The sequence below is a fragment of the Marmota flaviventris genome, chromosome 4 (genome assembly GCF_047511675.1).
Source record: "Marmota flaviventris isolate mMarFla1 chromosome 4, mMarFla1.hap1, whole genome shotgun sequence".
Classification (NCBI taxonomy): domain Eukaryota; kingdom Metazoa; phylum Chordata; class Mammalia; order Rodentia; family Sciuridae; genus Marmota; species Marmota flaviventris.
This window is the reverse complement of record NC_092501.1, coordinates 135,566,118-135,710,296: the sequence shown is the minus strand read 5'-3', so window position 1 is coordinate 135,710,296 and position 144,179 is coordinate 135,566,118. Positions and strand designations below refer to the sequence as shown.

Here is a 144,179-nt window from a genome sequence, read left to right as displayed (position 1 = left end):
AAAAAAATCAAACTATAATTAATTGATGCTACACACTAGAAAAGCTAAAATTAAAATGACTGACCACAAAGTATTGGTGAGGATGTGGTGGAATTGGAGGTCTCATGTACTGCTCATTGAAATGGAGAATGCTATAACCACTTTGGAAAGCAGGTTAGAGTTTCTTAAAAAATTAAATATTCACCTACCATATGGTACTGTTTCAACAATTCCACTCCAACATACTTATCTAAGAGGAATGAAAAAGATTTGTATTCAAAGAGATATCTTCACGAATGATTTGTAACAGTTCTATTTGGCTGTTATTGATAAAAGAAATTGAATACTACCTAAATGTCCATAAATAGATGAATTGATAAATTGTGGCCCTATCATGGACTACTGCTCAGCAATTAAAAGGAATAAACTGTTGATACAATATAGATGAACTTCAAAAACATTGTGATAAGTGAAAAGAGTCATACACAGAAGAATATATTTTATAGAGTTCTATTTATGTAAAATTCTAAGATAAGCAGAACTCATCCAGATTGAGAGAAAGCAAATTTGTCTGGGGCACTGGATATGGACATTGACTGCAAACATAATGGAACTTTTTGGGGTGATGGAAATATTCTGTCTCTTGATTGTAGCGGCAGTTACGTAAGTATATATTTGTCCAGACCCTTATATGTGAATCATATCTCACTGCAGTTTATTTATTTATTTTTTTGTAAATAGGCTAACAATTTGAGCAGGCACTTGAAAAAAAAGACAATATCTGAATGACCAACAATCCTATGAAAATATGCTCAATACTACTATTCATCTGGAAAATGCAAATTAAAACCGCAATGGGATGCCACTGCACACCCACTAAAATAACCAGCATATAAGTGCTTGACAAGTTTTTGGCAAGGAAGTGAAACAATCTCTGCGACTCATAAGATGCAGCACTACTTTGAAAAACTGGAAATTTCTACTAAAACCAAACACCACCTATCTTATGAACCAGCAATTTGGCTACTAAGGTATATACACAAGAGAAATGAGTGACAACATTCACTAAAAGATAGATATGAGTACCTTCACAGTAACTATTCGTAATAACTCGAAGCTGGAAACAACCCAGGTGCAAGTTAACAGAAGAATGAATAAATAAGTTGTGGTATATTCATACGAAGTATACAGTGATATAAATAGGTAAACTAGTGGTACACACAGCTATATGAATGAATCTCATTATATTAAGTAGAAGATCCAGACACACCCACACAAATTCTAATGCGCTCCATTTAACTCAAAAATAGGGAAAACTAATCAATAATGATAGAAAGCAAAACAGTGATTACTTCTGGGGTATATGCATTATGGAAAGGGACAGAGAGAACTGTGTGGGATGCTGGGGAGAGTCCTATATCTTGCTCTGGATAGGGTTAGGTAATTGTAGGTAATTAGTGGGAAAAAAATTATCAAGCTATGCATTGAACATTACTGCACTGTACACATTTACCATATGTGAATGGTGCATCACTTTTTAAAAATCCATTGGGATGTGTCTTCAGCTGATGGAAGAATAAAGACCCCACTCACTGGTGACAGCAGCAATGATAAAACTGGATTTGTGAATATGAGGACTCTTTTACTGAAGAAACACACAGTACACAAAAAATATACAAGTTATTTCTTTTTTAACAAAACAGAAAGTTTATCTCAAATTCAGGTGGAACAATTTGGAAGCATATTTTGAAGTAATGTTGGATTTCAAAAGTTCCTTTGGAGTCACCAAAGTTGTTCTTGACTTTTTTTTTTTTATTATTAAAACCATCTTGTTTCATTTATGTTCCTATAAGTCTTTCTTTATTTGATTTCCTTGATGGGTTTAAAATATTTTCTTCAAGGTGACAGCCACCTTGCCTGGAAATAACAGGGTGTTCTCTAGGGAGGTGAACGATCATTTGGTAAGCAAAAGTTGACAGATGTGAATAGCAATTTTAACCTACAAAAAGATCGTGGATATTGGGGAATTCAATCTCCACAATCTTGCTAAAGAGCTGACAGAGCCTGGGGAAGGAATGCAGATTGGGAAAGAACTGATTTCTGCCGATCAAGAAAACCAAAGCAAGAGCTCATGAATATTGATTCTGGACCTGCCTTCTCCCTACAGAGAGAAAGGCAAACACAATGCCATCCATATTGCAGTACTGAGATCCAGCCCCACAGCACGCTGCTGCTAGATCATCAACAGCTCATCAAACTGCAATCTAGACATATTTGTTCACTTTCCTATCATGTTTCCAGGGAGAGAGAACCTGTTTCACAAAATTGTTGATAGGCCCTATTCTGGGAACTCTAAAATGGCGTCCAAGAAAATAAGGGTCTGCCATGTACGACATGCTCAAAAACAAAAAGAAATGCTTACCAGAAAGACCAAACAGTGTAGACTCACAGATCCAGGCTATTTGGTAGTGGAGGATAAGGGGTGGATATCATCAGGGGAAAGAGAAATGAAAAGGGGAAAAGGAGAGTTGTTAGCTAGTTAGGAAATACACTCTAAGAGCCTTTTAATATGTCTTTTTCCCCCCATCAATTACAGAGCCCTTCTGTGGACTATATAGTCTTTTCCTAAAGAAAATGGCAGATCCCATTAATGAGGATTTTGTTGCTCTTGTTCTTCCCGGGCAATGTGTAATATAATCCTGGGTTTGATTATTGGGGACTGAGTCAGACATTTTTCTTTGCTTATGAATAAAGCAGGGCTCAAATAGCACACACAGTCAGTGGTTTGAGCCATGGTGTCAGTGATGGGTTATTAGCAATTTATTGTGCTGGAGAAATTTGGTTGTTTGCCCGTCAAAAAGGACAAATTCCTAGAAGGAGTTATTTAGCATTAAATAAAAATGCAAATCTCTCTGACTTCCTACCAGAGATGAGCAAAAATTGCATTTGTTATTCTTCATATTTAAGCAACCATAGTGTTTCAGAGAATAGGACTGTGTGAACAACCTGTTTCCTACCCTGGAGGAACTGATACTAACAAAGTAAAATTTTCTCTGTGCTAGTCGTTTTAAGAAAGAGAAAGAAAAAAAAAAAATATATATATATATATATATATATATATAAATGGTGGATTCTCTAAGCACTCCTCACCCTCACCAGGAGAATTTTAACATTTTAATACATCTGGAGACTGTCATGCTAAATGAAATAAGCCAATCCCCCAAACCCAAAGGTCGAATGTTTTCTCGGAGCTATCCCATAATAAGGGGGCTGTGGAAGAATAGAAGTTCAATGGATTAGACAGAGGGGAATGAAGGAAAGAGAAAGGGGATAGGAACAGGAAAGAGAATGGAATGAATCTGACATAATTTTCCTACGTCCATATATGGATACATCACAGTGAATTCCACCATTGTGTACCTCCACAACAATGGGGTCCTTATTAGGACAAGATACAGTCCATGCTTGTATAATTATATCAAAATGGACTCTACTGTCATGTAAAACTAACAAAGAACCAATAAAAATAAAGAACATGATGAAATGCAATGCTGTGAACTATGGTAGACAGGATCTGGGTATGAGAATTAAATAACCTCCACCCTTATCAAACAGATTCACTTAAAGGTAGAAATACATGGCAGCAAGGAAGCCTGTAGTTAGTAAAGACATTCTGTGTGGGCCACTAAGGACAGCAAATGAGAGCACGAGGAGTCTTCTCATTAGGAGCCAGGTTCTTCTCTAGGCCAGAATATAAATCCTCTGGAAAGCACCAGATAGATATTTTTCTCTTCTTGATTTCTCTGCAGGAACCCCCTCCAAACAGGCAATCATGTTAAAGCCTAATTCCCAAGGCTTCCTTTCAAAGTTAGCCCATGGCTCAAATGAACAAATCTAAGTGTCAGCTCTTCCCTATAAACTGAACTCCACTGGCCCTTCGCCCTCTCTCTCATTTCTTCTTCCCAAGTTCTGTTCCCTGGAACAACAAGGATCGAATCTTATCTCTTTTGACATATTTAATATCATTGACATAAATGTCCCTCAAATATTTAAAGTCAGCTAATGTGTGTCCCCTTCAAAGTGATAAAGGCCAAAGTCCTCAATTTCTTGGAACTGTCTCTTGAAGAACATTTTTCCCCTCCTTGGAAATTTTATTTTGTTAGTATCAGTTCCTCCAGGGTAGGAAACAGGTTGCCCCAGAAGCTCTGAATTTGTTCGTATTTGCCCAAAGTTGAAAGCAATATTTCAGTAGTGATCACATCAGTGTAAAAACCCAGTGGGATTATTATTTTTGAGACTTGGATATCACTGCCCTATCCATGCTATTGGTTTATTTTTTTAAAAAAATATGACTATATTAAATTGTTGGCTTATGTTATGGACAGGAAAAATTCCCATATATTTTTATAAAAATTACTGCCAAACTATATGTCCTCATTCTGTGCTTAAGAAGTTGAATTTTCAAAGGTAAATACAGAAGAGAACATTTGGTTTTTGCCTCTCATTCCAACCTGTCAAGACTATTTTGAATCTCGATTTTATCATCAATCATTTTCACTCCCTTTTCCAGCTTTCTGTCATCTCCCAACTTGATAAGCATGTCTTCTATATCTTCATCAAGTCCCTGATAAAAGTGTCTAATAGTGCATAGCTCTGTAGCTTGCCTCTAGAGATTGCCCTCCGGTTTCATGAGCTTTTCCATCAAATATTTCTGAGCATCTTCTGTGTTCCAGGAACCATGTCAAAGAAAAAGAAACAAACCATAACAATATCTAAGATATGGTCTCTGACTTTAGAGAACATTTTCATTAAATGGATCATACAGTGAAATATTTTTAGAATGAGGATTTTTTAAGTGGCACTCATTCTATGAAACTTTTATTTTTTTATACCATACACAAGAATATTTATAATATACTGTATGACCAACCAGGGTTTATCACGTCTCTATACCTAGAGAACATTAACAAAAGTAAAGCTGGTATAATCAGTCATCTTGATAAAAGTGTTTAGACTCTTTGAGATTCATCATTTTTTTTTTTAACAAATGGGGCAGTAAGTCCTAGATTTAAATCCTACTTCCAGCACCTGTTAACTGTGTGACATTGAACAAGTATCTGATTGTTATAACCCCTCATTATACTAGGCTGCAATTTCTTCATGGGATATGTTTTCAGTTTCAGTTCTCTGTTCTCTGTATATCATTAAATACAATCATATCATTAAAGTACAATGAATGGTCCTACCTTCCTTCTGAGATCAATTAACTCAGATTATCCATGCTAATTTTAAAAGCTTATGGATCTATTAGCCTTTCTTATGCTAAAAGCTTATGGATCTGTTAATCTAAGTCTAAAACTTAATATGTTTGTACTTATGGATTTGATTTTCAGCTACTTTTTAGGAATTAAAGTCTCACAGTTGGTGCCACCCAATGCTTCTCAAATGTTTGATTGAGAAAAATAGTACTTAGAATGGATCGTACTGTGGTAGTAGGAGCAAATGTGACTCCATTTTGTTTTATGACTTCATCCTGTAAAACAACCATGCCAAGTAGAAGAGTCATGACTGGGGCAAGATGTTCTTTTCCTTTTGCTATAGAAACCTTTAAGAACACAGAACTACCTAATGGGGCATTGTTTCTGTAACTAGGGTAACGGGGCTCTGTTTCTGTAACTGGGGTGACTGGGCTAACTGTGATTGGTTAGGCTTCCCTCCGCTTGACTGCACTCTCCTGCTTCTGTAACCTGGCTTGCTTTCATTGGCTAGACCCCTGAACATCCCTTTTGCAGTTTTCAGGCTTATAAGGAGTGCCCTTGCAATTGTTTGGGGCTGATCAGGGGAACAGCTTTATGTTCTGGTCAGCCGCCACCTGTGTGCTTCAATAAAGGCTTGATTCGATTATACATGAGTGGTCTGGAAGTCAGTTTATGAAACCCTGGGACGAAGCTTTAACTAAAACAGTATAAATGGTTTGCAATCCATGCCTCTGATGTTTTATATACTTCTTTCCACTTTCTTGTCTATCTCCCAAGTTTTTTTTTAAATTTTATTCTTTTATTTTATTTGTTCAACTTGATAATATTCACATCTGTTCAGAAAATAAAATCTCCACGGTGGTTTAGTAGTCAAATTCAGTGTGAATTTTTAGCTTCTCACCTTGGTCTCTCCATTTCTTAGTCCTTTAAGTATTTCTTGTCAAGTTGTTTTTCAAGATGAGCCTCTGAGTACTAAACTCTGAGCTCTTTCTCTCTGAGCAGGTCACCTGTCTTCTTTATGCTTTGAATAGCATCTTTGCTTGCTATGATGCCGTGTTCAGTCAGCTTTTTCACTGCTGGGACTAAAAGACCTGACAAGAACAATTTTGGAGGAGTAACATTTTATTTGGGGGCTCACAGTTTCAGAGATCTCAGTCCATAGACAGCTGGCTCCATTCCTCGGGGCTCGAGATGAGAACCCCATGGTGGAAGAGTGTGGCCGAGAGAAGAGGCTCACATGATGATCAGGAAGCAGAGAGACTCCATTCACCAGACACAAAATATATACGTCAAAGGCACACCCCCAGTGACCCACCTCCTCCAGCCACACTACTGCCTTCAGTTACCTCTTAGTTAATCCCCATCAGGGTAGTAATTCACTGATTAAGTTAAGGCTGTCATAACCCAATCCACCTCCGAGTATTCTTGTATTGTCTCATACATGAGCTTTCAGGAGACACATCACATCCAAACCATAAAAATGCCCTTTAGTCACTAACAGCCTCTACATGTCTTAATCTAAACTGTTCCACTGTCTTCACTGTGGAAGTCTAAGGCCAGCCTGACTAATCTCACCTCTTAGGGTGATTTCTTTCAGCATGCATGCATGAAAAATTCTTTTTTTTTTTTTTAATCCTCAAAGTTCAGTAGCTTAGGCAAAATATACATTACTGTGGAACATTCTGAATCAAAATTTTCTAGAACATAGAAATCTTGCAATCTGGAATTTTTATTTGAAGTTTTCTTGTGTTTTATCTTTGAATATATCTTTTTTTCAATTTGTTGGGTTTTCTACTTCAAGGTTATCAATTGTCTTTATGCAGATCCTCTTATCTGTCCTAATTGTTTTGCTCTCTAATTATTTGTCTCTCTAGTTGTTTTGCTCTTTGTATTTTTCATCTTAATTTGTTATATTGATCTTAAGCCTTTCCTTTATTGACAGATTTGATATCAATAGTTTCTGGTTTTTTCCTTGCTGTTTCAGTTTCATGTATTGGTCATCCTAATACTATATTTTTCTTTAGTTTTTTTTTTCTTTTATCTCATTCAGTTGTTTTATCTTCAGCTCTTAGTTTATTAAATGTTTTAATTAAGTTGTTCTATAGCATAAAGCCACTGTGTTTTATTTCCTTCTGTTTTTTATTCATATTTTCTTACAGGTCCAGTGCTTTTCCTCTGTGTTGTGTGTGTGTGTGGGGGGGGTTCATGTGTTTGTTCATTGTAGCAGTTGACATAGCAATTTTACATTTTGCTTCACTGGTTCTTTTCATCCAGTTCTTTGGGGTAATTCTGTCTAAACACTCTATTGCTCTCATCTGTTGCCACTCACCTAGAGTCTGGAATGTTTTCGACTTCCAAGGTAGTTAAGTAGTTAACCTATTATATTCTAATTATGTTTTTTATAGGTGGAGAAAACTGTAAGAAGACAAAAAAAAAAAAAAAAAAAACATGATCTGCCATCTCCTGTTGGATTTGTTAGAAGTCCTATACCACTTAATCTGGGGATGTATCTAATTCCCAGGGGCGGATTCTTCAGGCTTTTCATTTTATGGTGCCCTGGTGCCTTCTTTTCCATTAGAAAAAAGCCAATGTTATTTTCCTTTCTGCTTCTCTTTAGCTGTTGCTTTCATTATTTCTCATTCAAGAAAGAAAAAAGATAATTTATTGTGTTCTCTCCAGATTTGCGGGGAGGACTGAGTATGTGTAATCCCAGGATTTTCTCACTTTATCAACATGCCATCTGGTACAAAGAGCAAGTTAGGAGCCTAGTGGTGGTGGCTTTCTACACTCTGCTCCCCAATCTTTTATCTTTCCTCGGCTACTAGGTTTTGAAGTTTATTGCATTGGGTTTTTCCCATTCCTTATTAGGATGTTTTTGGGTCATTTTCTTGTTAGCTTTTACTATGTTTTTGCTCATTTTTTTAGGTATTGGCAGTGCAAAAATCTGGGGTCCCTGCATTTGCCTAGAAAGCCCTCAACTCTTTCTTTTTGAAGATACACAGCAGAAAGTTTTCTCCAGCCTTAGGACAGAAATAGTGGCACTTCCAACTAAAGGGTATGTCTTTATCTCATGGATTCTTAGAACTGAGCAACTGATTATGCTTGTCATTTGGAAACTAATTTGAAACCCAGTACTAGCAAAGTGAAGCTCATAGCACTGATATTTGGGTAATTTCTGTGTGCCTGGTTTCAGATTATTTTACTTTCCTTATCCTTATTTCCTTTTATTTTCTCATTTAAAAAAAGATCTTTCTTTACTATAAGTATCTTTGTAAAAACCCACATATCCTTCATGGTAAAGGTGATACCAGTGATATAAATAAACACCTGTACCAACATTCCTTTTCCTTCTCTCCCCCATGGTAATAGATTTTCCCCCCTCCTTCTCTTTACTTCTACATGGCTTTAAAAAGAAAAAAAGAGGGCTGGGGATGTGGCTCAAACGGTAGCGCGCTCGCCTGGCATGCGTGCGGCCTGGGTTCGATCCTCAACAAAGATGTTGTGTCCGCCGAAAACTAAAAAAAAAAAAAATAAATAAATATTAAAATTCTCTCTCTCTCTCTCCCTCCCTCCCTCCCACTCTCTCTTTAAAAAGAAAAAAAGAAAGAAGCCTTTGTTGTTATCATTTAGTATCCTCTGAGAGCTAGAATTGCTTTAGCTCCTGACATTATTCGTAATTATATTGTTCTTGGGTATGTGCCCCTCCTTCCCTCTGCATTGAAATAGAATTTGCTTCTGCTTTTCTTAGAATGCTTCATTATCATTGCCTTCGGATGGAGTGTAAAGATTCGTAGTCAGCTTAGGCATAGGGTGGATAAGATACCTTGATATTCATAAACAATCTAAAACTACATGTAACACAATTTTTTTGAAATACAAATATAAAAAGCTATACAAGTATATGCTACACCCCCTAAAACTTGGTGGTAAGTTGGAGCAGAAAATAATTATTTAAAAATTCTAATATTTGCTTTATCTCTTAAAATAAAACATTGCAGAGAAGTTTGAAATTCCTTTGACTCCACACCTACTCAGTCACATTTTTCTTCAAATTCTCATCATCATGAATCCATATTTATTTGAGTCAAAGTTTAATAATCTTACATACTTCAATGTTTTCTTAAATAGTATCAAATCCACATACTAAGCTTTCTCTTCTGTTACTATGGATTAATTCTCATGACCCTATCAAAGGCTGATATTCATTTTGAAAACTGTTTCTTCATCAAGAATAAATCACTCCAGCAATTATTCCTTTAACTTTATTGTATCACCAGATTTTTTTTTTTCTACGATCTATTGCATTCCTCTGAGTAGCATCCAGACAGATTCACATTTCTGTCTTTGTCTATCTTGTATTGTTATAACAAAATACCTGAGGCTAGGAACTTCATAAAGAAAAGTGACTCACGGTTCTGGAGCTGAGATCATTTGATTGCATCTGGTAAGGACCTTATGCCTCACTAATGTAGTGAATGTTATCACGCAGAAGGACCACATGTAAAAACCCTGAGCTGTATGTACAGAAGTCAAGAGAGGAAGCAGGGTAACAGAGTGAGCAGAGGAAGTTAAACTTTCTTTATAACAATTGTGAATACAGTAACTAATCCAGTCCCTTGAGAGTGAGAACACATTCCGGTGAGACCAAACTCACCTTGAAAGAAAAGCATAAATTCCTCTTGGAGACTTAATCATCATCTCTTAATCACCCTCCTCTATAAAGTGACATTGGGAACCCAGATTTCAGAACATGAATCTTTGCAGGGGGGACTATATTGAAGTTAAAGCAATTTCTATCTCAAAACACAGCTCCTCTGAGCACAACCCTCCCCAGATCTCACCACAGCGCTCTGTTCTCAAGTGTGACCCTCAAACTGCAGACACAGGTCTGTCTCAGCTCCTTTCCACTTTCTCACATGCCCACTTGACTTTCACCTTCAGCACTCCACCAAAAGCCCTCATCAATGGCACCTCTCAGCTGCCAGACCCAGCCACCCATCCTCAGGCTTCCTTTTCACAAGCTCGATCACTCTTTCCCTCCTGAACCCACCCTGTACCTGGTCTTGGAGACATCCCTCATTCCTGGTTCTCCTCCTGCTTTACTGATGCTTTCCACTCTGCCCCACATCTGCCAGTTGAAACTCCAGGACTCACCTTTTGTCTCTGTGCTTGGTCCCTAAGTGATCCCACCTCTGCTTCATGGCTTCACCACCATCCAAACACCAATAACTCTCCAGATTCACACATAACTCTCTAACCCCATTGTTTTCTAACAGGAGCAAAATATTTCCTCTTAAAGCCCTTCAAGCACACACATTTCCCAACAATCTCTTCTTGTAGGTTTTCGGTATTCCGGCTACATTTCTCCCTGCACCTTCTATACTTTTCACCCCCAAGATCTTTATTCGCATCCCTCCTGGCTTTGATTCCTTGTTTCATGGGCAACAAATACTTGACTTTCTTCTTTCATGTTTTCACTTCCTGTGAGCATCTTCCCAGAATGCATCCTTAGAAGTATGTAACGTGATCAAAATACCTGAAAGATTTGCATGGCTACATATACCTCCATTCTAACCTTGCCTCGTTTGAATATTTGGCATGGTAGAGACTCTGGTTTAAAAAATATTTAGTTCAGAATGTTTAAAATGTGCTAATTTTCATAAGCTTCCAGTATTACTATTTTCCTTTGTATATAACTTTTTAAAATTTTTTCATTTTTCTTTCTTTTTCTTTTTTTTAAAAAAAGTCTTAAAATTTCCTCTTGAGCCCAGTGCTGAAACTTTAGCTGCCATGTCTTGGAGTTGATCTTTATTCTGCCATTATGCTGGGTACTACTGGGGTTCTATCACTCTGAGGGCATGTCCTCTAGTTCTGGAGAATTTTCTTTATTATTTCTCTAATAATTTTCTCCCCTTCCATCTTCTCCCTTTCCTTTTCTGGAATTAACTATCATTCAGATGTTGGTCTTTCTGTCCTGGACTCTTCTTATATTTTTTTTTCATTTTTTCAAATCTATTTTCATGTTTTTATCTTCTTTGTACTCTGTGAGAGATTTCTTCCTATCTTCCAAACCTTCTATTTGACGTCTCATTTCTGTTATCATATTTTTTTTGGTTTCCAAGTGATTTTTTTTGTTCCCCCAAGTATTCCTTTATTAGAAGTATAATGCTAATTCTTTGTTGCACTATCTTATTTAGTTTTAGTTTTTGTTTGTTTTAGATTTCTTCCTCAATCTTGTCTCTGTCTTCTTTAATTTCATTTTCCAATTTTTGTTATTGAAGGGGAGAGGAGAACTGGTTTTCATATTTGACGTGTTCCTGGGCCAGTAGTTATTATTTTCTGGTCATTTTCAAGAGTGGGGCACTCAAAGTTGATTGGGACCTTTGAATAAACAGGTAAATCTGCAAGTGATTTGGCTAAACTATTCTACTTTGGGATACACCACTGGCAATATTTTTAGATCTTTTCTCTTAGCAAGTCAGAATCGCCATGGAAAAATTTTCTAATTTCTGCTTTGAAGATATAAGTCTGGCTGATGGAATCAAGGGAGGGAAGGAATCACATTTCAGGATGTAAACTTCTGCCTAGTCCCATATTGCACTTTTTCCTTCCACTCTGCCTGTTGCCCTTAGTCCTGATTCCTTCTGGCTCACTTTCTCAGAGGGTTAATCATCTAGTCTTCTGCTGTGTGAAGAAGGAGGCTTCTCCCAGCTTCCTCTAGGAAATGCATTATGAACCTACTTGCTCCTTAAATAGACTTCAAATAATCCCATTTTATCAGCCCTCAACTTTCTTTCTGCTTTCAGTGTCTGGTGCTACCAATTCCTGAGCAGTTTTGTGATACCAAAAACATATTTCTGTGTCCTTGTATTCTTTCTTTGTCCTTGTAGATGTTCAACATTTCTTTATCCTTACAATATTATTTAGCAAGGTTTAGACCAGTAGTGAAGATGAACATCTGCTTATATTCTGTTGTCTTATCATTAATTTTCATTATTTACCTATCTGCCTTTATGTAAATGTAATTTTCACATAAGGAAACGTTTTAATATTTTTGTTTATGAATTAATGTTTTATTGAAGAAAAGCTTCTTATCTCAAATTTATAAAGATTTTTTGAGCATTTTAGTAATTAAAATGTCTTCACAGGTAGATTTTTAAATCTTTATGGAATTACTGTTAAAATATGATGTGAACACTTAAAAGTGTTTTGTATTTTTTTATAAAAAAAAAAAAATCTAGATGTCCTAATACCATTAATTGAATGATTCATTTTTCTCCCATTGAGTTTTAATGCTACCTCTACCAAATTCAAGGTTTTCATACTTATTTGGTTCTGTTTCTGACCTTTCTGATTGCTATAGTTTGGATCTGGAATGTTTCTCAATGGCTTACCTGTAGAAGGCGTGGTCTTCCGCTTGGTGCTATAGTAACCATTAAGAAGTGGGGCCTAGTGGGAGGTCTTGGGTTATTGAGGTGGTCCCTTGAAGGGGATTATGGGACCATGGTCTCTTCCTCCCCATCTTGGCTTTTCCACCAACATGAGAGGAGACACTTTGCTCCACCATGCACTCCCCATCATGATGTTCTGATCACCACAGGCTCCAAAACAACAGGGCCAACTGTCATGGACTAAAACTTCTGAAACTAAGAAAAAAGAAACTTTTCCTCTTTTCAAGTTGATGTCTTGGGCATTTTGTTAATAGTAACTGAAAGTTGACTGACACACTGATCTTTGACGTTAGTCTGTTTCTGTACCCTTGTCACACTGTTTTAATTATCATACTTATGCATGAGATTTATATTTAGAGGTGAAGTTCCCTCCACTTGTTCTTTCCTTTCAATTTGATTTGGTTATTTTTAGCTATTTACTATTCCAGATGGATTTTAGTATTAGATGTCAAATAAAGTACATTACCATTTTCTGGAATAATATTGATTGGAATTAATAAATTGATTTGTGGAGAGCTGATATCTTCATGATATCATGTTTTTGAATCTATGAACAAATATGCCACAATAGGATGAACCATATGAAATTACCAATACTTGGCCAAATTTGACATACAAAAGGGGAATTTCTTACATTTGACTGTAATTGTTTAAAAATATCCCAGAAAGTTCTTGTGTATCTTTTGTTAGATTTCATTTCATTACCTATTTTTTCTGGTTATTGAGAATAGGGTTTTTTTCCTTTTATGCATTTGAATTATGCTCAAGCATTTTCTTACAAGCTTGATTTGCAAATCTAATACAATTATTTTAATAAGTCACCCAGTATGAGTGTAATTTTATAAGGCAATTAAAAAAAATCAAAGAGATATTTTATTTATTCAGGCTTTCTATTTGTCACTCAATTTTTCTAATTTACTTTTTTTTGCTTTTTATATTTTAGTTTACAAACCTATTGGCATTTATTTGTTCATAACAGCCTCTTTAATTTTTCTCATTTCTTGAATAGTCTTGACAGAGCTGACTATTTTATGTCTTTTCAAAGAAGTTGCTTCTATTATGTTCACTCATTTTAATTTCTTGTTATTTTGATTAAATACATTTCTCATTTTAATTTTCTATTATAATTTATTTAAGCTTAATATTTAATGTCCTTTAATTCCTTTAGTTTAAAGCATAGGTTATTTCTATTTTTTAGATTATTGATACTTAAACCTCTTATTTTCTAATAAATACATTTCTATAACAAAAATTTCTATGTATCTATTTATCTGCATACTATGCATCATTAATGTACATTTTATTTTTCATTTCTGTTTCATACTTAATCTATGAATTAGTTATTAGATTTCTGAATATTCTTCTTAAAGGTGATTACTAATTGTATTGTATTATTATCAGAGAATGTGGCCAGAATGATATTGAGTGTTTGCAGTTTGTTGAAACTTCCTTTGGGACAGAGTTCCAATTGATTTATATAAATATTTCAGTGTTCTTGAGGAGAATACATAGTCATCCCTCATTATCGTCAGGGATTGGTTTCAGGACCCTCTGTGGATACAAAAAATCTATGGATGCTCAAATTCTCTTATACAAAATGGCATGGTATCTGTGAAGAGCTATGCACATCATCCTGTGGACTTTAAATCATCCCTAGATCACTTATAAGCAGTGTAAATGCTGTGGAAATAGCGGTATACTGTATGTTCAGGGGAAAATAACAATAAAAGAAAAGGCTTACATATTCAGTACAGATGCAGGTTTTTTCCCAAATATTTTTGATCTGGAGTTGGTTGTATCCAGAGATTCAAAACCCACACATCTGGAGGCCAACTCTATATCCTCTGTACATCTCTTTCTTAGTTGCAGAGTTCTATATATCTATTTTATCAAGATTGTTAATAGTGCCACTCTAATCTAATACATTCTGATTATATTTTTGTCCATATAGCTTTTCATTTTCCCAGAAAGAAGTGTTAAAATATTCTGTAACTATTATTTTTTTTAAACATTTCTCTTTGTGATTTTTCTCAGTGTTTACACATTCTATGACTAAGTTACTCAGGATCATGATGTTCTTTGGGTGGATTAGTCCTTCTATGAATATAAAATGTCTTTCTTTGTTCCTAATAACATAATTTCCTTACAGGTCTATTTGGACAAATACTAATTTCTCTATGTAGTCTTTCTCTGTTTAGTATTTCCCTTATCTATCTTTTCATCTTTTGAGGGGTATTTACTGTGGTTTGAATCTTTGTTCCTTCCAGAATGCATGTTTAAACTTAATTGGTAGGGTAACAGCATTAACAAGTGGGATCTTTAAGTACAGCCTAGGTTGTGGGGGCTCCACTATATCTTATAAGTGGGATGGTTGTCAACATAAAAGGGTGAATTTGTCCCTCTTGCTGTCTTGTGCCTTCCTGCTTTCTGCATGTTATGATGGAGCCAGAAGACCCTTGTCAGAAGCTGGCACCTTGATATCAGACTCTCTGCTTTCCAGAACTTTGAGTCAATAAATTTCTGTTCACTATAAATTACCCAGTCTTAACTGTTTTGTAGTAGCACTTCAAAACATACAAAGGAAATGTCTTTCTTTATTTACCAATTTGAGTCTTAATTTTAATAAGTGGGCTTACCCTATTTGCATTGGTTTTCATTACTAAACTATTTGGACTAATTTTATCATTATTTTTTTTGGTAATGGGGATTTAATGCAGGAACACTTAAAAACTAAGGCACATCCCCAGCCTGTTTTATTTATTTATTTTTTATTTTGAGACAGGGTTTTTGCTAAGTTGCTTAGGGCCCAACTAAACTGCTGAGACTTGCTTTGAACTTGCCATCCTTCTGCCTCAGCCTCCCAACTAGTGGGATTACAGGCATGTGTCACCATGCCCAGGACCCTTACTTCCTTATTGATTATGATTTGTTTTGGCCTTTTTCTTATTTCCCTTAGCCAGTGAATAGTTATAATCTAATAACTTGCATTCTTTTTCAAATATGGATAAATAAGTTCAGGCTTTATCTCTTCAGATATTTTAATTATTTGTGATTTTCCCTTTTATCTCTTTCCAGGTTTAAAGTATTATAACTTTTCAAGTTACCACCAAATATCTTAATTTGCGTTTTATCATATATCTCTTTTAACTTCCCTGTGCTGTGTTCTTCAATTATATCTTCCTGTTAAGTTTTTCTTCAACTGTATTCAATCAACTAGTAGTTCATCCTATCTTTTTTGAAAAAAAAATTCATTGAAATTTTGGTATTTTCATTTTTAAAAATATCTGTCTGCTCTTGATACATAACTTTTTCTTCTCCTTGAAATGATGCTATTAGCTTGCTTATTTATTTATTTGTTTATTTTCAAATCTCAATGAATACTTTCAGCCTATTTTTAAATATTTTTCAATTTCATTATTTTTATCTACTTTGCACTCATTCTCTATCATTACCCCAGCAAACCAGACAAGGGAGTTTCTCTACCTCTGTTGGCAGGGAGGGTCTGCACAGGTGGGAGGCCTCTGCAATCAAGAAGTGTTGCAGTTCTTAATGGCAGGCTGTGCCCTCTAGTGTTGCAGCAGACCCCAGCAGCTCACCTTCAATTCCTTCTTTATGAGTTCTTATCTTAGGAATTTGAAGAATGAAATCCAGAGACTAGGATGAGTGAGTTAGGAGTAGGATTATCCAAATATGCATAGAAACATCTCCTGCTCCATGAGAGGGGACTCAGTAGGGGTGGCCTCCTGAGTGTGCTAGTCTAGGGGTTTATGTAGCACTTGGCACAATCGCCTAAAAAAACAAAAACAAAAACAAAACAAAACAACAACAACAAAAACTTGGGAATTAATCTGACAAAAGAAGTGAAAGACCTCTACAATGAAAACTACAGAACACTCAAGAAAGAAATTGAAGAAGACCTCAGAAATTGGAAAGATTTCTCATGTTCTTGGGTAGGCAGAATTAATATTGTCAAAATGGCCATACTACCAAGTGACTTAATGATCATTTTTCTTCTAAATGCATTAGGCATAAGAAAAACACTAACTACAATATTATGTGTTTAGTTGTCATTCGTAGGAGATGTGCAATGATGAAGGTAACCTGAAGTAGGAAAATGTGATGTTTAATCCATGCACAGGCAACATTTAGTTACTGCCCATAATATTGACAAATATCTGCAATACCATTTTACGATGCTGGGAGGCTATTTTTTTCTTTCCAGTGCAAGGGATCGAATCCATTGCCATGCATGCTGGGCAGTCACCCTACCTCTAAGCTATATCCTCAGTCATGCAAAGATGCTTTTTGACTTCCCTTTGGTGCTTTATCAGTTATCAAATTATAACATAAAGAAATTAAGAAAGTTGGGGAACACGGAGTCATGGGAATCTCCATTGCCAGGCAGAATGGAGATAGAAACACTCCCTTTCATTCCTTAGGTTGACATAAAGTTCAAAATTAATAGATTCAAAAGTTAATAGATCATTTATGACATGATCATTCAGCTGGGACTGAGAATTAAGGAAGGATACACAAATGTCCAAATAAATATTTATAGCAGTCTTATTTATAATAAGCAAAAATGGAAATACTCCAATTCAACAGATGAATGGATAGCATATTATGGTATATATCTAATTAATAGAATATTAATAAATCAAATAATATTCAACAATGTTTTTTAGTAAACAACTTTTTTTTTTAATTTGGTACTGGGGATTGAATCCAAGGGTGCTTAACCACTGAGCCACATCCCTGCCTCTTTTTTATATTTGTTTTAGAGACAGGATCTTGCTGAGTTGCCTAGGGCCTTGCTAAATTGCTGAGATTGGCTTGGAACTCATAATCCTCCTGCCTCAGCCTCAGGAGCCACTAAGATTACAGGCATGTACCACTTCACCCAGTAATAAATTACTTTTATTTGGCTTTTCCAATGCATTTAGAATAGTTTTTACTGGGGAAAAAAAGGTGGTCTGTTTTATTTATCTTCATACTTAATAGAGGTTTTATAGTATTTAATTAAGCCATGAATCACCAATAATATCAACATGAAAAGATTTTGGAAGAAATACAACTGACTCATCTGGAGCGTACAGTTGGTCAGGTGGAGCTGAGAATGTGCAGGCAGGCACGGAATGGCGTTCTATGTAGTTGGCAAGAGGTGAGCAAAGTTAGAGTGTTTAACAGGGATTGAACATCCTGATTATTGAGGAACATTATCACTAACCTGCTCAGTTGGTTAAGTGGTGGTAAGTTAGGAAAGCCTTTGTTATATTGTCAAATTGTCTTTCAGAAGGTGATACAAATTTAATCTTTGACAAAACAATTTTAAAAGCCCTCATTTCTCAAAATCGCTTAACATTTAAAATTCTTGCTGGGTTCAGTGTTGCACTACTGTAATCCCAGCAGCTCTGGAGGCTGAGGCAGGAGGATTACAAATTCAAAGTCAGTCTCAGCAACTTAGTAAGACCCTACCTCAAGATAAAAAATAAAAAGGGCTGGGGATGTGGCTCAGTGGTTAAGTGCCCCTGGGTTCAATCCCCTTCCCTGGTACCAAAAAACAAAACAAAAATAACTTTGCTTATTTTAAAGTAATTGAAATAGTATCTCATTGTTCTTTTCATTTGCATTGCTTAAATTTCTAACGGCCATTTTGGGGTATATTTTTAGTAACTTAGCACATTTCCAGCCATTTGTTCATAGATGGGCAGCTTGCCTTTCTTACATCTGGAGGGAGGAGTAACTGGAGGGAGGAGTAACCATAGAAAGGGTTAGAAAGAGGTCTTAGGGTCTTTGTGTCTGTGCCTGAGGCATTGTAAAGCCTAGTGGTTGAACTCTAATCATATTTATATAATTTTCTTTCATTTTATAATGAAGTATTAATTCTATTTAGTACAACTGATACAGAATCCATTGTTTGAAACTTGGGCCCTATATTAATTTTTGAGTTCTGAACTAAGAAAAAAAAATCAGGCCCCTTACATGTTCCAGTTTTCTTATCCTGAAACCTGTCATTATTCTATTATTATGAGTGTTTGCGGAGGAGAGGAGAAAAAAATAGGTTAGAGTTATCTCACATTTTTTTTCTTATAAACCTTAATTAGAAAGGTTTTGTGGTAATGCTTTCAGCTTCAGCTTACCTAATCCATTTCTTCCTTATAAAGCTTTTAAACTTTGCACAGTCAGGAATGGCTTTTATCTCATGCACAAATGAAATCAAAATCAAAATGCAGATTGAGCTATCAGCTACATAATACCAGTAATCCTAGTAGAGTTGAACACCAGGTGAATAATGATAGAGCCCCAAAACTGGCAGAAAAGAAAGGGAAAATCATAGTGTGTGTGTGTGTGTGTGTGTATGTGTGTGTGTGTGTGTGTGTGTACACAGAGAATGTGTGTTCACTAACCCTTTCCAGGACCTTGATAGTAAATCCGGTCAATCTTCTACATAGTTTCTTAAAGTCTTACTTTCTCCAAGTAATTGAGGGATTCAAAGAATATCTTGTCCTTAAGTGTATAATATGGACTTCTCTAATATATGTAAAGACTGTTGCTACAGAATCACCTAGTAGTGTCTTGGAGGCATAATAGCATGTTACATCAAGTACATGGAAAAATCTATGGTGTTTTGTAGGGTATTAATAAAAATAAATTGAAGAGCTGGGGGTATAGCTCTAGTGCTAGTATGTTTGCCTAGCAGGCAACATGACCTGGGTTTGATTTCCAGCACCACACACACACACACACACACACACACACACACACAAACACAAACACACACAGAAGAAGGAGGAGGAGGAAGAGGAGGAGAGGAAGAAGAAGAAGAAAGAAGAAAAGAATTGAGATACAGTAAATTCAACAGATCAGGAATCTTGTCATTGAAAAGATAGTTCACTATATTTACAGATCCTAAGAGGAGGGGGCACCCCATGTATGGGGAGTCACACAAGGAAGCATCAGGATGGGTTGGTGTCAGAGGGAAAGGGAGGAACTGGGACAAGAAACTTTATTGTAGTTTCCATAAGAAGGAACCCAGAGGCAGGGTGTGCAGGCGACTAGTTTGAGTACTTTCAGTGGGCTGTGGGACAGAGGCTCTGTGCTGTTGTCTGGCACTGGCCCAGAAGTGATTAGGGCAGGTGAACAATGGCCTGGAATGCAAGATGAAGGAGATGGTTGGAGTATAGGCATTGGACTGGTTGGTTTGCTTTTATAAAGAACACTCTGCAGGTCCTGTTTACTATCCATCTCTGGGACTAGGTTCACTGTTAGAGGGGCAGTCTCTCCAGGGTCAGCAAAGACCTAGATGTCAAAGCACCAGAATACAGAAAATGAACAATCTGGTTAATTGATGCTCAATGTTCATAATCCTATTCATCTCTGTGTTACTTTGGATTCACTCAGCTATTCCAAGCATAAGCAAGCGTCCTACATGTACATGCACAATTTATCAGGCCCTCCTGGTCAATGGCAAACAGCAAAAGTTTTCTGTTTACTTAAGGAGCAGGATAGAAACAATAGCATTCAGTAATGAAAGTCAATTCTCCACATTTTCATGACAACACATTTTTTTCAAGAGAGGAGAAGATGCACAAAACAAAAATATTGACATGAGCAACTTGAAAAGAATTCGGAAAACTGCAATTACACACAGCAGAATAAAGACCTAATTTTCATTATACATCTTTTTAAAGTATCAACAGCAGCTACATCTCAACACCAAAATCATAAACATTTCAAGAAACACACAAATATTGACCTAAGGATTTGCATGATCCATAGTAGAGATATTAGACTCAGAGGTCAGAGCACCAAGAGATAATTCTCCTGACAATTCTCCTTTTACTTAGGACTCAAAAACATCTCCTTCAGGTCACAACCTAGCTCTAGGAGAGCCTGACTACAATCCTGACTCATGGAGAAGTGAGATAAGGTGGGCACAAGTGTGGCTGGTCACAGTGATCCTGCCATGCTCTCAGGTGTGACAATTCAACTATTGTACATGATAAGCTTTGGTTTAATAGCCACGTTGCAGGACTTGAAATATCCTGCCATTTTGTTCTTTTTTACATAATAAAATATTTTTTAAAAAGGTGAAAATTCCTTCCCAGAGAAAGAGGCAAAAATCTTTCATGGAGCTGACAGTGACCAATAGCTTTTTAAAATTCATGATCAACAATTTTATAAACACTATACAGATCCATATATGGCTTTGGTAACCATGATTATGCAATGGGTGGTGGGGGGAGGAGACAGTGGACAAAATGAACAAGGTTGCCTTGCTCAAGTGAGAAAGAGAATTGTACATGTTCTGTATGTGTAATGTTCCAGTGAGGAACCTATCCACACAACACAAAGATCGAAAACCTAACATGGTTAGGTTCCTCTCTACAGATTCCAAATGAAAAAAAAAATTCTAGTAAATAGAAAGCTGAGAGAGGGTTTTTCTATACGCTAACTTACCAAGGATCCACAGAATGCTACCATCTCCATTTTGCCATGAAGAGAATGATAGGTCCAGAAGAAATGCAGGCCCAAAAACTCTCCTGCCAATAACAGAAGTTACCCTGAAAGGTGGTTTTTGTTTGTTTGTTTGACCTTGACACTAACTGATCTCAGGACTCAGGGAGACAGGATAATTACAGGCAGAGCCCCCCCAACCATAAAATCTATAAGAACAAGTTCCATTAGAACTGTCCACAGGGGCCAAGGGGACCCAGATTTGCCTTGGATCTTTAGCATGTCATCATCATAATAAAGTCTCCACTCCATGGGGTAAGATCATGTGCAGTGGGGACATGACAGACTGATGCAAATCTGCTGTCTGTCAAAAGTCAAGAAGTGGACCTGGATGGGACTCTTTGGAAAACTTCCTCGAGACCCCCAATAAAACAGGAGAGGAAGGGTGTGCCATCCCCTTCCTCTCCGAGAGCTCCCACGCTCTCCCTTTAGCCACTGAGAGTATTTTCCCTTTTTCTATCCCATCTAATAAACTCATGCCTGCTATTCTGAGTGACATGTCTGAAATCCTTCCAGCATGATCACAAGAACTGGTAACTGAGGATCTCCATCATTGCTTCGACTCCCTGAATGACCTTGCTTTGCAACAGGAACAAAAGTTCATACAGGTTAATGGCACCATCAAGATCAGGTACCTACTAATGAAGCTAAGCAGGTCTCACTTCATAGCAAAGACTTTTCTCTATACCCTCATTGTTTCCTGGTCATCAGTGAATCTATTGAAAGTGCTACTAGAAAAATAAAGGTAGTATAAACTGTGATATTTAATACTTAACATAGTACGAAAATAGAATATATGGAATAAATTTTATGCTGGCAAAATGACAAGACTTAAGTAAGAAACAATGACAGTAATATGGAAGCTTGGTAACTCTTGTCAATAAAACACTCATGGAGGTAGGGGCAAACTCTTAACATTAATGTGCCTTCAAGGGTCCTCTCCTTTGTTTCAGCTAAAATTTCTGGAGAAAGTTAAGAAGCACCAGTCATGATCTCCAAGATCACAGAGCCTCTCTAACTTTTGCTTTTAGGTTCTTAAAGTGCACTTGGCTCATTATTATATTGAACTGGGCATGCTCAGAGTGTTCATGTTCACCACCTTTGTCATTCTGAATGGAACATGCCCAGAAGCATTCATGTCCACCATTTTAAGCTTTTACCATGTGTACTATATGACCTTGAGCAGAGAATTCTTGGAACTGTATCTGCCATTTTTTCCTTTATGAATTATAACCCTGGACTGAGCATGCTCAGAAATGTACATCCTAAACTGAACATGCTTAGAAATGTGCCCACCCCTAAAGTAAATATTTGGGCTTCTAGAATAAAATCCCCTTGCTTCTGTTCTTCATGGAGAATATTGCCATGCAGATAATTCTGAAGTTCCCCTTACTTGCTGTTAGGTAATATATCTTTCTCCATTCTTTTACTTTCTGGTTGTGCTCATTGGCTTCACACTCACCAAGAAGCAAACCTATTTTGTCTGGTTCCAAAAGCAATCTTAAATAAAAGGAACAAAACTGGAGGCATTACACTACCTGGGATCAAAATGTGCCTCAAAACTATAGTAATTAAAATAGCATGGTACTGGTATCAAAAAAGAAAAACCAATGGAACAGAATGGAGAGCTTAGAAATAAATCCACACATTTAAAATCAATTGATTATCAACAAAGATGCCAAGAACATACATAAATGGCATTGGAAAAATTGAATATGTAGAAAAAGAATGAAATTAGATCCTTATATCACACCACCAAAATAGATTAAAGGCTTTAATGTAAGATCTGAAACTTTAAAACAACTAGAAGAAAACATAGTTAGTTAGGGGATCTCCCTGACATTGGTCAGGGCAATGAGTGTTTGGATGTGATCTTCAGACAACAGGCAACAAAAGCAAAAACAGACAAATGGCATTTCGTCAAGCCAAAAAGCCTCTGCACAATAAAGTTTCTATCGTTTAAATGAGTGTCCCACAAAAGTTCATATGTAAACTCTTTGTCTCCAGAGTGGCTATATTGGGAGATACTGTGAACATTTTTTAAAATATTTTATTAGTTATTGATGGACCTTTATTTATTTATTTGTTTGTATGTGGTGCTGAGAATCAGCACTCTACTAGGCAAGCGCTCTACCAGTGAGCCACAGCCCCAGCCCAAATTTTTTTAAAGTTATACATGACAGTAGAATCCGATTTGACATAATTATAAAAGCACAGAATATATCCTGTTCTAATTCAAACTCCATTACCTCTCTTTCCCCTTCCCTCTCCTGACCCTCTGGACTTTTAAGAATTAGAACCTACCTTTAATCACTGAAGGCATGCCTTCAAAATAATGCACACACACACACACAATTTAAAAATTAGCAAAGGACCTAAAGAGATCTTTATAAAACAAAACAAATAAAAAAGTAGAAAGAAAAATACAAATGGCTAATGGTACATGACAAAATGGTCAGCATTGCTAACCATCAGGGAGATGTGAATTAAAACCACATGAGATATCACCTCACACCTGTTGGAACAGTTATTATCAAAAAGATAAAATGTGTTGGCAAGAATGTAGAGAAAAGGAAAACCTTGTACACTGTTGGTGGCAGTGTAAATTAGAGCTGCCTTTATGGAAAATAGTATGGAGGTTCTTCCAAAAAATAAAAATAGAACTATCACAATTCAGCAACCCGATGGAAATGGATATGTATCCAATGGAAATGGAGTCAGTATGTCAAAGAGATATCTGTCCCACTATGTTCAGTGTAGCATTATTCACAATATTCAAGATACAGATTCAATCTAAGTGTCCTTCCGTAAATGAATGGATAAAGAAAATGTGGTAAACATACACACACAATGAAACACCATTGCATCTTAAAAAGAAGGAAATTCTGACATTTGCAACATCAGGCTGAACCTGGAAGACATATACTAGGTGAAATAAATCAGTCACAGGTAAACTCTGTCTGATCTCACATATGAATTTAAAAATAGTAAAATCCATAGGAGGAGAGAATTAAATGATGGTTACCAGGGTTGCTAGGGGAGGTTGGTCAAAATTTTATTCAGCTAAGAATAAGTTTAAAAATCTATTATACAACATCATGACTACAGTTAATAATGATGTATTGCTGAAATTGCTGGAGAGTATATTTTAAGTGTTCTCACTACAAAAGGTAAGATGATGCATATGTTAAAAAATAAAGGAAATAAAATCCTTTGGAGGATTAAAAATACACTAGAGAGAATGAAAATTCAGCTATTTGAATAAAGGTTCCTTTATATAATAATGTGACAATAATTATATAGCAGTCTGTTTTCAATCCAACTCCGTTTTCAATCCTCCTCTTTACAGATTTTACAAAATGCAAAAAAAAAAAAAAATTCCCAAGGAACTCAACTATTGATCAGAACATTGATAGACTCTTTTCTTTATCTTTGGTCTCATAAACATAGACGAAAATGGCAAGATCTATACCTTGTATTTTAAGTCTTTTTAAATCTGTTCTTTCTTCTCTGCTTATGTTTCAGCCATAAAGATATTATTTTTGCCATACTGTCACTCTCCTCATGAATCTATAAATTAAACTGTGGCTAAGAAAAATCTATGCAGCCCAGTGTAATAGAAGGGGGAATTGCTAGCCACCGGGTTGGAGGGAAAATTCTGAAATGCATCCTCCCCTCATCCAGCCCCCACCATTCCCCTCACAGACAGGCAACCTTGTCCTATTAGGCTACAACTTGAAATCTTGATATGAAAAGAAAAAAACAACTTCAAAATGTTTTCTACATTTTCCCTTTCCCCACAATTTTTGAAGATTTAACCCTGACCAGGGAATATATTGAAAGAAGTCATTGTGAAACTCGTTTTGCCAGATGCAGTCTTTTTAGAGATTACATGGCTCAATTCCTTTGAGTCAAATCATCTTCTCACTTACTTTAATTTTCTAAGTGGGCTTATTTGTTTGTCTTATTTTGACTCTAGGACCATATTAAGATTCCTTAGTTTAAAACACTCATATTAACATTTCTGTTCTCATATTCAAAACATGAAATGTCTTGGGATTTATAGCAGACGAAAACTGGTGAAAGCTAGACAGAAATAAACAAAAATACTAGCACAAAATGTAGACTCAAACCCAGAAAAAATCTATTATGGTTGAAAATACATTATTTAAGTTCCCTACTCTTAAAAAATAATAATCTTTTGCTTAGTTATTTGCAGTCAGTCCTGAAAGTGTTCAGAAATCAAGAGTGTTGGTTCATGAAGGCTATAGAAAAAGGGTCCTCAACAAAGATAAGACTCAAATTTGAGATTCACTGTCAGGGAAGATGTCCCAGCATCTTTAGATTTTACTGAGTCATTTGGGGGATGATTAGAGACTTAGAGCTAGAATGTCTCTCCAGAGAGTATGTTGTAAGAAACCATACTGTTCTAGCACATACATGGACCAGATGCCCTGTGAAGTCTTTCCACATTCTTCTAGCACCAGGATGTGCAGGTGTATACAATCTTTATATAAACTTCTAGGCACTGCAGGGTATTCTTCAGGAAGGTAAAGAGAGAAGAGCTTTTTTGATCTTAAGGAAACTTTTCGTGTTTGCACATATTTCAGCATCAAAGTATTTTCTAGTTTTGTGCCAAACTAGATTAAGTTTGAGTTGTATCCATAAATTCTCTGAAGAGGCTGGGATTATAGTGGCTTAGATCCTTTTAAAATTAATGAGGGCAGAAACAGATTGGAAAAAACAGGCAGAAGCCTCTGGAAAAAAAAGGGTCCTTGGCCACCACAGTCTCCTGGGGTTCTCACTTGGTCTCTGTGATCAGGAAGGTAATGAAACTGGTCACAAGTGGGTTGTCTTGCATCTATGAAAGAAAGGCATTCTTGTCTTAAAAAAAAAAAAAAGTCTGTTCTAGATGCATCACTACACTGTGTACAGCAAGTTGAGAGTAATCTAAATACCTTTTAAATTACATTTTTAAAAAGTAATCAGATTGGCCCTACCACCCCAATTTATTTGGGGCTCTCCAAGAAGATGAAGGTCTCATCTATTTCAGGGCTGAACTTCAGCTTGCTCTCTCATTATAAATCCTCCTGCAATAAACCATCCAGAAATTACCTGCACATCTGAAATCTCGGTACTTGGATTTGTGCTTCTGAGGTCTTTAGGCTATTGGTAAACTCTTTAACCATCTCAACATTTAGCTTTGGAAAATCAGTTTCAATCACCCATCACCACTGATGGTGAGGAGTACAGGCAGGGGTCTGGACTGACCTCAGGTCAGTATTGGAGGGCAGACCAATGACCCTGCAGACTCTAATCCTATAGGAGCCTGTGTTTCTAGCCAGTTCTACAGACATTAGTTAGGACAGACCTTGAGTTCTTTCATCTCTGTCTCTTCAAACAAAATAAGGGATACAAATGGGAAAGGCTAAATTCTTAACTTGTATTGGGATAAAAACCTAAGGTCTTCTTCCAAATGTATCATTTTAAAACAATGACATACATGGTTATAACTTGTTTTGTGGCTCTAAAATAAGGGTGAATAAGTGTATCTCAGTAGAGTTATGAACTGTCTGAAGATATACTTAATTCTTTTGCATTGTAACTATGTAGAATTTTTAATCACAGCCTCAAAGAGGTTTCTGGTCCCCCAAAGGGTTAAAGAACCATGGCTCTGAGGGAACATTTACTTCCCAAAGAAAATAATGGTATTATTTAATTCAATTCTGTAAATGGTATTATTTAATTCAATTCTTGTAAATAATTGATAATTGTGAACAATCTCTTTGCCAGTACCGTGCTACATGTTGGAAGAAAAAAAAATGAATACAGAAAGAAAAACTAGTAATATTTATTAAACTCCTACTGTGTGCCACACCAAGATTCAAGGCCTTTATTTAAGGTTTACACAAGCTTTAGGGATTGAGTATAATTATAAGTAATTTACAGATATGAATGCCACTTACACAGAGTCTCAAACTAATAAGAGGTGGGGTTGAATATTAGAAACTGAATTGATCTGAGTGACCTACGCTTGCTTGTTCTATGCTGCCTGCCTGCTGATGAGATACAAAGCAGAATGAATGAGCAGTAAATAAATGCAAGCAACATGCTACTTCAGAAAGACATCGATCATGTCTAACTCTTTCTGTCTTTGCCCTCAATGCCCTAATTGCATTCACCATGTCCTTCCCCTAAACGAAAGCAACAGTGCTTTTATGTGATTTCCTTACTTCCAACCTGGGTGGATCTAAGGCAGTTCTTCACATTGCAGCCAGATTAGTCTTTCAGATAGACCATGTCACTTCCTGGCTTAAAACCAGCAGTGGATTCCTACTGAGATTAACACTGATCATTAACTGTACAAAGTATTCCTCCAAGACTTGGGAAAGAGGGTTGCTCAGGGGACCTCTACACTTTGGGAGGTCTTCCTTGAAATTTTCCCCCAGACTAGTGTCTGAAACTAGCAGGGGTCAGCAGAGGTCTCCCCAAAGGGAGACTTACATGGGTGCTAGTCCCTCTTTCTCCCCATGGGGACACTCTCCAACATGCCTGTGTAGTCCTGGGCTATCCTGGCTGTATTCCAGGAGTGGTACTGGTGAGAGAACTATTTTCACATTACAGAGTCAGAGAAATCTTATAAGATGGAGCCACCAGAATAGAGAGGGCACACTGATTTGGGTTTGGGTTGACATATACATAGCATGAAGGACAAGTTTAGGGCCCTTTCTAACAAATGACCACAAACTTAGTGGCTTAAAACAACACAAATTTATTACCTTAGAGTTCTGGAGACCACAAGTCTAAAATCAGTCTGCAGAGCTGAATTCTCTCTGGATGCTCTAGAGGAGAATCTGTTTCCTTGTCTTTTCTAGCTTTAAGATTCTGCCTATATGCTTTGACTTAGGGTCCTTTTCTCTATTTTCTAAGCTACATTATAGTATCTTCTCTCCTCTTTGATCTTCTATTTCTCTTTTAGGAAAACCCTTATGATCACACAAACCCAATTATCAATGATAATTTTCCCATAACAAGACCTTGATTTAATCCTACCTGCAAAGTCTCTTTTTTTAAGGTAAAATGTCATAGTTACAGGTCTGGGGGTTAGGATGTGGATATCTGGGAGGGATATTGTTTAGCCTTCTATATCTCTGGACTACCTGGCATTCATTTGGTCATGAACTGGAAAGAGGGACAGGGTATCAAGCCTTGTCTGTTTGTGTTCCAAGCATGGTGCAGTCCATGTCTCCAGTACATGAGGGACATGAGGGGAGGTGGGAAATCATACATGTCCTTTGCCCAATCAGTCACTCTAGAGACAATGGCTCAGTCACCAGCCACATTAATTCTCACTAATGTAAAGAATTTCATGTGTAGTTCTAACACTGCTATATTGTGGAAATCTCTCAGGCAGCTTCACTAAATGTGTATGTGTTACTGGGGATCAAACCCAGAGCCACAGGTGTGTCATTCAAGTGTTCTATTAGTAAGACACATCTCCAGCCCATTAAAATTGTTTTGAAACCTACCAGACACCCTCTGCCTCCCAGTTCTAATAATACTAATTCTAGTGAATTAAAGGTCAAAATATGAAAAGTGAAAATTGCAAATCATTTTAAAAGAAACCATAAGAAATACCTTTATGATTTATGATAGAGAGGTATTTCTTATTATAAGATACAAAAATTCATTCATCATAAAGGACAAGGTCACTAAATTTGACATTGGAATATTTCTTCATAGAGATACTATAAACAAAGTAAAAAGATAATTCACAGAGTAGGAGATATTTTCAGCACACATAATAGACAAAGTATTAATGTCCAGAATATATGAAGAACTCCTATTAAAAAAAAAAGATTAGACAAGCCAGTTTTTAAAATATGCAAAATCCTTGAACTGGCTCCGCAGATGGAAGGAAATCCAATAGCCTATTACATGAAAATAGACTCAACCTCATTAGTAACCCAGGAAATGCAAAGGAGACATATGTCAAGGAGATATGCATCCCCAAATTGGCATTTATCAGCACATTGGAAAATATTTGATATTTGTGTTTATGTGATCATGAAACATCAGATACATTCATACACTGCTGATGGAACAGCAAATGGAAACTACCACTTTAGAAAACAGAGAGTGTTATATTTAGTAAATTTCTATATATCTATATCTCCCATATGGCCCAGTTATTTAATGTTGGGTTTATTCCTAGATATATTGGTACTTATGTGCAAGAGAATGCATATTAATATTAATGTTAATAGTAGTTTATAATTTCCCTAAACTAGAAACAATCCAAATGCCCATTAATAGTAGAATGAATGTGTAATAGTATACACAATAGAGAGTATACTATAACAATGAAAATTAATGAACCCAATGTTCACTCACTCATTTCATTCAACATTTATTCATCTTTTTTATTCTAGGCCTTGAGCTAGAAAGTAAAAATAAATTAAGGCAAACCCTCTCCTAGAAGGAATTTCATGGAGGGGAAAATGCAGTTAAACAAATACTTACAATTCAGTGTTTATAAGTCAGTGAATCACTATCCTCACAAAGAGCACTTCATAGATTTATCACACTTTATCTTCTCCCTATTCTATTTTTTTTAAAGAGAGAGAGAGAGAATTTTTTAATATTTATTTTTTAGTTTTCGGTGGACACAATATCTTTGTTTGTATGTGGTGCTGAGGATTGAACCCAGGCCGCACGCATGCCAGGCGAGCGTACTACTGCTTGAGCCACATCCCCAGCCCCTTATTCTATTTTTTGAACCTCTTTTTTCTTCCATTTTCTCTTTGAAATTAAAACAAACCAAGCTGAGGTCGTATATAGTGTTTTTTAAAATGAAAATGCTAAATTACGATGCCAAAAGAAAATGTTATGGCTTAAATCCACGGACCAGCAGTCATTTCTATGTTATCTTATGATCAGGCATAGCCCTGCCTCTCTGGAACAATTGCTTTGCTTTTAATTTTATGTGCTCTGTGAATTGGGAAACTAATCAGATCTCTTTCATGAATTGGCTCCCAGATGATCACAGTCAAATTTGTGTCCACCCACGAGCATAGATTATGCATCTTTCATAAGCTTTTCTACTTTTCCTTTTTATCTGCTTCTGTGTACTTTATTGCATTTCATTACTTCCATTCTACATATAAAAGCCAGAATAAGTCCTTTCTGGAACAATCTCTGGAATAAATGAATAAAGTAGAAATAGAGTAGAATAAAATAGAATATTGGTTCATCCCCTTTTAATAACAACAAGGGTCTTGAGGGAGGAGATTGTTTGTTATTAATCTTTATCCCCCTCCAACATAATATCAGACAAGGTGTGGGTGTTTTAATCAGTTATTTTCCCCTTAGCCTATGTCATAGGATAACAAGTTTAAAATCTCAGTAGCTTACAACAACAAGTTTTTATTTCTTCATCACCTTATATGAGGTCTGAAGATCAGCTGGGCTCTGCTAGACTTGGCTCCATGTGTCTCCTCATTCTGGAATCTAGGCTGAATGGAAAGCCATTATGTAAGACATGGCACTAGGGGACAGCTTCAGCTATGTCATGCAATGACATTGAAAGCTTTTCTTCAGACACGGTAAAGACCATAGCTGGTCGATCCCATTGGCAAAGCATGCCGAGGCTGGCCAAGGCAAACCATTGGTATGTAATAACATTTGCTAAGCAAATGTTGCCGTCATGGGATTAGTTCAGCTACAATATGTGGAGTGGTTCCTATGCCATCAACAACTGCTTTCAAGCAGATAACCCACTCAGATGTGCCTCATAGAAGGTAAGAAGTGGGAGAGGGATGATTCAGACTATTACAGCAGTTTTTCCTCTATTCCCTCATAGTTCAATGAGCAGAACTAATAAATATTGAGATAGGAAAGTTCAGAGGTTGATTAATTCTTCATCTCTAGAACAAACCTTAGTGTGCATAAGAATATCCTGGGGAGCTTATCAAAATACCTTTCCAATGACACGTAATCTCTGGGGCCAGACATTTATTTCTATAAGCTGCCCACATGTTTGTGAAGACAGCCTGGTGTGGGAACCCCACTCTACAGCCAGGAGCAACTCTGGCCTCGAATGGCAGCACCACCCCAGGAGAGAGAGCTACCCACCCTTTGACCCTCTTCATTGGTGGAGCGTGGGGCTCAGAAGAGGTTCTCACAAACTTGTTCATAGTGTGAACAGTTCATTTTTGCTCCTTCAGCCATTTCTCAAAGGGATTCTGTTCGGACGCCCCCAAACCAGGGCTGCGCTGTGGCACTTCATCACAAGTCACATTGTCAGAAATGTAAGTTTGTTCTGATGTGAGGAAGAATGAAAACGGGTGGCAGCAGCACTCACAAAGGAACACACCTCCTGTGGCCATCTCTGTACTGCTGTTAATTCAGCCAAGAGAACTTCAGGACACAGGTCAGAAAAGCAAAGGAAAATGAAAACATAAATGAGTATGCTCTGAAATATGGGCACACTGGTAAGGCTGGCTCCTGCTCATTCCTATGGTGCTCCAACTGTGGTTTTAAGTGCATGAAGTAGTTCTTTTTTTTAATTTCTAATTTGTTATATATAACAGCAAAGTACACATACAGAGCACAATTTTTCATGTCTATGGTTGTACACAAAGTAGAGTCACACCATTCATGTCTTCATATATGTACTTAGAGTCATGATGTCCCTCTCCTTCCACAATCTTTCCTACCCTCATGCCCTATCCCTTCCCCCTCCTTCCCTTTTTCTCCATTCCTCCCATGCTCCCCCCATCCCCATTATGAATCAGCATCCTCATATCAGAGAAAACATTTGACATTTGATTTTTTGGGATTGGCTTACTTCACTTAGCATAATATTTTCTTACTCCATCCATTTACCTGCAATTGCCATGATTTTATTCTCTTTTAATGCTGAGTAATATTCCATTATGTGTATATACCACATTTTCTTTAACCATTCATCTACTAAAGGGCATAAGTTTAGCTATTGTGCATTTTGCTGCTATAAACATTGGTATGGCTGCATCCCTGTAGTATGCTGTTTTTAAGCCCTTTGGGTATAGACTGAGGAGTGGTATAGCTGGATCAAATGGTGCTTCCATTCGAAGTTTTCCAAGGAATTTCCATACTGCTTTCCATATTGGCTGTAGGTACATGGGGCAGTTCTACAGTACTGAGGTAGTGGTGGCAGAAGGAAGGGACTTGTTATTGTCTGGGATTATTGCTGAGTGCCCTGCAGACATTGAATCATAACAACAGCTCCAATGCTGAACCAATAGTGTGGAGATTCTGCATTTCACACAAGAGAAAACTAAAGTTTGTGGAGCTTCTGTAACTTGCCCAAGACAACTCAAAATCATATTTGAACCCTGGCTCAGAACTTCCAGCTTGTGCCCTGTCCTTGGCAAACATGCTCTTTGCCTTCAAGGCCACAGTTTGGTTCAGAGCAAAGGGAGAAGAGCATCCAAGATTGACAAGTGGAACAAGCAAACCTGACCCTTGTCAGAAGCCACAACTCTGCTGGGCTTCCTGCATGATAATGTGTCTGGTTTTTCCCTCCCTTGATGCAGTGCAATGCAGGATAAGGAGCTGAAGCCAAGACTGTGTTTTGTGGTGAGCTTCTTTGGGTCAGAGGTGTCCAGAAAGTGCAGATTGTGAAAGGAGGCCAGGCCACAGAGAAGGAGATGGCCAGCAGAGAAGCCTCGCTGACATCTCTTGCAGGGAGTTTCTAAAACTGAGTTTCAACCACTTCTTTACCCAAATCTCTCCCCAAGCATGGGCATCTTTAAATTCAACTCAAAATTTTCAATTCTCCAGGAATGGGAATGAGAAGAGGGTAGGACATCTTGTTCACAGGCAATCATAGAGGGAAGTGTTTTTTGGTGCTTAAAAAAAAAAAAAAAAAAGCAAACCTCAACAAAACCCATCAGTTTTCTTGGAGAAAATTGCTCTGTGAGCAGGGACAGTTAAGGATAAACATCCTTTCAATTTTATTTAGAAAAGTGTACCCCTTCAGTGGCCTCAGGTGACCTTCCTGACTGGTATGGGTTTCACAAAGGACCCATGTGGGATGCAGCAGAGTGGAATGTTCATCCACACTCTGAAGCAGCCTGTCTGCCTTGATCTTTGCCCTGCATTCAACTTGGTCAGAGAGAACTGCACCAACTTGGGCACTGTGGTCACCTGCTGAGAACCTGCAAAGTCTTGCAAGTGGTGCAGGGCCTGGTGCTCCTGCAGGGTCCTTCTCAGGAGGGCTCACTTGCAGAATTGTGCCAAATACCACCTCTGCTCCCACCTGTTTTCTGTTCCTGTTGCTCTGCTTTATGTCAGCTCTGTGTTCCCACTTTGTAGGCTTATGTATGTTTGATTTAGTCCAGAGAATTCACAGTCGGCACCCTGTTTGGTCTTCCTCCAGTATTACTTAAAGTACATATTGCTTTGAAATTTTCCTTTTCTTTCCTTTGTGGAGTACCCATCTCTCTTAACAGCTTTCTTAACAACAATCTCTGCTATGGCTCTAAGCTATCTGTGATTAGTCAATTTCTCTCAAAGTTAGGCATGGTGAAATTTATAATTTCCTGCACAATCATACCATGTGGTAGAAACAGAATAGATTTTGAATCAAATGCATTTATTAACTAGATGAGTTTGGGAAAAATCCCATACCTTCCTGAGGCTCGATTTCCTTACCTGTAAAATGGGTGTATGGATAATGATCTCATATGGTCATAAGGAAAATTAAATGAGATAGAGTGCCCATCACACTGTTAGATTTCCAGGTTTTTAGGGAGATTCCCCCCCCCTTTTTTTTCTTCTTCAAAATATTTTATATATTTCAGAAAAATTTTATGGTTCTTTCCCTGAAATTTTTCTTCACAACCCAACAACCATCATCACATTGCTCTTGAATAGGATTTCAAAGTTTGTCTTCCAGAAAATCTCCATTCAGGCTGCAAGTTCAGAAAGGAGAAACTCTGCAATTTATCTCTCCTTGGGCCTGCCTACCTGAGGAGGATGAGAGAAAAATTTCAATGACTTGTTCTTTCAATAGAGCTTTTTCTGTAGAACATTCTCTTTTAAAATAACAGTTACTGAATTTGAAAACTTTCTTAATCAATGGGGCAAAACCATAAACCACTTTCACATTTGTGGTCTCAGATTTCCTTTATCCATCCTTGATGATAGTTCATGTGGAGCCCAAAGCTTTCCTATGACTTCCAGCTATTTTTGAAAAAGGTCATATTTAGTGCCTACTGAATTTGGGATATTAAAAGATCTGATGTCACCTAGTATCAAAATTCCAACTTCACAGCCAGTTCATAGCTTCTTGTGGGACACCTCTATCCCTGCCACCTTGGGCTTCTCCTTGGTTCAGAAGCGTCAGTGGGTAAGGATTGATATAAGGATTTAATTTTTTTCCACCTGATTTTTTTGGAGCATAAATTAGGGGAAAAGAGAGGGATCATAGCAAAGCAGTAAAAAGTCTAATGCCATGGTATTCTCTGCCAGCCTGACCTAGTTGGGTGTTGTGCCTTCACACCTGGCAGGCACACAGATCCTGGCTTGGTTACAGCATCATGATTTTTAGAGCCTCCCACCCTACTCTGCTCCAACTCCACACCTCCAGAGTAGTAAGTCAGCAACGAACATTCTAGAAAAATTGTGTCATTCAACGTCCTGTTGTAAATCCAAATAATAAATGATGTTGTAATGGCCACTTATATGCAATGAACAAAGTACACTATAATTGTTCTTGGGATACAACTAAAGCATTCTCATTTCCTGATATGTACAATAAACTCTTCAACAGAGCCTTAGAGGTCTGCTTCCCTCTTCAGCACCAGGCTGTCAGGCTACCCAGACCTTCTCAGGGATGCTGAGTTTCCATTTGGCAGTCCACCTTCCTTAGCAAAGGCCCATCAGGACAGCTCAAGCCTGGTGACCTTCTGCAACTGCTGTATTTTTTTTGTCCTTGAGGAGCTCATGCATCTTTCCAGGTAAGGCCTACGTCTCTCCTTGCCCTGAGCCAGTGGGTTAATGGGCTTCTCCAGCTGTCCTTCCACTGTCAGAGCTTTCCAGAAAGAAATCAGGCAGCAGTCTTTGTGTTCACATGTGCCCCAATCCATGGAAAACCCATGTCAACTCCTTTCCATGCTCTGCATGTTTCATTTCTGTGCTGCTGGTGTACCCAGGAGCATCTGCAGCTCAATGCATATGAGCTAGGAGTGAGGTGCCAATGTCTGTTCCTGCAGATACCCCCAGTCTTGGTGATTACACCTCCCAGCGCCCCACTATTTGACTGGAAGAATGGGAAGTGCTTCACTAAGCTCTAGCTCTCCTTCCCTGGTGACCATCTTCCCTTGTGCAGCCTGATGGTGGCTAGAGGTAGGGATAGTTTTGACCACTATCACACAGGATCTGACTTTTTTTTTTTTTTTTTTTATAGATCTGGCCTAGATGCATCTAGAACTTCTCTTAACATGTGAAGGCAACTTTGCTTATTTTCCCTGGCTTAAGACAGCAATGAACATTCTAGAAAAATTGTGTCATTCAACGTCCAGTTGTAAATCCAAATAATAAATGATGTTGTAATGGCTACTTTTGTGCAACGAACAAAGTACACTATAATCGTTCTTGGGATACAACTAAAGCAAAGTTTCAAGACAGAATTCAGTGATCTTTCTTAATTCATTTTTAAAAAAAAAAACTGCTACTTTTTGAAAACTTGCCTTTGATTTCTACTTTAAGGGATTTTAAAGCCTCTGTGGGTGATGCCAGGAAAGTCACACAGTGTGGCAGCAACCCTTTACTCAGCACTATGTACATATCAAGCACATACCAATGCTTGATGGATGCTCTAACTTTTAAAAACAACCTTTATTCATTTTCACAGATTATGAAAGTGAGTTTCATGGACTCAGTAGTTAACAACTAGATCAAGGTTACACAGTTGGTTAACACTTAACTTGGGATTCTATCTGTCTAGAGTCTTTCCCTATCCCACGTTACAGTCCAAACAGCTGTTTACAACTTTGTCTATTTTCTAAGTCCCCAAATCATAATATTTTAAGAGATGTTTTTCCAAACTACGTTGTGCCAAACACTATTAAATAGAAGATAAAAAGAGATACGGGGAAGAGAAGAGGATATTGCAGGGCCCAGTAACTTTAAGCAATGGTGGTTTAATAAAATATAGTAGTTTAATGTAATGCACAGTTCCTTACATATTTCAATATGCAGAAGGTTATTTTGACAGATTGGGGACCAGTACATTACAGAATATCCCAATCTAATTGGCCCCACTGCCCTGTTTTAGGACAATCCCATTTGGCCCCTCCTGGCACAGAGCTCTGTAACTCTGTGACATTTTGAATCTATGTGGAGATTAGTGGAAAATGACAGTGACATTGGGCAGGCTCTGCTGTGTGACTACTACAACAGTAGCTGATATTGGCCAATGGTTCTTTGGCAATACCTTCTTCAATATGTCCTTCAAAAATCTCTCATCTCTGTGTGTGTGTGTGTGTGTGTGTGTGTGTGTTTTATTGGGGATTGAACTCAGGGTCTAGTGCAAATGAGTCAAGCACTCCATCACTAAGCTACATTCCCAACCCTGACATTATTTTATTTTATTTTGAGAGAGGGTCTCACCAAGTTCCTCATGCTGGCCTTGGAATTGTGATTCTCCTTCCCTAGACTCCTGAGTAGATGAGATTACAGGTGAGCACCACCACACCTGGACAAAACCTCTCATCTTTAGACTTCCCTCTTCCAGGTCACCAATAGCAAAAAAAGAGAGACCCAGATACTTTCCTTCCAAAGCATCCTTCTGTATTGCTTCGGATATGTGTGTGGTCACGGAGGCAGCTGACTTTCCATCAGATGGAGCCAGCTCCTACTCAGGCTTCTCCACAATACACATTCTTCTGGACTTTTCAAAATAAGAAATAAAGAATCTAATAATTCTCCCTGGTAAAGAAATTTTTTTTTGATTCAAAGTGAATCAAATCAACTCTCACTGGGAGCTCCTAAGGAGTCTTAGACTTTTCTTTTCCCTTAGTGTATATTTTGAAACAGTTTTTCTGACATGCAGAACAAAACAGTTCTTAAGCATCATTATATAACCATGTCCTTACTCTGATCTTCCACAACATGATATTCTTCCTTGGTCCCATCCCTCACTTGCCTTCTACTCCCACAGGGAATCCACACCCCTCAGGTCTGTGGCCCTGGGCTTCCCTCTGAGAAGCAGTAACAAACTGCATCAATTCTACTTATAATCCATAATGCTCAAATTTGTTTTAAATTTGGTTTTACTTGAAAATAATTTTAGTTTACAGCATGCTTATGAGGACGGTATAGTTTCCATTTACTGCACATCTCACTTCCCCTGTTATTATCTTACATTAAGATGGTATTTTTATTGTGATTAATGAACCAATATAGATCCATTATTATTAACTGCAGTCTATTTGGATTTCCCTGGTGTGTGTCTAATACCCATCTTTTCCCTGTCCTGGATCCCATCCAGGATGCCACATCACACTTAGTCACCATTCCCTTGGCTCCTGTTGCATTGTGATAGTTTGTCATCCTGGCCTTGTTTTTGGTGACTTTCCTTGAGAGTTTTGAAGTACAATGGTTGTGAGTTGCATAGGATGCCCCTCAATTAGGATTTGTGAGATATTTTTCTTAAGATTAGTCTGGGGTGATGAGGGGAATTCTGGAAGAAAATCATGGCACTAATATGCCATGTTCACCATATCATGGGTATAGGAAAATAAATACTCAAAAGAAAAAAAAACAACTGATCGCTGTTGATTTTGATCTTGATCACCTGGTTAAGGCGGTGGGTAGGATTTCTATGCTGGAAACTTTCCTTTCCCCTTTTCTGCACAATATTCTTTGTAAGGAAGCCACTCTGTGCGGCCACATTTTAAAAGCGTGAGTTATGCTCCACCTCCTTGAGGGCAGAGAAGCTACTTAAATTATTTAGCATTCTTGTGCATATAAGATATAGCTCTTCTCATTTATTTACTTATTTACTTAATCACTTATTTATATCAATTTGGACTCAAGCATATTTATTTTATATCCTGGGCTACAATTCAACACCACTTTATTTTGTTGCTCAGATTGTTCTAACTTTGGCCATTGGGAGCACTTTCAGTTGGTTCCTGTGTCTCTTGGACACTTTCCATCATTTCTGGAACTACAAGTTGCTCTAGACTCATCTTTTAAGTTCTCTGACATTATGCTCTGATTTTTCTTTCCTGTCACTTGTTCTCCAGATTCTGTGCCCCCAACTCAAAGTACTTAAGCTAGAATCCAAATCCTGTGGTAACTGGTATGTTTTTGAACGAGTACAATGATTTGACATGACAGGCTGCTCCAGTAATCTTTAATGTTAATGAAGCTGCACTTAGAAAAGATAAGAATTAGGCTCATTATGAATTATTTAATTTATATAGCCAATTATGATCTGTATGCATGAATGAAAAGAAGAGAATGGAAAAGAGAGATAAGCCAAAATAATTTCTATTTGACTTGAAGTAGTCCGACACCCACAGATAGTTGCCTTCCCCCCTCACCTATGAAAACTGCAACAGAGTGATGGGGTTCCCTTGCTATTCTCCTAAAATCTGGCTGAACAAGGATTGAAGGAATCCTCAGTTTCCCCAAAGATCAATTAAAAATAAGCATTCAAGAGTTGCAGAGAAATGAAGCATCAGAAAATAATTATTGCAAAACACAGAATAGTTTTTGCAAAATAATTATTGCAAAAACACAGAATAGTTGTTCCCTGTTTCAGACTTCACAGAGTTTTGAGGGAAAACAGAGAGAGTCAAGGAGCAGGAAAATTCCTACCTAAGCTGCCTTAGTTGTCTGAATCTGGCCCATGTTTAAATGCAATCCATACTTTCTAGATGCTTTTGTGGTTTCTTGGACCCCAGCCTCATGAATGGAGATTTTCACCTTCACTTCCAGTAAGGCCAGTGATAACACTTGGCTCCAGCTCATCCTTACTTCTGGGCATCTAGCTAGTTTCCACTAGGGTCCTGTCATTTCTCCAAGTGACCCTATTAGGACCTAAATAAACCCTCCTTAGGGGGTCCTTTTATCTAACAAACTCAGAGCCCAGGCTCATTTTTTTGGCAGCTAGCTGCCTGTCCCTTGGCTCAGTTTTCATCAGCTAGCCAGTCTGTCACTCATTCTTCTGATTTCTCAGAAGGCAGTTTGTCTCTAGTATACCATGTCCTTCTAATTTCAGGGAACATCTCTCAAGCTCTGAAAATGATTCCTCCAGTTTCTTTCTCTCAATTTGCAATGAAGAGCTAAGCACTTAGCAAATCTCCTTGGTGGAACAGGACACACGGTGTGACTTTCCCCAGAGAAAACCTATTTAAAAACTTTTTTTTTCCATTTTCTTAAATTTTAATTTGTTATATATGACAGCAGAATGCATTACAATTCATATTACACATATAGAGCACAATTTTTCATATCTCTGGTTGTACACAAAGTAGAGTCACACCATTTGTATCTTCATACATGTACTTAGGGTAACTATGTCCATCTCATTCCACTGTCTTTCTTACCCCCAGGTACAGTCTCTTCCCCTCCCCTTTTCCCCTTTGTCCTATCTAGAGTTCGTCTATCCTCCCACCCCCACCCCAGCATATTATGGATCAGCATCATTAAATCAGAGAAATCATTCAGCATTTGGTTTTTGGGATTGGCTAATTTCACTTGGCATTATATTCTTCAGCTTCATTCATTTACCTGCAATGCCATGATTTATTCTCTTTTAATGCTAAATAATATTCCATTGTGTATATATACCACATTTTTTTTATCCATTCATCTACTGAAGGCATCAGTTTAGCTATTGTGCATTGTGATGCTATAAACATTGATGTAGCTGCATCACTGTAGTATGCTGTTTTTAAGTCCTTTGGGTATAGACTGAGGAGTGGGATAGCAGGGTCAACTGGTGATTCCATTCCCAGTTTTCCAAGGATTCTCCATCCTGCTTTCCAGATTGGCTGCACCAATTTGCAGTCCCACAAGCAAGGTATGAGTGTGCCTTTTCCCCAAAATCCTTGCCAACACTTATTGTTGTTTGTATTCTTAATTGCTGCCATTCTGACTGGAGTGATATGAAATCTTATAGTAGTTTTGATTTGCACTTCTCTAGTTGCTAGAGATGTTGAACATTTTTTCATATATTTGTTGGTTCATTGTATATCTTCTTCTGAGAAGTGTCTGTTCAGCTCCTTGGTCCATTTATTGATTGGGTTATTTAGTTTTTTGGTGTTAAGATTTTTAAGTTCTTTATATATCTTAAAGATTAGTGCTCTATCTGATGTGTGTGTGGTAAAAATTTGTTCCCATATTGTAATTTATCTGTTTACCTGTTTCTTTTGCTGAGAAAAAGCTTTTTAGTTTGAATCCATCCCATTTATCAGTTCTCTATATTAATTCTTGTACTATAGAAGTCATATTAAGGAAGTTAGGGCCTATTCCAACATGATGGAGATTTGGGCCTACTTTTTCTTCTGATAGACGCAGTGTCTCTGGTTTAATTCCTAGGTCCTTGATCCACTTTGAGTTGAGTTTTGTGCATGGTTAGAGAGAGGGGTTTAATTTCATTTTGTTGCATATGGATTTCCATTTCCCAGCACAATCTCTTCCTTAATGTCTTTTGCAACCTATTGTTCATTCAGTAGCATATTAGTCCAATGTACGTTTTTCATGCTTTTGTCTAATATAAGATAACTGTAATTATGAGGGTTAGTCTCTGTGTCCTTTATTCTGTACCATTGGTCTACAAGTCTATTTTGGAACCAATACCATGCTGTTTTTGTTATATTGCTCTGTAGTATAGTTTAAAATCTGGCATAGTGATGCCACCTGCTTTACTTTTCTTGCTAAGGATTGCTTTAGCTATTCTGAATCTCTTAGTTTTCCAGATGAATTTCATGACAACTTTTTCTATTTCCATGAGATATGTCATTGGGATTTTGATTGGAATTGCATTAAATCTGTATAGTGTTTTTGGTAGTATGGTCATTTTGATAATATTAATTTTGTCTATCCAAGAACAAGAGAGATATTTCCATTTTCTAAGGTCTTCTTTAATTTATTTCTTTATTGTTCTGTAGTTTTTGTTGTAGAGGTCCTTTACCTCTTTTGTTAAGTTGATTCCCAAGTATTTTATTTTATTTTTCTGAGGCTATTGTAGATGGGTAGTTTTCCTTGTTTCCCTTTCAGAGGATTTGTCACTGACATACAGAAATGCCTTTGATTTATGGGTGTTGATTTTGTATCCTGCTACTTTGCTGAATTCATTTACTAGTTCTAGAAGTTTTCTGGTGGAATTTTTTGGGTCTTCTAGCTATAGAATCATATCATCAACAAATAGTGCTAATTTGAGACTTTATCCATACCCCTTTAATTTCTTTCATCTGTCTAATTGCTCTGGCCAGTGTTTCAAGAACTATGTTAAATATAAGTGGTGAAAGAGGGCATCCCTGTCTTGTTCCAGTTTTTAGAGGGAATGCTTTCAATTTTTCTCCATTTAGAATGATATTGGCCTGGGACTTAGTATATAGTTTTTATGATGTTGAGATATGTTCCTGTTGTACCTAATTTTTCTAGTGTTTTGAACATGAAGGGTGCTATATTTTGTCAAATGCTTTTTCTTCATCAATTGAGATGATCATATGATTCTTAGCTTTAAGACTATTGATGTGATGTATTTTATTGATTTCTGTATGTTGAACCAACCTTGCCTATCTGGGATGAACCCCACTTGATCATAGTACACTATCTTTTTGATATGTTTTTATATTTGATTTGCCAGAATTTTATTGAGTATTTTTGCATCTATGTTCATTAGAGATAGTGTTCTGAACTTTTCTCTCTTTGATGTGTCTTTGCCTGGTTTTGGTATCAGGGTGATATTGGCCTCACGAGAATGAGTTTGGAAGTGCTCCCTCTTTTTCTTTTTCCTGTAATAAATTGAAGAGTATTGGTGTTAGTTCTTCTTTAAAGGTATTGTAGAACTCGGCTGTGTATCCATTTAGTCCTTGGCTTTTCTTGGTTGGTAGGCTTCTGATGACATCTTCATTTCTTTGCTTGAAATTGATCCATTTAAATTGTGTATATCATCCTGATTCAATTTGGGCAAATCATATGCCTCTAGAAATTTGTTGATACCTTCCATATTTTTATATTTTATTGGAGTACAAGTTTTCAAAATAATTTCTAATTACCTTCTGTATTTCTGTAGTGTCTACTGTGATATTTCCTTTTTTATCATGTATGTTAGTGATTTTAGTTTTCTCTCTCTCTTTCTTCATTAGCATGACTAAGGGTCTGTCAATTTTATTTATTTTTCTGAAGAACCAACTTTTTGTTTTGTCAATTTTTCAATTGTTTCTTTTATTTCAATTTCATTGATTTAATCTCTAATTTTAATTATTTCCTGTCTTCTACTGCTCTTGGTATTGATTTGTTCTTCTTTTTCTCGGGCTTTGAGATGTAATGTTAGATCATTTATTTGTTGACTTTTTCTTCTCTTAAGGAATAAACTCCATGTAAGAAACTTTCCTCTTAGTAATGCCTTCATAGTGTCCCAGAGATTTCAATATGTTTTATCTCTGTTCTCAATCACCTCTAAGAATTTTTTAATCTCTTCCTTATTGTCTTTTGCAACCTATTGTTCATTCAGTAGCATATTAGTCTCCAGGTGTTGGAATAGTTTTTATTTTTTATTTTATCATTGATTTCTAATTTCATTCCATTATGATCTGATATAATGCAGGGTAGTATCTCTACTTTTTTGTATTTGTTAAGAGTTGCTTTGTGGCATAGTATATGGTCTATTTTAGAGAAGAATCCATGTGCTGCTGAGAAGAAAGTGTATTCACTAATTGAAGGATGAAATATTCTATATATGTCAGTTAAGTCTAAGTTATTGATTGTATTATTGAGTTCTATAGTTTCTTTGTTCAGCTTTTGTTTGTAAGATCTATCCAGTGTTGAAAGAGATGTGTTAAAGTCACCCAGAATTATTGTGTTGTGGTCAATTTGACTCTTCAACTTGAGAAGAGTTTGTTTGATGAACATAGATGCTCCATTGTTTGGGGCATATGTATTTATAATTGTCATGTCTTGTTGATATATGTTTTTCTTAAGCAATATGAACTATACTTCTTTATCCCTTTTGATTAACTTTGGCTTGAAGTCTATTTTATTTGATATAAGGGTGGAAACTCCTGCTTGCTTCTACAATCCATGGAAGTGGTATGATTTTTCCCAACCTTTCACCTTCAGTCTGTGGATGTCTTTTCCTATAAGATGACTCTTTTGGAAGCAGCATATTGTTGGGTCTTTTTAAAAATTCAATCTGCCATTCTATGTCTTGTGAGTATAGGCCATTAACATTCAGGGTTACTATTGAGGGATGATTTGTATTCCCAGCCATTTTTGTTTATTTTTGTCCTTTAACTTGACTTGGTTTCCTCATTTGGTTAGTTTTTACTTTAGTTTAATATCTTCCTTTACTGATTTTCATTGTTGTTTTTCAATTCCTCTTTATGGAATATTTTGCTGAGGATGTTCTGTAGTTCAGGCTCTCTAGTTGTAAATTCTTTTAACTTTTGTTTATCATGGAAAGTTTTTATTTCATCATCAAATCTAAAGCTTAATTTTGCTGGATAAACTCATTCTTCATGCTTGGGAAATTTTCTGATATTATCTCATTGAAGACATTGTTTTGGTTTGAAACTCTGTGCCTTCCTCTATCCCAATAACTCTTAGATTTGCTCTTTTGATGCTACCCCATAATTCTTGGATGATCTGCTCATGGTTCCTTACCATCTTCACTGTGTGGTCAACTTTATTTTCCAGGTTGTATACTTTGTCTTCATTATGTGACGTTCTGTATTCCAGGTGATCTAGTCTATTAGTTATGCTTTCTATTGAATTTTTTATTTGGTTAACTGTTTTCTTCATTTCAAGGATTTCTGATTTTTTTCAGAATCTCTATCTCTTTCTTGAAGTAATATTTTGCTACCTATAGTTGCTCCCTTGTCTCTTTTTTGCTGTGATCAATGGAAGGCCTGTATTTGCTCCTTTGTCTGTTTATTGCCTGTATTTGCTCTCTTGTCTTTTTGTTGGAGTGATAAATTTTTGCCTGTATTTGCTCATTTAGATCATTCTTTAATTCACAGATCATTTTAATTATGAATGTTCTGAACTTCTTCTCTGACATTTCATCAACTGCCCTGTCCATGGGTTCTGTTTTTGTGGTATCCTGGTTTGTTTGGGGCACTTTCCTCCCTTGCTTTTTTATGTTGCCTATGCGACTTCCTTTCCTGCAGTGTGGATCTAAGGTATTAGAGGTTCTACCCTATAATCTTGTAGTATCTATGCCAATTATCTGTACCTCACCTTCGTGTTGGGCTTCCAGACCCTGCCAGTGTCCCAGGATGGATGCTACTGCAACTATAGGTGGTGGAGACAATAGCAGGAGGTAACTGGAGATAACAGTGGAGGTGCCCCAAGATGGATGCAATGTCTTTCAGAGATGGGCTGAAAGGGTGGGCCTTACACTGGCTTTGAGATGCCTGCTCCAAGATTCAGCTGCCTCTAGGCCCTGTCTGTTGTCCCAAGGTAGAGAGGCTCCTACACGGGGAATGCTATGGGGATGGCTGCAGTGTCCAAGATGGAAGTGGGTTAGACCTGGACTCCCAGGTAGTGGTGGAGAGAGTGCAGCGGACCCAAGCTTACCCTGGGTCCTGGCTCCTGTGTAGGTCATTGAGGTGGGTCTGGGCTGGGCCTGAGCTCTGGTGGGTGTCTGCTGGTGGCTGGATGGCCTTGAGCCTACCCTGGGCCCAAGCTCCTACACAGGCAGCAAGGTGGACCTGGACTGAGCCTAACTCCAGCGGGTGTCTGCTGGTGGACAGAGGTGGTCCTGGGTGGAGCCTAGGCTAGTGTCTGCCAGTGACCGGATAGACTTGGGCCTACCCTGGGCCTGAGTTCCCACACAAGTAAGCAAGGCAGGTCTGGGCTTAAAAATCTTTTTATCCCAGTGAACATGGTGGTGCACACCTGTAGCCCCAGCTACTCAGGATTCTGAGGCAGAAGGATCTCTTGAGCTCAAGAGCTCCAGGTCACCTGGGCACCATAGTGAGACCTCTTCTCAAAACAACCATCACAAACAAAAACCCCTCTTTATCTCTGACACTCTTTTTAGTAGTGTGAAATGCTTTCAAATAAAGCCTTAGAGCAAGATCTAGTTTATGTTCTGGCTCACAAATCAGTTTGGTTTTTGACATCTGACAATTTATGGTCTTGGCTGAAACTATCATTTTAACACAAAACATTCATTTCCCAAATTCATACATTCCACAAAAATCTTATTTCTAATTTTCTTTTTGCTAAAATGGCTAATATAGAATATATATTTTTACAAATTTTCAAAATGTATCCAGTCTGGAATGTAATCTTTTGTTCATTTAACAGATGGTGGGTGCAGTTTGAAGAACTAACATTTAAACTCTAGCTTCGACCCTTGGATTCTCCTGTCCTATCTGTGGGTTGAACACAGATGTCCTTAAAGATTGGCTGCTGTGCTCACTGTTTTACACATCATATCCCATTCTTGGTCGGAACATAAATATCTTAATTTATTTCAAGATGCTTAGCTTCAATAAACCATTTCTCTCCCACAAAGTTTTTTTTCTGCAGAGAAAACTTGCTGTTTTGATTATTGTTTTTGCTGTAGGGTTATAGTTTACAATGTGAAATTCAAAGATACCAAGGCCTTTTTCACTGACTGTATTTGTTTATTCTCAGGAGGAGTCATTGAAGTGTGGCTACTGACCTTAGATTTAGGGAAGAAGCAGAGTGGGTTCAAAGATGCCAAAGAGAAGTACTAGTTCATGTCTTGAATTAAGCTGATCTCAAACCTTAGAGGATATATAGCATTTAAATAAATACATACTCTACTAAGCCAGCAGCTAAATAAATATATGTGCTATTTTAATTTCTTGGCATTAAATCACAAGAAATATCCTAATCCAATTTGTGAGAATCAGGAAAGATTATTTCAATTATCAACTCAATAATTAAAATTAAAGAACAGATTAGGACATCAAATGAGAAGACCTGGGATCTAGTTCAGATTTCACAATTTACCCTCAAACTTTCTAAAACATAGTTACCTCATCTATAAAACAGATGGTATAAAATAATACCCCATATTGTTTCATGAAGATTAGATTATTCTACAATAATAACAATGTTGTTATTTTACCAAGATCTAAAGGAGAGGAAGAATCTTCCAAATTACACTTCTCATAGGAGAGGTGATAGAGGAAACATGGGGAATGTGCTGCAGGGGACATTTATATAAATTATTAATAATATAATATTACAATAACATAAACCTCAAAATAGATCCTTTTTTTTTTCTTCCAGCAGTGCTGGGGCTTGAACCCAGAGCCTCATATATGCTGGGCAAGTGTTCTCCCACTTAGTTACATCCCCAGACCTCAAATAAATATTTGTAGTAGAGAAAAGGAAGCATAAAATCTGGGAGAGGTGAGCAGAGGTGGGGTTACAACTCTGTTTCTTTTCTGCTGGGTAAAGTGTAAATTATGAAAGAGGCAGATCACAAAAGACAGCAGCGTGCTCCAAACCCAGCAGCTAAGGAAAAGGGGTTGTCGACAGACCACAGTCAGATTCAGATGGCTCACTGATTCTGTTGTCATTTAGAACGATTTCAGCTGCAGGGAATACAAAGTCTCCATTCAACTGGCTTAAATAATATGGAATGTATACTCTCAGAGGACAAGATGTGTGAGTGAGTGAATGAGTGTGTGTGTGTGTGTGTGTGTGTGTGAGAGAGAGAGAGAGAGAGAATGTGTGTGTTTGGCAGAACATCCCCAAGAAGGAATAATATGGCAGTGTGCTAATCTAAATAAGGTCACAGCCATCCCCAGTCACACAACTGCATCCTTAGATGTGTTTCAGATACCACTTATGACAACATCCATAGGCAAAAAAGAAAAAAAAAAAAAAAGAAAGAAAGAGCCTTGTCTTCCCTAGCTCGCCTTTAAATACTGGGAAAGAAAATTCCCCAGAAGTCCCAACCTCAGTCCATCATTGTCTGTAATGATAACTATCTGGGACTAGGGAAGCCCCCTATAAGAAAGAACCGACCACCTGAGAAGGGCAAAAACCTAAGCAAAATTCACATTTTGCTAAGGAGGAAAAGGGCTATCAGTGGGCAACCAGGAGGTCTACCTCCATCTGATTGTGGAGAAAGAACTGAGAGTTCTGGAGCAGCCCTTTTAAGAAATACCCATCCCAGTGTTGCTTTCAAACATTAAAGACTTCCTTTAAGACAAATGGAGGAGGCATCACTTTGCAGAGAAGGTGCCTCAAACTCAGAAAATCTCCCAGCCAGAAAAGCTTACCTGTTTCCACCAGACTTAAGACCAGGACAATGATTAAAAAAACAATCCCCAAGGACAGAGTCCTTTAATTTCTCATAACTCTTGTATTTTGTGTGAATCATGTCCTCTGGAGTACATACAGGATTCAGTCTTGCTAGCCGCAGTGGTGCACGCCTGTAATCCCAGCAGCTCAGGAGGCTGAGGCAGAAGGATGGTGAGTTCAAAGCCAGCCTCAGCAACAGTGAGGCACTAAACAACTCAGTGAGATCCTATCTCTAAGTAAAATACAAAATAAGGATGGGGATGTGGCTCAGTGGTCGAGTGCCCTTTAGTTCAATCCCTGGTACCATAAAAACGAAAAAAAGAAAAGGAAAGGAAGGAAGGAAGGAAGGAAGAGAGAATTAATTCAGTCTTGATGGGTTCCCAGAAGTAGCACATCCAGCAAGTCTTCAGATACAACTCCTAACATGGAAATATTTAATTAAGGTGATAACTCTCTGATAAAAATTTTTAGTCCAATGTCTAAAAACATTACACTGTATCTATAACAGTCCTGAACTTGGAAAGAAAGCACAGGAGCAGTGGGTCATGGATTAGGTCTGATAAGGCTGATGAAGACCAACTTCCATGTGGGGCCTTTCTATAACATATTTAAGTAAGATCTAGGAGCAAAGTGTCTATTACCTGCAAACCTTTTTATACCAGAGCTTTGCTAAAGACCATCCAACATTACCTAAAATTAATCCTAATTAACTCTGACCATACAATAAAATCACACTGGAGCTTCAAAATCAAACAACAACAGAACAAAAAACACCACCACACAGATTTCAATAACATTGATTTGGGGTAAAGCCAGGATAATGATTTTTTAAAAAATCCCCAATGACTCTAATGTATATCCACGATTTTGAACGAATGCTTAGGATACCCAGTCTATAATTATTCAAGTCCAAGGGGCAAGCTGGGAGAATTGCAGAATCTGGGAAGACCGCAGATAACTGAATCCTATAGACAACCTGACATGTCATTTTTGCTGATGGCTTCAGCCTTTTTATATGTTAACTAAGTGATAATTAGTACCAAAATTGAGCATCTTGATTTCTTTTCTTTGTATCTGTCACTCATGAGCAGATAGAGGTGCTAATTAACTGTCAAATGGCCTAAAAGCAGCCAAAAGGCAAGAAGACTGAAAAGGAATGAGAATTGTGTGAATCCAGAAATTGGTTCTTCATCCCTGTAATAATAGGGTGTTATGGTTTGGATATGAAGAATCCCCCAAGTGTGAGACAATGCAGGGATGTTCAGAAGCAAAGTGATTAGATTATGAAGGTGATGTCCTAATCAGTAGATAAATCCATTCAGTGGATTAATAATTTGAATGGATTAATGGTTGGTAACTGAAGGCAGGTAGGATATGGCTGGAGGACAAAGGTCACTGGGGACATGCCCTTGGGGATTATATTAACCCTGGCTCCTTGCACTCTAGCTCTCTCTGCTTCCTGTCTGTCATGAGCTGAGTAGCTTTCCTACTACCATGATGTTCTGACACATCTGGGCCCAGAGCTATGAAGTTGGCCAACCATGAACTGAACCTCTAAAACCATGAGCCAAAATAAACTTTTTCTCCTAAGTTGTTCTTGCCAGGTATATTGGTCACAGCAATGAAAAACTGACTAAAGCAATATGTGGCTCTGTGTCAGACTTCAATTTAATAATTTTACCAATAACTCACTTCTCTTCACAATAACTCTGTGGGGTATGTTCTTCTATTATCTCCATGGTACAGATGACAGTACTATATATAGTACAAATATGACGTGAACTTACCCAAAATTATAAAGTGAGCCAGTGATAGAACTGAATCACACCTAGGTTATCTTGACTCCAAAGTCTTTTCTTAACTGTTACATACATGTATTCAGGAAGCTAGTAAGCTCATTTTAAAAAGATCTGATGGAGCTGGGGTTAGAATTCAGTGCTAGAGCACTTACCTACTATGTGTAAGGCCCTGGATATTCAATCCCAGCACCACTACCACCATCACCGCCCCCCCCCCCCCAAAAAAAAAAAGAAAGAAAAGAAAAAGAAAAACAGGGATGAGTGTATTAAAGAAAGGAAAAGTGGGAGAACTGTATAATTGTTGTTCAGAAAAACTGAAAAACTTCATTTATAAATGGATCCTGCCTGCAAATTTTTCCATTCTATATTGCTGACTCATAACAGTAATTCCTGAGTTAACACTTTAAAGAAATGATATCTTGACACCTGAAAAATAATAAAATTTACCTTGAAACTTAATTCCTAGATTAAGTGACCAATAGATTATTGCTATTTTTCTAAAAATATCTGCTTAAATGAATGGATTCTATATAACCTCTTTCCATACCCGCCACTGTACAGATTTCCTCAGTAATAAAATTTCCATCTTGCTTCCCTATTTGTATTCATTGCACTTATCAGGTAACAGAACTTTGATTCAATCAGGGTTTTATTAAACCCTCATCATGTAGTTAATTCCGTATTTCTTTCAAAATGTCATAATCTGCTGTCTCATGATGAACTGTCCCTGTCCTAGGTGTTCATGGTATGCTTTGCTTTCCATCATGTTAATTAAATTACTTGTTGTATAAATTATTGCAGAGTGTCCCAGATGATGGAGATCAGACAAATGTCAGGATGCTCATTAATAGTTCTTCATCTCATGCAGAAAGGAAAGCATTGCTGCAAACTGTCTCACAAGTCTCTCTAAGTGATTCTGACGCAACTAGAGTTTGAATACTATAAAGTATCTACACAAAACCCTGACAAAATAAAATTACCTTGGTCCTAGTGAATGTGGTGTGGTGAAAGTTACTTCTTAAATCTTTACAACAATCCTGGAAGGTAGAAAGGGAAGATACCTACCATGAAGTCTTTTTTATGTATGAAAAACAGGGCATAATTTCATAGCTGAATTACCCAAAGCATTGCAAGAAACAGCAGGGCTCAGGGCTCCTGATTCAGTGCCAAGATAGCATTCCTTCTAACTTGCTCTAATACCCTACAAACCACAGTTTGGTAGTCTTCCTGGTGTAGTTTGTTTTTTGCTTTTTTTTTTTTTACAGTTATGGGAATGATCAAACCCTACATATATGCTAATTATCAATCTAATTATTATTTTCAAACAAAACTTTTACTTCATTCATAACTTTACTATCAAAATTGTAGTTAATATATATCACAAGTTCATTAAAATTAATTTAGGATTTCAGATGCATAGTTAAGAATCAGAGGCAGAAAAATTTGAAGGTATCCTTAGACACTGTGAACAAAAATCAATGCATCAATGCACAAAAGTTTAACAAATGAAGAATGAAATTATGGCTGATAAATGGATGGAGCTGGAGAATATCATACTTAGCGAAATAAGCCAATCCTAAAGAACCAAAGGCCAAATGTTTTCTCTGATATGAGGATGCTAATTCACAATAATGAGGAGGCGGTTAGGGAAGAATAGAGGTACTCTGGATTAGACAGAGGGAAGTGAAGGGAAGGAGGGTTATGGGATGGATGGTAGAATGAATCTGTCATTTTGACCTTATGTTTATATATGATAACATGACAGGTATAATTCTACATCATGTACAATCAGAAGAAAGAAAAGTTATACTCCATTTATGTATGATGTATCAAAATGCATTCTACTGTCATGTATAACTAGTTGGAACAAATAAAAAATTAATTAAAAAACAAAACAAAACCAAAAAATAGCATTGGAGATACAAAGCAAATTGTAAAATTTTTAAAAATATTACTTTTGACACAGGGACTGTTGAAGATACTGTGAGCACTTTAAGGAGACAAATTTAAACTCACTCCTTCTCTACCAGAAATATCCTTTGGCTTTAGTTTCCTTCTGAGAAAATCCCTACCTCCAGCAGCCTGATACAGGAAGTCTCTGACGTGTAAGAGCTAAACGTGAACCCTGGGGAAATAAATATTGGGGGAAGCCAAGCATTATCCAGAAAAGCTTGCAGTAGCATTACAAGAAACAACTTCCCAATTGCTTCCAAAGCCTTCCCAGACGTGCCGGATGTGCTGGCTAGAATGGCACCACACAACAAACTAAAATGCACTCTATGTTCAGAATTTTTATTAGTATTAAATATTTATCCTTTAAATCTCTGCTACTGACTTACTGACTTGCAGATTTACTTAAGGTAAAATATGTCATTGACTTTCACATTCATCAGTTTTAATATACTTTAAGGAGGTTGTTCTCAAATTTTGCCACATATTGAAATCAACTGGGGAGCTTTTAACACCCTAATGTGCAGGCTGCAACCCAGCCTAATTAAGTCAGAGTTCCTAGTGATGGTCCCTATGCATTATTAGTGTTTTATAAACTCCCTAGGAAGTTCTGTTGAGGAAGAAAACACAAAATCTTTTTTCCCTTACCCATCTTATTTTCTCCAGCTGGGGACCATGTGAAATTAAACTAAAAAAGACAGGTTAACAAGATACAACATGCAATTGTGCAATTATGCGTATGCATAGGAGCACTCAGATGTGAATAACTAAAAGAGTTGGTTAGAACTTGGGGTCTCTATACATAACATAGTAGGAGAAATGGAGGAAAAGGGGTACTTTTGGAAAAGCAAATAATATTTAGCAAATGATATTTAGCAAAATAAAGATAAACGGGCTCTTGGGAGAATAAATCCAAGATCATGATGTTTCGTGATAGCATCTTTTTAAGGGTGGCAGAGGATCAGGGTGATGCTGTTGAAAACAGAGGCTTGAAGGAGATTCTGTGAGCTCCTTCTGCTTCTATACTGAGGAAAGGGAAGGAAAGGGAACTCATGTGGGAATTTCCAAGTCTTCTCTTGTAGACACTGCTAACAGTGACAACTGCTAATGGGGTGAGTCAGGGCTGCTATGGATTCTAGAACCTTGGAGAAGTAGCTGAAGACCAGTGCCAGAGGCTGATCTAGAACAGTAGAGCTGTCAGGCCCTGGGGACCATGTGAACTTAGATAAAGACAACTGAGGAGCAACAAAGGCTCTTTTCTAGACACTGAAACCCTCCATCCCTCTAGACATAAAAGAGAGACTCCACTATGAATTGGCTGGTAATTCATGTCAAAAGAAAAATTGCAACATTTAAAGATTGAAATGGCTTTCATTTGTGAATCTGTAATCAGGCAACACCTCAGTCTATAAAATAGAATGATGCTTCAATGATCTCAGCAGAGGTAGTTGGCTTCATAGTAGAAAATAGCTGGAAGAAATACAGAAAATGGAAAGTAGACTGGTCATTTCAAAATTAGTTTTCTTAAGGGTTAAATCAGACTATACTTTGACTCAGGTTGACTGGAATCTCCTGTTTTTTTTTTTTTTTTTTTTTTGGGGGGGGGTTGTTTGTTTGTTTAACTGGCCCATTTCAAAGTACAGTTTGATATGTGGCTCTTAGCACAAGTAACTCCATTTTGATTTGGTCTGGTCTCCTGGGTCTGGTTTCATGCAGGAGGCTAGCCCAAATCAGTAGCCTCCCATGAACTTCATTTAACACCTGGAGAAATTGGGACTTGAAAAAGATTAACTTTGACTTGGTGTTTTAAAAGAATGGGATTTTTTTTTTTTTACACTCAAAGTTATGGAGTAAATTTCATACCCATCATATTGGTATTTAACCGACTGATCTATGTACCACCCATCAGGATACATCTAAATTCCAGTTTCAGAATTAAAATCACTTATATAAAGGGAGCAGGCTTTTAAATAGCCAGCATTGCCCACTTTTGGAGACTTTGCCAGAATTTTCAAGATAGGCCTAAATACAAAGATTCATCACCAGAAGACCAGGAGTGCTGCGCTTCTTGGCTTCAAAAACCATGGCTTCTGAGGGACCTAGATCTCACAGCTGGGCAGGCAATATGAACATAAATGAGGTTTGCTTTCTATAGGCATCTTTCACCCACTTGTATGGGAGAAAAAAATAATACCTTTTCCTCATTCATCACAAGGGTGGCAACAATATACTTATTAAAAAAACAGATTAAGGAGAAAAGCATAACAAATTTATTTAACCAAAGTTTAACATGACGTAGGAGATTTCATAAATGAGACCCAAAGACCCAGCAAAAACTGTATACTTTTTGCTTAAATTTGATATGGAGTGAATAGATACATGGGAGTGTGATTCAATAAAAAGTATCTGATCTACTGGTGATCAGCTTGGCAAAACTTACTGTTGTGATTCTGATAAGTGTCTCTAAAGGCCCATGTGTTGAAGCCTTAGTCCAAAAGGATGTGCTATGGTAGAACCTTCAGGAGTTGGACCCAGTGAGATGTCTTTAGTTCATTGGGGGTGTTCCTTCAAAGGCGCCTATGGGACTGCGTCTCTTTCTGTTCCTCTTTTGCTTCTTGGGTGATGAGGTGAGCAGTTTTGCTCTATCGCACACTCCTACCAGGATGTGTTGCCTCACCACAGGCCCAAAACAATAGGGCCAAGTGACCATGAATGGGAGCCTCCAAAACTGTGAGCCAAAATAAAATTTTTCTCTTATAATTATCTCAAGTATTTACTTAAAGTAATGGAAAACTCACCAAAACACTTAGCAAGGCCTCTTTGTTCAGATTCTACTTGACCTCCAGGAATAGGGCAGGACCCTTCTGAAATGAGGTCTTCTGATCTACTTTCAGGCAAGATGGGTCAGGGAAGTCCTTTATGAACAGTTCTCACATAGACTGGCAGGTAAAGTCAAATTATTCTTTGCTTCTGCAGTTTTCTCAGTTGTCAAGGTGCCATGTTCTAGAGTGTTCTTCTTCGTCCTGATATATTCATCCAATAAACTTTTACTGAGTGTGCGTATTAAATGCTATGTTCTGGGGAATAAAATCCTTAGAGCTATGTTAGTTAAAGATGTCAGATTTAACACATTTAACATTTAACATTTACCTCTGCTCCTTCTTTAATTCCCACTAAAATGACGACCAAACACATAAACCTGAAGGGCTAAGAGAGCTAGAGCTAAGCAACAACCACAAAAATGTGAAAGCTGAAAAGCAAATGGAAGAAAGGTAGCTGATATTTTAAACCAGAGATAGTTGAATGCCAGCGGAAGCAAAAACCAAGAAGCAATGTGATTTGCAACATAGAACTTCAGAACGATTCAGGATTTGGCAGCACCTGCTATTGCTAAATGGAAGGGTAAAGGCAAATCTGAAAACAGAAATATTGGTTAGATCAGACAGGAAAATGGGAAATAATTGGGGGATAAGGCCAGCCCAGGGGAGAAGAAGGGTTCCCAGTGGAATAAGCCAGATAGACCACCCTACAGCAAAGCCCCATGGGCAACAAGCCCCAACCTTGCATATAGAATTTCTATTCAACAACTGGATAACCTCATTCTTAAGTATGACCACACAGCCAAGGATCACTGAATATCTAAGATTTACAACAGAGAAGTTGGGGAATAAAGGTAGTTGAATAAACATGAAAATGCAAGGAGAAGATAATTTAAGATGAAATTTTTAAATTAATATCTTCAGAGATGCAAGAGGTTATATCAATAAAATAACAGAAAGAAACTGAGTCAGGTGCGGTGACACAGACCTGTAATCCCAGCAGCTCGGGAGACTGAAGCAGGAGGATGGCGAATTCAAAGCCAGCCTCAGTAAAAGTGAGGCCCTAAGCAATTCAATGAGACCCTGTCTCTAAAATACAAAATAGGTTAGCGGACGTGGCTCAGTGGTCAAGTGCCCCTGAGTTCATTCCTTGGGACCCCTTCCCCCTGCCCCCTATAAATGAATTGAAATGTGATGGAGTAAAAAATACTGAGAAGACTGCAGTATCTCCTACAAGAAGCAAGGCTGAAGCGTGACAGTTGTAAAGGAGAGAATGAATTGCAGTTAGTAAGGGGTGGAGGGCTGAGGAGAGGAGACTGTGACAACTCCTGGATGACTTCCACCTGGGAACCAGAGGATACAGGTGCCATTCATCAAGACTTAGGAGGAGGAACAGATGGAGAGGGATACAATTCAAACACTTTGACTTGGAGTTGCGTGGAGGACATCCAAGTGGAGGTGCTCAGTAGGCGGGTGGCCAGCTGCGTTTGTAGTTCAGCAGAGGGATGTGCTAAATTCAACACTGCACAGGTGCAGCAGAAAGCACCGGAGTGTGAAGTCATCCCAAGGCTTCATACAGTGTTTGGCTAGTTGCCCTTCTGCCTTCCACCATGTGAGGAACATGTTCATCTGCTGGAGGATGCAGTGACAAGGCACCATGCAGGAAGCAGAGGGAATCCCTCAAACAGCATACCTGGTGGCTTGAGCTTATTCTTCCTAGCCTCTGCAGATCTCTCAAGATCATGTTATTGCCCATATCACCCTGTTCCCCTCTTTAGGCCCATGGTTTCACTCAGAAATTTAGGAAAGGAAAGTGAAAATAAAACCTTTACTTTTCTTGATTGCAGCAGATGCAGATGAAGAAAAAGTAAAATAGGATCCTTGGATATATGAGCAACTGAACAGATGAAGAGCACAGGAAACCTGGGTAGAAGAGGAATTGGGTCAGAAGATTTTTTTCCTATGAACTCAGCTTTTTTATTTTTATTATTTTACCCCCACATTCTGTATTGGTACTTTATAGTTGTATATAATAATGAGATTTGTTGTTATATACTCATACATGCAAACAAAATAACAATATAATTTGATCAATATTATTCCCCAGCACTTTTCCCTCCCTCCCATTTCCCACCCTTTGATCCCTTTGATTTTTAGGAGATATTTCTTTTTATTTTTCCTCTCTAGCTTCCACATATGAGAGAAAACATATGACCCTTGAATCTTCTGAGTTTGACTTATTTCACTTAACATGATGGTCTCTAGTTTCATCTGTTTTTCTGCAAATACCATAATTTCATCTGTATTTATGGATGAATAAAATTCCATAGTGTATATACATGCCACATTGTCTTTATCCATTTGTCCATTGATGGACACCTGGACTGGTTCCATAGTTTGGCTATTGTGTATTGTGCTGCTATAAACAGTTGAAGTGGCTGTAGCCCTACAGTATGCTGATTTTAGTTCTTTTGAAAAAAAAAATATTTTTCCTCATTCATCACAAGGGTGGCAACAATATGCTTATAAAAAAACAGATTAAGAAAATAGATACTCCAGCTTGTTTTCAAACTCCATTTGGGTGGAATACTTTTTTTCCATCATCTTACTTCAGCCTGTGAGCATCACTGAATATCTAAGATATTGGATCTTGGTTTTTGATCCATTCTGCTAGTCTATGTCTTTTAATTGGAGAAATTGAGAACATTTATATTCCACGTTATTACGGATGCATTTGTGGTTTGCTGACATTTTTCTTGTTGTTGTTATATTTAATTCTGTCTTGGTTCTCATTTAAATGGTTATTCTTCTATTGAACTTCACTTATTTGAGAGTTTTGAATTTTGTTTTTTAGTTTCTCTGTGTACAGTTTATCTGTGAGGATTCTTTGCTGGCTTGGTTTCTTTAGTTAATCTTTATCATGGAAAGTTTTTATTTCCCATTGAATATGAAAGAGTTTTGTTGGGTATATTAATCTTGGTCGGCAATTGTTCTCTTCTAGAGCTTGGAACATTTCATTCCAGGTCCTCCTTGATTTTAGTGTCTACACTGAGAAGTCAGAAGGGAGCCTTATTGAGTTGCCTCTAAATGTGACCTGATGTTTCTCTCTTGCAGCTTTTAATGTTCTTTCTTTATTTTCTATGTTAGGCATTTTGATTATAATTGTCTTGGAGAACTTTTCTTTTGGACTTGGTTATTTGGAGTTCTGTATGCCTTTTACATGTGTATGTCCATCTCATTTCTGAGGTAGAGAAAGTTTTTTGTGACAATATCATTGAAAATGTTCTTAATATCTTTAGCTTGTACCTCTGTGTTCTATCCCAGTGAGTCTTAGTTTTGGTCCCTTGATGTTGTCCCAGATTTCTTGTATATTCTGATCATGTTCTGTTATTTTTTTCCCTTTCTTCTGTATGCTCAAATTCATGCATCCTGCCTTTAAGTTCTGATGTTCTATTTTTGAAGGCTGAAGTTCTATTTTCTACACAATCTAATCTAGTAGTGATGCTTTCAAATGAATTTTTAATTTGATTCATTGTGTCTTTCATTTCTAGGAGTTCTGATTGGTTTCTTTTCACCAGTTCTATTTCCTTATTAAAATGCCTTTCTCTGCATTTATTATCTTAAAAAGATTATATCTTATATTTTCTTTTATTTCACTGAAACTTTTTTTTGGGGGGGGGGGTTTGAATGACTATTCTTTTTTTTTTTTAATTTTTTATTGTTGGTTGTTCAAAACATTACAAATTTCTTGACATATCATATTCCACACTTTGATTCAAGTGGGTTATGAACTCCCACCTTCACCCCATACACAGATTGCAGAATCACATCAGTTACACATCCATTGATTTACATATTGCCATACTAGTGTCTGTTGTGCTCCGCTGCCTTTCCCATCCTCCACCGTCCCCCCTCCCCACCTCTCCCCTCCCCTCCCCTCCCCTCCCCTCCTCTCTCTCTACCCCCTCCACTGTATAACCCTGAGGGTCTCCTTCCATTTCCATGCAATTTCCCTTCTCTCTCCCTTTCCCTCCCACCTCTCATCCCTGTTAAATGTTAATCTTCTTCTCCTGCTCTTTGTCCCTACTCTGATCTTAGTTACTCTCCTTATATCAAAGAAGACATTTGGCATTTGTTTTTTAGGGATTGGCTAGCTTCACTTAGCATAATCTGCTCTAATGCCATCCATTTCCCTGCAAATTCTATGATTTTGTCATTTTTTAATGCAGAGTAATACTCCATTGTGTATAAATGCCACATTTTTTTTATCCATTCGTCTATTGAAGGGCATCTAGGTTGGTTCCACAGTCTTGCTATTGTGAATTGTGCTGCTATGAACATCGATGTAGCAGGGTCCCTGTAGCATGCTCTTTTTAGGTCTTTAGGGAATAGACCAAGAAGGGGAATAGCTGGGTCAAATGGTGGCTCCATTCCCAGCTTTCCAAGAAATCTCCATACTGCTTTCCAAATTGGCTGCACCAATCTGCAGTCCCACCAGCAATGTACAAGTGTACACTTTTCCCCACATCCTCGCCAGCACTTGTTGTTGCTTGACTTCATAATGGCTGTCAATCTTACTGGAGTGAGATGGTATCTTAGGGTGGTTTTAATTTGCATTTCTCTGACAGCTAGAGATGGTGAGCATTTTTTCATGTACTTGTTGATTGACTGTATGTCCTCCTCTGAGAAGTGTCTGTTCAGGTCCTTGGCCCATTTGTTGATTGGGTTGTTTGTTCTCTTATTGTCTAATTTTTGGAGTTCTTTGTATACTCTGGATATTAGGGCTCTATCTGAAGTGTGAGGAGTAAAGATTTGTTCCCAGGGTGTAGGCTCCCTATTTACCTCTCTTATTGTTTCTTTTGCTGAGAAAAAACTTTTCAGTTTAAGTAAGTCCCATTTGTTGATTCTAGTTATTAACTTTTGTGCTATGGGTGTCCTATTGAGGAATTTGGAGCCCGACCCCACCGAATGTAGATCGTAGCCAACTTTTTCTTCTATCAGACGGCGTGTCTCTGATTTGATATCAAGCTCCTTGATCCATTTTGAATTCACTTTTGTGCATGGCGAGAGAAAGGGATTCAGTTTCATTTTGTTGCATATGGATTTCCAGTTTTCCCAGCACCATTTGTTGAAGATGCTATCCTTCCTCCATTGCATGCTTTTAGCCCCTTTATCAAATATAAGATAGTTGTAGTTTGGTGGATTGGTTTCTGTGTCCTCTATTCTGTACCATTGGTCCACCCGCCTGTTTTGGTACCAGTACCATGCTGTTTTTGTTACTATTGCTCTGTAGTATAGTTTGAAGTCTGGTATCGCTATACCGCCTGATTCACACTTCCTGCTTAGCATTGTTTTTGCTATTCTGGGTCTTTTATTTTTCCATATGAATTTCATGATTGCTTTCTCTATTTCTACAAGAAATGCCGTTGGGATTTTGATTGGCATTGCATTAAACCTATAGAGAACTTTTGGTATTATCGCCATTTTGATGATGTTAGTTCTGCCTATCCATGAACAGGGTATATTTTTCCATCTTCTAAGATCTTCTTCTATTTCTCTCTTTAGGGTTCTGTAGTTTTCGTTGTATAAGTCTTTTACCTCTTTTGTTAGGTTGATTCCCAAGTATTTTATTTTTTTGAAGATATTGTGAATGGAGTGGTTGTCCTCATTTCCATTTCAGAGGATTTGTCGCTGATATACAGGAATGCCTTTGATTTATGCGTGTTGATTTTATATCCTGCCACTTTGCTGAATTCATTTATTAGCTCTAATAGTTTCTTTGTAGACCCTTTTGGGTCTGCTAGGTATAGAATCATATCATCTGCAAATAGTGATAATTTAAGTTCTTCTTTTCCTATTTTGATGCCTTTAATTTCTTTCGTCTGTCTAATTGCTCTGGCCAGTGTTTCGAGAACTATGTTGAACAGAAGTGGAGAGAGAGGGCATCCCTGTCTTGTTCCAGATTTTAGAGGGAATGCCTTCAGTTTTTCTCCATTCAGAATGATGCTAGCCTGAGGCTTAGCATAGATTGCTTTTACAATATTGAGGTATGTTCCTGTTATCCCTAGTTTTTCTAGAGTTTTGAACATAAAGGGATGCTGTACTTTGTCGAATGCTTTTTCCGCATCTATCAAGATGATCATATGGTTCTTATTTTTAAGTCTATTGATGTGGTGAATAACATTTATTGATTTCCGTATATTGAACCAGCCTTGCATCCCAGGGATGAATCCTACTTGATCATGGTGTACAATTTTTTTGATATGTTTTTGTATCCAATTCGCCAGAATTTTATTGAGGATTTTTGCATCGAGGTTCATTAGAGATATTGGTCTGTAGTTTTCTTTCTTTGAAGTGTCTTTGTCTGGTTTAGGTATCAGGGTGATGTTGGCCTCATAGAATGAATTTGGAAGTTCTCCCTCTTTTTCTATTTCCTGAAGTAGCTTGAAAAGTATTGGTATTAGTTCTTCTTTAAAGGTTTTGTAAAATTCTGCTGTATAACCATCCGGTCCTGGGCTTTTCTTAGTTGGTAGTCTTTTTATGGTTTCTTCTATTTCCTCAATTGATATTGGTCTGTTTAGGTTGTCTATATCCTCCTGACTCAATCTGGGCAGATCATGTGACTTAAGAAATTTATCTATGCCTTCACTATCTTCTAATTTATTGGAGTATAAGGATTCAAAATATTTTTTGATTATCTTCTGTATTTCTGAAGTGTCTGTTGTGATATTGCCTTTTTCATCCCATATGCTAGTAATTTGAGTTCTCTCTCTTCTTCTCTTTGCTAGCATCGCTAAGGGTCTGTCGATTTTGTTTATTTTTTCAAAGAACCAACTTTTAGTTTTGTCAATTTTTTCAATTGTTTCTTTTGTTTCGATTTCATTAATTTCAGCTCTGATTTTAATTATTTCTTGCCTACTACTTCTTTTGCTGTTGTTTTGCTCTTCTTTTTCAAGGATTTTGAGATGAAGTATGAGATCATTTATTTGTTGTTTTTTTCTTTTTTTAAGGAATGAACTCCAAGCAATGAATTTTCCTCTTAGAACTGCTTTCAATGTGTCCCATAGATTCCGATATGTTGTGTCTGTGTTTTCATTTATCTCTAAGAATTTTTTAATTTCCTCCTTGATGTCTTCTATAACCCATTGATCATTCAGTAACCTATTGTTCATTCTCCAAGTGATGTATGCTTTTTCCTTCCTTCTTTTATCGTTGATTTTCAGTTTCATTCCATTATGATCAGATAAGATGCATGGTATTATCTCTACTCCTTTATATTGTCTAAGAGTTGCCCTGTGACATAATATATGATCTATTTTTGAGAAGGATCCATGTGCTGCTGAGAAAAAAGTATAACTGCTTGATGTTGGGTGGTATACTCTATATATGTCAATTAAGTCTAGGTTATTAATTGTGTTATTGAGTTCTATAGTTTCCTTATTCAACTTTTGTTTGGAAGATCTGTCCAGTGGCGAGAGAGGTGTGTTGAAGTCTCCCATGATTATGGTATGGTGGTCTATTAGACTCTTGAACTTGAGAAGAGTTTGTTTGATGAACATAGCTGCACCATGGTTTGGGGCATAAATATTTATGATTGTTATGTCTTGTTGGTGTATGGTTCCCTTAAGCAGTATGTAGTGTCCCTCTTTATCCCTTTTGATTAACTTGGGCTTGAAATCTATTTTATTTGATATGAGTATGGACACTCCTGCTTGTTTCTGAAGTCCATATGAGTGATATGATTTTTCCCAACCTTTCACCTTCAGCCTATGTATGTCTTTTCCTATCAAATGTGTCTCCTGTAGGCAGCATATTGTTGGGTCTTGTTTTGTGATCCATTCTACTAGCCTGTGTCTCTTAATTGGTGAGTTTAAGCCATTAACATTTAGGGTTATTATTGAGATATGGGTTGTTCTTCCAGCCATATTTGTTTATTTATGTTACTAAACATGGTTTGTTTTCCTCTTTGATTATTTTCCCCCCCTTTACTGTCCTACCTCCCACTGTTGGTTTTCATTGTTATTTTCCATTTCCTCTTCCTGTAATGTTTTGCCGAGGATGTTTTGAAGAGATGGTTTTCTAGCTGCGAATTCTTTAAACTTTTGTTTATCGTGGAAGGTTTTAATTTCATCTTCCATCCTGAAGCTTAATTTCGCTGGATACACAATTCTTGGTTGGAACCCATTTTCTTTCAGTGTTTGAAATATGTTATTCCAGGATCTTCTAGCTTTCAGAGTCTGTGTTGAAAGATCAGCTGTTATCCTGATTGGCTTGCCCCTAAATGTAATCTGCTTCCTTTCTCTTGTAGCTTTTAAAATTCTCTCCTTATTCTGTATGTTGGGCATCTTCATTATAATGTGTCTAGGTGTGGATCTCTTATGATTTTGCACATTCGGCATCCTGTAGGCTTCTAGGATTTGGGATTCTGTCTCATTCTTCAAGTCTGGGAAGTTTTCTCGTATTATTTCATTGAATAGACTGCTCATTCCTTTGGTTTGGAGCTCTGTACCTTCCTGTATCCCAATGACTCTTAAGTTTGGTCTCTTGATGTTATCCCATATTTCTTGGATGTTCTGCTCATGGTTTCTTAACAGTCTTGCTGAGCTGTCTATCTTCTTTTCAAGTTGAAATACTTTGTCTTCATTGTCTGATGTTCTATCTTCTAAGTGTTCTACTCTGCTGGTAGTATTCTCAATTGAGTTTTTAAGTTGGTTTATTGCTTCCTGCATTTCTAGGATTTCTGTTTGTTTGTTTTTTATAACCTCTATCTCCCTGTATAGTTGATCCTTTGCTTCCTGGATTTGTTTGTGTAATTCCTTGTCGAAGTGATCTTTCATTGTCTGATTTTGCTGTCTAATGTCTTCCTTGATACTCCAGATCATCTGAAGCATGTATATCCTGAATTCTTTATCTGACATTCCATCTGCTGCAGCTGTTACCTCTTCTAAAGTTGCGTTGACCTGCATTGCTTGTGGTCCTTTCTTTCCTTGTCTTTTCATACTGCTTGCATATCTTTCCTGCAGGCGTGGGCGGCGGCTCTGCTCTCTCCTTATTCCAATTGGGGTGTCATGGCTACCATGCCGGCAGGTCACTGGGCCTGTTCTGGGCGCTGGCGGTGGCTCTGTTCTGCCCCTACTCCAATTGGGGTGACGAGTGTACCACGCCAGCAGGCCACCGGGCCTGATCCGCCGGTCGGTTGCAGGTTTGCCTACCCTGTAGGCGCGGGCGGCGGCTCTACTCTGCCCCTACTCCAAATGGGGTGACATGTCTGTCGTACCGGCAGGCCACTGGGTCGCAGATCTGCCCACCTTTCGGGCACGGGTGGTGGCTCTGCTCTGCCCCTACTCCGATTGGGGTGTCGTGGCTACCCCGCCTGCAGGACGCTGGGCCTGTTCCTGGCACGGGCGGCGACTCTGCTCTGCCCCTACTCCAATTAGGGTGGTGTGTGTACCACTCCAGCAAGCTCCTGGGCCTGATCCGCCGGTCTGTTGCAGGTCTGCCTACCTTGGAGGCGCGGGTGGCGGATCTGCCCTGCCCCTCCTACCACGCCTGTGGACCCCTGGGCCTGATCTGCAGGTTGGTCACAGGTCTGCTCACCCTGCGGGCACGGGTGGCGGTTCCGCTCCGCCCCCACTCCAATTGGGGTCACGTGGCCACCACACCGGCAGGGCCTGATCCGGGCGTGGGAGAAGGATCTGCTCTGCCCCTACTCCAGTTGGGGTGACGTGTGTACCACACTGGCAGGCCACTGGGCCTGACCCGCCAGTCTGTGACAGGTCTGTTTACCTTGCAAGCGTGGGCGGCGGCTCTGCCCTGCCCCTCCTACCACGCCCATGTACCACTGGGTCGGGGGTCTGCCCACCTTGCGGGTGCGGGTGGCGGCTCCGCTCCGCCCCCTCTCCAATTGGAGTCACGCGGTCACCACGCTGGCGAGCCGCTGGGCCTGCTCCGGGCGCTGGCAGCGGCCCGGCTCCTCCCCTCTGGCTCGACGACAAATTGAGGAGACTCGGGTGTCTGTGCCTCACCCCCCCTACCAGGAGACCAACTGTTTCTGTCGCCGCTGGTATTGATGAAGTTCTCTCCTCCACCGCTTTCTGATGACATCAGATCTCTGCCATGTTGGTATCCTATGCAAATGGCAGCATTTCGTTCCCCTTGCCAGGCAACCAAAGCAACGGGTGAGTCCTGACCGGCCCTCAGCAGGACCCGGACCGAGAAGCAGTTTCCGTGGGCTCCTAGCCCTGGGCCAGGGCAGTTCCGGGAGCCAGAACTCGGCCGCTCCGTGCTCGGTGTAAGCTCCGATAAGAGTAGGCTCCAAGAAGCAGTCCCCGCGGGCTCAGTTCCGGGAACCGGAATTCGGCCGCTTAGTGCTTGGTGTATGCTCTGATAGGAGCAGGGTCCAAGAAGCAGCCTCCGCAGGCTCCCCAGCCCTGGGCCAGTGCGGTTCCGGGAGCCGGAACTCGGCCGCCCCGCGCTCGGTGTTCGCTCCGATAAGATCAGGTTCTAAGAAGCCCCCAGGCACTGAACCCTAGCAATCTGTCTGCAAGCCGCAGGCGAATGGCAGCCTGAAATTACCTGTTCTATGGCTGAATGAGCTGCGGTCAGTCGAAAACAGGGATGGTGACGTCAGCTTTCCAACATGGTGGCTGCTGGCCTCCTCTGTGGTCTGACCAGTGTGGAAAACCGAGATGGACCGCTTCCTTCCCCCGTCTCAAACCCAGAATTCATCCCTGAGTACGGTGCTTGCACGGCTGGCAGAAACTGCAGCGCTGTATCCCTGCGTCGCTATCTCCTCGTTTCCCAGCACGCGCTGCAGACTCTAGCCGCGGGGCGATTTGCTGAATAAGCAGTGTTACCCTCCGTGCGACAAACCTCTCGCGTTTGAGTCCCCGTAGCCGATCCTCGTGCGATGGAAATCCTTCCTCCAGGTTCCGGAGCACCTCACTATTGCTGGAAATTCCTAACAAGATAGCCTTTAGCCGTCCTGACTTGTCATACTCCCACACAGTGAAGCAGCACACGGGGGCAATGCATTCCCCTCACCGCCATCTTCCTCTCCCCCTCACTGAAACTTTTAATAATCAGTTTTTAATAATCTTTCTCTGAAATCTCAACCCACTTCTATATCTGTGAAATGTTTTGTTGGAGGGCTCTGAGTTTGGCGGGGGAGATTCATTTGCTTGTTTCTTCATGTTTTCAGAGATTATGAACTTGTACATCAATTGAGGTGACTCCCCTTCCTCTTTTATATACGTGTTCTATGTGTAGTTTTTTTAAAAAAAAATCTTGTATTTCTCTGGTTTTGATGATGTATGTGTAGATTTGGGGATTGTACATGAAGTTCCCCTCTGGTTGTTCCTCCGTGGGAAACTGGTTTTTACTTTGGGGATTTTGTCTTCACACTTCTATGAGTTGAAGTTACATTTAGGCTCAGATGGGGTTAGAGCTTGTGCAGCATGAGATTCATTATTGTTTGGATAGCTTGTAAGAATTTCTCAGCAGCCAGGTCTCTACTCTGTAGGCTTGAAGTGTCCTAGTCACATTCTAGCTATCCTTAAAAAGAGAGGAAAGCTAAGAGTAGTATTACCATCAGTAACTGATGTATAAAGATAGATGTCCGAAGTCTACTTTGACGTCTGTAACATTGTCACCTTGCTGAGTTTTCCTCTTGCTTTGTGGGTGCAATGCTGAGGAACTGCTGTGAAATGCTTTCTTTCTCTAAACCACCATCTTCTGCACCACTATGTACCTGTTTTTATGCCAGTACCATGAAATTTTTGTTACTATAGTTCTGTAGTATAACTTGAAGTCAGGTATTGTGATGCCTACAACATTGTTTTCTTGGCTTAAAATTTCTTTTGCTATTCTAGGTCTTTTTATTCTTCCAAATGAATTTTAGGACTTTTTTTTCTAGTTTTGTGAAGAATGTCGTTAATATTTTGATGGGGATTGCACTGAATCTGTATATTGCTTTTGTTAGTATATGCACTTTAACAACAGTAATTCTGCCTATCCATGAACATGGGAGGTCTTTCCATCTTCTGGGTTCATCTTCAATCTCTTTCTTCAATGTTTCATAGTTTTCATTATAAAAGTCTTTCACCTCTCTGGTGAGATTTATTGCTAGATATTTATTTTATTTTATTTTTGAGGCTACTGAATGGAATTGTTTTCCTGATTATTTTCTCAGAATATTTTTTGTTGGTATATAGGAAAGCTATTGATTTTTTTATGTTGACTTTGTAGCCTGCTACTTTGCCAAATTTGCATATCAGCTCTAACAATCTTTTAATGGAGTTTTTGTTTGTTTTGTTTTGTTTTGTGTTAATCTTCTAGATATAGGGTCAAATCATCTGGAAACAGTGATAATTCAACTTCTTCCTTTCCTATTTTTATCCATTTTCTTGCCTTCTCTTGCCCAATTGCTCTGGCTAGAATTTCTAATACTATATTAAATAGGAATGGTGAGAGTGAACATCCTTGTCTTGTCCCAGATCTTAAAGGAAATATTTTCAGTTTTTGCCTATTTATGATTAGGTTGGCTTTGCAATTTTTTTGTATATATGGCCTTTATGATGTGCATGATGCAAAGAACAAGATTCATGCACATGACAGCACAGATTCTCCTCCCAAGTGCTGACATGAAACCCATCAACCTTTGATATTCACACTTTCTTTTTTAAAAATTGAAATTCTCCTTTCTTCCTTTCACATATGACCAGTGAAATCAGTCTTTCCCCCCCTTTATTTTTTTTGAAAACTTTAAATTCCCTACCAGCAGGTAAGTAGTCAATCATTTAACCATATCAATGTATGCAGGTGGGCCAATTGGGTTTCTTTCTTTTTAAAACAAGTCTAGAGGACTCAAGAACCGCTAGTAAGGTTAATGACTGACTTAATAAGGATGGGCGTTGTTTGGCCTTTGGCCCATCTACTACACACTTCTTTCTAAAGGAATATAGTTAGACAGAAGTTTTTGCAAATCCCACTCCTATCACAGACACCTGTTTCCTGACCTTTGTAGCAGTGGTTTCAGGAGGGTGCATGGGAGAAAAGAAAATAAGAGAAAAACTGAGGTTGAAAAACCAAGAGCATAAGAACATCCAGTATTCCTTGGAATTTATCAGTCTAATCAAGGAAAAATCAATGAACACATACTAGATCTGATGGATTGCTGTCAACTAGGAAAGTTATGCAACATGGTCTGTACTGAAGTTTGCAGCAAGCTTAAGTATAAAATAATGTTCTAAACTTAATTTAACAGCAGTGGTATACACTTGGACAAAAGCATTCTTTCTTGCTCAGAAACCACAGTTCTAGTAAGAATTATAATAATATTGACCCTGTTTGTAGACAAATTATTAGGATTAACTTAGAAAATTATGAAATTATTTGGCAAACATTGTTAGAACAGAAGACATACCTTCAGGCAATATATCTCTGCAGTGGAAATCAAGTTTGAAATGTTTATGACTGTTCATCATTGTCATAAATAGATAATGGACATAAATAAAATTTCAAATATCAAAGATGCCCTTGATGAGTTTATTGGCATTAGTAGATTACATTGTTCATAAAACCACACTAATCAATCAAATTTCAAGTTGAGTATGATACCATGCCAAATCCAGACAGAACTTTAAAAAAGATATTTGATGATTTCTATCAAATAAATTAACATTGATTTTTAGAAATTAAAGTATAAGAATACTGTATCAGACAATATGAGCATAAAAACTAGCTGATCCATGGAACATTCATGAAAATGGTGACAGAGATAAGTACCTGACAAAAGATGTTGAGGTCCCTAGAAACTAGCCACAGAAGAAGCTCTTACCACCATTAATCTGAGGGGGCAAGGGAAACACATATTTTGGAAATCCATCAAGAACTGAAGATGTGGAAAAGAGACTTCAGGAAAGAGTGTAATTGAGGAATATGAATTTTGCCAGATAACTCTGTTTAAAGCAGAAAAGACAAGGCCCAATCTCTCTCTCTCTCTCTCTCTCTCTCTCTCTCTCTCTCTCTCTCTCTCTCTCACACACACACACACACACACACAGACACACACACACACACACACACACCACTACTTATTCATGTTGTATTCAATATTCCTATTTGATTTTAAAACCCCTGCAGATTCAGGTCACTAAATTCTAGTGCAGCTGCCTCTGTGTGGCCATCAGTAGATCCAAGCTGATGCAGCATTAGGTATGTTTGGGAATGAAATGTAAAGTCAAGTGTATAGCCTAATTATGCTAATTTTGAGAAGCAAGAATAGCAGTATTAAACACTGGTACTAAGCCCAAGTTTGGGGATTCAAGAAAGAAAAATAGTTATATCTAAAAAAGACAAAAGCTAATTCTTCAGTTGAGATATTAGCTGTTACATCTCCAGTGACTTAAATAAATGGGATTAATTGGTGAGAAATGGTGAGGTGGCAATTTTCTGGCATTGTCAGCAACTGGAAGATATCAGAGAATATGCTGTTCTCTGGGCTTTTATCTCATGCATTTCACTACAAGGTTGCAAGATAGCTACTGAAGCTCCAGCTTTTTCCTGAAGAAAGAAAGGAAGGAAGGAGATTAAAAAGGAAATGCAATACAAGCTGTATCTGTCCCATGTAATCAAAAAACATGTGTTTTTCTCAAAAGTTAAGCCAAATTCTACCTTTGATTCGTTGTTTGCAGATGTGACACAGGCCTAAATGGCTTTTTAAGCAAATATTTAGGGGAATATTCTTGCCCTCAATAAAATCTGGCTTCTGGCAGCAATAAGGAAATGGAGAGATATTTAATAGGCAATTGAAAGTGACTGCCACCATTACATATCGGGAACACATTTTATAGTTGTTATGTTAGATACTCAGTAGAGACCATTAATACTTGTTAAACATTAGAGGAGAAAAACAATGTTTAGTCACTCTTACTTCTTTGAGAATAGACCACAGGGGTGGTACATTTTGACATCTGAAAGCCATTATCCTATCAACTGCCATCAACCCATCTCTTATGGTAGCTGGCACTGATCTAAAATGTAAACAGTTAATAAATATATCAATTTTAGTTAATAAATATATCAATTTTATTTTGTGCTCCTGACTTTTAGTCATTCTAGGGTTTATATTTTTTTTTAATTTTTTTAGTTGTATATGGACTCAGTGCTTTTATTTGTTTTTATATGGTGCTAGGATCCAACCCAGTGTGAGACAAGTGCTGTACCACTGAGCTACAGCTACAGCCCCTCTAGGGTTTATATTTAATACTGATGTTTAACATAAATGTATTTGCATCTCAAATTTTGCCCAATTGTGCATTAACTAGAGTTTGTGTTTCATTCTGCATCAACTGTGCAAGACTGTGATCTACTGATTGTCAAGTAAAGGCAGTAGCACTAGGACTTAAAAATAAAATCAGCAAACCAGACACAGTGGTGCACATCTATAATCCCAGCTACTCAGGAGGCTCAGGCAGGAGGATTGTAAATTTAAGGCCAGCCTGGGCAACTTGGTGGGACCCCTGTCTGAAAATAAAATAAAAAAGGCTGGTTATGTAGCTCAAAGCTCTAACATGTGTGAGAGCTTGGGATCAATCCCTAGTACTGGAAAAAAAACTGAATCAACAGAAATCTTATTATAATTAGAAATACCAGATAGGGTATCTTTAGATGAACTATTTTGATCAGTTACAAAAGATAATGTGCCATACAGCAAAAGATAACACACTCCAATTTTGTTATATGTGCAGTGATCATACTGCCTATGTTAATGAGTAGCTGCCATTTAACAAAGTACATAAATCACACTTCAGGCTTCACGGTGGCAGGAATTCATGCCATTTATACGTGGTGGGTGACCTTGAGTTTTGGGGTTTTACTCCCTTTTATTTTAGTCTACTTACACTGTATCTATTATTCATGTGTATCTTGAAGCAAAGCTAATCTTTCTGCCACATCACCTTGTTTCTCTATCCCACTACCTTTCTGGACACTTCTGCTCTAAAACATTCCCGATGGAAGTATTTGTTATACAATCAAACTATAATATCAACCTTGCCCTGTGGGCTTAACTTAGCACTGGATCACGATGGGAAAGAAAAATCATATTTTGAAGCACAGAGTTTAATATCTGAACAATTCAGGTTCATCTAAAACACTCAGACAACAATATTTCAAAGGCAGCCTGATGTAAATAAAACACTGAGTGACACTCAAAGTAGTAAAACTATTTACTATTAACTATTTTAGTTAATCAGTATTGTCAAAATATGACAAAGATTCTGTGATTATAGTAGACCACAGGAGACTAGAGATTTGTGATACTTTAAAAACTTAAATTTATGATGGGTCATATGATGACAAAGGTCAGTCCTTCAAACATTGTAGGCAAAAATACCTCAAGCAATTTCTGAGATCTTTCCTTAGAAGACAGCTTGTAGAACATGCCACCACTGGCCCCTTTTTCATCATCCTTTCCTCTACCCTGCCACAGAGACAATGTCTAGAGCTCTTGGCACCATCTTAGATGATGAGATGATGGAGAGGTGATCTGGAAGGAGCTTGGGACCCCTAGGACCACTTTGGGCTGGATTTCTACTTGGGAGCCTTTATATGAAAGAGGAACAAGCTTCTATCTTGTTTAAGTCATTCCTATTGGTATCTTTGTTACTCACACTCAAATTCAATGCTAGCCAGTCGCAGTGTCCCACACCTATAACCCCAGTGGCTGGGGAGGCTGAGGCAGGAGGATCATGAGTTCAAAGGCAGCCTCAGCATGGCAAGGTCTAAACAACTCAATGAGGCCCTGTTTCTAAATAAAATACAAAATAGGGCTGGGGATGTGGCTCAGTGGTCAACTGCCCCTGAGTTCAATCTCTCATATCTGCCCCCCACCCCCAAAATCAAATGCTAGATACAATAATGACAGCTACATTGAATCAGCCTCTCACTTGGTCAGATATTGTGCTGAGCACTTTATTTGCATTATCATCTTTAATCCTCATAACAACTCCATGAAGCAGGTACTATTATAATCCTCATTTTACACAGGAGAGAGCTGGAACTTTACAACGTTAACTAATTTACCATCGGGGTACAGTCAGTAATGGTGGAAATGGTATTCAACCGAGGCATGTGACTCTGGAACTCATACTCAGAACATTAGCCATGGTGAGCAATATCTTTGTAACATTGACTCATGGGTCCTCTGTACACTCCATATATCTCATTTAGAGCAATATATTTACCTCATTTTTTGGACCTTCCCTTCTTCCAGATACCCAACCATTAAGCAAATAGTTACTTTAATAGGTTATAACACTCTGTATTATTCAAGGTTAAAGAAGGGAGGGATGACATTTATTCTGATGGAGCATATATGTAATTGACTGTGCTTTGCAGCAAAAGGCATAATTTCATTTTCCTTACTGCTGTACAATAGAGAAAAAAGAAGTAAAAGACAGAGACAACATTTCAAAGAATGATTCAGTGGGGAGAGATGTGGCCAGAGGATAATCTGCAGCCAGCCAGTATTGTTCCAATGCAAACCTCTACAAGCTAATATTTAAAGTACTTTATAGGTAAGTATCTAGAGAAAGAAAGAAAGATGAGCTTAAAAATGTAGAAAGAGGAGTACCCTGTCAAAGCTAACCAAGAACAAGTTTTAGTGGACTAGACTGGATACCTCTGTTTCTACATCATTATAATGAATCCATTATAGTTTCCAGTTTAGGATAAATTTCCTTCAACTTCTTCCTGGATTTTTGACAAAGCATAAAAGGTTTTGGGGTTTTGTTTTGTTTTTCCATCAGTGATACATCTTTCCTTCATCTATTATTTTCAGTCAATATTTATTGGGCCCCTAAAAGTTGCCAACATTATGTAAGGTACAAAGATAAATCTTTGTCCCTACCCTAAGCTAGTGGCAGAGATGAAGGGGTGAAGTGCCTGTGGGTAGGAGGCAGAGATGGGGAGACAAGGTGGGCGCCACCTGCAGAGGCTGGAACACTGGTACTTATTCTCAATGCTAAGGGGAGAAGGGGTTTGAACACCATCCAGTGGCATGGAGAACCTCTGACGGACTTTAGGCTGAGGAGTAACACCAGCTTTGTTTTAAAATCCTAATGCCACACAGCAGCATGAAAGATGCATTAAATGAGATCAGAATGGAGGCAAGAATTCTAGTTAAGGAACCAAGTTAGACTGATCCAGAAGAAAGATGATAGTGACTCAACTCAGGGGCGTAGAATGAGGCATAATAGAGACTGATTGCCAAGAGAGCCCCAAGAAAAAAATGAACAGCTTAGTGTCTGACGTGATGGAAGAAGGGATCCGAGAGGAAGAAGGATAATCTAGGAAGATTTTCAAAGACATGACTTGCTGTGTCGCCTTTCTTTTTACAGCTGGATGGTGTAGAAGGAAAGAACATACAAGCTTTGACTGCTGAGATTTTTTTTCCTCTTGGCTCCATCTCTTAGCAGCAAGGGATAAGTCATGTTGATTTCTAAACTCCAATTTCCTCATCTGTAAAATGGGGATAATTTTTTCTAGGACTTTAAGTTTTTTGTATTTTACTTTATTTATTTTTTGGTACCAGGGATTGAACCCAGGGGCACTTAACTACTGAGCCACATCCAGCCCTTTTAAATTTTTATTTTGAGCCAGGGTCTCACTAAGCTGTTTAGGGCCTCACTAAATTGCTTAGGCTGATCACTGATAGCTTTGAACTTGTGATCCTCCTGCCTCATCCTCCCGAGCCACTGGGAGTATAGGCATGCACTGCACCTGGCAAGTTTTTTGTTTGTTTTGTTTTGTTTTGTTAATTGACTTATTAAAACTGTATATATTTATGGGATAGAATGTAGCATTTTTAATACATTAGACAATGTATAAAGATCAGATCAGGGTAATTGGTATATAGATCACATCATTTACCATTTATTTGTGTTAGGAAAATTCAAAATCCTCTAACTAATTTGAGATATACAATTAATTGTTGTCAACCAGAGTTTCTCTACTGTGCTCTGCAGCTTTAGAAGTTATTCCTCATATTCAATTGCACCCCTGTACCTATTAATCATCTCTCCATCTCCAATTCCCTGCATGTTTTCCAGCCTCTTGTAACCACTATTCTACCCTCTACTTCTATGAGATCAATTTTTTAGGAAGGATTTTAAATTGAGAAATGAGATAATGTAAGAAATAGGACGCATATAAGGTATTGTTACAGTTTATATATTAGGTGTCCCCCAAAAGCTCATGTGTGAGACAGTTCAAGAACATTTAGAGGTGAGATGATTAGGTTATGAGAGCCTTAACCCAATCAGTGAATTAAACCCCTGGCGGAAATTAACTGAGTGGTAACTGAAGGCAGGCAAGGTGTGGCTGGAGGAGGTAGACATTGAAGTCCTGCCTTTGGAGCATATATTTTGTATCTGGCAACTGGAGTCTCTTCGCTTCCTGATCACCATGTAAGCTGCTGCCACACTCTTCTGCCATGATGTTCTGCCTCCCCTTGAGCCCTGAGGAATGGAGGTGGCCTTCCATAGACTGAGACCTCTGAAACCTTGAGCCCCCAAATAAAGATTTCCTCTTCTACGATTGTTCTTGTCACTCTTTTAGTCACAGCAGTGAAAAAGCTGACTAAAACAGGCATGTTAGCAAAAAGATATTGAATATGCAGAACTTCACAAAATGCCCACAAAACAATTTGAAAGACTAGAGGAATAAAGGAGAGGGATACTCAACTTTCAAGCACAGCACTGCAACTGTACTCTGGGGGGGCAAGAAGCTGAGGTTCCTGCTACCCAGAAGTCAGGAGGATTTAGGAAACTGCTGTGGATGTTATGGGTGCTCTGCAGTCACCAAAGGGTGACTGGAAGTGAAATATGAAACATGGTCATTTCTCATGTCTGCCTAGGGCATGAGTTAGCCACCATTGCTGCTATAGGGAGAAGACTATGCCTCCTCTACTTCTCCCTAAGAAAGTACATTTCTTTGATAGATTATCAACTGCATCCAGAATTCCACATGCAATTCCCAGGCTGCTACAATGTGGGACAAAACATAGAAAAGATTTGAAATGAATGATTACCAACAAAACTCAGCTCAGTTCTTAATAAATTGGATTTTAGATATAGTGCTTTTCTGAACAGGAGGAAAACAGCTTTGGGATGAATTCACTTTGGGACATTTTAACTTTGAGGTGCCTGTGACACATCCAGGTAGAAGTACATGGTAAAATAATTGAAAAGGTAGGTCAGAGATATAAATAAAGATTAGGAATTCTCATCTTAGTAGTGGTAGCCAAAATCATGGAACGGGAATAATTCCTACCCATCCACTCCTCCTCCTCGGCAGGAAGAGAATGCAGACTGAGAAGATGTAATTCCAAGCACAGGGCTCTAGGATCTGCCAACATTCAAGGGATGGAAAAAGGTGGAGGGGTTCCCAAAATCTGAGCAAATATTAAGGACGTTGTGCAGGTGGGAAATGAAATAAAGCAGGGACTGACATGGTCCATTAGGTATGTCAACCTGATGTCATAGCTCACCCTGGCAGGTTCCGTTTGAATGAATCAGGCAAAGCCAAGTTTCCATACCACGAGGAAAAGAAGGCTTGGGTATAGTCTCCTTGAAGAAACTTGGCTGTAGAGGAAAGATGTGGAGTAGGGGGGTACAGACTGTTTAAATAAGGAGATCTACACCATAAAAACAAGTACCAAGATGGTAATACAGGGGTTTTTGTTTCGTTTTATTTTGTTTGCCTAATGACTATCTTCGGTAGTTATGTTTCTATGATATATATTCTAGAAACACTTCCTTAAGTCAAGGATAATGATCACCTAAGATTATATAATGATTATTCTGGGTGGTGTGATTTGAAGTGATTTTTTTCTTATCTTTTCATGTTTTTCACAGCTTGAAATGAGCATAAATCATTTAGGCAAAGGCAATTATCTTTATCCCTAAAAGAAAAATAAGTTTTCTCCATACTTAGTATCATTTGGAGTTTTAGATTGTTGATATAAAGGATGTTTTTGTTGATAAAATCTTGAAAAAGTAAACCCAGTTTCTATCAAACTTCTTCCTGGACTCAGGGATTTTTAAAGGTATTTAGGATATTGAAATGTCTAATAAATGAGGACATTGAAGGCTGAGAAGGGTTGGAAATTAACCCTTTGACTTGATGACCCATAGCTGGAAACCTACCTAGAATTCTAGCTATACAATTTTAAGATTCAGAATTTTGACATGGAAGGAAATTTTTTAAAAAGACCATAGTCCAGTGCCTTAAAGAACAGGTGGAAATTTTGGCCCTTCAAAGAGAAAACATCCTGGCCAAAACCACATAAAAAGAATGAGAAGCTGGAACCCCAAGTCTCCTGCAGTCTAGGGGAAAGCACAGAAGAGATTAAAAATGAATGATGATCAGCAAGAATACCCAGCTCAGACCTTGATGGATACGATTTTGGATACAGAGGTCTTATGAACAGGCCACCTGGTTCATTAGTGAGCTAGAGCTTGCAGAGTTTGAGAAGGGGCTAAAGGCTGGAAAAGAGGGTGTAGAGTGAAAGGTGGGGGAGTTGGAATTGTTTAACTTAGAAAAGAGAAGACTGAAGAGATGCTTAATAATTTTCCAGGAAAAAAAAAGGAGCAATATTTTTTAAATCTCTCTTAATGATATAGAAAATAAAAGTTTTCTCCATACTGGTGCCCTCCATGTTCTTTCCATGAAAAGTTTTGCTTTCCTTCATTGTCTACCTCCTCACATACAACCCTTTCAAGGTCATTCAAGAAGCTCCAGCTTCCCAACCTTTCCCAGGCAAGTCTACTCCACGTGGAACTTTATTTTCTCTGGGGTCCTGTTAGCACTCCTTGTTGGAACCACAGGGATTGACACACACATTGTCATAATGCCTCATTATTTCACTTCAACCTGTCTTTCTTGCCCTTACAGATCTCTCTGAGCCATTCATTTGTTACCCTCCAACTTCTGCCATGGCCTAGCATGGATATTACCTTATAATTCATAACAAATACTTGGGAAATTTAAGCCATAGCATAGGAAACTGTAAAATATAAAACACATTTTCTATTAGTTACATTAAATAAAATATAAAATCATCTTTAAACTTCTTTAAAAACAGATATTATCTATCAAGGAAGTTTTAAGTATAATACTATCTGAAGACACAAGAATATAAGGATGAGCTACAAATTTTCTCAAGTTGGAGCCTTGTAATTCTGTTATCATCTATAAATATTAAATTAGAAAATATGGAAAATCTCAAATATACTTCATTAAGAAATGAATGTAGAAGTTTCAGTGAGTTCTCTTATACATTGTTGGTGTCCGCAAACTGGTGCAACCAATCTGAAAAGCAGTATGGAGATTCCTTAGAAAACTTGGAATGGAACCATCATTTGACTCAACTATCCTACTCCTCAGTTTATACCCAAAGGACTTAAAACAAGCATACTGCAGTGATGCAGCCACTTCAATGTTTATAGCAGCACAATTCACAATAGCTAAACTGTGGGACCAACCTAGATGCCCTTCAATAGATAAATGAATAAATAAAATGTGGTATATATACACAATGGAATATTACTCAGCATTAAAAGAGAATAAAATATGGCATTTGCAGATAAATGGATGGAGTTAGAGAATATCATGCTAAGCAAAATAAGGCAATCCCCCCCAAAAAAGGGGTCGAATGTTTTCTCTGATAAGTGGATGCTAATCCACAGGGGGAGGCATGGGATGAGTGGAGGAACTTTGGATGAGGCAAAGGAGAGGGGGGAGGGAGCATGGGGGTAGGAAAGATGGTAAAATGAGACAAACATCATTGCCCTAGGTACATGTATGATTGCACAAATGGTATGACTCCATATATAACCAGAGAAGTGAAAAATTCTGTTCCATTTGTATACAATGAATCAAAGAGCTTTCTGCTGTCATGCATAACCAACTAGAACTAACAAAAAATAAAAATTTAAAAAAAGAATTTTCAATGATTTCTGATGTTGATTCAGGCCTTGAGAGTCAAACTATTTAATCACTCCATTGAGGAGATGTTCAGAATGATCTTCCACTGCACCTAAATAAAACAAATGACTGAATGGTTGATTAAATGGCTATATAATCAAAATGTCCTACTAGCGTCCTGGTGATGAGAACCATATGCCAAAAGCCACATGCACCACTCTGGGATCATAAAAGTTGTGTATGAGCCAGGTGTGGTAGTGCATGCCTGTGATCCCAGTGACTCATGAGGCTGAGACAAGAATGAGGCCAATCTCAGCAACTTAGTGAGGACCTGAGAAACTTAAAAAGGCCCTGTCTCAAAATAAAAAATAAAAAGGGCTGGGATCTGGCTCATGGTTAAGTGCCTCTGGGTTAAATCCCCTGTGCCAAAAACAAACAAACAACAACAACAAAAAAAACCAAGCTGTGTTTTATGATTTGTTCTTTCATTAGCATGTAAATCTTCTAATACAATAAATATGTTAGGATAATTAATTACCTGTTATTAGATAGAGCTCATTTAAAATATTGCTTCCCAGATTGCCTTCTTGAGAGGCACATTTTTTTTAAAAAACTAATGGGGCCATCAATTGTGGTTGTGAGTTTTGTAGCATCTCCTTATAGTAATGATTATAACTTCATACAAATAAATGTGGGATGTTTCCACACATAGTAATGTTTAAATATAATTTTAAGATAAAGTCATATATCATCTAAAGTAGGACACAGATTCCTGAAAGGGAAAAAACAAAGTGTTTTTATGGCCTCAACAAACTTCAGACATGACTCAGTATGACTTGAAAAAGAGACCTCCTCTTCAGCAGGATTTGAGAGACTGGCTTGTCTAGAACTGAAATTTCTCCAAAAGTACAGCTGGGTTCACTGTAAAGCTAATGAAGCTGGTGCCCCAGTGTCCCTTCCTTGCTCAGCCTCTGACTATGAGCGAGTGCCCAAGCAGCTGGACTGTGGAACATAAGAAAGAGAACCAGCCAGCTTCCTATCTGGAAGCATTTCTATGTACCCATCTCTGGTAAGTTGCCTAAAGAGATCTCTGAATCTTCAAGGCTCATATAATTTGTTATGATCTACTCACTCATTTTAAGTAAGATCATTTGTAAATCCCACCCCCTATTCATGAATCTCCAAATCATATAAATTTCAGAATTTACAAAACCTGTCCCACAATAAAAAGAACTTCTTTGGAAAAGGAAATTTGTTTTATAGATCTTTCTAATTGAAATGTTTTGAGTTTCATTAGCTTCACCAAAGCCCTTGATGTAATTTGTGTTAAAGTGGGCAAATGGTCTACGTAAGTCATCATTTGGAGACTGGCGTTTAATGAAGTGAACACTAGTCTTCAGAGGCAAATGAGAGCTCTAATTTAGATGTAGCACCACAGACCCTCATAACAACAAGGGGATCGTTGCAATAAACATGACAAGGCAGAGGCTAATTCCAATCTCATTACTAAGCAGGCTCCTTCCACAAGCCTTTGAAGGAATCAAGTAAATGTCATGGCAAAAAGGCATGATTTGCCCCAAAATCTGTCACCAAAAGCTGAATTGAGCCCTGAGAAATCTCAGCAGCCGGCCCACACCATGATGAATAATGTGGTACAGAGATTCAAACAGTGTGAGAAGAAGAAATAAAATTAAAGAATTTCAGGGGCCTCTGAACACCATGCCGCAGGCAGGCTCTACTCCACTGAGCTAATGCATCACAGCTTTAAAACAGATCCAGTTCTGATCCACTGATGTTCACCAATTACCCTGAAAGAGAAAGGCTAAGAGTTCAGAACAATGTTCAAAACCCAATTAGCAAATACATTTCCCTCACTCTTCATTTCATGACTCACTAACATGCCCTGTACTGTAGACAATTCAACAACTTTAATAACAAGGGTATGGCAGACTTCTAATGCAATCAAGATCGAGTATGTGGGGCTTTGTTTTGTTTTTGTTTATATATATATATATATATATATATATATATATATATATATATATATATAGTTGACAGACCTTTATTTATTTATTTTATTTATTTATATGTGGTGCTGAGAATCCAACCCAGTGCCTCACGCATGCCAGGCAAGTGCACTACTGCTGAGCCCCAACCCCAGCCCTAAGTATGTGGTTTTAAAAAATTAAAGTAACTTCTATCATCCGCACGAAATATCTTTTAATATTTAAAGTAAATATTTTCAGAAAAATTCTCCACAGAATAAGTCAGAGGATAATCTCTCCTTCAAAAAGATGGAAATCCTTCCATATTTGATAATGTTTGATAACCTGAAGGGCATTATTCTAAGTTCAATCAGCAGTCACAAAGGACAAATTTTCTTCATGAAGATCTAAAACAGTCATCTCATAAAAGAAAAGAATAGAACCATGTTTGCCAGGAGCTGAAAAGAGGGGAAAGGAGAAAATGCTAATCAACACGTATAAATTATCAGTTGTGCACATTCTTTGAACTTAAAGATTTGTTGTACAGCATAGTGCCTGTATTATACAGTATACTGTAATGTACACTTAAAAACACGTTAGGAGGGTAGAGCTTATCATAAGATTTTTTTACCATAATAACATAAAATAAAGAAGAATAAGGAGGAAGAGGAGGAGAAAGGAGGAAAGAAGAAAAGAAGGCAGATGGAAGAGATATTTCCCAAGAAAAATAATATAGTTACTTCCTCAGCTGGATGGATAGAGGCATTGGTGATTGGGAGCAGGGGGTGGGGGAGGGGTGGCAAAGATGAAACAAAGGTTTAAGCTTATTCGAGATTGATTCACTTTCTCAGGAGAAATTGTCTACTAGCCAATACCTTAGGACCGAAGAATTCCACATGTGGCCCATGGACCTCTCTGAGAGTCCCTGAGACACCTTCAGGATACTCTAAAACTCAAAATCAATTTCATGATGAACTCTTTATTTGCCTTTTTTCATTGTGTTGATATTTGCATTCATGGAACAAGGACAATGGTGGGTAAAACTGTTGGTGGCTTAGCACTAGTCAAGGCGGTGGCCCGAAACTCTATAATAGTGAGTTACTAGTACATGATACATTGTGCTTCACTGTCACTCACTGGTGAGGGGTGGGGAAACATCATAGAAAAGTTTCACTTTAAAACATCCTTGATGAAGCAGTATAAATATTAACTTTATTAAATAAATATCAGCCCCTGTATATATATCATTTTATGTATATTCTGTATTGACAAATTGAGGACTTGCAAGAAAGTATTTCTATGCTTCTGAAGTATAATGGTTATCTCAAGGGGAAAAAAATGTCCCCCATGGAAAGTTCCAATCACAAAGTTCCCCTTGCAGGTTGGAAGTAAAAATCAATACAATCTGTTAGGGACCAGGGAACAGTAATCTAAGAATTTAGCATCAGGTGGTCCTGACCTGGAAGAAATAAAATTAAATTGCCTCTGAAAGGATGAACCCTCAATCAAGTCCTTTAGATTTCCCCAAAAGGGAGTAAACCACTAGAAATAAGTCAGCATAAATGAGAAATAGTAGAATAAGATTCCCATGTAATTCGGATATTTGAATTATTATCCAAGGAACTGAGATCATTAAGCATGACTGAGCAGATTAAAACCAGAAAAAAATAGAATCTCTATAAATGAAACAAGAATATGTAAAAATAAAAACTCAGTGGATAAATTAAATGCAATACTGGATGAAGCTTATGAGAGAACATGAATAGATAATAAATTCAAAGGAATTATTTGTGGATAAAAAAGACTAAGAAAGGTAAAAGATAGAAAATATTAAAGAGTTATGAAGAAATGTGAATAATAGGGAGAATAGAAAAATTTGAAAAAAGAAAAGGGAAAACATAATATTTCAAGAGACACTTACAGAGAATTTTACAGCACTGATGAAAGACATTATTTTGCAAACATAAAAATCATAAATCCCAAACAGAATTTAGAAGAAATTCATACCTAAACACATCATAATGAAATTGCAAAGTCCTAAAGAGAAATAGAAGACATTAACACATCTAAAGAAGAAAGACCAAAGGTCTAAATAGCAATTAGACTTATAGCAGCATTTTCAATATCTTTAATGGAAGCCATCAAACAGAAGAATAAAATCTACAAAGTACTGGCAAAAATGTCAGGCTAGGATTATTTCTATACATATTAAAGAAGGGGGAAATTAAAACATATTTATAAAACCAAAAGTTAAAAGTTTACCACTAACTGATCCTCATAAATGAAACTCATAAAAGTTGAACTTCATTGTATTAGTTTCCTAGCCATAAACTAGGTGGCTTACAACAGAATTTTATTCTCACAATTCTGGAGGGTAAAAGTCCATACCTTTCCAAGCTGGTGTGTCAGCAATCCTTGGAATTCCATGCCATCTAAATGCAGTCATCCCTCAGTATCCATGGGGGATTTTTTAGGACCCCCTCATTGATACCAAAACCCAAAGATACTCAAATACCTTATTTAAATTGCATGGCATTTGCATATAACCTAACACATCCTCCTGTGTACTTTAAGTTGTCTCTAGATTACTTGTAATGTCTAATATAATGTAAATGCTATGAAAATTGTTATACTGCATAGTTATTCTGTATAAAGGAATAATGTCAAGAAGAATTCTGAACACATTTAATATAGATGCAATTTTTCTTAGTACATTTTGGTCCCCAGTTGGTTGAATCCATGTCGTCAGCACCTGTGGGGATGGGGGCGAGGGGACAATGTACCTTACCGAAGCTCTGCCTTTGCTGTCACATGTCACTGTGGGTCTCTCTGTCTCTTCTAATAAAAACATCAGTCATCTTGGAACCCTTACAACAGTATGACCTCATTTTAAATTATTGCATCTAACAAGGACTCTATTTCCAAATAAGATCACATTCTAAAATACTGGGGATTAGGACTTCAATATATCTTTTGGCAAGTGTAATTCAGCCCATAATATTCATCCATTAGAAAAATTACTTGAAAAGGAAAAACTGAAATGGAAGAAGGAATTCTGAGTAAAGAAATTGCTAAGTATGTGAGTAAAACTAAAGAAATACTGACTGCATAAAGTTATTATGAAGTAATTTCTAAACTGAGTATTAAAAATAGAACTAACCCAATCAATAAATGGGCTAAGAAACTGAACAGACACTTCACAGAAGAATAAATACAGTTGATCAACAAATATATGAAAAAATGTTCGATATCTCTAGCAATTAGAGAAGTGCAAATCAAAACTACTCTAAGATTTCATCTCACTCTAATCAGAATGGCAATTATTAAGAATATAGACAACAATAAATGTTGGTGAGGATGTGAGGAAAAAGACACGCTTGTACATTGTCGGGCTGGAAGTTGGTGCGGCCACTATGGAAATCAGTTTGGAGATTCCTCAGAAAACTCTGGGTCAAATGGTGGTCCCATTCCCACTCTTTGGTTTACACCCAAAGGTCTTGAAATTGACATTCTGCAGCAACACAGCATGTCAATATTTGTGGCAGCTGAATTCACAGTGGCTAGGTTGTGGAGCCAACCTGAGTGTCCTTCAATAGATGGATAGATGGGGAAAATGTGATATGTATATTCAATGGAATATTGCTCAGCTTTAAAGAGGAATGGAATTATAGCATTTGCTAGTGGATGGATGGAGTTAGAGAATATCATGCTGGGTGGGGTGTTTTCTCTGATACGCCGGTGCTAATTCACAGTGATCAGTGTGGGCACTAGGGAAGAAGAGAGTTACCTTAGATTGGGTAGACAGGGGTGAAGGGAGGGGAAAGGAGGGGATATGGGGCAGAAAGAATAGTAGAATGCAAACAGACATTATTACCTTATGTATATATACAACTGCATGATTGATGTGATTCTATAACATGGGGGGGTTATACCCCATCTATGTAGGATACATCAAAATACATAAATGCATTCTACTGTCATGTATAACTAATTAAAATAAACCTTTAAAATTTAAAAAATAGAACTAAACAGGAGAAAAAGCCAATGGAAAATAGGGTAAAAAAAATCAAAGCTTAAATTATCTAAGATATTCAGAAGAAGAGTAAAGATATGGAATAGTTTTAGACCTTCAGTCAGTATGCAGTTTAAAATTTTAAGAGTAATCACTGAGAAAATAGAAATTGAGGGTTTATCTTCCAAATACTAATGAAGGAAATAAGTCATTTAAAAAATTCTCATCTTAAAAGACTTAAAGAAAGGAAGAAAAATAAATGACATTAAACAACCATGATAAGAATTATAAAAATAATTCCAAATTTTCAAAAATTATGTTAAATTTAAGGCATTCAACTCTAGTTGAAAAGCAAAGATCGTCAACTAAATAAGAGTTATTACAAGACATATCTATAATAAATTATATCTAAAACAAAATTATATAGAAATCTTCAAATTAAAAGAATAAAAGAACTATATTAAAATAGTTCTGGTGCAGATATATTAATATCGGAAAAAACAGATTTTTGAGGCAAAATTGTTATCAGACATAAAAAAGAGTCATTATATAATGAGGAAAAACATTAAAATTAATGAGGATAGCCAATTCTAAATTTATATGTACCTAACAACATGGTCTCAAATATATAAAAGCTAAAATTACAAGATTTTCTACAAAAAAAAAATGGTGGAGAGTTTTAAGACTTCCCTCTCAAAAAAATAGTTGAGGCACCAAATTCATGAGTATAGATTTAGTATGAAAATACATTTTAAAATTGATCTCATAGACATCTTACTAATGAAAATCACATTCTTCTTAAGTATCCGAGATGAAACATTTCCAAAATTAGTCAATTATTAGACCACAAAACAACACAACATATTCAAAGAAACAGGATCAGAAAGAACATTTCTCTCTTAACAAAGTGCAACTAATTTGGAAATAATAAAGTAACTTTTTAGGACCTATTTATCTGGAAATTTTTCAATTTTTCTTCTAAAATATTAGCCATTTTATTAAATATTTTAACAGTTGGAAGTATATGATAATAAGAATTAAATGGGGATAATATAGACTCCTGCTTCCAGGAGAGTGGAGGAGATGTGCTTTGCCTATTTCTCCTACTAAGCACAGCACAGTTAAGACTCCCTGGGCATCATACATAAAATGATAAATATAAGAAGAGAGAAGAAAGTAGACCAGCTCCTGAGCTCAGGACTCCAGGAAAGATTTTCTTTCACTTCATAAACCTAAAAATCCCAAACCAGGTATTAGAGATGTACTACCAGGAAATGCTAAGGGAACAGAAACAAATGGACACAGAGACAAGAAAAGTCTGTGTTATTTAACCACAGGACCAGGCAAAGAGGAAACCAACCAAGCAAGACAGAAAAGTTTTCAATGATTTCCATTCTACTCCACTCAAACACCATGAGAAAATCTTTCTGTCTGATCTCTGCAACTTTCTATGAATCTATAATCATTTCAAAATAAATACTTTTTTAAAAAGAGGAAAAGATGGTGATATAACAAGGAGTAACTGAGTAGCTAATTTATTTTAGAGGTCAAAGATGGACTTTCTGAGAAGATAACAGTTTGGTTGAGACCCACATAAGAAGCAGCTAACCGTGCTGTGGAGATAAAGAACTAACAACCGAGGCTGAGGAAACATCTAGAGAAAAGCCCAAGGTGGAAATGAGTTTGGTGTGTTCTCAGGAAAGAAGAAAGTTCAAGATGAAGGGTACAGGGACAGGTGGAAAGTAGCACAAGATGAGTAATGTTAAAAGAAAAAAGATAGACAAATTTTGCGGGGTTTAATAGAGCAAAAAAGAATTGATGAATCAGGCAACCCTCAAAAACAAAACAGGCTCCAAGAACTCCAGTTTGGAACGTAGTCAGGCAACATTTATGGGCAAGAAATGGAAGTGAGGAACAGAGAGAACTAGACAGGTTACAGCTCAGTGTTTGCTTAATTTGGACATGATCTGATTTCTGTCTGATCTCTGCAACTTTCTATGAATCTATAATCATTTCAGCCAACTGATTAGTTGGCTGCCAGCTATTAACTGATGGTTAGCTGCTGTCATTGGCTGACACTCAGCTATTTGTCACAAAAGTATACATATAAACTAGATTTTCAGTCAATTTACCTAGTTTTTTAGTGGATAAAATATAAAGGTCTCCTCAAGTCAAATTTAGTTTAACCTAACAGTAGGAATATCAAGGGGACAGGATATAGGAATTTGTATGTGTAAGAATTGTAATGCAAAAGTAAATAAATAAATAAGCAAATAAGAAGAGATTCTAAATTTTTTAAAAAATTAAGCAGCTGAATGAGATAGTCTTATTTATTAAAAGTTTTCTTTAATCACTCAAGTTTCTGAGTGGAAAAGGATTACTGTCCAAAGTGCAAGAACAACAACTCATTGTAGGATCTCATAAAGTGGTAAGAGATGGTAAAATTATCTTTTATATTTTCAAAGCTGCCACACACTGTGGGCAACTTTGAAAATATAAAAGATAATTTTTAATGTATTAAATGTGAGAATCAAGGGTAACTGCTTAGTTTTGGCTAAAAACTGGGTGGATATTCATGCCTTTAACTGGGACTATAAATACAGGACAAAATTGAGGTATGGGAACAGAAATCCAGAGTTCTATGATAAGCAAATGGATTAAAGATTGTATAGATATGAATGAGGATTCCAAGGAGGCCCTTCTGGGGAGAAGTCAAGTTTGGTATACAGATTAGAAAGTCAATACCATAATAAAAATGAAATTTCAACCCCAGGATAAAATCATCCAATGAAGGTATCTACTACTGGTAGAAAAGAGAAACTAAAACTAAGCCAGACAGAACTCCAAATTTATAGGTCAAGTTGAATGGAAGAATGGTGCAGGGGATTGAGAAGGCACAGCCAGTGAGGTAGGAGGAAAACCAAGATATCATAATGCCACAGAGACCAAGATTTGCTTTTCTAGGAGCAGCTGAGCAAGTCCTGGCATATAGAGAATTATGAGTGATGATATAGGTGAAAGGGTATAAATAACGTCATGAAGCTGGGAGAGAGTGGAACCCCCAGCACAACAGGAAGCATTGGGCTCCCAGAGGAATGATGTCCACCCTGGTAAAGGGAGGGAAGGCAGATTTTGGGGAGCGGTGCAGGCATGCTGAGAAAGTTCTTATTTTATTTCAACAGCTTTCTCAAGGAAGTATGAGGGTAGAGTTTTAAGCTGCAAGTTGAGATGTGGAAGAAGTAGTATAGGATTTTTGAGGAGAGAAACCAAGGTGTGAAATAGTTGTTTGGAGGTGAGAGCTTGAATTTGTCAGGGAGGACCGGAGGATTGCTAGGCAGCATGGCGTGCCTTCTGCATGTTGTGATCATGGCTAGAACATGAAATCCATCAGTCTGGTGTCACTCCAGCAACCTTGAACTGCTGGGCGCAGGCATGGGGTCAGGGAATATTTTGATTTAACCAAGTTGGGTTGCTGAGTTGATTGTCTGATGAGCACAAGGACAGGACAGAGGAACAAAAGACTTCAAGGTGTTTGGAAAGAAGTGACTACCATGTCTTCAAACTCTTTTGCTGGCATAGCCCCTAAAAATAGTTTTGAAAAACTGTGTGCCCTCCACACATTTTTAAGGTAACATCTACACTTTTCATTGTAAATTTAAATGTGGTAGACTTTTTGACATATAGTGTACTTTTATGTGTCACTTTTTAAGAAATGTAACCAATGAATTTAAATACCATATAATTTTGGTACCCACCATCATCCATTTAAAAATACATCTCAAAGAGCTTCTTAAATTGAAATTTTACATCTTTTTCTTTCTATTTGAGCCTGTACTTTCAGTCCACTCCCTTCACACCCACCCCCTCAACTGAATTTTATAATATATTTTTGTACTCATAAGATTTTTATTTATCACCCTCACACATTCCTCTGCAACAAAAATATGTATATAAACTAAAGTTGAATGTGATTTTTATATTTGCCATGAGCATAAGGTTCTAAGTCCTAGAAATTTTCTTCTAGACCAAGTTACTATTACAATTATTATTAAGTGCTGATGACGTTGTTTACACATCTGAACCTTTTGTCAAAACATTAAAATAATAAATTTTAATAAGTAGCTGTCAAACATAAAAACTAAGATTTTATTTAAAGTTCTTTTAACAAGAACTAGGATAGTTAAGATTAGTGAGGATACTTTTTGCCAATGATTTCATCCATGGGTAATGCTACACTTTTTGGATTAAATTACAGAAAATATAAACTAGTAACAATATTTTTACATTGTATTTACACATATGTGCTGAGAAACCACTTTCTCATACCTAAGTGGATAGGAATGGAAGATGCTTCATAGTAATGCCACCTGGCTCTGAATCCCTTATGAGTTGAAAATTAAAGAAAAAAGTGATATAAGGAATATGTTAATAATCTATCAGCTGACAACTCAATTTATTAGTGGTAAAGAATTAGAAGTCTAATTTGCACAATAATTTGTTATTCAGTTATTAGTATCATTTATTTTCTCAATCTCTGAGATGTATACCAAAAACTTTATCAAGACTTATCTGAATATAAATTTATACCAGCTATTCTGTCACTTAGAGGAACTTTCTTTAATCCAATCCTTATGACGAGGTGTGGAAAACAAAAGAAAGGTATGTGAGTTCTCCCTGTATTGTTTCTTACCACTGCATGTGAATCTTATCTCAAAATAAGACTTTTAATGTAAAAAATTTGATGAAAACATTCATCAAACTTACTGTATTGACAGAGTGAAATGATTATTTTGTCCACTCAGCCAGGTGGTCAGAGTTAGTCTCTAGTAGCCATCAGTCATATTGATAGCATGTACCTAGATACAATGTGACAACAGCACTTTCCCTTGGGGTCTTTCTCCCTGAAGCCATAACCTCAGCCTAATCATGAGAAAAACTTCAAACAAATCCCAACAAGGGACATTCTACAAAATACCTAGGCAGTACTCCTTTAACTTGACAAGGTCATCAAAACCAAGAAAGTCTGAGAAGTTATCCAAGCCAAGAACAGACTAAGGAGATAAGGTGACTAACTGCAAGGTGGTCTTCTGCATGGGCTTGTAGAACAAAAAACAAACAAACAAAAATGTTAGGTAAAAACGGAGAAAATTTGAATCCACTATGGCCTTTGGTTAAGCATAGTACATCAATATTGGAACATTAACTTGTTCATTAATTGTGACAAACATACCCTGACAATGTAAGTTGTTACTAATAGGAGAGCTGGTTATACAATATAGGAGAAATGCTGTACTGTCTTTGCAACTTTTCTGTAAACCTATGATTTTTCTCAAATTTCAGTTTTTATTGTATGTAAAGTCCTATGGCTAAGGACTTTGAAGAGCTGAGGTAAAATTTCCAAATATGTAAAAACATGTATTTAATTTTCAGCATTTCTTGAAAATACCACCTTTGCTTTGCTCTCATATGAGTTTCTCTCAGAGAAATACTTTCATTGATAACAGACTGCAGATGAGAGTCAAAGTCATTAAACAAAAACTGTTATGTTTTCTTCTACCATACCACTTCATATCTGAATTCAGAACATACCAACATGGGGAAAATATACTACTTATGAGACCATGTTGCTCTTTAACTAAAATATATAGAGGACAGGGAAATGAGGAAAATCCTGAGCTTTAATTAATCATCAAGAAAAATGCCCCCCCCCAATAATATTTTGACATCACTTTATTTGGCACCCTGAAGATGTCATAGCCCGGTTGAATACATAATGGTAAGATCTGGGATGGGGAGGTCTGTACCTTTCTCTGTTAAAGCAGGAGAAGGACACTGTAAATGACTGAGTTCTCAGGTGGATCAATTTAAGAAAAATACTTGACATGAAGGTTGAGAGTTTTCCTTACAACTGTCTTTGCATAAGTCCTTCCTTGGCCAAGTCTTCCCATACCTATGGGTAACTAGTTTGAGGACCACTGAGATGATGAACCCTGAAATCTAATTTTGGTAAGGAGGGAAGTGGAGATGCAAGGAGATTATCAATTGAGAAAAGCCATAGGGTTACTGGTTTGGTGGGTCTGATGAAGTTGAAGAAGCACTGGTATGAAAGTACCTGGAGAATTAGGTAAACAAGAGAACAAGAAGAGCAAGAAGATGAAAAATTAGATTTTTAATTTTTTTAAGAAAGTAAGAAAAGGTATCTGCATGCTACCTGGGGTGGGGGCACACTGGGAAAGTACTACATACCATATCATTTTCAGGAAGGTCTGAAGTGTTCATGATGACCACATGTCCCTTCAGCAAGCCTATCTTGTTCTTGACTGTGTCCCCTAAACCAAGAACAGTTCCTGACATGTGAAAGGTGCTCCATAAATATTTGTTTATTAAAGAACTGTATTTATAAAATATAAACCACAAAGCACATTTGGGGATAATTTTCTCCACCTACCTGCCTTGCATATCAAAGCAAGAAGTGAAAATGTCATTATCACTGGGTCTACTTTTATTGCATCACTTCCCCAAACATTTTAATCACATGCACTTTGCACAGAAAGACCTCCTTGAACATTTTTAAGAACATTTTTAACATGTGAAAAATATAGTCCAATATGCAACCATAAATCTCTGAGGTATACAGCTCCCTCCTTCCCCTCCCCTGCAGTGTTTGTGAAAACGGCATGCTCTCTTATTCTGCACACACAATACACTGCTAATATTTACCGACTGAAAGAGCTAGTGTCCAATTCTGTTTTCTTCTTTCCTAGAGGTTGAGCACATTGGCTCAACATGCATATTTTCCCAGGCTACTGATAATTCATTCATTTTTACCTCTGCGTCCAGGAGGAGCTACCTGTACACCAGCTCTCCAGTTGAAAGTCAATGCCATTTAAATACGCACTTCTGGTGAGAATCCCTTCATGAAAAGCCACAAAATAAGGCAAAGAATAGAGCAGAGATGATGAACATTTTTTCATATATTTGTTGATTGATTTTATATCCTCTTCTGAGAAGTGTCTGTTCAGGTCCTTGGCCCATTTGTTGATTTGTTTTAGTGGTGCTTAGCTTTTTGAGTTCTTTATATAACCTAGAGATTAGTGCTCTATCTGATGTGTGAGGAATAAAAATTTGCTCCCAAGATGTAGGCTCTCTATTCACCTCACAGATTGTTTCTTTTGCTGAGAAGAAACTTTTTAGTTTGAGTCCATCCCATTTATTGATTCTTGGTTTTAATTCTTGCACTATAGGAGTCTTATTAAGGAAGTTGGGGCCTAATCCCACATGATGAAGATTAGGGCCTACTTTTCTTCTAATAGATACAGTGTCTCTGGTTTAATTCCTAGGTCCTTGATCTACTTTGAGTTGAGTTTTGTGCATGGTGAGAGATAGGGGTTTAATTTCATTTTGTTGCATATGGATTTCCAGTTTTCCCAGCACCATTTGTTGAAGAGGCTATCTTTTCTCCAATGCATGTTTTTGGCACCTTTGTCTAATATGATACTTGTAATTTTGTGGGTTAGTCTCTGTGTCCTCTAAGATATCATCTCACTCCAGTCAGAATGGCAGCTATCATGAAGACAAACAACAATAAGTGTTGGCGAGGATGTGGGGGAAAAGGCACACTCATACATTACTGGTGGGACTGCAAATTAGTGCAGCCAATATGGAAAGCAGTATGGAGGTTCCTTGGAAAACTGGGAATGAAATCACCATTTGACACAGCTATCCCCACTCCTAGGTCTGTACTCAAAGGACTTAAAAACAGCATACTACAGGGACACAACCACATCAATGTTTATAACAGCACAATTCACAATATCTAAACTGTGGAACCAACCTAGATGCCCTTCAGTAGATGAATGTATTAAAAATGTGGCATATAAACACAATGGAATATTACTCAGCAATAAAAGAAAAATAAAACCATAGCATTTGCAGGTAAGCGGGTGGTGTTGGAGAAGATAATGCTAAGTGAAGTTAGCCAATCCCCTCAAAAAACAAATGCTGAATATTTTCTCTGATATAAGAAGTCTGACTTACAGTGGGGTATTAAGGGCGAGCATGGGAGGAATAGATGAACTCTGGATAGGGTAGAGGGGTGGGAGGGGAAGGGAATGGGCAAGGGTTTAGCAATGATGGTGGAATGTGACGGACATCATTATCCAAAGTACATGTATGAAGACATGAATTGGTGTGAACATACTTTATATACAAACAGAGATATAAAAAATTGTGCTCTATATGTGTAATAAGAATTGTAATGCATTTCACTGTCATGTATTTAAAAATAAAGTCAATTAAAAAAATAGAGCAGATGTGCTCAGCTCCTAACCATCTCACTGACACTCTTCCATTTTCATATAGATCAACTCTACTATCATTAAACTTTTGGGTTTTTAACATCTTTCCACAAGAGAATACATTTTTGTCACACTGAAGGCTCTAAGTACATTTCTCAGTAGTATTTGAGGGTTAAACGGAGGAATCCATAGCAAAGCTATTGTCAAACGATGGAAATTCTGAGTACACACATTTTGGAGAATTCAGCTTGAAGATCTCAACCCCTTTAGCTTTCACTTTTTCACTTGACCCCCATATTTCCTGCTAATTCTTTCAAAGTTGGTTTTTTCTATCCCAACACCCCAAGTTGCCCTTTTGCTTTATGAAATTGTAAACCACATCAAAGAAAACCTATCTTTGAGAAGTACCTAAGTGGCACATTATGAACTGCAAAGCTCCCACAGAGCAATTTAAAATGATGAATATCCTTTTCAAACATCCTTTTCAAAATTGCACATGGACTTCAGCCAGTCACAAGACAGCGATGTGGAGGATGCATTAAAGTCCCCATCTGCTCTTCACATTGCTCATCATTGATTTATAATCCACAGTAAGTCATCTGGCCACACAGGCATTGCGGAGACTGTTACCTTTGAGAAGATTTGTCCGTGCCTTAGTAATTTTCTCCTACCTGCACCCTGATGTGACTCATTGCTATTCCAGGAACAGTTCTTCCCACTATTCTCAAAGAAGAAGAAGAAGGGGGAAAAAAAACCTGTGGTACATTTTAAACTTTGAGAAAGTAAATAAAGCTCTTTAGGGATAACTTCAGACTACTGCTTTCATTAAAGGAGCTTCGACTCATCTTCACTCCTTTCAGAAGCAGCAGTCCCTTCCTGCTTGAATTCTCATTAACAAAATCACCAATATTTTTCCTAGATCAGCTATCATTTGCTCACTGGGTGACATATATAGATATTTCCCTTTTCACAAGCCACAAGAGAATACACTGTTGCAGGAGATAAAAATAAAGATTAGAGTTTCAAGTCAGTGACCCCAAGCCACAACTCCTGCTGTATAATTCCGAGCAGAATCTCAAAGTGGACAGATGTGATGTCCACCAGGACAGCTGTAAGAGCTGAAGGGTAAAGGGAATTCATGCAAGTTCATGCTCTGAAGCTGGTACAAGGCAGGTTGAAAGGTAAGACTGTCTGGCATCAGTGTCCATCATGTTACAGCCACCATCTTGGCCATGTGGACCCTGGCACTCTTCATACTGGGATGACCACCCATATACCTTACGGGAATATTCCATAAGATTCTCTTAGAATGTCCCAAAGACCTCTCATTGGCATTTTCTTTTATCTACTCTATACCCTCACCTGCCCTGTGCCCAATTTTCCTGCTTAGATGCTAATGATCGGTACAGAGAGAAATATCTTTGACTCTTCATCCCTTTCAGGAATGCACTTTAAATAGAGCTCTCTTACAAAACATTAACTTTTCAGCTTAGATGAGGGGTCCCTCCTGCTGGGAATTGGAAGAGAAGTAATATCTTGGGAAAGGCAGGCCAGTGATTCCCGAGTTACACTATTTGATGGTCATTTACTAGTTCCCAGTAATGACTGTAATCTTTGGGATCATATAGAATAAATCTTTGGGTCATATAGAATAAAGTTTTAGCTGGTTGCCTCAAAAAAAAAAAAAAAAAAAAAAGAAAGCAGTATGAAAAAGACATATCCAAATAAGAGCCACGGGAATTTCCAAGGAACCTATGAATAGCTAAGATCACTTAACTTCATAGAAATGGAAATATGGTTTGGATATATGAAAACAGTTTAGTCTTCAAGGCAGAGCTAGTGAGTGTGTTGGCTTTGTGTTCCTGAAGAGCATGAATTCATTGCCTCTCCTGCCATGATGTTCCTCTTGGTTTCTATTTGCCTGATGCTATTGGCCAATCACCATGCCCTCTCTCTGCTCTGCATGGACTCTGATTTCTGCTTACTTATAATTTCAGCCTTTGCACAGCTCCCAAGGTCTCTGTTTTTAGCTTTTTGTTTTCAACATTTGTTCTGGATTCTAATTGTTCCACTCTAGTATTTCTAAAGCAAATGTCCCTAAAAGAGAAGTTACTTATCTGTTAATTAGCCATCTTCTTGTTGGGGAAGAAACATTTCCAGGCTTCAGCCAAAGTATTCTTCATTGCCAGCAACAGAAATCAATTTGGCTGGATTAAGCAAAAAATAAATTTATTGAAATGATTAGAGAGATACTCAGAAAATGAATGTAAACAAATGGAGGCAGAGAAGCCAAACCACACCACTAAATCGGCTGAGGGAGAACTCTTTGCCATCAACCAACTGTAGGAGTTGTGACTTGTAACTTACACCTGAACACTGGAAACCAGTGTCACTGCTTGTCCCCCTGACCATGCTTAGCCCTGGAAATTGAACATTGCTGCAATGACCACCGCAAAGACCTCTCCCCATCTGAGCTTCCCTGTATCACCAATCACCTCCCAACTCCAGGGCCAGACTTGATTGCCAAGTCTGTATTACAAGCTAAGGTGAGAGGTAAAGAGTATATGGCCTTTGGAATTTCATCAGCAGGAAATAGACTCTGCCTGCCTCTGAGTTTCAAACGGTAGGGAATATGGTAAGAGGGCTAGTTGATAGAAAATCAAGAAGAAAATGCAGGAAATGATTGCACTAACTCATGATCAGCTGCCCTCCCATTACAAATCCATCTGAGCCAATACTCCCTGCTTAGGAAGTCAGGATGTGGCTGCTCACTTAGAAGGACCATGGGAAGGGTGGTGATCTTGACTGGCCAGTGCAAAACTACAACATAACCAAAAAAGTGTGGGAATTTCTTTCATGTGCACTATTGATTTCAAGGCTTAATTTTTCAAAATATGAATTTATGTATATGTCAGTTTTCTTTATTGGACTGTACATATTTTAGGGCAGGGACTTTGTCTTATTTGTTTTTATATCCCCAGTGCCTAAGACACTGCCCAGCATATAGCAGATACCTATTAAATAAGATTTGTGGCTGAGAAATTTTTCTGTACCATTGGATAACATAAATTTCTCCAAGTTTTTTGAAGGATCATAATTAAACAAACAAAAACTTATTATCAACACAGCAAGAAAGAGCTAAAGAAGCAAAAATGTTTTGATTTATACTCTTACAGAGTAATTTTCTTGGAGTTCCTCTTCAGAGCACAGATCTTTGAAATTGTGGTTGATAGAATGAGGGAATTGCTTGATATGAAGAAGAAGCGAGAAGGTAGATATTGAAAAGGGAACATCAAAAGGAGGACAGAGATGAAGGAATAAAGAAAATGAGAGAAGAGTTAGTCCAAGGAGTATTAGCAACAGAAGTTTCCTGATAATCTAGAAGAAAATTAATAAATGCAAAAAGGATTCTGAATACTGCTTTGAGAGCAGCGAAGTGACACTAATATTTTAAAGTATATACTACATGCAAACATTTACTAGAAACTGGATGGTGTGTGTGTGTGTGTGTGTGTGTGTGTGTGTGTGTGTTTAACATTTCTGGCAACCACTAATATATATGGTGGACAAAATCATTTATACTTTGTAAATGAGGAGAATGAGGCTCAGAAATATTACATGATGGGTTTCAGGAACACAGATATTAAGCATCAGAATTTATTGATTCTATATATGAATCCAAATTTCACACTTTTTTCAACAACCTATTTCTCCCTGAGTAAGACTGAAGGTGGGTGAGGAGGAATAATCCTGCTCAATAGAAACTCTGAATTCAAATTCCCCAGCCTTTAAATGGTGTCTGAGCTGCCTTTATACATTCTATAAAAGAAAATCTGACATTTAAAAATATTTAGATGTTTGGATATGAAATTTTTAAAGGTAACAGGAACTTTGTTTCTGATATCAGCCTAACTGACCTCAATTCCTCATTGTTCTTGGAAGCAATAAAGAAATTTTATATAGTCTCAAATAGAACATGACATTATTATTCCACTCTTAAAAATAAGAGGAGTTTGATTTAATCTCTGAATTTACCAAGATCTCAAAACACATTTACATGCTTTCCCTATGCCACATCTGAGTGATCAATTTTTTAATTTTTTTAATAGTTGCAGAATGACACTGCTGACTTTGATACTACCCAAAAGCCTAACATCACTAAAGTTTATCAGTGGTCATGCTGGGGAGGTAGAATACCCTGACTCAAAAGCAGAAGGATTGCACAAATGCTAACACTACATCAGGTTGAATGGTCCAAAATGCATGTGAACGTAGAACCTATTATTATGGACTTGGTGGGGAGAGAGGTCTTTGAAGATATAATTAAGAATCTCAAAATGAGATCATGTTGGATTAGGGTGCACCTTAACTCTATGAAAGTGTCCTTAAAAGAAAAGGGAAGAAGAAACACATCACGAGATGATTTGAAGACAGAGGAAGGACCTGGGCAATGCATCTATCTATAGCCAAAGGGCACCAATAACTGCTAAAATCTACGGAAAGGTATAAATGGAATCTCTCAGAGCCTCCAAAAGGAACCAAGTGATGTTTTGATTTCTGCTCTAAGTCACCTAGTAACGGTTTAAATGGTCATTTGTTACAGAAGCCCTAGGAAACTAATACACTAACAGAGTTCAGGAAAATGTCAAGAAAATTCTTGCAGAACAGATATCAAAGACAAGGAAAAGAAAACTCACTTACCTTGTCTCCAAAGGTAAGACAAGGAAAATGAAACTGCTTTATATTAATCTGAATGAAAAGTCTTGCCAGGCAATGAATAGTTCTCTTTCCCTCTCTGAAACTTGCAAGACATCTGCAGGGTTTCTCTATAGACAAAATGCATTAGCATTACGTAGAGTGTGAATGAACCAGACCTTGGGGCTGCGGCTAGGAATTTTTTTTTTGGGGGGCGGTACCAGGGAGGGATTGAACTCAGGGGCACTTAAACACGGAGCCACATACCCAAGCCCTTTTTGTATTTTATTTAAAGACAGGGTTTCATTGAGTTGCTTAGGGCCTCACTAAGTTCCTGAGGCTGGCTTTGAACTCTCGATCCTCCTGCCTCAGCCGCCTGAGCCACTGGGATTACAGGCATGTGCCACTGTGCCTGGCTTGAGGCTAGGAATCTTAAGCAAAAAAAAGTTTGAGGGGCTGAATTGTGGCTCAGTGGCAGAACATTGCCTTGCATGTGTGAGGCACTGGGTTTGATCCTTAGCACCACATGAAAGAATAAATAAATAAATTGAAGTTATATAAAAAAAGTTCCAATTCATTAAAAAATTAAAAAAGAAGTTTGAGGACCACTGTCTTCAAGGTCAACAGGTCTAACTGTCCTTTCATATTTCCCAGGGTTTCTCAGGCGAGGTGTGACAACAACCAGTACTCTACATGATTTGGGGTTGCATAGAGGACTTACGATTTTATTGTAGGTTGAAATACAACTGGTATCTAAAACACCAATGATTTCATGGGTATTGCTTACAAAGAGGATAAGTAAAAGTTCAAGGTAAATTTTATTAAGTATGTAACAGAGCAGGAGGTAGTTGGATGTAACAAACCTCATGGGAACAACACAGGTGGGGCTTAGGGTGCAAATGCAAGGGTGTTGGAAGAGAAGCAGCTCTCTGAATCTAGACTTCTTGATGATATAGCTCATTCCACCCTCCTGCATTTTAGATCAGGCACAGAAAGTTACACATAGAAATGATACACACACACACACACACACACACACACACACACACATGCCCGCCTGTCTCTACCAGGAAAACAATTGATGGGCCCAAGTAACAGGAGTGGATAATGGTGAATGGCAGTCTGTGTGCAAGTGTAAATGGTCACTGAGATTTGGGCAGCATGGGTCTATATTGATTTGCTTTCCTGCCACAGGTAGATAGGTCTTAGGATGAAGACAGCAGAGGAAGGTAAACCAGAGGATCAAGGAAAAGAAAACCACACTAATATTTCCCAGGGGCTCAGGTCACTTAGGCCACAGAACCAACAGGATTATGGAATTTCAGAGAGAAAGAGACTTCAGACATCAAATGAGCCAAAGAGACTTCAGACATCAAATGAGCCAAGACTAACATTTAAGATTTAAAAAAAAACAGTAATAGAGAGACATAGAGTGTCGGGTGAAAGAGGTGATAGTCACCAAAGTGAGGCACAGTAGTTAAGGGCTTCTTTTCCAAAGGTTCCTTTATGATATGAGATTCTCTATGCCAGTTACTCATAGGGACTTTTATCACTGGCAGCCATAGAAACCGCAATCCTATTCATTCATTTGACGTTTTGGTCGAGGAATCAGAGGGTAGCAAGGAGGGGCACTGAATGAGGGAGGACTCAGATGAAGCTCATCATGGGATAAGGTGATGCCCCCACGCTGCACAGTCAGAGCTGGGCTTGTGATGATGCACTATCGTTGTTTGAGGGTGGGGGCTGCGCAGGACTCATAAAAGATGCAAGAGAAGAAACTTGGCAAGAAGTGAATGTTTTCGCCTGCAGAGAAGCCCCTGAGTCCCCAAGAAGCTGCACCCCCACCCCATAAACCCCCACAAAAGTTCAGCGCAGCACACCTGTCCTCCCCAGATGGGGTTCCCTGCGCAAACGCCTCCTCGCCCTCCGGGATTTTCCAGCCGTGGCGCGAGCTCCTCCCTCGCCAGAGCGGGGTGCTGTCCTAGCGCCAAGCGCCCGCCAGAGCAGCGGCTGGGGGGCGGCGGGAGTGGGCCTCGCTCACAGCCATTGGTCTAGGGGCCGGGAGGGGCGGAGGGACACGGTGAGGGCCGTGCAGAGCTAGCAGCCCCGGGCCCACTCGCGCTGCGCCCGCTGCCCGTGCGCTCCGGCCGCGCTGTGTGTCCCTGCGCTCAGCATTCCCGGGGACTGCTTTACGGGCGCGAATCTCTGAGACAGGGGCGCCGCCCCACCCGAAGCAACAAAGCCCGGCGCAGGTGGGCTCGCGTCGCGACCAGCAGGTCAGTGAGAGCCTCCCGACCCGGCCAGTGAGCTCAGGCAGAGTGGGGAATCCGAGACGCACTGGGTGCCAGAGCACGAGGGGCTCCGGATTCCTCACCTTAGGGCGGCCTTGAGTCCATTGGCCTCGGAGACTCCTCCCAGACTCTCTCCAGGCTCCTTGAGATTTTGCACCTTTCTGGGAAACACCTCCCGAATCTGTCCTTTCCGTAGCAGACTGCGTTCTTAGGGTTCCGGAGCAGCCTCTGCAGCCCAACTCTACGGGTCTCTGGGAGACTCCTTACAGCCAGAGCCTCGAGGGGGGCCGGCACGCAGTGTCCTTGGCCCCGGGATGACCCACCTCCTTCTCAGACACAGGGATCAGGAAGGTCTGCTCTCGAGTCTGCCGCTACAAAAGGTTGATTTCTGTGTGCAAGTGTAGTTTTACACTTTGCGCAGTGTATTTCTAGCTGCATTTTGTTTGGCCTTTGTGATATGTGTGGTCATTATTTTTGTGTTTGTTTTACGCTTATATGAATTTTTAGGGTCTTCTGTCCCTTCCCTGAGAATCGCCACACTCACCACTGGCCGCTGACTTTGCGCTTTACGGGTTGGTGTAAGGATTTTCACCAGTCTTCCAAGTGGCTCCAGATTCAGAGAAGTTTTTCCCAGCTTTCGTTCCCCAGCTGTGGTTTCCCCGAGTTCCCGTGAAAACCCAGCAAGTAATTGCACCAGCTATCTACCCCCTTTTCCGGGTCTGATGAGACGCTGAAATCCTGCGTTTCCCAGCCAAGGTGCGCGGATTATGGGCAATTGTTAAATTCTTATTAAGACGGGGTATATTATGTGCTCTCCGCCAAGGAGCACAAAGACCCATTCATTCACAGAAACATCTTGTTGAGTACCAGGTTTGAGGACTGTGCCTGTGCGTTTTGCACAGCCAGATGCCCCGAGAGCTCGGGTTTGGTGTCAGATTCCAGATACGGGGTCTGTTTCTTAATGCCCTTCATTTCCTCTGCCGGTTAATTTTCCTTCGGAAAATTTTCTGCTAAAGTAAGTACTTCGTTGGTTCTTTGTGCTGGGTCATGAGATCCAATGGCTAGAGGACATCTCAAAGCCTTCGTATTTTTTTTATGGCCACACTACAGGTGAAGAGCATGGGGAAATGGGCAATGGTTACTGTCCCGCGACTGACCAGAGGACCACTCCCCAAGATGTTTCTCCTAGGGTGCGCTTCACTTCAGATTTCCCAGATTCATTGTTCAGACAACAGCCTGTCCACAGGAAAAGAAGCATGTTAAGAGATTGGCTTTTCGTAAAAGATTTGCCTCTTAATGCAGTTTTGCTGCTCAATGCATCCTCCTTAAAAAAAAAAAAAAAAAAAAAAAAAATTAAAAGATAATATTTTAAGTTGCTTAATTATGCAGCTAGTCTGGGCGTTTTGCATTATTTATGATCTGGCCCATAGTGGTTCTTAAATACCTTTTTGCAATTAAATATGCTTAATTTGGCTAAACAGAGTATCATCATGACCTGTATCCCCACCATATGCAGGGTAGGACAGCACCCTTTATAATCAGCAATTGTTGATCCGTAGTGCAAGTGACTTTTTGTAAAGTGCGTGTGAATGAAGCTGCTTTGTCACAGGCAGCATTGACAGCACGCCCTCAGGGCATGCCCTAGTCACCTTCAAAGGGTGTACATGGTGGAGATAGCAACCCATCTGCCAACCAAAGAAATGATCTGGAAATCCTGAGTTCCAGAAAGTGGGTGGATTATTGTGTTTTAAGTATGGATATCTTACTTATTATTCCTCTAAATCAGACAAGTGCTTTAAGAAGCTCAATGCACATTCTTGGTTGTCATTAAAGAAACCTGATGTAAGGTGAGGTCCATTCTCTTCACCTTGCTTCTGGTTAGTTCAGTTCACCAGATTTTACTAGATGTTTATGATATGAACATGCATATCAGGAGTTGAGAGACAAATGATGTGTGAACGCGTGTGGCAGTAAATCCACCAGAGATTTATTTGCAGGTTTCTTGAATTTCTTTTTCTCTCTTTTTTTTTCTTTTTTAATGAGGGCAGATGAGGGATGGCAGAGATGATTGGTAAGAATGATTAAGCATACTCGTCATTAAGTAATCCTGGAGTTATACATTCATTATAACAATGAAAAATTAACCCATAACAGGCAAAATTCTCTGATTCAGCCTGTGTTCTAAGTCAAGTCTGAGCTCATTTAATGATAACTCTTCTCTCTGGGATTACTTTTCTCCCACACTTGTATTTTAATACTCTTTTTATATAATGATTTTATGTTTAATTCATTATTAGGGAGAAGAGACAAATGTGGAATATATTGTATTATTATATTACTATATAAATATAAATTATCACAGGCCTGATTTTCATACACTTTTATTACTGTTCATAATGACAGCTAAAAGAAAAAAATAATAAAGCCTTTAATGGAATGGGCAATCCAACAAAGAATTAGCTCAAACCGTAAGTGCATGAGTTTGCAGGATTCCTTTTAGCCAATGTATGTACCTAGAAGATTGATTCAAGGCAGAGGTTTAAATGAAGAAGTCCTTGGTATGCATTTGTGGCTTAGCCTTTAATTTGGTTTCAGAAAATTTATCTGTGCATCCACAAGCCATTTCAGGTGTAGGATATAGGAGACTGAGCCAAATTCCGTGATCCCTTCACCTCTGATTCTGATTTTTGAGATGTGTCTGCAGAATATAGTATTCTCAAAGGCTCAGTCTCCTGACACAGACTGCCTCATTCAGGAGTTTCTTAGGTATATGGCCACACTATGTTCACACTCAGAATCAGGATATAGCCATTATTTATCCTTTGCTAAGTTTGGAAATTAAAGGGAGAGAGAGAAATTCTGAGCATTCAAGTAGCCATATACACTTTAACACCAATCTCTGAGCACGAAATGGCACAATTCAGCCAAAACAGTGCCAATGTTTCAAAGCTGTCAGTTCATATCAGGAACGGTATATGTCATTAATATTTCCTGAGTTCCTAACTCTTAAATTTCCACCTATTAGTTTATATTTAGATAGAAAAGTAGTCAGTCCAGGTTTACTATTTGTCTTATGGGTTTGATTGTTGATGCTGATATTGTTATAGACAATAGTGAAAGGATCTGAAAAACCGCAAGCCTAGAATAGTTGTTAAATGAGTCACTTAGGAAGGTAACAGACCTGAATCCAACCTCTGATGGGGAACAAAAAGAGGAGTGGTTGAAAGAACTGGCTCCAAATTCAGAAACATAGGAAGATGACTTACTTACCCATAGTTAAAACATTAACTCCTGTCATGCTGGGAGCTCCCAAGGGAAGCCAAATTAGCAGCTTTCCTGATTAGTTTGCTACAGTAGTCGGTATGGATTAGAAGTGTCTGGTAATTTATCAACTGCTACCCATTAAACTGGTTTTGGTTCTTACTTACTTTCAGTTTACCAGAGATCAGGATTGTAGCACCCAGATATACTCTTCTTGTCTTTTAAATCGAATGTTCAAAGCCCCCTATAAAATGTAGCTTTAACTCAAAGCACAATAAGTTCTATTGGAAAAACTTTCTGGCCTTAGACTGAGAGTCTTCAACTTTGAAAGAAATGGTGCAAACCAGCCATTTCAAAGGTTTGTGTTAAGTATTGACAGTATAGAAGGAGAAGCAAGTGGAAGAGGAAGAGGAGGAGGAGGAGGATCACAGAGAAGGAGAGAAAAGAGTTCCGGGCTTAAAAAACAGGAGCATTTCACTGTGTATGCTATAATTAAATTTTATTTCTATTTCTTAATGAAAATACCTTTATTATTTTTCTGATTATAAAACAGTACATGTTCTTTGTATCAAAATTTAAGTACAGAAAACACAAAACAGAATATTGACATATCCATAATACTAGCTTCTAACAAAAACATATGTTAATTAAAGTTTAGTGCATAGCCTCTTATTTTGTTTTTACATCCACAATTGTGCATGTATATGTAGTAGGAGCTATAGTAGTCTTACAAAAGTATAATTATACTATGCAATATTCTAAAACTTACATTGTTTACCTAGCCACAAGACAACAATATGTGTTAGGCATCTTTCCATAATAGAAAAATATAATCCTTTGATGCTAGTATCAGAATACTCCATTGTATGATTCTTCCAACATTTATTTAACCAATTCACCTTCAGTATTTAGTTGCAAATATGTTGTATTTTTTACCTGTAAAAAACTTTTATTGCCAATTAACATTCATGTATAAAAGTATACAAATCATAAGGACATAAGCAGTGATTTTTATGTTCAATTTGAACACATCCAAGTCATTAGGATCCAGCTAAAAACAGAAAATATTTACCAATACCTCTGTCTTGCCCTTCATATGCCTTGGTCACCTGTCATTTCTAATAATCCTTTATGAGCTTTTTGACTTTGGTGTCCATGCTACAGGTGCTAAGTTAAGGGCACTAACTTAACATATTGACTTGGAAAGGGTTCTCAGACTTTGGGAAAAACTCCTTGCCAGCAAAGATGGTCTAGTACAACTAGTTGGTCAAAGTTGTTCTAGTCCAAGATATTTCATTTTTTCGCCCTTATTGCTTTATTATCCTTGTCAGATTTGATCTTAAATTAGTCCCTTGGGCCCTGATTTGCATATATTTTAGTGGTACTAATCATCCAAATAGAGGAAAAATTCCTGGATAACAGAAGAAACTGAATAACTTGGTTTTCATCTACTTTCCTCTTGTTGGCTATCCAATTTGCCTATGAGTATAGAGTGGATTTGAGTTTGGAAAAGGGTTATTTGGCTTCCATTTTATAAGTTTCTGATCAACTGAAGTCTTCTGCAAATCTTTTTCAAAAGCAGACAAGGCATAAACAGTGATCTTCAAAATACACTAAACTTTTTTGGCCCCTATGTCCTGCTTTTGGGGTTGGTACTGGGGCTGAAAATCAGGGGATTCCACGTGCTAGACAAGCAGTGAGCTTCATTCTCAGCCTTTATTTTGACTCAGGGCCTCACCAAGTTGCCCAGGCTGTCCTTAAACTTGTGATCCTTCTGCCTTGGCCTCCTCAGTAACTGGGCTTACAGGTGTGTACCACCACATCCAGCTACAGTTTCCTGAATTTTAAGGATTTCTAGCTCTCTGATTTCATGAAAACTTTTTTCCTTTTGTTACTATTTTTGTTTAGTTTCCTTTTTGTTTTGTTTATGTAGAGGAAAGTTAAGATTGAGAAAGACTATAAAGAAAAAAAGAATAAATTAGATATACAACAAATGTTTGATGTTAGCAACACCATAAATGATAAGAGAAAAATACTTCTTTTGTACTCATCTGTCTTAATGTGTATTACTCTTTTTCTAAGAAGCTGAGATTTTTGTATGCATTCCCTAGCACAGAACTGCTAAGTATTCCTGTTTATACCACTGTGGCTATGATCTTCCTGTAGTGCTACTCAAAGCATGGTCAATACCCAGTGCTCATGATAAGATGCTGAATTTGTGTCAGAATTGAAATCAAATAAGTCAGTGAGCACACTTTAGTTAATTTTATTTTTGGTAGTGAGATTTTTAAAACTTTTATTGGTGTCTATCAATTACACAGAATAGTGGGTTTCATTGTGGGATATTCATACATATATAAAACATAATTGATTCTTTTTTTAGCGAGAGAGAGAATTTTAATATTTATTTTTTTAGTTTTTGGCGGACACAACATCTTTGTTTGTATGTGGTGCTGAGGATCGAACTGGGCCGCACACATGCCAGGCGAGCGCGCTACTGTTTGAGCCACATCCCCAGTCCATAATTGATTCTTGATGCAGGAAACAGTGTGTGCATTGCAAGTTACTGGACTCACAAGGACTTTTGACCAACATGTCACTGAGGGAGCCAAGTGGCTACTTCTGGTGGCATTAGTCTCTGAAGTGACAATTTGTAGTCAAATTGAAAAAATGTACAAAAATGCAAACATTTTTTTTTTCTGTGCTGAATTTCTGTTGAATATTTCAGTTGTTTCTGGTTGGGTTAGTCTTAAGATAGAGTGGCTGACAGTACTGTGGCTTATGATATTCCTCAGTGTAGTGAATTACAGTGAACCTCCCCTACAGTGATTGTGAAGTAGGTATTTTTTTTTTTATCTCCACAGATAAGCATAGTGCCATGGGTTGTGATTATAAATGATTTGTAATTTTCAAAGGATGGGATTATAATAGAGCTTAACTTAAAGAATATTTTTCAATGCATTTCATTGCATACCCAGTCAGAGCTTCACTGATTCACTATGGTAAACTCTTAATATTTATTATGCTCTTCAAAATACATTTTTTACAATCCTCTAGCCATGTTCACAAGAATGTATTTCAAATTGACAGCTTACTCCTGCATGTCTTCCTCAAGTGTCCTGAATGCTTGTCCTAATAAAATCCCAGCTTTGTTATATTGTTAAAAGACACAACTGGTTGATAAGAAAGTATGAGCAGACCTTTCTCTGGAAACTATTAATTTTATTTCTATAGCTAAAATATTTAAAATTTATGGAAGGTCCATTAATATTTTCTTATTGAATATTTATCCTTATGATTAATTTCCATGATTTTATGCAAGATCATTCATTCATTCACTCAATGAATATTCTTTTACTTATCAAAACAGACCAAATACAGGATTTCTCTCCAAGAAGCTTCAAGTTTCTTCATTCTTTTATTCTTTCACTCATGCAACCATCCAACAAATGCTCATTGCCCATCCTTATGCTGTACTCTGTTCCGGTTTATGGATAGAAACGTAAGTAAAATGTTAGTCCCCTTTTCTAGGAGTTCAGTCTATCGAAGTAGACAGGTAAATACATATAATAAGTATAATGAAATGCAAGAAATGCTAATGTTGAAAGGTATGTGGAGTCCTGAGAATACAGAACAGGGAGCTAACAATTTGCATGGAGAAAATAGGTGAAGATTATAAGATTAAATGTAAGTATTTAAAAATGATTAGGATATTAAACTTTTAACAGCTTAATATGCCTGGAACATCATTCTTAAATGCAATGATAAAAGTGAGATTGGAAAAGGAGCCTATAACCAGATAATAAAAGACACATAACAGAGGTCATATAGTGCAGGAGAAGTCTTCTAGATTTCTTACTCAATATGGTAACTGTAAAACTTACATGTATAGACTTATGCATATAATGACAATATTTAACTCCTCTGGGTGGTACATAGTTAACAAGTATTTATTGAATGCATGAATGCATGCATCAAAGAACATAGCTTTTCTTAACCAAAGGCAATAGCATTGCCCCTTAATTTCAATGAGCTGTTTTTTCCACTAGGGTCATGAGGTAGTATCTTTATTGTTGGTCACCTATTTCCACTTGAAAGCATTATGTGCATGTTTAAGTGACATTTGGTCAAGATTATCCTTATACAGTAGCAGCTCATCATATTCCAGTTTATCAGGGAATATTTTTTGTTCCATCAGTAGCTTTATCTCTTTAAACCTAATTCTCATATAAGTGAAAATTAACCAAACATTATTTCAAACCTTCTTTCTCACCAGTGTCATAAGACATTTTATATACAATTTATGCAGCTCTCAGCTTTTCAGAATTTGACTTCTTTACAAATACTTGAAGACTCAACAAAAATTCTGCTGTCTCAGTACAGTGATATTTTATGTTAGTCAGTATAAGGTAGATTATGCTACAATAACAAATAAGCCAGAACATTGATGGCTTAAAACAACAAAAATCTATTCAATGTTGACATTAAGTGTAAGTGGAGTCAGCAAGGGGTAAAGGCACTCACTGTGATCATTCAAGGATGCAAAAGAAGATGGGCAGGTAATTTCACAATTACTGAAGCAGAAGGAAGGGATATGCAAATCTCATATCAGCTCTTACATTTCCTATCTAGAGGTGATAAATGCCATTTTTCCTACATTTCATTAGCCACCCACCCTAAATTCAGAGAGAGTAGGAATATATGATCCTACAACATGTCTAGAAGGAGGACCCTCAGAAACATTTCATGAACTGCTTTAAGGACTACAAAGGCATCCTCTTCAATTCTAGACCCCCAGAGAGAAGAAATAAAATGAATATAGAATATGGAAATATAGATTTAAATTTCATCCTTGTCTCTAAGTGGCTGAGTAACGTTGGGCAGGCCTTTGTATTTGCTGAACTTTAATTTTCCCATCTTTTAAAAAAGATTGAGAGACTGAGGCAGGAGGATCACGAGTTCAAAGCCAGCCTCAGCAAAGTGAGGTATTAAGCAACTCAGTGAGACCTTGTCTCTAAATAAAATACAAAATATGGTTGTGGATGTGGCTCAGTGGTCCAGTGCCCCTGAGTTCAATCCCTGGTACAAAAAAAAAAGTGGGAGATAAGAATAAATAAGAGTTGCAAAGTTTAGAAAGAATGTGCATGCACACACACACACACACACACACACACACATCCAGAACTGGAATATGCTTTCTATTTAATAAGTGTTGGCAGCTACACTTATGTTGTGATTGTGGTGGTGATTGTGATTTTCTTAAACTGGTTTGTCTGGACATTTTTTCTCCTATAATGGCATCCTGTATTTGCTTTCTTCCTATCATGCCCTGAAGATAGAGTGCCATTCCACAATGACTTGGGGATGCCCACCCCCCAACACACACCCACTTTTTTCTACTTCCCCCCAATTTTTTTGCCTGATGGGTCCTCACATCCCAGACCATACCATGGAAATCTACCAGTGAAGAGCAGATGTAAAAACAGTGAATGAAAAGTGAATGTGTTCTGAGCAAGGCTACTTCTACAATTGAAGAAAAATGACACACAACTTTGAGTGTTAAGGTGAAGAGCTCAACCTTGGTCAAAGAGAAAGTCAAAGTCAGTTATCTTGTATAAAAGATTGCTCATGATTTCCTGAGCAAAACCATACTTATCTACATTTTTAGGCGAATGTGTGACTGTTTTTCTATAGGTCACCAGTGCAGTAGTCTGTTTACTACGAATAATTCTAAACTATTTTTCAATTTCACTTACTTACATTTCTAAGTTGAAATACATTCTGGGAGAATTGAGCCCACACTTGCTTATTGCTTCCATATTGTCTTTGACAGAGTCTGGTCTTGAGTTGTTGTCTAAAATGACAACAGGCTGCCGGGGGTTTGCATTCCTCCCACACTCGATAGCCTGCCATAGTGTTTTGTTCTGTGTTAGGAGGAACATGCAGACATTTTCTTTGTTAGCCAGACTTTGGAGTTTGCTGCATCTCCTATGGGAGAAAGAGAGCATTTAGGCCAGCTATGCTGCTTTGCTCACAGCTAGAATTAGCAGGACCTCGAGAAACCCCACATGAGGGAACATGCTTTTCTGATGGACACAGCATCCTCTGTTTCCTGCCTTTCCTCATCTACCTAGAAACCCAGTACTTTTATCACCTAGAGAGAGCATTTTGTCTCCTAATAGAGATGGCATTTCCTAAAACTTCATTCTAAAGTCTGACTCATCTAGTACTCATCATTTCAGGGTACCTACCTTTAAACTCCATTGTATGATTGAGGAAAAACACTACTAAAATCAATGCTCCCGGTTTTTGTTTTATTTTTTCAATAATATCTGCATTTTGCAGTGAATGGGCCCAATTTCGAAATGATTTGTTGTTTCTATTTCAAAATATTCTGACTCTGAACTGTGTATTCATGAGTTCAAGTTTAGCCTCTTGCCATGTCAGAGAACTCACCTAAACCAGGATGAACCAGGATGTGGTTGTTAGCTATGAGTTGTAAAAAGTGAGAGGTCTTCACTATTTGCAGACTCTTTACTTTGGTTGCCTAGATCAAGTCTCCTATTTGTATTTAATTTCAGTTGCTGTCATATCCTAGGTCTTTGCTTTGAACCTAGACCTTGTTGGCTATCGTGGGCTTTCCATGAATTTTACTCCTTAGTTCTCTCCTTAGTACTTAGTACTTAGTTCTCTCCTTAGTTTTACTCCTTAGTACTCTCTGGACTAACAGTACTGCCAAAGCCCCTACCTTTGGTTATTTAAGCTGCAAAGGGATAGCCTTGGATGCTTCTCAAGCTGATTAAGAGGAACATAACTGGGTCCCTGGGTCCAGGAGTCCAGTGGGAGGCGGCAGGATTGAAGTTATGAATAAGGATGACTGGTGAGTCACTGTGCCTGTCTTCAGACAGCATCTCTCATTGCCGTGGATCCAGTTTCCGGGTCATAGGAAACTTCTTCTAACTCATCCTGCAATGCTTTACCTGTGGGTTAGTGAGCATCCTGAGCTAATCAGCAAGTATTTGTACTTTTCTGGTATTACTGAAGAGTCCTGCTTTCATTCTTGTATTTCTTCAGAAGCTTCTTACATTTTGTCTGGCTTAGTGCACATTATCCAAGCATGTTTTCTTGAAATCTTTGGGGATAAATCATTTTCTCCACTTGTATGTTGAAAAATTTCAAACATACTGAAAGGTGGCAAGAATATGAACAATGAACGCCTCTGTAGCCTTTGATTACATTACCAGATGTTAACAATTCGACACTTTTGTTCTTTCCTTTTTCTTGCTGTGCCTGGATGTATGTGGATGTGTATATTTTTCGTTTTGTTTTATTAGACTGAACCATCGAGAGCTAGTTGCTTATTTTATGGCACTTTATAGTTAGCTATTTCAATATATTTGATGTTCAAAAACAAGAACATTTTCCTATATCACATTTAGGAAATTTAATACTGATTTAATACAGTTATCTAATGTGTAGTCTATTTTCAAATTTTGACCTTTATAACAAAACTGTTTTTTCTTTTAACCAATCCAAGATCCACAAAGACTTTTTGCATTGCATTTAGGGGATAAATCTTGAAATCTACATCTTACTTTTTTTCCCTCTGTGTATTCAGCTGACTACTAAATAATGTCCTGTGTCCAAAAGTGGATGTATCTGAAACTTAGCTTGCCTAAGCCAGCAATTACTAAGCATTATTCTTTTTAAATATCTATTTTGCTGTGAAAGTGTCATCATACTTTGAATGTCATCCATAGAAGACTAGAAGAATGAGAAAATATATTTGGCAAAATTCATATGTATATGTTATGCTAAACACTCAACTAATATTCATATGAGATGGGCAATTTACAGACCCTGTAATCAACTCAGATTCTATTTGTAGTTGCATTATGAGCGATAATGGTTCATTAATTCAAGTAAACGGTATGCTAGATTTAAAATGTTACTAAGTGAAAGACTCTATAAGCTTGAGTCCCTGTTAGGAAATACAGAGATATATTTGTGATATTCCAGTCCATTTTTAGGGAATAGACTCTAAAGTACCCGACTTCAAGCAAACCCATGAGTATAGTTGTCAATGGATATAAACATAAATAGTGGCCTTCTTATTGGTGTGCTAATACTGAAGTTTTTTTCAGGCCACCAATATCATGACTTCTCTCTTCAAATTGTACCTATACACTTGATTTTATAGAGATGTAATAGTTTTTAGAATCTGGTGTATTCTTATGTGCAAAGATAATAGACCATGAACTGAGGCATGTGTGTATTTATAGAAGGAGGAAGCAGTAGAAATAAAGAAGAAAGGAAAGAGTGATGTTGGTAGAGAGGCAGTAACATCATCTCCTATTTTCCCCTTGTTCTGAATGGCTCAATGAGTGGTGGCTGCTTAGATTTAGGGTGGACTTCATCAGTGGTTATAGCACAACCAAATTTCCAAGATATTCTTTGCTCCCTTAGAACAGTTTTGGAGGTACTCAAAGAAAGCCTAAGGATAGCTAGTAGTTTCCATGTAAAGGATTGGATTTTTTTTTTTATTTTTTTTTTGCTTTCAGGGATTTATGACAATCACAAGTAATTTGCAAGAACAAAACCTTTCCAAATATCACACTATATCAGGAAACTGTTACAAGCATATCTTGACTGGACAGAAATATTTGTAGCAGACAGATTATTTTAAGTATAGAGACAAAATAAGATACAATAGAAAAGGAACAAACATCATTCCATTGTCCCACAACAACATGGTTTAATGTGAATTTTTAAAAACATACTTAGTATTGCCTAAAACCAAGCAAGTCTTTTTGAATGCTATGATTCTATATGAATGTTATGAATTAACTAATTCAAGCTGCTCTGAGAATAAAAAAAAATGTTTGGTGAATATACATCCCAAATATCAGCAATGATCAAAGCTGGGTGTAGGGAGAGAATGGAGCTTGAAATCCCTCATTAAATATGCCATAACATCTTGAAAGGCCAGTCTTGTTTTTTACCTTCTTTATTCCCACTGATTCATTACGACCTTCCCTGAGATTGTGAAATCATTATTTCTCTGGCTATTTGCTTTTCTGTAAATGAAGCATTTAGCCAATGACCTTTTCTTCTGCTCCCTAAAAATGACTTTTATCATTCCAATACTTTTTAACCAATTATATTCACGTCCCATTCAGAGCTTCCTTTCAACCTTGAAGATGCTGCTTTTCTCATTTTGATTTAGACTAATTATGTTAGCCAAGATGGGCCCAGTCTCCCCCAAAGTGCAGGAAGTCTCCTTCTTGGTCATTTCTAAATATCATAAAAGAAAATAAAAATGCAGACTGGTGGGTGTAGCTCCATGATAGAGTGCTTGCAACATGTTTAAGGCCCTGAGTTTGGTCCCCAGCACAAGAAAGAAAGAATTATAAATTGCTATGCCTGCAACTGGCTCTGTAATTGCTTTCTTTGTATCTGGGAAATAACCTGCTTAAATTACCTATCTTATTCTAAAATCTTATTAGTTTAAAATTCCAAGATCATATGTTTTAAAAATGATTATTCTTGCTAAGGTAGTGATTTGGACATGAAACCTTCTCCTGGAATATAAGTATACTACAAATTTATTAAGAATAATAGTTTTGTGCTAAGATGTGGCTCAATGGTAGAGCACTTGCTGAGCATGTGTGAGGCACTGGGTTGGATCCTCAGCACTACATAAAAAATTAATAAAATAAAGGTATTGTGTCCATCTACAACTAAAAAAATATTTTTAAAAAAGGAATCGTAGTTTGATTTCATTTCTGAAAAACAGCATTATAAATGCAAGTCCTCATACCTTTTGAGACTGAACAAGCAAAAGCCAAACCAGTTATATTCACATCCCCTTTCTCAATGATTTCTTGTGTTTTTTTAAACTATTCTCAATTTACTGTTTTATGTATTGAGCAAAGTATATCTGAACATTCTGTAAATTATACCTTAGTAGGTAATTAATCGTTAAATAATTTGGACAAAATAAGTTGTCTGACATAAAAATATTGAGAATAAGTGGGGTTTTTTCCCTGTTATTGCTGTTTTGCTGAAAAAGTATTTTGCAAAGCTTGAGGTTATACCAGGTCATCAGAAGTCATCACCAAGAGACAGAAGATTAGATTAAATCCAAAGCAACTTAATGACCTGCTTTTAAATTTATTTTGAAAATAAGTCACTGATACCAAGCTATTGCTTTGTCATCTCTCTAATTTTCACCAAAATACAATGAAAAAGTTTAGATAATATTTTCTGATCATTCATTTGAACTGTAGGTAAAGAGGAATGTTAATTTTAATTTTTCATGTTACATTATCTGTCCATATCTATGAATTTCAATGAGCTAGTTACAACCTCCACCGCTAGGCATTTCTTCTTGTAAGATGACCTTCTAGCTCAATGTGTGATAGCAGAGAGATGCAGTTTATTTCCCAAACTTTATTTTGGTTTTTACCGGACTCATAGAAGGAATCATAATGGGAGTTCACATGAAATTCTACTCTCCCAAAGCACTGAACTGATAAGTAAGGGCAGTTTTAAATAGGCGAATATGTAGAGGGCTGAATCAACTTAAGAGTTAGGATAACTTAGAAGACAATAAACTTTTTTTTTTTTTTTTACTGTTTCAAGCCCGGGGGTAAATGTTTGTCATTCCCTGCGATGAAGATGTACTTTGAGAGAGGGTGGTAGGAAGCGTGTAATGTCAACACAGATTTTCTCCCATCCACCATGACCTAAAAGGCCAAAGCAGAGAAAAGGCATTAGAAGAAAAGATAATCCTGTGAAGGCTAAGGCAATGGCTGCAAGGTTTTATAGAAACCATGCTATTTCCTAATAAGCTAGAAACAGCTGGGCTTGGATGTTATAATTTCCCTTCTGGATTCTGGAAATGGTGGTCTCTATGTGTTCCTCAGAGAAAGAGATTCAATAAATCATCTAAAACCATTAATTACATTATTATATCTAATTTCACATTTGTGTACTATAAAAAGCATTTTGCCATGTCCTGTTAATTTTTTATTGCACCACTCCTCATGGTTTGGGGAGGATTACCTTTGGAGTATGACACAGTAGGACTCATAGATGAAATGTTGATGTGACATTGTGGATCGTAACAGCTAGGTTCTTTAAAGAATGTTGCAAGGGGACAAAGCAGCTTGTCCCAGTTTTTTACAATAATAAAGAAAAAAAACACCTTTACATGCTTGTTATTCACATAGAGATGTATTTGAATAAAGTTCTCATAGTCAAAATTGTTGTACCACATTTGAAGCAGACCAATGGGCTGAGTTTTATAAACCACTGTGCTATAGAAGTCAAGGCCATGGCACGCATGGGCTCTGCCCACATTCTGTCTCTCTGCCAGGGGTCTTGCAATGCTAATGAGAGAGGACTCTGAGAAGAGGGCCAGACAACTTCTGTTCCATTTAGAAGGAATGAAAGGATGAGGTACATGCTCTACAGTATGCCTCTGTTCTTGCCAAAAATTACAATCCTCATAACCACCCTGTAGGAAGGAAAATGTTACAGTCAACTTTGCATGTGGAGACAAAATGCCTGACAAGAACCACTTAGAGGACAGAACTTTATTTTGGGATTCCCAGATTCAGGGTCTCAGTCCATAGCCGGTCAAGTCCAATGCTCTAGGCCCAAGGGGAGGCAGAACATCATGGTAGAAGGGTGGAGGAACACTGTTCCATTCATGGAAACCAGGAAGCAGAAAGAGGGAAGGAAGAACGGACCACAGGGAAGATGAACTCCTCCAGAACCCGCAGTGACCCACCTCCTCTAGCCACACCCCACCTGCCTACAGTCACCACCAGTCAGTTCATTCAACTAGGATGAACTGATTAGGTTGCAGCTTTCATAATCTAATCACTTTACCTCTGAATATTCCTGCATTAACACAGGAGTTCTGGGGGGACACCTTGCATCCAAATCATATCAGAAGCTTCCATCTTCCAGGAAGGATGATAACTTAGTCCTATGACATGGAACAAGATTTGCCCTATCTATGCTGTCTCTCCAGGTCACCACTCACTGCTTTTTTGTAGATTTCTTCCTAACACACATTTTCATTCCAGAAACAAACAGAAAGCTGGCTGACCATGAGCTAAAACATTTCCACAGATATTCATTTATAATGTTGTGATCCAGATGTCTCATTTTCCTTTTTTCAAAAATCACTCTCTGAGGATGGCTCAGGAAAAAAAAAAAAAAAAAGTCAAAATCCTTGTATGGCTTCCGGTTTCACCTGAAATGAAAGTTTGTTGGCGCTGCCCCAGGATGGGTCAAGGCTATGCATTTGAGATGAAGTCTTTCTTCTTCTTTTCTTTAAGCCTTATCTGGGAAAAAGAACCCAAGAAGCATCATCTTGAAACACTCATTTGATTTCATTTCCACAGTGCCACCTGTCACAATACCTAAACATGTAGAGTTTGGTTCATCCTGAGCATTATGCAGTCACTGTCGAATAAAACATTCACCAGACAGAAAGAAGATAGGCCAATTTTTTAAGCTTCAATAAGGAAATGAGAATTAATGTTGGCAAATTAAAATCATCTCTGACAATGCATATACTCTGTTGTTTCAGAATATAACAATGAAATGAAATTTGTGTCGCTGTCATTTTAAATTAAGAAGTCTGGAAATGATATGACATCTGGAACATTGAGAAGCGATATTTAAAGGAGAGGATATTTAATTGTGAAATTTCAAATAAAGACACAAGGTTTCTTTAGTTTATATTCTACCAGTCTTCCAAAGCCAAGGAGATCAAATCCTTTCTCCAAATCTTCTTCACCTTGTTTTCTGTGAACTAATTCATGTATGGTGAAGAATGTGACCCTCAGGAAGTGGAAAGTACTCTTGGATATTTACTCTGTAAAGAGATACATTTGTCATTGCAAACAGTCTTGGAGTCAGCTGATAGTTTTGTTACTGACTTACTGATGCCACAGTGATATTGTGCCTTCAGCCCCATCCCTAGAAAGCAACCTCTTAACACGGGCTTACCCGGAGAGGTAGGAAAGATGAGTATTAATTATTGTTGTGTAAATGGGAAAACTGAACTCTCAAGGCTGGCTGTGGACTTGCCTAAGGTAAATGGCAGATAGGAACCAATTACCCAACTCTGTGACTTCCCTCTTCCTCCCACAGTTGAGAAAACCAAGAACATGGTTCAAATATGGGTTCTGATTACTTCTCTGTCACTGACTAGGTGTGCATCCTGAGTAAATCACAATATCATTACACCTCAGTTTTCTCATCTGAAAATGGCACTATGTTCAAGTCAGCTTTTCATTACTGTGACAAAATGCCTGACAAAAACAACTTAAAGGATGAAAGGTTTATTCTGTTCAAGATTTCAGAACATAGTTAGCTGGTTCCATTGCTTTGGGCCTGAGAGTGGATCACAGCAGTACAGTGGAAGGGTGTGGCAGAGGAAAGCTACTCACCTCATATAGATAAGAAGCAGAAGAGGCTGGGGCAGTCAAAATAAACCCTTAAAAGGCACACCACCAAAGACCTGCTTATTCCAGCTAGGACCCATCTCCTAAAGTGTCCACCATCTCCTAATAGTGCCACCAGCTGGAGACCAAGCCTTCAACACATAATTTGGGGAGGAACATTCTAGATCAAAACTATAACAGGCACAATTACCACCCTACCTGCCAGAGAAACAATGGATACATAGTGCCTACTTTCTTTCCCCATGTTAAAAAATAAAATTAAAAAGATGACATACAATTCTTACTACCAAAACAATTTAAAAATTGAGACCAGATGGTATGAGGACTGAGGTGGCCAAAAGCCTAAATCCCTGGTTTATCTTCTAATTACAAATGTAATTCATATCAAATCAATTGGCATCTTTGTTTCTCTATCTCCTCCGCTACACTTTGGTTGTACCAGAACTTTTATTTTTTTCCTGATTTTTGGTTGTACCAGAACATTTTTTTTCTAACTCAGTCTATTAGGTTTCTATGCTACTTTTTTTTCCTGTACACCATGCTGCCTCTGAGACACTTTACCATGTTCACTAAAGATGAACAGCTAGAACGTTTGTGTGCAGTAAAAAGATTGGTATTGCCAAATCAGTGTAACACATTTGCAGTCCCACTGTGATTATTATTTTTTTAAAACTGGTTGTTAGAAGCTTGTAACAGCCTAATGGAATTAAAATCACCAGGCAAAGCATAATGAGGAGTAGGAGTCAAATTATTTTAGGAACTACTGAGACTTTGTCCCTGGCCTACTTCGAAGAGCTCACAAAGACTCTGTGTGACACCTGATGGGGACAGCCTTCTCTGAAGTGTCCTCCCTTCCAAGGGATCATTAGTGCTGCTCAGCTCTGGCCACAGTGGCAAATGTCAGCCACTCAAAGAATCAGCTGCTTAATTAGATTTGGAGAACAGAAGGAAAAGGCAAATGCCAGATATTGTGTAGCAAGGGAAAGCCAGGGGCAGAGTGGAGGTTTTCCATTAGCATTTCACCACTGCCTGAGGTGAGTTTTAGAATTTTACAGCAAAATGATCTAGTGCCAGGATCCAGGAAAATCATCTTTTCTGGACTTCAAGAGAGTTCTAGAGTTCTCTACCTGGAGGGTTACTCTTCTCTCAGGCTGCTTAAATCACAGACTGAACAGAGTGAAGAGCCTTATTTTTTTTTGCACCTGGCTAATAGGCACGGGCGCGCACGCGCGCACACACACACACATACACACACAATTGTGCACTTGCTTGCACACGTGCACACAGACTCTCTCTCTCTCTCTCTCTCTCTCTCTCTCTCTCTCTCTCTCTCTCTCACACACACACACACACACACACCTCATTTTGGTCCAATCTTTGCATTTCACAGACTCCTTCCATGTCCAATATCTTCATGAGGAGATGGGGCAGATGTTGAATCATTTTTCAAATGATAAAAGTAAAGCTCAGGAACTGTGGGAAAGTGTGCCCACCTGCTCAAAGATGATGGGGAATTCAGGCCTCAGACCTGTGTCTTGACACAAACCTGGTACTCTCTCTACCATTCAGAGGCAATTCAATTTGCTCTTCTTCCAGGCAGGTTAAAGTTTTGTTTTGTTTTTTTTAATTCAATGCCTGAGGTATCTAAAACAAATTACATGAGTACATTTAAAGAAAATAAATAGAAATATTCGCTGATCTCGAGCAGACAAAATTTTTATAAAGAAATCAGCATATTGTGAACATCCACCAAAAGCACATGTGTGTTTTCAGGGTTCTTCAACATATGCTAGAGGGAAACACTGGTCAGCAGTTGTGCTCTGGACTGCAGGATGTACAGAATTAATTTTCTGGAGGAGGGAGATTTGGAGCTTCTTGGGTTCTTGTCTCAGAGCATTCATTTGAAGCATCTGTTGAAATCTCAGCAGATGGGGCACATCAGAAATATATTTTTCTTTATGTTTTATCTTTAGTTCCTTAAAGAAACCTGGCACCTACTGCACTGTGGGGGGAAATAAAAGTTCATTTTATATCATCACTTGTAATATAAAGACATAAGCATTACTTATTCCTAGGGGAGTTACTTCACTGTTTTCCTTTCCTGGTCAGTTTTATAATTAAGCTTCACTGAAATAAAAACTAAAACTTCGATTTAAATGTGGTATTTCTCCCCCCCAAAATGCACTAAGTGGTTTTTGTTTGTTTTTATTTCTGCAGGTCTTGATGGACACCTGATCCCCTGCTGCTGCCTTTGTTTAAAAACCCAGAAGTTTTGTTGTGCTGATTTCCCAGTCTATAATTTCTGCTGTGGCCACATCCAAAAGCAATGCCAATTACTTCCTTCTTAACCCCTGTGTGAAAATTTGACTTTAATATACCTGTTCATTCCTTCACCTTCATAAAGATGTCTGAGCCTGACTCTTCATCTGGATTTGCAGGGAGTGTGGAGAATGGAACTTTCCTTGAGTTGTTTCCCACATCGCTGTCCACATCGGTGGACCCATCCTCAGGCCACCTGTCCAATGTCTATATCTATGTGTCCATATTCCTCAGCCTTTTAGCATTTCTGCTTTTGCTTTTAATTATTGCCCTCCAGAGGCTCAAAAACATCATCTCCTCCAGCTCCTCCTACCCCGAGTACCCAAGTGATGCTGGAAGTTCTTTCACCAACTTAGAAGTCTGTAGCATTTCCTCCCAAAGGTCCACTTTTTCAAACCTTTCATCCTGAAGAAAGTGGAAGAATCCTTAAAGCAACAGCAGTTTCAGTTTTCCTTTATGGGGAGTGTTGAGTCATCAAAGAAAGGACCTCTTTGGGTTAGACCTGTTTTCCTCCTTCCTCTTTGATTTCTTTTCTGTTCCCTGATGCTTTTCATTTCTGAATGGAGACGCAGATGCTGACAGAAATGCGTGCAAACTCGGAGGTGCAGAATTTCACAGACCGTTTGACAGATCCGGAGCTGGCTTCTTGGAGGTTGACCAGCATTTTGTTGTATGTTCACTGGGAGGCTTTCTCAGGGAATGCTGGGTATGGGCTTTTGCACTTCATTTCTCTTAGAAAACCACAAGATCAACTGAGCCAGCAGCACCTGGCAAAATTGAATTATTAAGAAGATATTCTCCAAACTTGAAAGATAAAGCAGAGACACCAAATTAAAAAAGAAAAAGAGAAAAAGTGAGTCAGTCTAGAATTAATGTGTAACATTTCTAAACCGGGGGTAAAGAATACACAAAATGTTTTCTTTAATTTCACTTTAACAAATGAAAGTCACATTTATGCATAGATATGACATTTGGAAAAGTTTTGGAAGAGTTTGACTTTCAATAGCAAGACAAATATGCGTCATGAAGCAGTTTGTAATGTATCTGTGCCTCCTGGGCTTTTTCTTCTACTTACGTTGCAGTTATAATAGCCCTCAATTGTGGAATTCTTTATGACAATTGTTATTACTGTTACTAAGAGAAATAAAACCAGAAGAGACACCAAGGATTTTTTATTTTCTATCTATTTCTGTCAGTGGGAATTAAGCCTAGGGAAAATATTCATTTCGTTGTATTTTATACAGTCATAACTTCTGGCAGTCATGTATGTTCCTTTTATTCAGCTTCCCAGTCTTTATAATTTTAGTGCAGAATTATATTAAGGCTCCAAGGCATCAGATGTTTGTTCATTCACTTCAGGTTGCAAAACTTAGAGATTAAATTGCTGATATACATGTTTGTATATACCCTGTGAATGTTCTGTGTCTCTGACAATTAGTCATTGTATGTTAATAGAATATTCTGCATTAGGATTCCAGGATGTGTGCTTATATTAAAATTCTAGACCCTCCAGTTGTCCCTGCTGAGAGCTTTAGTTATGCCAGCAGCTGCCACACTGTGATGAGTCAAGTACCTCTGAACTTGGAGGGGGGTCCTCAAAGTGAGATGCTCATGAGCATAGATGCTGAATGTGGAAGAAATCAAGCTGCCCCTAAAAGCAAAACAAAGCAAATGCTACAGCTTCTTAAGAACAAGAATCTTAATTTAATTTGAAAAATAAATGGCCCACAGCATAAACACTGAACTTGACCTGCGGAAGCCACTGCACCAACATGCCAGTCTTCCCGTGGCAACGGAATCAACCTTTGCTCACAACATTTAATGGTCTTAAGTGGTGGAGCTTCAACACGTCCTTAGGTTGGCCTGTGCAGTCAGCACTCTGCGGTCACAAGAATGAGAAGGAACCACCATGTTCCAGGGTCTGTCTTTGTCACTCTGAAATGCTGAGAGATTGAGGACCGGTAAGGAGGATCAGAAGCCTTTAACTTCCTGTTCTTTTTTCAATCCATAAACTTCACTTAAATCTAACCCTGTTTAACTACTCATATACTCCAAACACCATACAACCTGCACAGAGTTGCTGCCCTTAAATGTATAATCAGTGAAAAATTTGCCTCTGCTGCCATTGAAAGCATTATGTAGTTTAAAATTTGGACTAGAGAAACTCTGCTGTTTTAGATCAGTATTAGCATTCTCTGAGTATATGTATGTATGTACATGGATGTGTATATATAAATATATATGTATTGTGTGTATGCAGACACACACACACACAAACACACACTTTCATATGCTCCTAGTCGAAAGTTGTGTGAAAGCCACACAGGAGTACAGAGACACCTATGATGCCACTTTTTCTTTTCAATTATTCTTGTGTTATTTCGTTACTGAGAGGCAAAGGGACATGGGCGAAGTGACTTTAAAAAATAAAAGGACACATGTTCCACACAGAATAGTAAAATCTGATTGTGATCTGTCCTAAGGGGTAACTTTATAACCTTTCCTTCTGGAAGAGATATAAAGCCTTCTGACAGCAAAACTCCTTTAAAAAACAAATCAAATCAGATCTGCAAGTACACTCCCACCCCTCTCCTGCCGCACGATTTCTTGCACTTCATGTTAAGTGGAGTAATTAGGAACAACATTCAAAATGGAAAATAGGATTTGTCATTACTAGCTTGCCAAGGTAACAGATTGTACAACTTGAGATGAATTTGTGTTGTTTAAGAAGTTCAGAAAGGTTGGAAGATGGGTTTATAAATAAAGAAGTGGAGTCCATTGAAAGCCTGGTTTCTTCTCTGATTTTTTTTTCCTTGTGCGATAATCTGCTCTCTTCTCTCCTAGAGAGGATGCTTTTCCTGGAAGTTTTAAGTGTAACTATGTCTACACAGTGTGTCTATATCTAAATGTCCATAATATCGTATACGTCTTTGTTATAGTATTATATACATCGTTCCTTTTCAGTGTGTCCTCTCTGAAGTAGGGTCAATAATGTTTGACTCAAATGTTGGCCTCTCCCCACTCTGCAAGGGTCACTTCCTCTGGGACAGTGAGCTTCACATTTCCCTGATGAGAAGAATCATCTGGGGGCTTGTAAAATACACTGGTTCCCAGGCTATCCCCTGCCAGACCTCCAGGAGTAGAGCCAGGGAATGGGTATCTTTAAGAAGGACCCAAGTGATGCTGCTCATGAGCAGGGCACACATGGTGGAAGCCTCAGGTTTATTGTTCATGCATACTTGCAGGGGGCGGGGCGTCTTCCCTCTCAGCCACTGTCCACATAACTGCAGTTCTCTAAGGTGGGCATTCTTACTCCCAGCCCCAGCTCACAGGCCTCACTGGGACCTCTTCTGCTGGAGACTGAACTCCAGGCCACCCTCCTGGAAATGGATAACTGCTGTGTTGTGATGGATTCAGTGGAAATGGGATATGAACAAGGTCCCATCTCTTCCCTGTTTCGCCTCTTAGATTCCCCCAGCTCCACTTTTACAAGATGATGTGCATTTAGCAGACTAGAAGAGTGAGAGGAACTGAAGGGATTTATAATGAGAGAAAAAAAAATATTACATTGTGCTTTGAGTAAGACTATCTACTAGTCCAAAGGAAAATAAGGCAGCTAGAGTATGGAATATTCAAGGAGCAGCATGTTTCTAGACTTGTTTCCCTGCCTTGAGGTCTGCCTCCCACTTCTAATTAATGCCATTTCCCACCCTCTGTTCTCCATTAGAAAGTCCCTTAGCATCCTTTATAGGACTTTTTGCCCATCTCTGCTCTATTTTTCACAAAGCCCCTAGAGTGAACTTTCTTAAACATAAATTCCCTGCTTGCGGTCCTTCGATGGATTCCCACTGCACTCAGAATAAAACTCAAGCTCTTTCTATAATTTCTTAGCAGAACCTCCGAATTCAGAAAGCCTGAGTTATCCAGGAGAGATCTCACCAGGCTGTGTGGGAGTATGAGTCTGGGAGGAGCGTGCATTGGAGAGGAGGCCATAACAGAAGAGTCAGAGGGGAGCTCTGGGCTCCTGGTCCAGCTATTTTCAGCAGCTCTCCATCACTGAGAGGACAATGCGATTCTTTTGCTTCCTAGTTAGCCAATGGGTGGATCTTAAGATCAAATATGTGTCTGTGTGCATACACTTGCACACATGTACACTAACATACTAACATACACTTGCCTCCACAAACACACTTCCCAAGAACAGACAATTATTCTCAATGTGCAAAGACACCACCTGGATTGTTAAAGTCCTCTTTCTTCAATTTAACCTTGTCCTCAATAGCAATCAGAGAACCCTAACTTTCCCTTACTTATCCTTCTACTTCAAAATACAAAAAAGGGCTAGGGAATATGTCTCAGTGGTTCAGTACCCCTGAGTTCAATCCCCAATAGCAAAAAAAAAAAAAAAAGGCCTAAGCATCTACTGCATTGTAAGAGACATTTCCCATTAGTACTGTTTTTATTGCAACAGAGCCCACTAACCCCTGTAATCACTTCTAACTATCAGGATACCTCATCAAACCATCCCAAATGTGGCTTTTCTTTATCTTTGACTGGATCCAAGCTGAGGTAGGGCTTTCATCACCTCGAACACTATAAGGAGACATTATTATCAATAGGCATCTATTAAATAAATGAAGACATCCTTTGGCACTAGATAGAACAGACTTAGCTCCTGCCTCATGAAGCATATAATCTGGTAAAGAAGATACTCAGAAAAACGAATGAACACCAACATGCAAAATTGCAATTTCAATTAGCTCTATGAAAAGAATATGATTTTGAGATGATAGACCAAGAGGGAAATTCACATAAGAAATGGTGGTCAGGAAGGGCCTTTCTGATGAGATCATATGGAAGTATTTGAAGGGTTTGGGGAAGAATAATCTCTACAAAAGAACATACAAAAACACCTCAGCTCATATGGACAAAAAAATTCAGAATGTTGGGGTGCAGAGCCTGAGGATGCACAGGTAGGCAGGGCCTGGTACTTATAGAAGGAGCCTGGATTTTATTCTAAGTGCAACTGGAATCCATTGAAGGACTTTGAGCAGAGAATTTAGGTTTAAGAAAGATTACTCTAGTTGCTTTGTGAAAAATAGACCAGAGATGGACAAAAAGTCCTATTCAGATCCACCCCTGGTAGGATATAGGAGTGGGTGGAGAGTTGTTCTCCCTGCCACAAATATCTGTTCATCTTCTAGCCATGGAAACGGTCTTAGCTAAGAATGAGTTACCACACAACCCCCTCCCTCCTCCACTGGTTTCCAACACGCACTCACCTCGCTCTTCTCTCTCTCTCTCTCTCCCTCCCTCCCCCTAATACACACACACACACACATATACACACATACACCTTCCCAAATTCTTCCTCTCCTCTATTCTCTTGTCCCTATTTGGCCCTTATTTAAAGTCTTTAATTGTCTGTTAAATCCCTGTAACTCTTACTCCAGAATTTTTAACATGATATGTGACTAATGTTCCAATGAAGCTAATATGGCAGTAAATTTGAAGCTTTTAAAATCTTGCTTCTTTTAAAGTCCCATTTCTGAAAAAACTATCATTTTTAGGTACTACGTGATCCATTCTTTAAGATTCTAGTCCTTTTTTTTTAAGAGAGAGAATTTATATATATGTATATATATATATATATATATATATATATATACATATATATATATTACATATATATATTATATATATATTATATATATGTATATATTATATATATATGTATATATGTATATATTTATTTATTTATTTTAGTTTTCAGTGGACACAACATCTTTATTTTATTTTTATGTGGTGCTGAGGATCGAACCCAGCGCTCCGCGCATGCCAGGAGAGCACTCTACCGCTTGAGCCACATCCCCAGCCCAAAATTCTAGTCCTTTTGATTCAGACAAAGCTTTGTTCAGATTCCTAAGTGTTACCTCTGTGATCTTAGGCAACCTCTCTGAGGCTTCATAAGTGTTGGTAATGAAGAGAATAATAACTCCTTTCAATGTTGTAAGGACTAAGCAGGAAATTTTGTGTAAACTGACAACACATTGTTTAATACACGATGAGTAATATTACACATGCAAATGTCAAGCAAACATCATTTAGAACTTCTGATTTTGGAAAGTTCAAAATTTCCTATTCCTACCACCACTTTCTCTGCTTTCCTGTATTTAATTCCTCCTCCATTCTTCCTTTCTTCACTTAACCTAATTGCTTATACAAGGAGCCCTTCTTGCTCCATTGGCATTTTCTTGCTTTGCCTATGTTCTAAGTCTCTGCATGGCCTCAGCAAAGACATGCAGGACACATGGAGAACTCAGGGAAACTGTCTCTCCAAGTAGCTCCATTAGCCAAGCCAGCCTATCCCCTTCCCATGGACTGTGGGTGTTGGGGACAGAGTCATGCGTCACAATGCAAGCAATAACCATGGAGACACAGAGGAAGAATAAGGACTGCTGGTAAGCACCCTGTGGTTTCAGAAAGCATAGCAAATGCGTTGGAAGGACTTGAGGTTGCAATCAAACTTGAAATCATGCAAGGAAAGTCAGAGTAGGGGAGTGGTACCTACTACTTCAGAATCATACCTAAGCATCTATCACTGTGTAAGAGACAATTTTTATTAATACTATGTTTTAAAACAACCGAGCCCACTAACTTCTGTGGTCACTTCTAACTGCCCAGAGGTCTCATAAAACCGTTTTGCAAGCATGGCTTCTCTTTATCTCTCTATTTGCTCAAATTGACCAGAGTTGACTCAATTAACTAGCACATGTGTTAGCCGGCTCAATTAAACTGCAAGCATATCACTAATTTCCAAACTAGCCTTATTGTCTTAAGAATATTTAAAGTAGTCATCATACTGCTTATTCCTAGCATTCAAAGATGTAAAATTCTTGAAGGATTTTTGCATATTGCTACTTATAGATTACCAAATTTCAAAAAAAAAGAAGCTTACAATTTCTTTATAATAAAATCTACTCAACTCCAAAGCTATAGTAACTCAATTTAGATGATTCAGAAGCTAATTCAAGATCTCTTGGTGCCTCAGTATTAGTATAAACATCATCTTTTCACTCTATGTGAATAAATGCCAGTCCAGAGGGAATTCTGGTTAAGAATATGTCAAATTAGTTTACTAAGATGCCACTCATAAAAACATTAAAAGTATCTAAACACACTACTAGGAATAAAAACAGCCTGGTTTAGTTCAAGGTGATTCATCAAGCATAAGTAAAAATAGCAATTAATAATATTATTGCTAGAACTTATATAATCATAATTATATGTCAGGCCCACTTGTGAGCACTTTAGGTATATACTCATGATACTCCATGAGGTAGGTTTTATTAATATTCTCATTTTACATATTAGGAAACAGGAAATTCACAACGGTAAAGGTGGCAGAATGAAGGCTTCAAGCCAAAAAGTCAGGTTCTAAGTTGTAAATATGCTTCACTTTTAAATTTTATTTATTTATTTATATATGACAGCGGAATGCATTACAATTCTTATTACATATATAGAAAAAAATGTGGCATATGTATACAACAGAAATAGACATTTCTAATAGATATGTTTGGGGAAATATCTACTCAAAAAGTTGGTGGAGGAATAAATGGGTAACCAAACGTTAAACTTTGTAATAGATCCCAGACCAGTATAAACATGAACTTGCTGCAAATGGAGAAAAGGACATCTGGTGTTGCTTTTTTTAAATCTAAATGTTGACACAGGTCCCACCCAACCTCCTCACTCCTTACACACCAGAGGCCAAAGCTATGCAATCTTGAACAAGGGCTCTGCTTCTGGAGTGCGGATACTAAGGCATCTTTGCTCCATGGGCAGCCTGGGAAACATGGAGACACATACACACAAGATACAGTTGAGACCTTTCTGAGAAGATGTCATTTGAGTTGCAAAAGAATCTCCCCCAACGTCCCAAAATTATGGCACAAAGGATAATCTTTCAGAAGATTAGTGTGAAAATGGTTGTTGGACCCCCATTATTCAAATGCTTAGAATCAGCCAAGATAAAACTACAAATTAAAATACAGATTTCAGATTTACCTGAAAAGAGAGAGAGAGAGAGAAAGAAAGAGAGAAATTACATTGAATCGAACTCTAATTACTGTCTTTTACCCACTGAAGTGTTGTCTATGTGACCAATTGCAAGTTCAGAGGTTCTGAAGTTTTGTTTTTTTTTTTTATTTATTGTTGGTTGTTCAAAACATTACATAGTTCTTGATATATCATCTTTCACACTTTGCTTCAAGTGGGTTATGAACTCCCATTTTTAGCCCATATACAGATTGCAGAATCACATCAATTACACATCCATTGATTTACATATTGCCATACTAGTGACTGTCATGTTCTGCTACCTTTCCTATCCTCTACTATCCCCCCTCCCCTCCCCTCCCCACCCCTCTTCTCTCTCTACCCCCTCTACTGACCTTCATTTCTCCCCCTTGTATTATTTTTCCCTTTCCCCTCATTTCCTCTTGTATGTTCTTTTGTATAACCCTGAGGGTCTCCTTCCATTTCCATGCAATTTCCCTTTTCTCTCCCTTTCCCTCCCACCTCTCATCTCTGTTTAATGTTAATCTTCTTCTCATGCTCTTCGTCCCTACTCTGTTCTTAGTTACTCTCCTTATATCAAAGAAGACATTTGGCATTTGTTTTTTAGGGATTGGCTAGCTTCACTTAGCATAATCTGCTCTAGTGCCATCCATTTTCCTGCAAATTCTATGATTTTGTCATTTTTTAATGCAGAGTAATACTCCATTGTGTATAAATGCCACATTTTTTTAATCCATTCGTCTATTGAAGGGCATCTGGGTTGGTTCCACAGTCTTGCTATTGTGAATTGAGCTGTTATGAACATCGATGTAGCAGTGTCCCTGTAGCATGCTCTTTTTAGGTCTTTAGGGAATAGACCAAGAAGGGGAATAGCTGGGTCAAATGGTGGCTCCATTCCCAGCTTTCCAAGAAATCTCCATACTGCTTTCCAAATTGGCTGCACCAATTTGCAGTCCCACCAGCAATGTACAAGTGTACCCTTTTCCCCACATCCTCGCCAGCACTTGTTGTTGTTTGACTTCATAATGGCTGCCAATCTTACTGGAGTGAGATGGTATCTTAGGGTGGTTTTGATTGCATTTCTCTGACTGCTAGAGATGGTGAGCATTTTTTCATGTACTTGTTGATTGATTGTATGTCCTCCTCTGAGAAGTGTCTGTTCAGGTCCTTGGCCCATTTGTTGATTGGGTTGTTTGTTCTCTTATTGTCTAATTTTTGGAGTTCTTTGTATACTCTGGATATTAGGGCTCTATCTGAAGTGTGAGGAGTAAAGATTTGTTCCCAGGATGTAGGCTCTCTATTTACCTCTCTTATTGTTTCTCTAGCTGAGAAAAAACTTTTTAGTTTGAGTAAGTCCCATTTGTTGATTCTAGTTATTAACTTTTGTGCTATGGGTGTCCTATTGAGGAATTTGGAGCCCGACCCCACAGTATGTAGATCGTAGCCAACTTTTTCTTCTATCAGACGGCGTGTCTCTGATTTGATATCAAGCTCCTTGATCCATTTTGAATTCACTTTTGTGCATGGTGAGAGAAAGGGATTCAGTTTCATTTTGTTGCATATGGATTTCCAGTTTTCCCAGCACCATTTGTTGAAGATGCTATCCTTCCTCCATTGCATGCTTTTAGCCCCTTTATCAAATATAAGATAGTTGTAGTTTTGTGGATTGGTTTCTGTGTCCTCTATTCTGTACCATTGGTCCACCCGCCTGTTTTGGTACCAGTACCATGCTGTTTTTGTTACTATTGCTCTGTAGTATAGTTTGAAGTCTGGTATCGCTATACCGCCTGATTCACACTTCCTGCTTAGCATTGTTTTTGCTATTCTGGGTCTTTTATTTTTCCATATGAATGTCATGATTGCTTTCTCTATTTCTACAAGAAATGCCGTTGGGATTTTGATTGGCATTGCATTAAACCTATAGAGAACTTTTGGTAATATCGCCATTTTGATGATGTTAGTTCTGCCTATCCATGAACACGGTATATTTTTCCATCTTCTAAGATCTTCTTCTATTTCTCTCTTTAGGGTTCTGTAGTTTTCATTGTATAAGTCTTTCACCTCTTTTGTTAGGTTGATTCCCAAGTATTTTATTTTTTTTGAAGATATTGTGAATGGAGTGGTTGTCCTCATTTCCATTTCAGAGGATTTGTCACTGATATACAGGAATGCCTTTGATTTATGCGTGTTGATTTTATATCCTGCCACTTTGCTGAATTCATTTATTAGCTCTAATAGTTTCTTTGTAGAGCCTTTTGGGTCTGCTAGGTATAGAATCATGTCATCTGCAAATAGTGATAATTTAAGTTCTTCTTTTCCTATTTTGATGCCTTTAATTTCTTTCGTCTGTCTAATTGCTCTGGCCAGTGTTTCGAGAACTATGTTGAACAGAAGTGGTGAGAGAGGGCATCCCTGTCTTGTTCCAGATTTTAGAGGGAATGCCTTCAATTTTTCTCCATTCAGAATGATGCTAGCCTGAGGCTTAGCATAGATTGCTTTTACAATATTGAGGTATGTTCCTGTTATCCCTAGTTTTTCTAGAGTTTTGAACATAAAGGGATGCTGTACTTTGTCGAATGCTTTTTCCGCATCTATCGAGATGATCATATGGTTCTTATTTTTAAGTCTATTGATGTGGTGAATAACATTTATTGATTTCCGTATATTGAACCAGCCTTGCATCCCAGGGATGAATCCTACTTGATCATGGTGCACAATTTTTTTGATATGTTTTTGTATCCGATTCGCCAGAATTTTATTGAGGATTTTTGCATCGAGGTTCATTAGAGATATTGGTCTGAAGTTTTCTTTCTTTGAAGTGTCTTTGTCTGGTTTAGGTATCAGGGTGATGTTGGCCTCGTAGAATGAATTTGGAAGTTCTCCCTCTTTTTCTATTTCCTGAAGTAGCTTGAAAAGTATTGGTATTAGTTCCTCTTTAAAGGTTTTGTAAAATTCTGCTGTATACCCATCCGGTCCTGGGCTTTTCTTAGTTGGTAGTCTTTTGATGGTTTCTTCTATTTCCTCGATTGATATTGGTCTGTTTAGGTTGTCTATATCCTCCTGACTCAATCTGGGCAGATCATATGACTTCAGAAATTCATCGATGCCTTCACTATCTTCTAATTTATTGGAGTATAAGGATTCAAAATAATTTTTGATTATCTTCTGTATTTCTGAAGTGTCTGTTGTGATATTGCCTTTTTCCTCCCGTATGCTAGTAATTTGAGTTCTCTCTCTTCTTCTCTTCGCTAGCATGGCTAAGGGTCTGTTGATTTTGTTTATTTTTTCAAAGAACCAACTTTTAGTTTTGTCAATTTTTTCAATTGTTTCTTTTGTTTCGATTTCATTAATTTCAGCTCTGATTTTAATTATTTCTTGCCTTCTACTTCTTTTGCTGTTGTTTTGCTCTTCTTTTTCTAGGATTTTGAGATGAAGTATGAGATCATTTATTTGTTGGTTTTTTCTTTTTTTAAGGAATGAACTCCAAGCAATGAATTTTCCTCTTAGAACTGCTTTCAATGTGTCCCATAGATTCCGATATGTTGTGTCTGTGTTTTCATTAATCTCTAAGAATTTTTTAATTTCCTCCTTGATGTCTTCTATAACCCATTGATCATTCAGTAACCTATTGTTCATTCTCCAAGTGATGTATGCTTTTTCCTTCCTTCTTTTATCGTTGATTTTCAGTTTCATTCCATTATGATCAGATAGGATGCATGGTATTATCTCTACTCCTTTGTATTGTCTAAGAGTTGCCCTGTGACATAATATATGATCTATTTTTGAGAAGGATCCATGTGCTGCTGAGAAAAAAGTGTAACTGCTTGATGTTGGGTGGTATATTCTATATATGTCAATTAAGTCTAGGTTATTAATAGTGTTATTGAGTTCTATAGTTTCCTTATTCAACTTTTGTTTGGAAGATCTGTCCAGTGGCAAGAGAGGTGTGTTGAAGTCTCCCATGATTATTGTATGGTGGTCTATTAGACTCTTTAACTTGAGAAGAGTTTGTTTGATGAACATAGCTGCACCATTGTTTGGGGCATATATATTTATGATTGTTATGTCTTGTTGGTGTATGGTTCCCTTAAGCAGTATGAAGTGTCCCTCTTTATCCCTTTTGATTAACTTTGGCTTGAAATCTATTTTATCTGATATGAGTATGGACACTCCTGCTTGTTTCCGAAGTCCATATGAGTGATATGATTTTTCCCAATCTTTCACCTTCAGCCTATGTATGTCTTTTCCTAATGCGTCTCCTGTAGGCAGCATATTGTTGGGTCTTGTTTTGAGATCCATTCTACTAGCCTGTGTCTCTTAATTGGTGAGTTTAAGCCATTAACATTTAGGGTTATTATTGAGATATGGGTTGTTCTTCCAGCCATATTTGTTTATTTATGTTACTAAACATGGTTTGTTTTCCTCTTTGATTGTCCCCCCCCCCCCTCTTTACTGTCCTACCTCCCACTGTTGGTTTTCATTGTTATTTTCCATTTCCTCTTCCTCTAATGTTTTGCCGAGGATGTTTTGAAGAGATGGTTTTCTAGCTGCATATTCTTTTAACTTTTGTTTGTCATGGAAGGTTTTAATTTCATCTTCCATCCTGAAGCTTAATTTCGCTGGATACACAATTCTTGGTTGGAACCCATTTTCTTTCAGTGTTTGAAATATGTTATTCCAGGATCTTCTAGCTTTCAGAGTCTGTGTTGAAAGATCAGCTGTTATCCTGATTGGCTTACCCCTAAATGTAATCTGCTTCCTTTCTCTTGTAGCTTTTAAAATTCTCTCCTTATTCTGTATGTTGGGCATCTTCATTATAATGTGTCTAGGTGTGGATCTCTTATAATTTTGCACATTCGGCGTCCTGTAGGCTTCTAGAATTTGGGATTCTGTCTCATTCTTCAAGTCTGGGAAGTTTTCTTGCATTATTTCATTGAATAAATTGCTCATTCCTTTGGTATGGAGTTCTATACCTTCCTGTATCCCAATGACTCTTAAGTTTGGTCTCTTAATGTTATCCCATATTTCTTGAATGTTCTGCTCATGGTTTCTTAACAGTCTTGCTGAGCTGTCTGTCTTCTTTTCAAGTTGAAATACTTTGTCTTCATTGTCTGATGTTCTATCTTCTAAGTGTTCTACTCTGCTGGTAGTACTCTCAATTGAGTTTTTAAGTTGGTTTATTGCTTCCTGCATTTCTAGGATTTCTGTTTGTTTGTTTTTTATAACCTCTATCTCCCTGTATAGTTGATCCTTTGCTTCCTGGATTTGTTTGTGTAATTCCTTGTCGAAGTGATCTTTCATTGTCTGATTTTGCTGTCTAATTTCTTCCTTGATACTCCAGATCATCTGAACCATATATATCCTGAATTCTTTATCTGACATTCCATCTGCTGCAGCTGTTACCTCTTCTAAAGTTGAGCTGACCTGCATTGCTTGTAGTCCTTTCTTTCCTTGTCTTTTCATACTGCTTGCGTTTCTTTCTTCTTGGTGAAACTGTTGTGTTTTTGAAAAATTTTCCCCCCCTATATATTTATATTGCTCTTGTATAGTTGAAAAGTCTCCCTTGCAGGTGCGGGCGGGGGCTCTGCTCTGCCCCTCCTCCAATTGGTGTGAGGTGTCTACCATGCCCACGGACCCCTGGGCCTGATCCGCCGTTCTGTCGCAGGTCTGCCTACCTTGCAGGTGGGGGCGAAGGCTCTGCCCTGCCCCTCCTACCACGCCCGGGGACCGCTAGGCCTGATCTGCAGGTTGGTCGCAGGTCTGCCCACCTTGCGGGCACGGGTGTCAGTTCCGCTCCGCCCCCACTCCAATTGGGGTCACTTGACCACCACACAGGCGGGCCGCTGGGCCTGATCTGGGCACTGGTGAAGGCTCTGCTCTGCCCCTACTCCAGTTGGGGTGAAGTGTGTACCACGCTGGCAGGCCGCTGGGCCTGATCCACCGGTCTGTCGCAGGTCTGCTTACCTTGCCGGCGCGGGCGGTGGCTCTGCCCTGCCCCTCCTACCACGCCTGCAGACCGCTGGGCCTGATCTGCAGGTTGGTCGCAGGTCTGCCTACCTTGCGGGCGCGGGCGGCGGCCCCATTCCTCCCCTCTGGCTCGATGACAAAGAGAGAGAGACTCGGGTATCTGTGACTCACCCTCCCTACCAGGGGACCAACTGTTTCCGTCGCCGCTGGCACCAATGAAGTTTTCTCCTCGGCCGCTCTCCGATGACATCAGATCTCTGCCATGCTGGCATCCCCTGTTCTATGGCTGAATCCCATTTTCTTCTCTTCCAATAGGCGGAGCTGTGCCCTCTGATCCGAGCTTCTTCCCTCTATGTGCTGACAGAAATCCCTGTATGGTGGCTCCTGGGAGTCTCTCAATCCTGTTAGTCCAGAGCCCTTTCACTTATCCGGCCCCTCCCCCTGTTCCTCCTCCCAGCCAGCCAGACAGGTCCTGTTCACCAGAGGCGGTTCCCCAAGGATCTGATTACACTTGCAGCCCCACTGCGTGTCCTATATCCCGAACGATGAACACCCTCTCTGTCATTCATCTAAGCCCCAGTGCTGTGGTGGGGTGATCTGGGAACCAACAGTTTAATTTTTCCGGACCCCTTTGGTGGGCACGCCCCCAGAAACTGGCGGCTAAGATCTTGGGTGTCGCCGCTGGTGTTAAGGGGAGGTGGGGATCTGGAATCCCCTCTGCTTCCCTACAGACACGCCCCCGGTGGTTTCCTGGCTGCTTGTATTTGGAGGGGGTGGGAGTCACACACCTGCTAATGTGGATTCCGCTGGGAAGGAATTCTGTCGGCGGAACTCTGGTGATGTCACCACTCTGCTATGGTGGGCCCCAGGCTCCTTGCCGGAGTGTCCGAAGGGAGGGGTGGGACTGGTCTGTCTCTGGTTGGTTTCAGCTCCCGGTTTGCTATTTCATGAAGGCTTGGCGAGAGACCTCTTCCTAGAGTCCCTGCACCGCTCCTGCCACGCTGCGCCTTGGAGGCTATCCGCCCTGACGTGGGGGCCGCGTGCAGGCAGCCGACAGTCGCCGAGTCGCGCGGGCAGTGGCTGGCGGGTCTGGACCTCTGCGCTGCGTGGTGGAGATTCACTCGTCTAGCGCAGACTGTCACCTCCAAAAATCCTACCGATTCCCGGCCGATCTCTCTTTATTGGAATTTTGCTAGGAGTTTCTCAGCAGGTCGAATCTAAGCGTATCCATGCGTCTCTCTGACCCCGTTGTTGAGGAGGTACTGAAAGTGCTGCCTCCCCTCTCGCCGCCATGTTGGATCCCCTGAAGTTTTTTTTGTTTGTTTTTTTTTCACATAATTGAAAGGAATGCACACTTCAGTGTCCTGCCAACCTAGTCTCAGCTAAAATGGTTAGAAACTGGATTAGACTGTTATTAGAACTTGCTGGATGTAGATTATCTCTACTGGAAGGAAGTATAAGGTACAGCAGACAAGCAGAGGAAGCAACCTGTCCCCATGACGGACGAGGAGCCTTGAGTCAGCCTTTGCCCCATGGATGGAGCTGAAGAAGGCATTTTGGTAAAACAGCCAAATCCAAAGGCATGACGGGACGAGAAGGCTGAGTATATGGAAGGGGTTGCTGGACACACATAGTAGGAGATGGATCAGTAAATCAGCAAAGAACCACCTTCAGAGTGCCTCAACCCTTGACACCTGTTGCAGAATCTTAAATCCCAGTGTCCTTACATCTGAACATCTAGAGCTTAGCTAGATACTCCATGCAGCACTTTGACAGGATGGGATCTGAAACCCAAGATGGAGGACAAGTGGCTCCCTCTCTCTACCTCACCTCACCCATGTGCCTCCATTTGTGAGGATCTGAATGGACGCTTCCTGTTAATGATCCCAAGATGATAAAATGGCTAGAAAGCAGGGGTCTCCACCAGCTAGGTCAGCCGGGTCTCCACCAGCAGGACTGCACAGGCAGACCTTGTATCTTGCATAGATTTAGGCATTATCCTGAGGCAGCTCTCATAAACAGGGGAATATCATGATCATAGACTTCACATGTGTATTTGAATGTAAAAGTAATAACAGAGAATAGTGTGTCATGAGCTTTAAAGACTTTTTTTTTTCAGTTCTTGGGCACACAAGGTGGCTTAGTAATGTCTGTAGAATGAACAAAATACTAAAAGACAGGCCAACCATGCAGGAACAAATTCCCTCTGCTCCCAGAAGGACAGCATTGGAACTCACTGACTCACAATTTCAGTAGCGCCATCTAAAAAATCAATGGAAACCATGTGAATCAGAGGCCCTCTGAGGATCTTTCCAACGTGCCTGCGTCATTGTGGCAGACGGAGAAATATTTATTTGCTTAGAAAAGTGAGTGGAAAGTCACACGGGAAGACACATCACCACAGGGATCACCGTTTGATAAAGCAAGGCATACCACGTGCCCTGAAAAGGTCCGCGAGGACACAAAGGAAGTGGTTATAAGCCAAAGAACCAAAAATTACTGAATAGGAAAAAGGATCTTATTTGGGTCATGAAACTTGGCCTCTCTGAGACTAAATCTCTGTACTCTGCTAGTGCAGCTCTCAATCTGCTGTTCATATAAATATCAAAGTATTTCAAGCTTATTTGGACTCTTTGCTTCAGTGATCCTGCAGACAATTTATCCTACACAGCTTACTAGGCCGAATGAAATCCACAGTTCTGCCTGAATTCTTTTTCCCCTTTAGAGATTTTTGCCACCTCCTGCTTTGGGCTTCCTCCAACTTGTAAGAATAAATTGTTCTACTTCCCTTTCCCCACTTCCCTCTGATACCTTCCTTCATTATCCCCAAATGTTCTTCTCCAGGATTTTTATCAGGCTTATCAACTTTACCCGGGAAAAGCAGACCTCTCACTTAAGGACATGTCCATATCAAAGTACCCTGTGCTCAGAGTCAGCCACCCCTTGACTTTTTCTTCTGTGTCCTTGGCTCCTGAAAACTATCTTACATGGTAATCCCAGCAAAGCTAAGATCCTAGAGACATTTGTACTCAGATCTATGAAACTTTCTCTATAGAATTTGTTTTTCAGTATACATTGCCATGAAAAAGTTCTGAAAGAGGATTTATGAAACAAATGTGCTTTGAAGCTGAATAAATAGCTGATAAATTTCTTTAGAATGCATTAGAATGATCATATTTGCTTTGGCAATGGTTTGGCATACTGCTATAGCACTACCTCTGCTCCAAAATATAAATAAACTATGTAGTGATGTTTTACTCTAATCCTGATACCACTCTTTTTTTTCCTACTTGAATGCTAAAATCACTATTTCAAATTTGTTTTGAGGTGCTAGGGATTGAATCCGGGACTTTGCCCATACCAGGTAAGTGTTCTGCCACTAACCGATAATGGCAACCCCAGTGTCTCAAATTTTACACAATAATTTAGTAAAAAACAAAAGACAACAACAACAAAAACAATGTCCCATATGAAGAGCTGCATATTTATTTATTTGGTGCCAGGGGTTGAACCTAGGGGCACTTTACTACTGAACCACATCCCCAGCCCCAATTTTTTTTTTTTTTTAAGACAAGTTAATTACTTAAGTCCTTACTCAGTTGCTGAGGCTGGCTTTGAACTTGCGATCCTCCTACCTTAGCCTCTGAAGCTGCTGGGATTACAGGCACGTGCTACCACACCAGGCTAGAGTTGCATTTTTAAATGTGTTTATTTCCTTATAATACGTGGCTGAACTTCCCTGGTCCTAAGTTATGTTTGGAGAGAGCAAGTGGGGAGGATGGCAAGACCTGGGGGAACATAGCTTAGAGTCACCAGGAGCAGGCAGAGTGATTACAGAGGAAAACTATCAAGTCCCCACAGGAGGGTTCTTAGGTGGACACTTGAGTGAGCCAACGTCAGTGCCCACAGCAGCACTAGGGATCTGAGATATCACTCTCCTCTGAGCCTCCTCAGCTGGACTTTGTGAGAGTTGCCTGCTCTTCTCAGCCTCCAGCAGTCTGGTGTCTACACACATGCACCACATGCATATGGTGACAGAAATTGCCATGCTCTTTGTCTTTAAATCCAGTGTCCACATCTGTGTCCTTGCCCTGTCTGAACTCCCTGTGGTATTTGGCAAACTGTTGAATATCCCTCCTCAAAACTCTCCCTTCCTCTTGTTAGAAGGCCCCTTATACTCACCTGGGATTGTTCTGGCCACTCCTTTCTGGTACCTTTCTCTGCATCTTTTTTTTTTTTTTCCAGCTTTTCTTTTAAATATAAGAACATCTGCATCACAGGTATTTGGGCTCAGTCTTCTTTTCTTTCCACTGCATACCATCACTCCTCTGGCCTCATTTCCATCTACTTGCTATTTTCTCTCAACTGACCAAGAATCTAACTACCTTCTGCCCCAAATTTAGCATCCTCAAAACTATATTCCTCATCTTCCTGTCCTGTGGCCCCTAACCTGCTCCCCCTCTTGCTGGCTCCCCTTTACTTGACTCTACCTGCCACCCCACCTATGTTCAATCATCAAGTCTGGACCCTCTTAAATTTACTCATTTATACTAGTACCATATTTCAGGCCACTTAGCTAATATCCTTAACCAGTCTTAAGGCTTCCATTTTCATTCCCCTCCAGTTCTTTTTTTTTTTTTTTTTAATTGTGTCTAGCTTTCTTTCTTTTCTTTTTCTTTTTTTTTTTATTGGTTGTTCAAAACATTACAAAGCTCTTGACATATCATATTTCATACATTAGATTCAAGTGGGTTATGAACTCCCAATTTTACCCCAGATACAGATTGCAGAATCACATCAGTTACACATCCACATTCTTACATAATGCCCTATTAGTAACTGTTGTATTCTGCTACCTTTCCTATCCTCTACTATCCCCCCTCTCCTCCCCTCCCATCTTCTCTCTCTACCCCATCTACTGTAATTCATTTCTCTCCTTGTTTATTTTCCCATTCCCCTCTTATATGTAATTTTGTATAACAATGAGGGTCTCCCTCCATTCAAAGTAATCTTTCTAAAATTAAAATCTGACCCACCATTTTACCACCCCCAGTGGCTTTCCATTGAGCCCAGAATAAAGATACGGTTTCTTTAGTGGTTATGAGGACTTTGGATACTCCCCCCCCCCCCCAGTCCTTTATCTCTTATCACTATTCCACCTTATTCTGTCTCCCCCTCCTCTTGTTTGCATAGGCCTCTCCCTTTACCTGGGCCACCAGTTCCTCTCACATCCGAAGTACTTGGCTAGCCCAGGCCTATCCTTGCATTTCCTTAGATGTCAACTCCTCCCTGGTGTTTTCCATGACCACCCCAGGCAAGGCGTCTCCTGTGGGTTTCACCAGCCCTGGCAGGAAGAATGCTCACCACTCTGGTGGTTCATCTGTGTCCCCTCACACAGGATGCTCTGACCTTTTGGCAGGCAAGTCTGCAGATTATCCTCACAGGCCAGGCACAAAAGCCTCCCCCTATAAAGAGTCCACAAACTATTGACTGACAATTTAAGGAAACAGAAGTAAATTTCCCTTGTGCGTATCAATATACACAATTCATTTACAGTAACAAACCAAATAAAATTCACTTCTCTTGGTGGGGGGTATTGGGGATTGAACCCAGGGGCACTTTGCCAGCCCTTTTTTATTTTTTATTCTGAGATAGGATCTTGCTAAATTGTTTATGACCTTACTAAGTTGCTGAGGCTGCCCTTCAATTTGTGATCCTCCTGCCTCAGGCTCCTGAGTTGCTAAGATTACAGGCATGCTCCATGGTGCCTGGCTAAAATTCACTTTCAAATGTTTGTTTGTGAGCTACACAATACCTCATAAAACAAATGAAATCAGAAGGAAAGTCTTAGTTTAAGTGTTTTTTCTAGGTTATTTAGCTGCAGAAAGCTCAGTGCCACCCCTTTTAGTGTTTGCATGTCCCGATCTAAGGATTTGGCCTGTTCTTTTTAGGTTTTTGTGAGGCAAGGGCAGCAGTATTCAACACCCCACCCTGCCCCTGCTGTGAACCGCATGTGCTCCCACTGTTACTAATTCGTTCACAGACCCTCTCTCTCTCTCTCTCTCTCTCTCTCTCTCTCTCTCACTGTTGAAGGAAGCTCTCTGTGAGTCAGCAGCTTGCAGCCTTTCTCCTTCAACAACTTAGACCTTTGTATGCAAAGCAAACTTCCGGCAGCTTCCCACTGTATACCACTAGGCAATTCAGTTAGAGAAACACTGAAGACTCTTCACACTCAGAAGGCACTTGCTTACAAGCGGCAGGTTTTTTCTTTTTTAAAGGTGAGATCACAGTTCAGCTATGCTCGGCCACGTTGTCATAGTGAATGCTGAACTGCAGCAAACAAGTCCTCATAAAGGAATTGTGCTGTTAGTACTCAGTGTTCTAATTTTCCTCCAATAGGATAAAGATGATATTTTCCTTAGAAATAGCCTAGATCTTGTCATTCAATATAATGCAAATGTAATAAAAATATAAGACTCTGTTAAAGAAATGAAATCCTTTTTGTTCAACAAGATGCACATGGAAAACTGCTGAATTTGAGAATTTGGGGTTTCAGATTATGTTCTGAATGCATTAATAGGTTGTAGAGATGATCTGTCTCTAATGCATGTGAAGACTCACCCTATATAAGACTGTGAATGAATGTTTACTGAATCACTATACAGAGTCTATCCTGAATTTTTACTTCTTCATACTTCCTTACAGAATGAATACAGAAGATGACAAAATTGACAGCCTCAAATAATTTTAAATCTGTATCTGGAGAGTTGACAAATTTTAGGTCTGCACTACAATAATATAAGTTCTGTGATTTACTGAACAATTACCCAGCATTGACTATTAGGAAAGTGCAGACCCTGACCTTGTGTTACTGCTAGTCTAATGAAGGTGAGGAGGAGGGAAAGCAAAAGAAAAAACAAACAACTGTGTGCTGGGTATCTTCTGGGTGTCAGATGCTACATGAAATGTTACATATAATTTCTTTAATCGTCACAATAATCTCATACGGTTCGTATTATCCTCTCTAACAAAGAAAGAAAGGTTCAGAGAGATCCGTTCTCCAAAATTACATAAGTGGTAACTTGCTACAAAGCAATGGGACAGAGCTGCCAAAGCCTGAGAAGGGGTCAGGTCCAAGTAATTGAGTGAAAAGAAATAGGAAGGTAGAAGGAGCTTGGTTGGCTGGACAGAATGAGTATGGCCATTCCAATTTTGATATCTCTGAAACTCATTCCTGAGAACACGTCTTACATGGCTAAAAATATGGGTCTGGGTGTCAGAAAGAGCTGGAGCTGAAAATATAAATAAGATCCTTTGGGATTATGCACAAACCCAGGTAAAAAGGCTGAGGATTGGATATGGGGGTTAAAACGAACCACTGAACCACCGAAACAAAAGCAATTCACGAGAGACACATGAAAGAAGAGGAGTTTAACAAGACAAAGAAGGAGCAGGAAGACACAGTACCATGGGGTAAAAGCTGCAAGTAAGATTGGGTGTCAAAGGAAGGCTATGTTGAACTTTCCTGCTAATATGGGATGGCTTGGGTTGATTTGGGGCTGAAGAGAAACAGCCCAATGGAGTGGAGAGTAGTAGATGGGCCTGAAGGGGATAGTCTTCTCCCACAAGATGGCAGATCTGGATTTGTCTTCTCACCCTTTTACCCCAGATCTGGCGTAGCACTATACATAGAGCCTCAGAAATGATTGTTGAGTGACTGACTGAATAACTTCATTAATCAATGCTTAAAGGTGTGAGGTCCAAAACAAGAGGGAAAGAAATAAGTTCAAAAGATGCTCGGCTCTGAACAAGAGGAAGGGGATCACCTCTTCCTGAGACAACAGAATCCATGCCATGCACACTACTCAGAATAAAGAAGGCACTTGGATACTGGTGGGTAAAATGAATGAATGTATTTAAAGCATTATCAAAATATAGCTCATTGGTTTTCCTCAATTTCACAGTTAGAAGGCTTTATTAAAAAATAAGTGGAGCACACTAAATTGAACATGGGTTATCAACAATGATTTTATAGTAGATATGCTAAAATGGCCTTCTCCTGATTTTTAACTACAAATGGCATAAGCCTCTTGCTGTTAATAGTTTGATATTACATGCTTTATAAAGAAAATGGGTTTTTGAGCATTGTGGAAATCAGGTTTATTTAAAATATGACAAATATTCTCATGCTGCTTTAATATAGGATACATTCATGGATAAATAAAAGATGAGATGCATAAACTAAGAATGAAATGTGGAAATTTACCCTTCTAACTTGGTGTTAATCCAATGGGAGAGTATCCATAGGAAGAAAATGACAAAATGTTAAGAACCTCTTTTTAAAAACATAATCATACAGGACTTTAGTCCTACAGCTATGTTGAAAGAAATAGAAATGTGTAGAGAATTTAGAAATGGAACCCAAGGGCTTATCTTTTCCATTCATTTCTCCAAGTGCCATCAGAGGCAGTACTATGACCCTGGCCCCAGATAAGAGTCTGCCCAGAGTGTATGACCTCTGTCACAGAAACGCTGCCTGTCTTATTTCCCTCTGGATCTGAGTTTTCCTTTCTGACTGGTAAGTCTGCATTTCCACACATACTGGTTTCCACATTCTAGATGAAAGATCATGGGCTCCCTGTCCAGACTTTCACTGATTAGAATATGAAACCAGCCACTTTCCAAGGCTGAGAAGGCTGAGATGACTATCAGGGAACACTGGAGAATTTTGTATCTTCCCAGATTGTTCAGTGGATAAACTTGTTCCATTTTTTTTCCTAGATTGCTAATCAGGCAGAGTTCTCCAAGTTCCTCCCTCCTCAAATTCCTCAAGATTTGATGTTCAAATAAAAAGTGATGATTTTTTTTTTCTTTTTCTCTCCATTCCCATTGTCTCTATTTGGTCAGCTAGAATCAAATAACTGAACAACTTGGAGAACAGCAGCTATCTCCCTATATCTCACCTGTTCTGAACTATACTGCCAAATACGTTTCTGAATACAGTCATCATTTATCATTTTAAGGCCCTGTTGGGGAACATACAAAGGTACCTATTTCCTTCTACATCAAGTCTTAATTTATTCACACAGCTTTTTTAAAAAAAATATTTTTTTAGTTGTAGTTGGACACATTGCCTTTATTTTATTTATTTTTATGTGGTGCTGAGGATCGAATCCTTGCACATGCTAGACGAGTGCTCTACCACTGAACCACAACCCCAGGCCCTATTCACACAGCTTTTAAGGTCTTCAGAATTGGGCTCCAGTTCTACCTCTTTATGCTTCTGCCCTCATGGATAGAACCATCTCTTTTCTGTACAAAGTCATTCTCATCTCTTCCCTACCGCCTGTCCTTGACATTTCCTAACTCCTCCAACAGTGGGAATACCTTCCTTCCACTTCCAGCCCCTTCCCAAATTCCTCCCCACTTCCAGAGAGTACTCTGAGTCTTCCTGCTGTTGCTGACTGCTCTCTTTATGACCATGGCAGAGTCAAAACCAGGTAACATAATAAATTGCTGTAGACTATAGTTTTCCTACTGTTAAACTAACTAGAAGAGTACAAAGATTCTCAATCCATAGAAAAGATAAATTCCCAACCCACAGAAAAGATAAATGTTTGAGATGGAAATTTCATTACCCTGATTTAATCCATGCATACTTTATACATGTATCAAATTATCACACTGTACCTCATAAATATGTACAAATAACGTGTTAATTAAAAATAAAAGTTAAGCTGGGTACAGTGCCACATGTCTGTAACCCAGCTACTCAGCAGGCTCAGGCAGAAGTATTGGCAAGTTCAAGGCCAGTCTGGGCAACTTGGGGATCCTGTCTCAAAAAATAAAACAATTTTTCATAAGGGCTGGGGACATAGCTCAATGGTAGAGCACTTACCTGGCATGCATGAAGCCCTGGGCTCAACCTTCAATACTGCAAAATAAATAAATAAAAATAAACTAGGTAAATGGGGGTTGGGGATAAACTTAGTTGTTCTTACTGGGTCTTCCTTGGGAATTTGTCTTAAGAATCTCAATATTCCCTACCTTACCTAGGGAGGGAAAAAGCAAGTCATATACATAACTGCTGGATCTTATCCTAGAATAAGTCTCAATTGCAGAGGAAGTAACTTTCCTTTTGCTCTGAGGCCCCAGTGTTTCTCAGGTTGAGCATCAGCAACCTGAGAGTCATACTAACATTCTTTATACAAACCCAATCCTCACATATATCCTTAACAAATGCAAATCTATATTGGTTGATTCAGAGAGAAGCTTCTATTAATTCATTCAGCGTTATCCAAAATGTAATGTTTGCCTCTGGCAGGTTTTTGCTGCTTTCTCAGGAATGTGCAGTTGGTTTGGAATCTGTGCCCTATTTGAAGTGTGATAAAAAGCTAAAGAGAATAATTGATGGGGAAACTTATGGCTGCATCAACATTAAGACTTGATCATCCTGATTACTTTATGTCAGCTGCTAGCCTGGACTAAACACACTGTGTTCGTCTGACCTGAAAGTATTTTCACAACTACAAAGGTACTTGTATTTAGTACCTGTTTTAATACTTTTGACTCTTTCAAGAGAGGTATGGCTGAGGAGAACAGAACTTGGGATTCTTGGCTTAGCTCTTCAAGACCTCAGGAGCTTCCAGAAGGTCCAGGCCTTTCCTGGACTCTCCATAATCTTTCTTCAATCATTTCCAGTATTAGAATTAGCTTCTCCCTGGATTTTTATTCTAAATGTTAATTATACATTAACAGAAGAACCAGAAATAAATAGCATTTATATTTTTGGTTTTCTGTGATTATTTATGTCTCTGTCTTCAGAATGAAATCATTTCCTTCCTGCCTAATCAGGGATGAATTTGGGTTACAGAGTATAGCTGTGGACCTAAACTAGATTTCAAAAAGGAAAAATAATTTCACAGCTGACTATGCACGGCTCCATTGCTATTACCAGTTCATCTTAACTGAATATAGTTCCTGTGATTCTGGGTGAACCACACATTTATTCTTCAAGATCAAGTTCAGATGTATTTCTCTTCATGAAGCCGCTCCACTGGAGTTTAGCATTCCTACTTCATATTCCAACAGTATTTTTTTTTAATTCTTGAAGTTACAGATGTTTATTGAGCACCTACTTCCCAGTCTCTCATGCCCTTTCCATAATGTACATTATGGATATTACCTGTTGACCTGTCTGTCCTCTCGTGCTCATCTTCCAAGAGGAAATGCTATGTTTTACTCCTTTGCATACCCGCCTCCTCAATGTCTGCCACACAGCAGAGATCCAGTGGAACAATTTACACCACAAACATAAGAAGGCTTGTGGCTCCTGAGTGGTGCTGATTAACTTCGCTAAAGATGGGCAGGTTGATTCTTCTGGGCTGAATTTTTGAAGTAGAAGGGTTTATTTGGACATCCAGCCATGGACAACTGCAGGAATGGAATGTACAGAGAAATCAGTTGGTGACCTAAAAATTTGAGCCTTCAACAGAAACCATCATCATAGTTCCCAAGTTTGCCTTCTATTCCCTCTGTTACCAGTGCCTCCAAGTTTTCCAGGAATTCTTCATTTCTTGCCTAAATTTACTAATAACCTCTAAATTGGCCTTCCTAACTCTATTTTAGGATTCGTTCCTTTCAGTCTACTGTCTTACATCTCTAGCATGGCCTCTGGCTTGATCTTTGTAAAAACAAATCCAATATTTGTTTATTTAAAACCCTTTAGGTACCTAAAATCTTTCAATGATCACTTACACCCACATGTGTGTGCACGTGCACACATCACAGCAAGGATTTCAGAATAAAGTGGAATCTGTGCCCTATTTGAAGTGTGATAAAAAGCTAAAGAGAATAATTGATGGGGAAACTTATGGCTGAAATAACATTAAGACTTGATCATCTTGATTCCTAGATCATCCAAGGATCACACTCACACTTCATTCTGAAATCCTTGCTGTGATGTCCATCATCCATTCATGCTCTAGCCCTTCCTTTCCTGTCACCATCCCTCTCCACACACACCTTTCTCTCCTGTTGTATTCATTTACTGGAAGTTCTCTGAGTGTTCCAATCCATAAGAGTATTGAACCTTGTATTTGATGTTCCTTGTATTTGATGCTCCTTCCTTACTTTATATTTCTCTCCACAGCACATACCACCTCTGATATGCTATATAATTTACCTATTTTGTTTATCATCTGTCTCCTTCACTACATGTAACTGCACGAGGGAAAGAATATAAAAGCCTGAATTTTTCTGAACGATTTTGAATTTTCCTGGTCTCAGAAGTATTTTTCTGTTCTGCTCAACCAAAAGTTGAAGCTGACCTACTAAGAAACTTCCACTTGTACTATTCCCAGAGAAATTGCAGGAGTCCTTCCACTTTTATTCATATCTAGCAATATCACCAATACCCAGTTGTGCCAAAACTCTAACAGTGCGATGCTCAAAACTTTGCTCTGGTCTTTGTTATCAGAATGTCTGTTACCTGTCCAA

General features: G+C 38.4%; 1 protein-coding gene across 3 annotated transcripts; it reads left to right on the top strand.

Annotated features, from left to right (window-relative positions):
- Positions 1–30,942: 30,942 nt before the first annotated feature.
- Positions 30,943–120,393, top strand: Sertm1 (serine rich and transmembrane domain containing 1). Of its 3 annotated transcripts, none has more exons than XM_071610790.1 (2): positions 30,943–31,005; positions 117,531–120,393. In XM_071610790.1, exon 2 carries the CDS (start codon positions 117,718–117,720, stop codon positions 118,039–118,041), a length of 324 nt encoding a protein of 107 aa, XP_071466891.1. In that variant the 5' UTR covers positions 30,943–31,005; positions 117,531–117,717; the 3' UTR covers positions 118,042–120,393. The 3 variants fall into 3 exon arrangements, with proteins under 3 accessions (XP_071466891.1, XP_071466889.1, XP_071466890.1); XM_071610788.1 differs by lacking the exon at positions 30,943–31,005 and adding an exon at positions 98,416–98,550; XM_071610789.1 differs by lacking the exon at positions 30,943–31,005 and adding an exon at positions 98,792–98,945.
- The last annotated feature ends 23,786 nt before the right edge of the window (positions 120,394–144,179 follow it).

Coding starts and splice junctions, on each gene's coding strand:
- Sertm1 (XM_071610790.1), top strand. CDS start 117,718: ATGTCTGAGCCTGACTCTTCATCTGGATTTGCAGGGAGTGTGGAGAAT.